The sequence below is a fragment of the Microtus oregoni genome, unplaced genomic scaffold, assembly GCF_018167655.1.
Source record: "Microtus oregoni isolate MIOR12 unplaced genomic scaffold, Mior012 000054F_ref0000373, whole genome shotgun sequence".
In the NCBI taxonomy this organism is placed as follows: domain Eukaryota; kingdom Metazoa; phylum Chordata; class Mammalia; order Rodentia; family Cricetidae; genus Microtus; species Microtus oregoni.
In genome coordinates, this window is record NW_024543830.1 from 13,557,137 (window position 1) to 13,701,315 (window position 144,179).

Below are 144,179 nucleotides of genomic sequence, written 5' to 3' on the forward strand. Positions count from 1 at the left end.
ATAGGAAAGAATACACCTTCTTCTCTGCAGCTCATGGAACCTTCTCAAAAATTGACCACATACTCGGAAACAAAGGAAACCTCCACAGATACAAAAAAAATATCAGTGTCTACCTGTGTCTTATCAGATAAAAGTTAGAAGGCCATGCTACCCCCCAAAAACTGACAAACTCATGGAAACTGAACAGTTAACTACTGAACCACACCTGGGTCAAGGAAGAAATCAAGAAAGAAATTAAAGTCTTCCTTGAATTTAATGAAAATAAAGGGACAACATACTCAAACCTATGGGACACAATGAAACCAGTGCTAAGAGGAAAGTTCATCGCAATAAGTGCCCACTTAAAGAAAACGGAGAATGCATACATTGGGGGCTTAACAACACACCTGAAAGCTCTAGAAAAAAAGAAGAAGCAGACGCGCCCAGGAGAAGTAGAAGACTGGAAATAATAAAACTGAGGGCTGAAATCAACAAAATAGAAACACAAAAAACAGTCCAAAGAATCAGTGAAACAAAAAGCTGGTTCTTGGAGAAAATCAACAAGATCGACAAACCCCTATCCAAACTAATTAAACGACAGAGAGAGAACACGCAAATAAATAAGATCAGAAATGAAAAGGGGGACATAACCACAGACACAGAGGAAATTCAGAGAATCATTAGATCTTACTACAAAAGCCTGTATGCCACAAAACTGGAAAATACAAAAGAAATGGACATTTTTTTTAAATAAGTACCATATACCAAAGCTAAACCAAGACCAGGTGAATGATCTAAATAGACCGGTTACTCGCAAAGAATTAGAAACGGTTATAAAAAATCTCCCTACCAAAAAAAGCCCAGGACCAGATGGTTTCAATGCAGAATTCTACCAGAACTTCCAAGAAGAACTAATACCTATACTCCTTAATGTATTTCACAATATAGAAACAGAAGAGTCATTGCCAAATTCCTTTTATGAAGCTACAGTTACCCTGATACCAAAACCACACAAAGACCCAACCAAGAAGGAGAATTACAGACCTATCTCACTTATGAACATCAATGCAAAAATTCTCAATAAAATACTGGCAAACCGAATCCAAGAACACATCAGAAAAATTATCCATTATGATCAAGTAGGCTTCATCCCAGAGATGCAGGGCTGGTTCAACATACGCAAATCTATCAATGTAATCCACCATATAAATAAACTGAAAGAAAAAAACCATATGATCATTTCATTAGATGCTGAAAAAGCATTCAACAAAATTCAACACCCCTTTATGATAAAGATCTTGGAGAGAATAGGGATACAAGGGTCCTACCTAAATATAATAAAAGCTATTTTCAGCAAGCCAACAGCTAACATTAAATTAAACGGAGAAAAACTCAAAGCCATCCCACTAAAATCAGGAACACAACAAGGATGTCCACTCTCTCCATACCTCTTCAATATAGTGCTTGATGTTCTAGCAATAGCAATAAGACAACATAAGGAGATCAAGGGGATTCGTATTGGAAAGGAAGAAGTTAAGCTTTCGTTATTTGCAGATGATATGATAGTATACATAAGCGACCACAAAAGTTCTACCAAAGAACTCCTACAGCTGATAAACAGCTTTAGTAATGTGGCAGGATACAAGATCAACTCCAAAAATCAGTTGCCTTCCTATACACTAAGGATAAGGAAGCAGAGAGAGAAATCAGAGAAGCATCACCTTTCACGATAGCCACAAATAGCATAAATTATCTTGGGGTAACTCTGACCAAGGAAGTGAAAGATCTATTTGACAAGAACTATAAGTCTTTGAAGAAAGGAATTTAAGAAGACACCAGAAAATGGAAGGACCTCCCTTGCTCTTGGATTGGGAGGATCAACATAGTAAAAATGGCAACTCTACCAAAAGCAATCTATAGATTCAATGCAATCCCCATCAAAATCCCATCAACATTTTTAACATATCTGGAGAAGACAATAATCAACTTTATATGGAAAAACAAAAAACCCAGGATAGCCAAAACAATCTTATACAATAAAGGATTTTCTGGAGGCATTACCATCCCTGACTTCAAACTCTATTACAGAGCTACAGTATTGAAAACAGCTTGGTATTGGCATAAAAACAGAGAAGTCGACCAATGGAATCAAATAGAAGACCCTGACTTTAACCCACAAACCTATGAACACCTGATTTTCGATAAAGGAGCTAAAAGTATACAATGGAAAAAAGAGAGCATCTTCAACAAATTGTGCTTGCAAAGCTGGATGTCAATCTGTAGAAGAATGAAAATAGATCCATATCTATCACCATGCACAAAACTCAAGTCCAAATGGATTAAAGACCTCAATATCCGTCCGAACACACTGAACCTGATAGAAGAGAAAGTGGGAAGTACTCTACAACACATGGGCACAGGAGACCACTTCCTACGTATAACCCCAGCAGCACAGACACTAAGGGCATCATTGAATAAATGGGACCTCCTGAGGCTGAGAAGCTTCTGTAAAGCAAAGGACACTGTCACTAAGACAAAAAGGCAACCCACTTACTGGGAGAAGATTTTCACCAACCCCGCAAGTGACAATGGTCTGATCTCCAAAATATATAAAGAAATCAAGAAACTAGACCGTAAAAGGCTAATCAACCCAATTATAAAATGGGGCATTGTGCTGAACAGAGAATTCTCAACAGAAGAACTTCAAATGGCCAAAAGACACTTAAGGTCATGCTCAACTTCCTTAGCGATCAGGGAAATGCAAATCAAGACAACTTTAAGATACCGTCTTACACCTGTCAGAATGGCTAAAATAAAAAACACCAATGATAGCCTTTGCTGGAGAGGTTGTGGAGAAAGGGGTACACTCACCCATTGCTGGTGGGAATGCAAACTTGTGCAACCACTCTGGAAAGCAGTGTTTTGGTTTCTCAGGTAACTCGGGAACAACCTACCCTTGGATCCAGCAATACCACTCTTGGGAATATACCCAAGAGAGGCCCTATCATACAACAAAAGTATATGCTCAACTATGTTCATGGCAGCATTGTTTGTAATAGCCAGAACCTGGAAACAACCTAGATGCCCTTCAACGGAAGAATGGATGAAGAAAGTATGGAATATATACACATTAGACTACTACTCAGCAGTAAAAAACAAGGACTTCTTGAATTTTGCATACAAATGGATGGAAATAGAAAACACTATCCTGAGTGAGGTAAGCCAGACCCAAAAAGAGGAACATGGGATGTACTCACTCATATTTGGTTTCTAGCCATAAATAAAGGACATTGAGCTTATATTTCATGATCCTAGAGAAGCTAAATAAGAAGGTGAATCCAAAGGCAAACATATAGGCATCCTCATGAATATTAACCTTCATCAGGTGATGAAAGGAGACAGAGACAGAGACCCACATTGGAGCACCGGACAGAAATCTCAAGGTCCAAATCAGGACCAGAAGGAGACGGAGCACGAGCAAGGAACTCAGGAGCACGAGGGGTACACCCACACACTGAGACAATGGGGATGTTCTATCGGGAACTCATCAAGGCCAGCTGGCCTAGGTCTGAAAATCCATGGGATAAATCTGGACTAGCTGAACATAGCGGACAATGAGGAATACTGAGAACTCAAGAACAATCGCAGTAGGTTTTTGATCCTACTGCATGTACTGGCTTTGGGGGAGCCTAGGCAGTTTGGATGCTCACCTTAGGAGACCTGGATAGAGGTGGGCGGTCCTTGGGCTTCCCACAGGTCAGGGAACCCTGATTGCTCTTCGAGCAGATGAGGGAGGGTGACTTGATCGGGGGAGGGGGAGGGAAATGGGAAGCGGTTGCGGGGAGGAGGCAGAAATCCTTAATAAATAAATAAATTTAAAAAATAAAGCAAAAAAAGAAGAGACTAGAATCATTGAAATGAAAATTTCCAGAGTGTGTTTTTTCAGTCAGCAGACCAAAGCTGTCTTCCAGAGGTGGCCAAGGTTGTGTCTCTTTCTGGTAGCCAAACTTTGTAGTGTAAGAGTTAGTCAGGTAGTACTGGTTTTGATAGCAGGACATGTAGATGAGAACAGATGGGGAACAGCTGAGGTTTGGCACTGTGGGAGTTCAAGAAAACCCACTGGTGAAGGTATAGCCAGAATAGTAGCTGAAGGCCCAGGGCTAAAGGCAGATAAATTGAGGCTTGACACCATGAGAGAGTCAAGAAGAGGGCATTGGTGAAAATGAAGCCCAATTGCAGCAGAGACGCCAATACTTTGAAGATGCTGGTACCATGGGATTAGGATTAGCTCCAAGAACAGCATCAAAGGCCAGTGGAGCCACCTGAAGCACGGAAGACAAACCGTGTGTCAGTAAAGAGAGAAAGACCTTTTAGAGGTTTCAAGAAGATCAAGAGTGAATCCTATACTTTGGACCTGGAGCTATTTATATGTTGTTGGAGTTTGATTTTGCTTTGATCAGACTGTGACTATGTAGTTTTTCCCTCTTGAAAAGTTTTTAACATGATTTTAGTTTTTTAAAAAATTTATTTATTTATCAAAAATTTCCATCTCCTCTCCTCTGCCCATTTCCCTCTCACCCCCATTCACTCCCTCCCTCCCTCTCCAGTCCTAAGAGCAGTCAGGACAGAGAACATGAGCAAGAAAGTCAGGAACACGAGGGGTCCCTGAGACAATGGGACTGATCTAATGGGAGCTCACCAAGGCCAGCTGGACTGGGACTGATGGAGCATGTGATCAAACTGGACTCTTTGGATGTGGCTGACAATGAGGGCTGACTAAGAAGCCAAGGACAATGGCACTGAGTTTTGATTCTACTGCATGGACTGGCCTTGTGGGAGCCTAGTCTGTTTGGATGCATACATTCCTAGACCTGGATGGAGGGGGAAGGACCTTGGACTTCCCACAGGGCAGGAAACCCACCCATGATATCTCTTCCATTTCCCCTTCCCAAAGAGATGTCATTGGCCCACCTTAAGCCCTCCTTGTTACCTAGCCTCTATGATGTGATTTTTGTGTCAAGTTGACAAGGTGTCAATTGTGCTGGAAAGTTTTATGTCAACTTGACCCAAGCCTTAGTTATCTGCAAAAAGGAAATCTAACAGAAAAAAATGTCTTCATAAGATCAAACTGTAGGCAAGTCTGTAGAGCATTTATTTATTAAGGGATTGATGGGGAAGGACCATCCCAGACTGGTGGTCCTGGGTTCTGTAAGAAACAAGCTGATCAAGCCATGGGCAGCAATCCAGTAAGCAGGACCACTCCAATGCCTCTGTATCATCAACTCCTGCCTCTAAGTCCCTGCCTTGTTAAAGTTCCTGTTCTGAATTCCCTCAAAGATGAACTATGATGTAGAAATATAAGCTAAAATTTCCTTGTTCTCCAATCCGGTTTGGTTATGGTGTTTCATTACAACAATAGAAACCCTAATTATGACCATTCTCAACTTGACCACATGTGTTCCAGCAATCAAATTCAGAGCTCAGGTCATTAAAGTACCTGCTGAGACATTGCTCCCTGTGTGCTGTCTTTACAACAGTTATTTTATTTATTTTGTTTTCCAAGTACCTGTATTTTTTAAAATATGGTATCTTTAGAAGTTTATACATTCTAAGGTCAGAAAAAACTAAGTTCTCTCTTGGACATTGTATATGCCTCCAATGAAAAAGAAAGATTGTTTAAAAGGATAGCAATAATGAATAAATGATAAATTCAGCCAGCTGACCAACTTTAAGATGTGCAGGCCTCAGTGCAGAAACAAAACAAGACAAAAAATCCAGGCAATGCTATCCTCCTGCAACCTTGGTAGAACTCTGAAATACAGCTTGCTCCAATACTGAGGGGACTTAAGAGGTGAGTGAACAGCCATGCAGCAGGACACCCTACTCTATAGGATCTCCCCAATGGGACAAAACCCCCAAGCACCTTCCCCAATTCCCTCAGCTTTTCTAGCCACCCAGAAGGGAGTTTCCTGTGGTTAGGCTCTCCCAAAACCCAAACACATTCACTGGATCCCCCAAGCTACTAGCCACACTCTGCATAAGAGCTGAGAGCTTGCTATAATACTGATAGGGGCAAGAGCTTGCTACAACATTGAGGGTATTAAGAGAGCAAACCAGGAGAGAAGACTAATAGAGAGGCTTTTTGAGACAGACATTGACAGTACAGAGCAGACCAAGAAAAACTCCCAATCACTCAGACAGCCACAGCAAGGATTGGACCAATAAGCAAAGACACTGTTGGCCTCTTTTAAAGGAAGAGATGGGTAGGCTCCAATGCAAGAATTCATCCAACAGCCTAAAAAGCAACATAGTAACACTAGAATCCAGTGGTCACACAACAGGAAGACTTGGTCATTTAAACCCAGAAGAAGTAGAAGAAAATGACTTTAAATGTAACTTTATGAAAATGATGGAGACTTTTAAAGAGTAAATGAAAAACTTCCTTAAAGAAATGGAAGAGAAGACAAAAAAATTAAATTAGCAAATCCCTCAAAGAAACCAAAGAAAAACAAGAAAAAACAATCGAACAGGTTAAGGAAACAGTTCAAGACTTGAAGATTGAAATAGATATAATAAAGACAATATAAATTGAGAGAATTCTGGATATGGAAAATATAGGTAAATGAACAGGAACTACAGAGAAAAGTATAACCAACAGAATAAAAGATATAGAAGAAAGAATCTCAGGCACTGAAGATACTATAGAGGAAATAGACTCATTGGGCAGAGAAAACATTAAATCCAAAAAATCTTAGCATAAAATATTCAGGAAATCTGGGACACCATGAAAAGACCAAACCTATGAATAATAGGGGTAGAAGAGGGAGAAGAACTCTAGCTCAAATGCACAGAAAACATATTCAACAAAATCTCTGCAGACAAAAAAAATCAAAGAAAACAAATTAATATACATAATACAGACTCTAAATGTATTTTTCATCTTTATATGACTTATTTTTCTTTACTCCTTTAATCTATGACTCTGTACTCTTTTATATTACTTTTAATATCTCTTTAAAGACTTTACTTCTTTTTATAACTGTCTATACTTTTTTGCTCTCTCCCAAGCCTATGTACATTTTTAAATACACTGTGTCTTGTTTAGAGGTCTTTTTTTAAATTTATTTATTAAGGATTTCTGCCTCCTCCCCGCCACCGCCTCCCCTTTCCTTCCCCCTCCCCCGATCAAGTCCCCTTCTCTCATCAGCTCGAAGAGCAATCAGGGTTCCCTGACCTGTGGGAAGCCCAAGGACCGCCCACCTCTATCTAGGTCTAGTAAGGTGAGCATCCAAACTGCCTAGGCTCCCACAAAGCCAGTATGTGCAGTAGGATCAAACACCCACTGAGATTGTTCTTGAGTTCTCAGTATTCCTCATTGTCCGCTATGTTCAGCTAGTCCGGTTTTATCCCATGCTTTTTCAGACCCAGGCCAGCTGGCCTTGGTGAGTTCCCGATAGGACATCCTCATTGTCTCCGAGTGTGGGTGTACCCCTCGTGGTCCTGAGTTCCTTGCTCGTGTTCCCTCTCCTTCTGGTCCTGATTTGGACCTTGAGATTTCTGTCCGGTGCTCCAATGTGGGTCTCTGTCTCTGTCTCCTTTCATCGCCTGATTCAGGAGGATGCCTATATGTTTGTTTTTGGATTCACCTTCTTATTTAGCTTCTCTAGGAATGTGAATTATAAGCTCAATGTCCATTATTTATGGCTAGAAACCAAATATGAGTGAGTACATCCCATGTTCCTCTTTTTGGGTCTGACTTAACTCACTCAGGATAGTGTTTTCTATTTCCATCCATTTGTATGCAAAATTCAAGAAAGCTCTAGAAAAAAAAGAAGCAGACTCACCTAGGAGGCGTAGAAGACTGGAAATAATTAAACTGAGGGCTGAAATCAACAAAATAGAAACACAGAAAACAATCCAAAGAATCAATGAAACAAAAAGCTGGTTCCTGGAGAAAATCAACAAGATTGATAAACCCCTATCCAATCTAATCAAACGGCAGAGAGAGAACACGCAAATTAATAAGATCAGAAATGAAAAGGGGGACATAACCACAGACACAGAGGAAATTCAGAGAATCATCAGATCTTATTACAAAAGCCTGTATAACACAAAACTGGAAAATGTAAAAGAAATGGACACTTTTTTAGATAAATACCATATACCAAAGTTACACCAGGACCAGGTGAACAATCTAAACAGACATGTTGGTCGTGAAGAAGCAGAAGCTGTTATCAAAAACCTCCCTACCAAAAAAAGCCCAGGACCAGATGGTTTCAATGCGGAATTCTACCAGAACTTCCAAGAAGTGCTAATACCTATACTCCTTAATGTATTCCACAATATAGAAACAGAAGGGTCATTACCTAATTCCTTTTATGAAGCTACAGTTACTCTGATAACAAAACCACACAAAGACTCAACCAGGAAAGAGAATTACAGGCCAATCTCACTCATGAACATCGACGCAAAAATCCTCAACAAAATACTGGCAAACCGAATCCAAGAACACATCCAAAAAATTATCCATTATGATCAAGTAGGCTTCATTCCTGAGATGCAGGGCTGGTACGACATATGAAAATCTATCAATGTAATCCAGCATATAAATAAACTGAAAGAAAATAACCATATGATCATTTCATTAGATGCTGAAAAAGCATTTGACAAAATTCAACATCCATTTATGTTAAAAGTCTTGGAGAGATTAGGGATACAAGGGTCATACCTAAATATAATAAAAGCTATATATAGCAAGCCGACAGCTAACATCAAATTAAACAGAGAGAAACTCAAAGCCATCCTGCTTAACTCAGGAACATGACAAGGCTGTCCACTCTCGCCATACCTCTTCAATATAGTGCTTGAAGTTCTAGCAATAGCAATAAGACAACATAATGGGATCAAGGGGATTCGAATTGGAAAGGAAGAAGTTAAACTTTCGTTATTCACAGATGATATGATAGTGTACTTAAGCGACCCCCAAGACTCCACCAAAGAACTTTTACAGCTGATAAACAGCTTTAGTAATGTGGCAGGATACAAGATCAACTCCAAAAAATCAGTCACCCTCTTATACACAAAGGATATGGAAGCAGAGAGGGAAATCAGAGAAGCTTCACCATTCACAATAGCCACAAACAGCATAAAATATCTGGGGGTAAATCTTCCCATAATTTCTTTAGTTCATCAGCAGTGAAAGGCACTATAATTTCTGCTGGGTCTATGCCTGCTAGTTGATGAAGTCTCAGCTTGCCTTTTATAATTAACTCAGAGACTTTTTCCACATAAGTTTTCAGTTTCTTACTTGGTTTATGTGGTAAAAAGATCCATTCCAGAATAATATCATCTCTCTGCATTAAAATTCCTGTAGGAGAAATTTTTGATGGTAGTATGACGAGAATACAATCGAGCTCTGGATTCACCCTGTCCACATGTGCCTGTTGTAATTTTTCCTCAATCATTGTCAGTTCCTTTTCTGCTTTAGCTGTTAATTCTCTGGGACTGTTTAAATCTTTATCACCATCCAAGGTTTTGTTCAAATGAATTATTAGATCAGGTGTTATTCCAATAGCTGGTCGTAGACTGGAAATGTCTCCTAACAGTCTTTGAAAGTTATTAAGAGTCCGTAGGCGATCTCTCCTAATTTGTGCTTTTTGTGTCTTAATTTTTTGCAAACCTATTTTATAACCTAAATAATTAACAGAATCTCCCTTCTGAATCTTTTCAGGAGCGATTTCCAATCCCCATTTAGGTAAAAGTATCTTTATTTCTTCAAAAAGTCTGTTCAAGGTATCCATGTTTGAATCGGATAACAAAATGTAGTCCATGTAATGGTATACTATAGATTTGGGAAATTTCTTGCGTATTATTTGCAATGGTTGGTTCACAAAATATTGGCACAGGAAGGGGCTATTTAACATACCCTGGGGGAGGACGGTCCAGTGGTACCTCCTCGAAGGTTGAGAATTGTTATAAGTAGGCACTGTGAAGGCAAATTTTTCTCTATCTTCTTTTTGCAAAGGTATAGTGAAAAAACAATCCTTTAAATCAATAACTATGAGAGGCCATCCTTTTGGTAATAAAGAGGGCAAAGGAATTCCAGATTGCAGAGGGCCCATAGGTTGAATAACCTTGTTGATGGCCCTGAGATCTGTCACCATTCTCCATTTACCTGATTTTTTCTTAACCACAAATACAGGAGAATTCCAAGGGCTGGTAGATTCTTCTATATGTCCAGCATCTAATTGTTCTTATACCAGCTGTTCTAAAGCCTGTAACTTTTCCTCAGGTAAAGGCCATTGCTTTGTCCATATTGGTTTCTCAGTCAACCATTTTAGAGGCAAGGCTGTTGGTATCTCTGAAGGGACATCAATTGCTTGTTCCTGTACAGCCCGAATGGCCGGTTTTCTCTGTTTGTAATATCTTTTAATATTATTCTCAGAAATATAGGCTCTAGATTTAGCAGGAATGTTAATTTCGGTATTCCATTGTTGTAATAGGTCACGACCCCATAAATTCATTGCGATATTGGCTACATATGGCTTTAATTTTCCTATTTGTCCCTCTGGCCCTATACATTCAACCCATCTCATGCTCTGCCTTACTTGAGATAGGGTTCCAATTCCCAGGAGCTGAACATTTACATTCTGAAGAGGCCAATACGGATGCCAAGATTCTGGGGTAATGATACTTACATCAGCACCTGTGTCCAGCAGGCCAGTAATAAAAATACCATTTACACACACTCTCAGTTTAGGTCTTTCATCATTTATAGAAGTTTGCCAAAACACACGTAACTTATCTTTCTGATCATTATTGCTTGTAACAGTAGGCATGGGGCTTCCTAATTGTCCTGATGAGGCACGTTCTCTGCAGAAACTGGAAATGACTGAACCATGTTTGCCATGGGGGCCTGTGAGGCCCCCCTCTCACGTTTCCTGACTGTATCAGGTTGCCTTGTCTATCTCTTGTAGACCTGCATTCATTCGTCCAATGTCTGCCCTTTCCACATCTTCTACATAAACCTGAAGGCTGAGTCCTCCTATTTCTGTTATTTCTAGAGGATGCATTATTATTATTATTTCTGAAAGATGCATTATTATTATTATTATTATTATTTCTGAAAATCCGTTGTCTACAATTCCTTTTCATATGACCCATTTTGCCACAATTAAAACATTTGGTATTCTGGTGTCTCCTTTTACCATTGGAAATTGCTTCTTCTACCCATGCTTCAGTGCCATAATCAAATGTATCAACACTGAGTGAATGCAAGACCCATTCTTCAAAGGCGCTGATCTGAGCTTTAAAGGCCCCAAAATCCTTTTGCATTCCACATTTGCATTTTCATAAGCCAAAGACTCAATCATTATACGTCTTGCTTCTGGGTCAGATATCCCTATTTGTACAGCCTTAGTTAATCTTTGTAAAAAGTCACTAAAGGGTTCTCTCTGACCCTGTTTAACTCTGACAAATGATTCCATTCTCTGTCCTGGGTCTTGTACCCTGTCCCAAGCCCTTAAGGCTGCTGTAGTACACATGGAGAGTGTGTTTTCATCCAAATTAGCTTGTTCCTGAGGGTCGGAAAAGAGCCCTTCACCTAGAATTTTATCTAGGGAAATGTCAATTCCCTTTGCTTTTTCCTGCTGTTCTAAGAGTCTAGCCTCTTGCCTGAATAAGCATTGCCATTTCAATTGTGGTCCACTCTCAAGTACTGCAGAGCTCAGCTGGAGCCAGTCCGAGGGGGTTGCTCTGCTTGTCGTGGCCCAAGATCTTAGCATCTCTTTAACAAAAGAGGCTTGCATCCCAAAAGTCATGACAGCCTGTTTAATTTCCTTGAGGTCATTCATACGGACAGGCTCCCATGTATCCTCCTTGATGACCCTAGGGTTTCTGGAACCAATCACCTTTTCTGTTGTTATTACTGGAAAGGCAGATAGAGCTGTAGGTAGAGCTTTGTGGAAATTGTCCCGGAGAGATTTACCCACAGATGTAGTTAAAATTTGCCTTTCTACCCTTTGCTCTTCTTCATCAGAATTTAGAAATTCCTCAATCTTTTCAATTCTATTCACCATTGCCTTCTGCAATGTCTGAATCTCCTGTCCAGAATTATGTTCCAAAGCCTTCATTGAGGATTCTAAAGTATGAAGTTTGTCCGTTAGAGATAACATCTCATCTTTGGACATAATTTTTATGGCATAAACCATGCCTTCTTGTATTGACAATCTTTCCGTCAATCTGTCATAAGCTTTAGACAAAATCCGATTGTCACATTCAGCAGTTTTGATTCTCTCAGTTAATGTTTCATTTCCTACAGAAAGGGACTGAATCTAATGGTCCAGATCAGCTGTTCCCTCTTCCATAGTAATGAATTTCTCCTTAATATCAGCCACTAATGTTTCAGTTCCTACAGAAAGGGACTGAACCTTCCGATCCAGATCAGCTGTTCCCTCTTCCATAGTAATGAATTTCTCCTTAACATCAGCCTGGAGAACTTCAAACTGATTCTTGAGAAGATTGTTATCAGCCTGGAGAACTTCAAACTGATTCTCGAGAAGATTGTTATCAGTCTGGAGAACTTCAAACTGATTCTTAAGAAGATTGTTATCAGCCTGGAGAACTTCAAACTGATTCTTCAGAAGATTGTTATCATTCTCAATTGTTTTTAAGCGTTCAATCTCTGCCTTAAGAATCCTGGATTCGTCTCGTAAAGACTTTATCATATTTTTATTATCAAACCATTTGGTGCCAATGAAAACTACGAATCCCAGAAGGATCCATAGATGTGGGGTGATAGACACCTCTTGTAAAATCTCCCACATGGTACAATTAAAAAAAACTGTTAAATTCTTGAACAGTAATGTGTTCAGACATTTTATTTATAAAAAAAAATTTTTTTTACCTGCAATGATCGGTTCCTGTCAGTGGTGGTTTCTGTGTTTTTGGAGCCTGTCCTAGAACTAGCTCTTGTAGACCAGGCTGGCCTCGAACTCACAGAGATCCGCCTGTCTCTGCCTCCCAAGTGCTGGGATTAAAGGCGTGCACTACCACTGCCTGGCCGGCCTCAAACTCACAGAGATCCGCCTGCCCTTGCCTCCCAAGTGCTGGTATCAAAAGCGTTCGCCACCCCTGCCCGGCCAAGTCACTTTGTATCAGACCAAATCTGACACTGTGGCAGCTTTTGTTGCAAAACCGCAGGTACTTGAGCTTCTGCTAATTCAGGCAGTGGGGTTCTGCTGCAAAACTTAGCCAAGGCAGGCAGAATGGGCCTGTGTTGCTGAGTATGTCTCGGACTGTTTTTCAGTCACGAACTGAAAAACAGCACCCGGGAGGGTGCTGTGTTAGCTAGCGGGCTACCCGCTTGAGTCGGGGGCAAAATAGCCCGACATTGGACGCCAAAATGTAGTGGCATAAACGAATGCAGACAGATTGTAAAAATATATATAGTTTTAATGTAGAAATAGACTTACAGAACCACCATTCCAGCGGAGACCAGGAAAGCAGAAGAGACAGCTAGGAGCACGCTTGCCAAATTTATAGGCAGACATTAGCCCGAGGCAAACACGCCCCCTAAGAGGCGGGACTTATCCCTACAACCAAGCTTCAGATGTCTTCCAGAGTCTAAGCTATCATGCACATTATATGGGAGGGAAAAAAAAGTAGTATTCTTGGCAGCAACATGTTATCACACTCCTCTCCTTAATTCCTCTCTCTCTCTCTCTCTCTCTCTCTCTCTCTCTCTCTCCTCTTTCTCACACATACACAGCTGATATTTTAAATGGAGAAAAGTTTTAAACTAAATCATAAAAATCAAGGAAGCCCATGTTTTGGCAGCTGATTTTATTACATAGCTTTAGATGGAAGCAAATGTCTTTGTCAAGGCATAGCAGAAAGTACAAAAGTTTGAAAAGCAGGACAGAGTCAGGTTCATGGCCAGTTGCAGCAATTACAGCTGGTATCAAAGACAAGGCCTGCCGGACAGTGCTGCAGGTATGTGATTCCGTGGGAGCAGTGCCAGAAGGCATGTCTGTCATTGACCACAGGGTACAGGCCATCAGCTTTGCCAGCACAGAATCCGCTGCCTTCAGAGCTTCCTCCAGAGCTCCCACTCCCACTCCTGCTTCCGCTTCCTGGAGGAGAAGTCACTGGCTCCGTAGGATCAGTGGGCACATCAGGGGCTGTGCAACCTAAAATATAATAATAGAAAGAGTAGAGGGGTGGTCATGTTGTGGCCATAAACTTCAAGTGAAAGTAAAGAAAACTAGGTACATTATTCCCAGTCTGTATTCCTGTAGGGTCTTACCACATTGAGGCAATCATTGCTGCCAGTGTCAGTAGGATATTTGTAGAGGGAACTGTTCTCTCCTGTGTAGCCATCCCAGGAGCCATGGAGGTCATATGTCATGACATGGATTTGATCAAGGTACCTGACAGGTAATAAGATTTAAAATCATTTCTGATAACTGTTTCTCACATCTTTGCCTTCAATAACACCTTTTCCAAAGCAAGTACACAAGCAATGTCTTTTGAGTGCAAGATATCGCTAGACTGACCACCACAGTGCTTTAACAGTTCCCACAGACGTTTGGAATAAGTACATCACTCACTGGGAAAGTTCACGGATCTCATAGCCAGCCTCAATGTTGGAAATGCCAGCAGCTACAGCCACAGTTATCATCAACCTGGGTTGGTTCTCATTAGCCTCCTTCTCAAAAGCTTCATAAATTTTCTATAGAACAAGGCAAGCATATTTGAAGTTAGTTTCAGAGATGTATATATAATAAATACATATTTTCACAGTGTCTTTCTTCTCTAAAGTACTTCAACTATTTTATCTGACATTACTCTATCAATGTCTTAATAATGTCAATAGTACAGATGATATTAATTTTAAAAGTTACAGCTATGCAATATGCATGAGAGTGTGGGAAAGTACTTTGCAGGCTACTGAAACAGAAACACGGACACCAACCCAGGCACAAAATCTTCGAACTACATTCTGTCCTGCTATAAAATATGCTAGGACACTTTTTCACAATGGGTTTGCCGTCAGAATGCAGGTGTTGTGAAAACCACTGCTAATTCAAAGCCAAAATGGGAAAGGAAAAGACTCACGTCAACATCATCTTCATTGGACAGGTTAATTCCGGCAAGTCCACTACAACCGGCCACCTGATCTACAAGAGTGGTGGAATCAACAAATGAACCATCAAGAAGTTTGAGAAGGAGGCTGCCGAGATGGGAAAAGGCTCCTTCAAGAATGCCTGGGTCTTGGACAAACTGAAAGCTGAGCGTGAGCATGGTATCACTATTGGCATATCCCTGTGGAAGTTTTAGACCAGCAAGTACTATGTTACTATCATTGATGTCCCAGGACACAGAGACTTCATCAAAAACATGATTGCAGGCACATCACAGGCTGACTGTGCTGTCCTGATTGTTGCTGCTGGTGTTGGTGAATTCAAAGCTGGTACTTCCAAGAATGGGCAGACTCGTGAGCATGCACTTCTGGCTTCCACCCTGGGTGTGAAACAGCTAATTGTTGGTGTCAACAAAATGGATTCCACCGAGTCACCCTACAGCCAGAAGAGATACAAGGAAAATGTTAAGGAAGTCAGCGCCTACATTAAGAAAATTGGCTACAACCCTGACACAGTAGCATTTGTGCCGATTTCTGGTTGGAATGGTGACAACACGCTGGAGCCAAGTGCTAATATGCCTTGGTTCAAGGAATGGAAAGTCACTTGCAAAGATGGTAGTTCCAGTGGGACCACCCTGTTGGAAGCTTTGGATTGTATCCTGCCACCAACTCGTCCAACTGACAAGCCTCTGCTACTGCCCCTCCGGGATGTCTATAAAATTGGTGTTATTGGGACCGTCCCTGTGGACCAAGTGGACACCGGTGTTTTAAAACCTGGCATGGTGGTGACCTTTGTTCCAGTCAATGTGACAACAGAAGTAAAGTCTGTTGAAATGCACCATGAAGCTTTGAGTGAAGCTCTTCCTGAGGACGTGGGCTTCAATGTGAATAACGTGTCTGTCAAAGATGTTAGACGTGGCAACATTGCTGGTGACAGCAAAAATGACCCACCAATGGGGACTGGAGAGATGGCTCAGCGGTTAAGAGCATTGCCTGTTCTTCTGAAGGTCCTGAGTTCAATTCCCAGCAACCACATGGTGGCTCACAACCATCTGTAATGAGGTCTGGTGCCCTCTTCCGGCATTCATGCAGACAGAATATTGTATACATAATAAATAAATAAATATTTTTTAAAAATAAATGACCCACCAATGGAAGCTGCTGGCTTCACTGTTCAGGTGATTATCCTGAACCACCCAGGCCCCATTAGTGCTGGCTATGCTCCTGTACTAGACTGTCACACAGCTCACATAGCATGCAAGTTTGCTGAGCTTATAGAAATGATTGATCATCGTTCTGGCAAGAAGCTGGAAGATGGTCCAAAATTCTTGGAATCTGGTGATGCAGCCAGTTTTGATATGGTTCCTGGCAAGCCCATGTGTGTCAAGAGCTTCTCTGACTATCCTCCACTGGATCGTTTTGCTGTTCATGACATGAGGCAGACAGTTGCTGTGGTGTCATCAAAGCTGTGGACAAGAAGGCTGCTGGAGCTGGTGAGGTCACCAAGTCTGCCCAGAAAGCTCAGAAGGCTAAATGAATATTACCCCTAACACCTGCCACCCAAGTCTTAATCAGTAGAGGAAGAACTGCTTCAGAATTGTTTGTCTCAATTGGACATTTAAGTTTAATAATATAAGACCAGTTAATGATAACAATGCATCGTAAAATCTTAAGAAGGAGAGGAGATTGTTTTGTGGACCATTTTTTTGTGTGTGTGGCAGTTTTAAGTTATTAGTTTTCAAAATCAGTAAATTTTAATGGAAACAACTTGGCCAAAAATCTGTCACAGAATTTTGAGACCCATTAAAACAAGTTTAATGGAAAAAAATATGCTAGGACAATTATGGCACAGAATTCTGTGAGAAGTCAACCATTTTCTGATTTGACCTAAGGCCCACTTCACAAAAGGCAACTCATACCTGACACTTCTAGGGTGGAAAAGAACCAGAGAATAGATAGCCCTAAGAACTAGGATAAAACAAAACACTAATGATCTATAAATAAAGAAAAAAATACAAATAAAATGACTCCCAATAGTATTCTGCTATAGTCATAGACCATGGCCTTATCTAATCATCATCAAAAAGACTTCTTCTGGCAGCAGATGGGAACAGAGTCAGAGACCCACAGTTAGACATTATACATTGAAAGAGTGTAACTGAGAGGGCTCCATCAAGTCCTTCCCCTCTGAGCTCAGGGAATCCTGCCAAATAAGAGGCAGATTCTTTTGTGTTTTGTTTTGTTTTTTAAAACAGAATTTTTCTGTGTAGCTTTGGCTATCCTGTAACTCATTCTGTAGACCAAGCTGGGCTTAAACTCATGAAAATCTGCCTGAATCTGCCTCCTGATGTCTGGGATTAATGGCATGTGCCACAACCTTCAAGTCTGGCAGAAAGGTTCTAAGATCAAGAGGAGATAGAGGACACCAGGAGACCATGGACTTCTGAATCAACTAAACAAGTACATATAAGCTCATAGAGACTGAAACAACAATCACATGCCCACAGTGGCCTAAAACACATCCTCTTCATATATGACTATTAGTTTAGTATATTGTGGTACTCCTCACTGTGAAAGCAAGTGAGCTGTGATTCTTGAGACTGTGCTTTATACTCTTTACCTACTGTAAGTTTTCCATGTCCAACTTCAATATGGTAGCCTTTCCCTTACATTATTATATCTTATTCTTGTCATGTTTAATTATTATCTTTTAGAAGCCTTTCTTTTTCTGATAAGGACAATAAGGGCATAGGTATTCCTGGGAAGGGAAGTAGGGAAAATGGGAGGAGCAGGGAAAGAGGACACTATAATCTTGATATATTGTAAAATAAAACAATATATTTTCAATAAAAGAAAAATATCTTTATCTATACATATATATATAATTTCTATAGTAGTGGGTTTCCATATGGTTTGTCAAAAAGCCTTTCGTGTAGGCTGTCACTCCCCTTATTCTCTTCTTTATTGGGCCCACCATCTCCTCCCTGACTTAATCCTCCTATTCTATTGTCGTTTTATCTCTTTATAAAACTATATTCAATTTCCTTTCTTTGGAAGAGTGTATCCTCCTGCCTGATCCCTTTTTAATAATGCAACCTCTGTAGCTATTCAGAAAAAACACACACATACAAAGCTTAAAGTCAAAGATCCACATATAAGAGAAAATACGTGATGATTATCCTTTGGGTTTGGGTTACCTGGCTCAGGATAATAGTTTCTAACTCCATCCATTTAGCTGAAAATTTCATTTTTCTTCACAGTTGAATAATACTATAAAATACATATGTGTCATATTTTTATTATATGCTCATCAGTTGATGGATATCTAGGCTGTTTCCCATTTCTGACTATTATGAATAGAATAGCAGTGATCATGGATAAGCAAATATCTCAAAGTAAGATGCAGAGTTCATTGAGTATATACCCATGAGTGATGGACTGGATCTTGAAATAAACTGATTTTCAGCTTAAAATCGGAGAAAATAGTTGAACAAATGCTTTTGTCATATGATAGAGCATCTCTTGGGTATATTCCCAGGAGTGGTATTGCTGGGTCCAAGGGTAGGTTGATCCTGAGTTTCCTGAGGAACCGAAACACTGACTTCCACAGTGGTTGCACAAGATTGCATTCCCACCAGCAATGGATGAGGGTACCCCTTCCTCCACAGCCTCTCCAGCAAAGGCTATCATTGGTGTTTTTGACTTTAGCCATTCTGACAGGTGTAAGATGATATCTCAAAGTTGTTTTGATTTGCATTTCCCTGATTGCTAAGGAAGTTGAGCACGACCTTAAGTGTCTTTTGGCCATTTGAACTTCTTCTGTTGAGAATTCTCTGTTCAGTTCAGTGCCCCATTTTTTAATTGGGTTAATTAGCATTTTAAAGTCTAGTTTCTTGAGTTCTCTATATATTTTGGAGATCAGACCTTTGTCTGTTGCGGGGTTGGTGAAGATCTTCTCCCAGTCAGTAGGTTGCCTTTGTGTCTTAGTGACAGTGTCCTTTGCTTTACAGAAGCTTCTCAGTTTAAGTAGGTCCCATTTATTCAATGTTGCCCTTAATGTCTGTGCTTCTGGGGTTATACATAGGAAGCGATCTCCTGTGCCCATCTGTTGTAGGGTATTTCCCACTTTCTCTTCTATCAGGTTCAGTGTGTTCGGGCTGATATTGAGGTCTTTAATCCATTTGGACTTGAGTTTTGTGCACAGTGATAGATATGGGTCTATTTTCATTCTTCTACAGGTTGACATCCAGTTGTGCCAGCACCATTTGTTGAAGATGCTCTCTTTCTTCCATTGTATACTTTTAGCTCCTTTATTGAAAATGAGGTGTTCATAGGTTTGTGGGATAAAATCCGGGTCTTCTATACTATTCCATTGGTCGACTTCTCTGTTTTTATGCTAGTACCACACTGTTTTCATTATTGTAGCTCTGTAATAGAGTTTGAAGGCAGGGAAGGTAATGCCTCCATAAAATCCTTTATTGTATAGGATTGTCTTGGCTATCCTGGGTTTTTTGTTTTTCCATATAAAGTTGATTATTGTCCTCTCCAGATCTGTGAAGAATTTTGATGGGATCTTGATGGGGATTGCATTGAATCTATAAATTGCCTTTGGTAGAATTGCCATTTTTACTATGTTGATCCTCACAATCCAAGAGCAAGGGAGGTCCATCCATTTTTTGATATCCTCTTCAATTTCTTTCTTCAATGCCTTAAAGTTCTTGTCAAATAGATCTTTCACTTCCTTTGTTAGATTTACCCCATAGCAGTATTATTTGTAATAGCCAGAACCTGGAAACAACCTAGATGCCCTTCAATGGAAAAATGGATGAAGAAAGTACGGAATATATACACACTAGAGTACTACGCTGCGGCAAAAAACAATGACTTCTCGAATTTTGCATGCAAATGGATGGAAATAGAAAACACTATCCTGAGTGAGGTGTCCCAGACCCAAAAAGATGAACATGGGATGTACTCGCTCATAATTGGTTTCTAGCCATAAATAAGGGTAATGGAGTTTACAATAGGTGAACCTAAAGAAGCTAAGTAAGAAGGTGAACCCAAGGAAAAACATATAGTTATCCTCTTGGCTAAGGGAAGTATTCAAAATTGCCGGGGAGAAAATTGGGATCTTGGGGGTGGTGTGGGAGGGGGGTAAGGGAAGATGGGGAGAGAAAAGGTAGAAGGGAAGGAGGGGGGGACTTGGGGAAACAGGAGGATTGGGATAAAGGAAGGGTGGATAGGGGAAAACGGAACCACAATTCTTAGTTAAGGGAGCCACTTTAGGGTGGGCAAGAGACTTGACCCTAGAGGGGCTCCCAGGTGCCCAAGATGAGGTTCCCAGTTAGTTCCTTGGGCAGCTGAGGATAGGGAACCTGAAATGACCCTATCCTATAGCAATAATGACGAATATCTTGCATATCATCATAGAACCTTCATCTGGTGATGGATGGAGATAGAGACAGAGACCCACACTGGAGCACTGGACTGAGCTCCCAAGGTTCCAATGAGGAGCAGAAGGAGGGAGAACATGAGCAAAGAAGTCAGGACCACGAGGGGTGCACCCACCCACTGAGACAGTGGAGCTGATCTACTGGGAGCTCACGAAAGCCAGCTGGACTGTGACCGAAAAAGCATGGGATAAAACTGGACTCTCTGTACATGGCGAACAATGAGGACTGATGAGATGCCAAGGACAATGGCACGGGGTTTTGATCCTACTTAATGTGCTGGCTTTGTGGGAGCCTAGCCAGTTTGGATGTTCACCTTCCTAGATATGGAAGGATGGGGGAGGACCTAGGACTTACCACAGTGCAGGGAACCCGGACTGCTCTGTGGACTGGATAGGGAGGAGGAGAGGAGTGGGGGAGGGGGAGAAGGGTGGTAGGATGGGGAGAAGGGTGGGAGCAGGGGAAGGGAAATGGGAGGCTGGGAGGAGGTGGAAACTTGTTTTTTTGTTTTTGTTTTATTTTCTCCTTTTCTCAATAAAAAAATTTTTAAAAAAAATTGGAGAAAATATCTGCAAACCATATATCTTGCAAAGGATGCTATCCCAAATATATCAAGAACTCATCTCAATAGCAAGAGAACAACCTAATTGTAAAAGGGAGAAGACCCTGAGTAGATGTTTTCAAAAATAATATAAATGTCCTAAAGATATATAAAAATAGATATATAATATAAAAAACTAAAACAGTATTGAGAGTACAATTTATCAAAAACAGAGTAGATAAATCATTTTGTCAATCATAGCACTTCAATATTAATTGTAACATTATTCTTAATTATTTAAGAAACATAATCACTGCAAATGTCTAGAAAATAATTAAACTTGAAAAATTATGTAATTAATTATGTTATTCAGTCTTTAAAAGAATTAAATCTGCCATTAGTAACAAAATTTCTAATTTGAAGGTATGTTAACTGAAATTAACAAGGCATAGATTAACAAATAATACAAGATCTCACTTATGAGCAGAATCTAAAATATTTGAACTCATAGAAGTAGATGGCAGAATTTTATCTTCTTGCTTTTATTGAAAATAGATTTCATTCTCATACAATATACCCTGATTATTGCTTATCTGCCCTCAACAACTCCCACTCCTCCAGCTTTGTTCTCCACTCTGTCTGTATTCACTTCCTTTCTGACTATTATTAGAAAAGAATAGGCTTCTAAAAGATAGCTTAGCTAGACATGACAAAATAAAATATAATAAAATGAAGAAACAACTGATTCTGAAGTTATAATGTTTAAGCAGGGGAAGAAAGGATTAAAGAAATGTTGGTCAGCAATACAAACTTTGAGTGAGATAGAATGAGTTCAGAGCTTATCTCTACAACAAAGGACCTACAATTCATAGCATTGTATCATATTTTGAAAACCATTTGTATCAACACGAAATCAAAAGAACCTGTGTGTCCAAGGGTCTTGGTCCTGACAATAATGCCTTTATGACTTTGATCATGTGGACCAGCCCATAAATCAAACAGGGAAATATCACAGAAGAGGGGGTAGAAAGAAGCAGAGATGGTGGACTACAGTAAAGGTGTTTTCCAGAAACAACAGACAAGTTGCACATATGAATACACTTCACTGCAGGTGGAACAGCCTGCACAAGACATCCAAGATCTCAAGCCAGACTAAACACCATCACAGAAAGGGAAGGTGGGCATAAGGTCGCATCTCTAGCTGAAGCACTGGTGCCAAATGATAGGTTCTGGGAGAGTTGTGGGACTCCTTATGGGCAAACAAATTTCCAATGGATTCCCACACACTCAAAAATATATGAACTTAGACTAAGTTTAAAACAAAGATGAGGACACTAAAGTTGTATAGGTAGAGAAAGAGAGCATTTGCGGAATACTGAAAAGGTACTGATATGATTTGAATACATTATACAAATTCTCAAAATTAATTTTGAAATAAGTAAAAGGTGGTAGATAGATACATAGATGATAAACGTTGACTTGTTACAGTCAGTTTTGAGGAATATCTTCAAAGAAACTGGGACTTGGCAACAACTGGACCAAATGATACTAATTTAGATATTTACCCCTTTCTTTTACCTGTTTTTGAGGCCATTGAAAGCTTTGTAGAACTCTACATCATTCCATTCTATGGTGGTGATCTCATTGTTCTGCATCCCAGCAAAAGCATAGATCAGGTGAGTACACAGGCAAGGGTCAATGTTATCAGGTGTGAAACTATCCGGGCCTGGCTGATACTGAGCCCAGTTGGAGAAGTAGAATACCAGATTGTAGGCAGACCCTGCGGTGGTCAAAAATAAGGATGATGATCCATTATAGATATCATTTAACTATGATGAATGTTTGGGTTTTGCTTATGCCCCACGGCTTTAATCCTACTGATAATGCTTGGTAAATTAAAGGCTCCTGTGGTCAGAAAAAGAGAGATATACAGTAAAGAGAGATTCAAAGACAAAGAAAATTTCTAAATGGTTTACTGTGTGTTAAAAATATGTGCAAGCTAAAAGTTGAAGTTCTTAAAGTAAGACAAAAAAATGAAGAGAGTTGTTGTGTGTGGTACACACCTTTAATCCCAACACTTGGTAGGCAGAGGGAGATAGACCTCTGTGACTTCAAGGTGTGGTAGCACATGCCTTTAATCCCAATGCCTGGGAGGCAGAGACAGGCAGATCTCTGAGAGTTCAAGGACAGCCTGGTCTACAGAGTTACTTCAGGTCAAAGATACAGAGAACCTATCTCAAAAAGCAAAAAAGTTAAAAGTAAAAATAAACAAAATAGAGGTTAAAATAAAACGAACAAAGATGGAAAATACACAGAGAATCTTGATACTGTATGCTATTATGCTCTCTTTGAATTGTTTGAATGCTGAGGAAGGAGCAACAGATGCTAAAAGATATTTATTTATAAATTCTGCTGAACTAATCCAACATAGATATTTTGATGCCTTGACTTTGAAATTTGGATCTAAGGACATGATACTTTGGAAAGGAGTTTCTTATTTTGTTTTCACAGAGGATGAGACACTGTTCATTTCTTCAATTCCGATTTGGTATGATGGACCACGCCCTCCTGAAGGGTTGCAGTGAACATCTTCAGAAAATTTGCTTAGCTCAACTGCCAACTGAGATGAAACTAGCACACAGTTTATACCATGAAAGACCTAATTAATGACGCCCCCATTCAGCAGGAAGCAGTTTGGAGAGAAAAAACTGTGCCCATGTTCCCAAATATGGTTTATAAACGTCCTTTTAAATTTAAAGGGGGATATGATATAGATATGAATAATTTACATTAGTATAGATTTTGCTTTATTGATAGAGATTTAAGGTCAATTTTGTTATATATATAAGTGTTTCTGATTTTGATTAAGGTATTGTGATTGTGTAGTTTATTTAAATATGTATTGTATAATTAAGAAATAAAGGTTGTTAATGGTTAATCATCAATAATAGTAAAGCTTGTAGTCATGTTAGTTAGATTTTCTAGATATATAGAGATATATATTTAGATAGACATTCTTCATGTCTTTCAAAGATTACAGAATAGGACATTTAATGTTTTAATAACTAAGGACTTTTCATGACAATGAGACACTCTGCTCCTGGCAGCACCAATGTACTTCAAAAAGAAGATGGGCATCGAAGAGGCAACTTATGGAGTTTGATAGCCATTTGGGCAAGAAACTGCTCTTGCCTGGACTATTGCATAAACTGGACACAGAAAACTCATAGAGAGAGGACTACTGAACTTGCCTAAAGGTGAGATGATCTTTTGGGGTTCCTGATTCATGAAAGAGTCTGAGACATTCTGCAGGACACAACAGATAGTGACTGAACTGACTTTGAATTTTCCTGCTTTATGGAAATGTCTGCTGGATACCATGGGCCTGAAGGCTGAAGATGGATGCCCCAACGGTACAGAGGAACTTTGGGTGACTGTCCAGGCAGCGAGATGTCTCTGTCATTTCTAGAGTTGCTTTTTTCTTGTTTGCTTAGGTAGTATTGTATCTTTCTGGAGTCTTTGATGGAATTAAGAATAGTTAGTTATAGTTTTCCTTAGTTATGATAAAGATTATTGTAACTTTTACTTGATAACTGTTTTGTTATATGTAATTTTGCTATGTTAAAGTTAAAGCCTTTTTTTTGTTTAAACAGAAAAAGGGGAAATGATGGAGGAAGGTCATTGGCTAATAAAGGAACTGCCTTGGCCCATTTTATTGGTTAGAAGATAGGTGGGAGGAGTAAACAGAACAGAACGCTGGGAGGAAGAGCAAGTGAGGTCAGACTCCACAGCTCTCCTCTCGGGAGCAGATGCCTGAGAGAGATGCCATGCCCCGCTCCCGGGCAGACACATGCCATGAAGCAAGCCGCCAGGTTAGACATGCTGAACCTTTCCCGGTAAGACCGGTGCTCACAGATTATTAGAGATGGGTTGATCGGGATAACAGAATTAGCCAGTAAGGGCTAGGGCTAAAGGGCCAAGCAGTGTTTAAATGAATACAGTTTGTGTGTTGTTATTTCGGGCATAAGCTAGCCGAGCAGATGGCCGGGGTGCTGGGAACGCAGCCCTTATTACTACAAAGGAGGCACAGAGAAAGCAAAAATCTGAGGTCACAAGCAACAGTTTGTGGCAAATTTTGTCACTGTCTCATCTTTTCTTAATCATTTTATAATATGGTAAACTTTGAACAACTATGCAAAGTGACCACAGCCACATAAAAAAGGAGAAAATGTTTGGTTCCATTAATAGGAGATTCATAGATTTAATCTTGCTTATCAGGATGAGTTATGAAGAACTGGAGATTCAATATCTAATGACTATTACTGTGAATTTTTAATAGAGTAGAATTCAATAAGATGAAAATAAAGGGGAAAATAGCGACACACCTAATTTACTGTTCTGTTGTGTTAAAACACTGACAGAAACTATCTATGGAGAGAAAACAGCTTATTAAAGCTTATATGATACAATGTATCATCAAGGAAGACAAGTTAAGACAAGTTGGGTGTGAATCAAGGGCACGAAAGGAACACTACTTGCAAAATGATACTAAAGGTCTGTATAGTTACCTCTCTAATATAACCCAGAGCCGCTTGCCTAAGGATGCATTGCCCACTTTGGGATGAGTCAGCCCACATCAATCAGTAATTACCAAATTGTCACACAGACCAATTGTATGGTGGTTCTTTCTCAGTTGTGACCTCCTTTTCCTAGATATGTCTAAATCAGAACTAAGTTTAACTGTGCTTGAAAAGCAATATGAATACAATTTTAATATGGACTGCATGCTGAAGAATAGTTGAGAATATCAACTGGGAGTAGAGTAATTTTGCTACAAACCACCATGGAGAAAAGGTAAATGCAGCCTGATGAGTGAATTCAGATCAGTCAAGGCAGTTAGGACTGAAGATGGCGGCTACTTTTAGAATTTCTTCAAGAGGGACTTGTACTCATGAGAATGCCAAGCAGAACTGCCCATCTTAGAGTCCTGAGGTGTAAGTAACATCTTTTTATGCTGGATGCCAGACAAGAGACCTTTTCTGTAAATGTTCTTATTCTGCTCATGTGCCCAGATCAGCAATATTCCTTTCCAGGGTCTCATCCATCATGGCTGTTAAATAGAAGCATGTATGACTTTGGAATCAGTTCATCCCTACTCACTCTCTTGCACCTCTCTAACAATGCACAAATGACATTTCTACATCTACGACAGAATAGAGCAAGTTAAAATTTCAGAGACATGGATTTTCATATCTCATTATATTCAACAGTGTTAGGAAAGATTATTTTGTCCACATAGTGAAGACTAGAGAACCCTAAGAATCCTGGGAAATGGAACAGGTCAAGTTCAGGCCCAGATGCACAATTACAGCTTATACAGCATACAATGTCTTCATCGCACACAGTTCTTCTGGAATGTGATTGTTAGGTCATGCCAGAAGCTACTGCTGTCACTCTTCTTGCGAGTGACAGAATCAACAGTCCTAGAGTGACAGTTCCTAACTATTCCTAGAGCAGTTGCTACTAACAATACATCAGAACAGAGGATCTACAACTGAAATACATACCACAGGGAGCATGGAAGTGAGCTTCTAGTGCCAGCAGCTTCTCCAGAGGAAAAGCGAGTATGTTTGTGCTGTCCAGAAGAGAGATGTGAGCTATGCCTAGAGGAGTCCCTCAGATGAAGGACTTTAAGCTCTGAAGGTAACTTTCTCTTTTGGAAAGACAGGTTGAAGTTAGAATAACATTCAGTTCAATAGATTCTACATGTCGGGTGAGGGTAGACCTCTTGTCATGAAATTTACACAGAACTGTGCATCCAGCCAGCCTCCTGACATCTAAGTGGGCCAAGATCCCAAACTTCCTAGTGTAGGCATCTCAATATTTATAAAAACCTACCTAGTAGGAGTGAAACAGAATGTAAGAAAATTTTTTGAACTCAAATATCCTGACAAGGGAATCATACCCAGAATTTGTGAAAGCCCATAAAACAAAAGGTAAAACTAAGGAGTGAATGGGGGAAGAAGAGGGAGCTAGAAGAAAATGGGAAAGAAATAATAGTTTGTAGGAAGAGACTGCTCTTTTGTTTCCTGGCTGCCCAGACCCAAAATAATCACACAGAAACTATATTAATTACAATAAGTAACTTAAGTGTATTTCTAGCTAGCTACTACATCATAAATTAACCCATTTCTATTATTTTATATTTTACCACAACGCTCATGATTTACTGGTAAGGTTTCTGGTATTTGTGTCCTTCTGCTGTTACATGGCGTCTCTCTAATTCCACTTTATTTCTCCTAGCATTCTTTCTTTCCATAGGCCAAAGCAGAATTATTCATTAACCAATAAAAGTAACACATGTACAAAAGGACTTCCCGTACCAAGAGTTTGGTAAAGGGGGAATAACATCATCAAATAGTAGGAGGTGCTGAAAGGATTTTGAGACCCAAGGAGAGATGAAAGAGTGACCTGGACTTTACTGTTCAGCAAGACATTCAGCTTTGCATATGCTGTGCTGTCTTGTAGTCACTGTGACTCCTTCTGCAGTTTTGTCTCAAACTGAGAGATATAAATGATCCAAGTCTGGGTTACCTCACTCAAGATTGTATTTTCTATTTCCATCCATTTGCATGCAAAATTTGAGAAGTCATTATTTTTTACTGCTGAGTAGTACTCTAATGTGTATATATTCCACACTTTCTTCATCCATTCTTCCATTGAAGAACATCTAGGTTGTTTCCAGGTTCTGGCTATTACAAATAATGCTGCTATGAACATTGTTGAACAAAAATGCCCTTGTCATATGATTGGGCATCTCTTGGGTATATTCCCAAGAGATGAACATGGGATGTACTCAGTCATAATTGGTTTCTAGCCATAAATAAAGGTCAGTGAGTCTATAATTTGATATCCTAAAGAAGCTAAATAAGAAGGTGAACCCAAAGAAAAACATATAGCTATCCTCCTGGGTAGGGGAAGTAGACAAGATTGCCAGGCAAAAAATCAGGATCTTAAGGGTGGGGTGGGAGGGGGGTAAGGGGAGATGGGTAGAGAAAAGTAAGAATGGTAGGATGGGGATAACTTGGGGCAACGGGATGATTGGGATAAAGGAAGGTTGGATAGGGGAGCAGGGAAGCACATATCTTAATTAAGGGAGCCATCTTAGGGTTGGGAAGAGACTTGGACCTAGAGGGGCTTCCAGGTGCCCAAGGTGAGGTCCCCAGTTAGTTCCTGGGGCAGCTGAAGATAGGGAACCTGAAATGATCCTATCCTATAGCCATACGGATGAATATTTTGCATATCACCATAGAACCTTCATCTGGTGATGGATGGAGATAGAGACAGAGACCCACACTGGAGCACTGGACTGAGCTCCCAAAGTCCCAATGAGGAACAGAAGAGGGAGAAGATGAGCAAGGAAGTCGGGACCAAGAGGGGTGCACCCACCCACGGAGACAGTGGAGCTGATCTATTGGGAGCTCACCAAGGCCAGCTGGACTGTGACTGAAAAAGCAGGGGATAAAACCGGACTCTCTGAATATGGCGGACAATGAGGGCTGCTGAGAATTCAAGGACAATGACACTGGGTTTTGATCCTACTACATGTAGGGACTTGAGAGGGAGGGGGAGAGGAGTGGGGGGAGGGGGAGAGGAGTGGGGGGACGGGGAGAGGAGTGGGGGGAGGGGGGAGGAGTGGGGGTCGGGGAGAGGAGTGGGGGGAGGGGGGAGGAATGGGAGGCTGGGAGAAGGCGGAAATTTTTTTTCTCAATAAAAAAAAATGAAATAAAAAAATAAATGATCCAAGTCTTCATTCATCCCTGCACCAACATCAAATGCTTCTTTCCCAATCTCCATCCATTATGAAAAGAATGCTGACAGATAAAAGACCATGAGGTTCATGGCTCTACAGCTTCTTTTTTTATTATTTATTTATTTATTTATTTATTTATTTATTTGGTTTTTCGAGACAGGGTTTCTCTGTGGTTTAGGAGCCTGTCCTGGAACTAGCTCTTGTAGACCAGGCTGGTCTCGAACTCACAGAGATCCGTCTGCCTCTGCCTCCTGAGTGCTGGGATTAAAGGCGTGCGCCACCACCGCCCGGTTTATTTTTTTATTGAGAAAAGGAAAAAAAAGTATCCGCCTCCTCCCAGCCTCCCATTTCCCTCCCCATTCTCCCACCCTTCTCCCCCTCCCCCAAACTCCTCTCCCCCTCCCTTTCCAGTCCATAGAGCAGTCAGGGTTCCCTGCCCTGTGGAAAGTCCAAGGTCCGCCCCCCTCCGTCCATATCTAGGAAGGTGAACAACCAAACTGGCTAGGCTCCCACAAAGCCAGCACATGAAGTAGGGTCAAAACCCCGTGCCATTGTCCTTGGCTTCTCATCAGCCCTCATTGTTTGCCATGTTCAGAGAGTCCGGTTTTATCCCATGATTTTTCAGTCACAGTCCAGCTGGCCTTGGTGAGCTCCCAGTAGATCAGCCCCACTGTCTCAGTGGGTGGGTGCACCCCTCGTGGTCCTGACTTCCTTGCTCATCTCATCTTCTCCCTCCTTCTGCTCCTCATTGGGACCTTGGGAGCTCAGACCAGTGCTCCAGTGTGGGTCTCTGTCTCTATCTCCATCCATCACCAGATAAAGGTTCTATGGTGGTATGCAAGATATTCGTCAGTATTGCTATAGGATAGGGTCATTTCAGGTTGCTTATCCTCAGCTGCCCAAGGGACTAACTGGGGACATCACCATGGGCTCCTGGGATCCACTCTAGGGGCAAGTCTCTTGCCAACCCTAAAAGACACATGTCTTTTAGTATTACAACCCACACAGACACACAGAACTGCTGTTTTCACATGAAAGAAAAAATTCTCCAATTTCTGTCTGTCTGTATGTCTCTCTCTCTCTCTCTCTCTCTCTCTCTCTCTCTCTCTCTCTCTCACACACACACACACACACACACACACACACACACACGGGGAGAAATAAAGACCCATGTTCTGAATGCTGATTTTATTTTAGTAATTTAGGGAAGAGCAAGGGAGCTTTGCAAAAAAACAAAGGATACCATTCTGTTCAGAGTAATGAGAAAAGCTGAAAGGTCAAGCTCATGCCATGTCCCCTCATCACGGGTGGAGTGAGGACAAGGTTCACTTGGGATATGTGCAGGGATTAGATTACATTCAGGCCACACAGGAAGGCATCTTTATTATTCTCTTGTCACAGAAGGCCGAGCATCCACTGGCTCAGTTGTGTTCTTCTCATTTCTACTCCCACTGTCTAGTGGAGCATTTACCAGATGAAGGTCTGGAGCAGAGACCATGCAACCTGAAAGACACAGCACAACAGGATGAGTGGAAACCTTTATATAAAAAAAAACCTTTCCTAGAAGTGAAGTGAGGACAAGATGCACTGGAGAGGAGAGGGGTGATTATCTCGTCTTGCTTACATTCGATCAGAAGATTTCTCTATCATCAGAAGTTGAAAAGAGATGTCATATTGACCCGTGTTCTCATGTGATTGCCTGTCTTTGTATCTTTCTTCAATGACACCCTTTCAATTTAATATGTCTTGCTTTATAAATCATATATGACACTGTGTGCTGATGGAAGCCACTTATATAAAAGCTTCTTATCCAAAAGATCTTGTTACAAACAAAATTTACAAACAAAAATTAAAAGGTCATTCCGGTAAAAGAGCTAAAGTACTCTTAATTCATTTCTGTTCTGTTTCTCCATGAAGAAAGAGTGAGGCAGTGAAGATGGCCTTCACAAGGAAGCAGATACCTATAGTGAGAGTCAGTACAGTTTCTAAATGTTCCTATACATCATGAAATTTAGGAATCTCTGCACATCCCTTTGAATGCTAGAAGTCCAAGAAAGTAGCAAGGAACTTTGGGTACTGGACAGCATCAGGATATTTATCCCACTGGGGATGAGCAATGGGATGAAATGGGAAGATTCTCCCCATGCAAGGGTGACACACATGTCAAGAGTGCCTTTTGCTCAGTGAAGGGACATGCTTGTACTGTTGCAAAACCCTGCTGTCACTTACTTGCACTGGTCACCTTGAGGGCTTCCTTCACTGTAGAGGTCAGAGGGAACTTGCCCTGGTTACAGAAAGAGCCACTGAAGTCATCCATGCCAAGGGCCCAGATCATGGCACCTCCAAAATTGTTCTGCTGAAGCCACTGGGCCTGTTTCAGGAGAGAGGTTAAGAGTCATTTGGATTCTTGCCACTTAATTTTGGGGCCTGTGGTCTTCCAAGGGAATGAACATACCTTGATAAGAAAGCTCTTGACATTGTCATAGCCAACCCACTCATTCCCTTGGTAGGCATAGGGCACTTCCTGGGAGCCTTCCCAGATCTGAGTGGCTCCTTTTGTGAGGAAGGTACAAACCTTTAAAAAGACAAGAGGTCAAATTCTTAAAATATTATGCTAAAAAAAGAAAAATATATTTTGTTTGGTATTCTTTGTGCCTCATTTTAAAATTTGTGTTATTTGTAATTAAAGACATTAAATTACATTTTAAGTGGGGCTGATCAGTGAGGGAAAATTCTCTACAGCTAAACTATATCAAAGGTGAATTTTCTTTCTTTTTATCTCTCTTTTATTTACATTTTGTTTTTTTCCCATTTTTTTGTTTTAGATACAGTCTAGGTCTGTAGCACACAGTACTTTTACACTCTCGCCTCTCCTGCATTTTGGCTTGAAATACGTTTACAGGTGTGAGGCATCACAGTTATCAACACAACTTTTCCCCAAACCTTGGTAAATGAACCCAGTCATTTTCACCAAGAAAAGAGCTGGATCACAGAGGAACACCCAGCTAGTGCTATCTTCAGATGCTCATCTAAGGTTGAGATTTAAGCACTGGATTTAGAGAATCCACATAGTAAGACACATACTTCAATATAACCTTCCTCTGTGCTAATGCAGATACACATCAGTATGTGGTCTGTTACATGAAGAAATAGTATCCAACGTTAAACACTGTATATATTTTTTTTTTTGGTTTTTCGAGACAGGGTTTCTCTGTGGTTTTGGAGCCTGTCCTGGAACTAGCTCTTGTAGACCAGGCTGGTCTCGAACTCACAGAGATCTGCCTGCCTCTGCCTCCCGAGTGCTGGGATTAAAGGCGTGCGCCACCACCGCCCGGCCTAACACTGTATATTTGTATGACTGAAGAAGTATAAATTAAAACATTTTATAAATTTGGAAGGACATTTATTAGATCTAGTAAGAACTGGACAGAATGAATGTTCAGATTCAGCTGATTCCAATCTTCCACCCCCTGACACCTGGCTACAGCCCAGTTCTCATCCTGAAACTGAAACAGCACAGGATGGCCAACCTACAGACCTCATAATAGGCCAAGATCCTAGATTCCTGTGTGTAGGGACCTTCAGAGCCAGGGCTTGAGGTTGGGGCACCAATTCCATTGTTAGATGGGTCAGTCAGGGAGAAGGTTTGTGCATATGTTGCAAATCCAACAATAAGCTTCTCAGCTGCAGCTCCATTTTTCACCCAGTACTTCATGATGTAATCCTGAAACACAGCAGACAATTAAAAGTCCCAGACAGCTGCTGAAGACTTGTGGCTGTATATGTTATCTTCCCAATAGCACAAATTCTGTGATTAAAATAATTTTAGAGGTTTTTCAAAAACATATATCTAAATTTATTGTTAATGATTTATGATCAGTAGTTTGGGAAGCAGTGTATGCTTCTAGCTATTTCCTGTATTAATTTACTCATCATTTAGGTTGTCTCTAGTATGGTCTGCATTGCATCTTTTCAGGAACATACCATATTAAGGAAGGCATTGGTGCCAGTGTCAGTTGGGGATTTGTACAAAGGACTGTTTTCTCCGGTGTATCCCTCTTTATAGTCATGAAGATTGTAGTTCATGACTAGGATGTAGTCCAAGAACCTTGAGGAAAAGAGACTCTTAAATAATTTCTGATGAATATTTTCCACACTTATTCAGGAAAAAGACATAATTTCCCAAACTTGTACGCAAAGCATTGGAGCAACAAGACCCCTATGGGTTTGTGTCCTCTGAGTTAATTCCAAGGGATGAAAAAAGAGTAAGAGGGACCACTTACTGGGATAGCTGGGGTATCTCATAGGCAGACTCAATGGTGGAAATGATACCAGCTACTGTAGCAGTGATCATCAGCCTTGGCTTCTTGCTTTCCAGGGATTCTTGCTGAAAAGCTTCAGACATTTCCTACAGAACATTTATGTATACTTCACATTCATTTTGCCTATTCAAATATATTATGGATGTATATATATAATTGTATAATAATTAATAAGATGCTTTTAACATTTTGCCTCTTCTTAACATGATACTGTATCAAAAAATGCATGATATATGACATTAAAATTTGTCAGTTATCTAATAAACATGGATATTAGAAAATCTAACTATGCCCCACCTCAGTGTCTTATCCAGTCACCTACAATGTAGAGTCCGTGTTTCTGGTCAGAGCTTCCCCACCCGTCAGTACTCTGCCCGAGAAATTTCACTAGCAGGCTTTCCTCACAGCCAGTTTTCTATGGTGGAAAAACCTGCTTCTACTTTCTCAGTAGCTCAACTATCTCATAAGGCCAAGATTTTATGGAATGAAATGTACAATTCGCATAACACGAAGAGGAAGTTGGTAAAAAAAATGGTTCATAAGAATAATTAAGTTACAGAGAAAATCAACATGTATTTAGGTCAGCTCTAATAAACAAATTATTTTGATATGCAAATTATTTCCAACCAATTGCTACAGACATTACTATTTAGATCAGTGGTCATTTGTCTAAGAATTTTTACAGGATGGATAGACCAAATAAAATGGGCTTACCACCTCACCTCAAATATTAAACCCCTACATATTGCATTATATGTGCATTGATTTTGTGTAGGTCGAGAAGCAAGGACTAGGAATCATAGCAGTGTCTGGAGGCATGGATCCCTTGAAAACAGAGGAGCTGTGTTTGATGATTAGTGCTATTAAATAAAAGTAACCTAAGGCTGACTTAGTGTCTTACGTTGAAGCTATTCAGAGTGGTTGAAGATCTGGTATTGGTGGTGTGAAAAAGAATCTGTCACTGGAAGCATATCCCATTGGCATAATAGTCTGAGTGAAAACTGAAAGACTAGGAAAATAAATCTAGGAAGTAAAGGTTCTGACTTGCAAGGGGATAGATGTACAAAAGCATCTGTATTCTTAGACTTCACATTATTTATTCATTTTGCTTCCTAATCACCTACTGTTGCTGATACCACCAGTAAAGTAAATTATCTCGGGTTCTTTTGCATGAACTCTTAGTTATTATTTATTCAAGATGTTTTGGGCTTCTGGAGTTATCACACCCAACAGCTTTATGGATATTCATCAATTCTGTTCAAAATCTCCTTGTCTGTGTTAACCATCTTACCTAACATTGTAAGGGTTAAATGATCTCAGCAGGAACATGTAGCTCTCAAACTTTTTTACATGAAAATGCTCCCCTGGTCCTATTGATAATGTCTCTTTTATAGTCTCATGTACCTGACATCCTACCTTTGTGTACAACCCCTGTTTAGTACGGATTTAACTTTTACCTTGTTGACTGACTTCTATGGCTTTCTGTCCTAACATGCCTCCTCAGATTTTTCCATCCTTTATGGTTAATGTCTGAATAAAAACCCAAACATACATATTTCACAATTCTACACTCTCTCTAATCCTTCAACTAATTACATAGAATGGAATAAAAATTCCAAATACTTGAATATACACAAAGTGCCCCATGATCAGAAGCTAGTCATTTTTGCAAACTCACCTTTTCTATCTTACTCCTTTGCTCATGTAGATCCCTATATGTCATCCTCTCCTGACCTAACTGAACACTCCCTGAGTTTGTCAAGACTGAGATCAAGCATCAACATGAGAAGTTTTTTCTCATCCTACCATAGCATAGACTTGGGTAAAAACTAGATGCTGAAATTTTGTCCTCCAGGGACCTTTATCATATCAGTTATCTAAATGAACTTGTAATTGCAACTATGGCTTCAAGATTCCACCCCAGATATACATTACTCAAATCTAATTATGCTCAGTTATCTCAGTTTTGACATAGTCCAAATATTTTCCATATGCCTTGCTTATTAACAACAAACAGTCTCACATAATTGTTCCATGCATTGAACTCTACAATCAGATTGCACTGGTGATTATAACATTCAGTGTCTTTGGGATCTTGGATGAGATATTCTCTACTGTACTTAGTCATTTGTGAAATAAACACTCATGCTTAGGGTTCCTATTTGACAGAAAATGTGAAGATGAATCTTGATTGTTGAAAAGCACGCAGAGTAATACCTAACACATAATAACTTGTTGCAGTAAGGTGTGGTGATATCTAAGGATCTTGGTAAGCCTAATATTCTCAACTCTAAACTCTTCTTAGACTTTGCTCTGCAACACTCCTTAGGAAGGACAGGTTTTGTATCTTCTAGGACTCAAACACTTTATCCTTTTCCTCACCTGCACCAGGACAGTGAAGAGATGCTTGTCCTCAGGAGGGCTTCCAGGAGACCCTGGGTATTGCCAGTCCAAGTTCAGTCCATCAAATCCATACTGGCGTAGGAAGTCAACAACTGATTTGATGAAAGTCTTGCGGAACTCAGGAGTGGACACCATGTATGAAAAACTGAGGAAAACCAAAAAAATAAGGTAAGGCCATGATACAGACACATTGGAATCAAACTCGTGAATAACTCAATTTCTGCCTCTGAGCCCTTCCCCTGGCCTCTCTGATTTCCATCCTGCCTCCTTCCAAAATCATGACTTTTCTCAGACATGGTACCTTAGTATGGTTTTCTTTTTTCTACTCTATATTTCCCGAATTTCCTGTGCTGTTTTTACCAACCAGATATCTGAGCTGTGTTTATTTTTTTTCAAATGTCTTCCAAATACAGGGAAACTTATAAATCTTCTTATCCATAAGATTCCCTTTTATTTCTCTTCTCCAGAACACAGAAAAATGGAAAGACATTTGTCACACCTCTGTCCACGACAGTTTTAGGAACAGGCTGTTTGAAAGGCACTAACTCACAGCTCAGAGGACGCTGTCCATTCGTATCATTCCAAAATTAAATACATGAAAGCCAGGGTATCCTTTTCAATATCTTCTACTTACTATTTAGGCTCTAGTGAAAGATTTAACTGAATTTCAAAATTCGTGAAATGACATCTTTAATGCCCATGGTAATGTTGTGAAATAACAGAACTCATATAGAATAGAACTAGCTTGTTTTCATATAAATGAACCAGAGACTCTGAACAGAGCACTTACGGGGCAGATCCAGTATTGCTGCCTCCAACTGCCAGGAGAGTTATCATCTCATTGTTCCTTTAAAGAAAAAGTTAAAGATGAGAAATTTTATACTCTGTGGGTCTCTCTTTTTAAAAAAGTTCTGTTATCTGTACTAAGACTCATATTATTTGGTGTTGTCTAACATAATACATCATACTATATGTTAATCACATTACATGACTGAAAGATTTATATATTTATCTATAATATGTACATTATATGCTTTATATATACATACAACAAACTAAATATATTTTAATAAATGCAGTCCAAGCCCCTTATGATATAATCCAATTTTCTTTTTTTTTACTCTTTTAATAGAATTTTAATCCATCTTTTCTGTGATATAAGATAGTACTACCAGACATCTCTAACCTTCAGACTTTTTTTTCCTCTTTTTTTATTTTTAATTAACTTATTTTTTAAAGATTTCTGTCTCTTCCCCGCCACCGCCTCCCATTTCCCTCCCCCTCCCCCAATCAAGCCCCCCTCCCTCCTCAGCCCGAAGAGCAATCAGGGTTCCCTGTCCTGTGGAAAGTCCAAGGAACCCCCACCTCCATCCAGTTCTAGTAAGGTTTCAATTTGATTTTCTGAAAGTAGTAAATTGTCAGGTACTTATATTCCTATAACAAAAAAGTTAAAATTAGCTTCTATTCTCTTCTACAACTAGTTTTGTTTAACTTTCAAATACTGTATACCATAGTAATGTGAAATGTTATCTAAGTCCTTGTCACCTGACAGTTGACTTCTGAGAAAGAGGACCTGAGTTCAATCCCCAGCAACCACATGGTGGCTCACAACTATTTGTAATGAAGTATGGTGCCCTATTCTGACCTGCAGGCATACATGCAGTCAGAACACTTTACATAATAAATAAAAGGTGTTCTCTCTCCCTCCCTCTTTCTCCTAAAAAAACCTCACAAAATGAAAATTGAATAAAGATGGATTCTAGAATACCAAATTAAAAAATTTATCATTGAAATGAATGCATATGGATACATGCCAACCATGTACTGGAACATTCCAGGACATGGACAGGATGCAAATGTTTGTTTTGTTTGGTAAATATATACAGTTTCAGTTAATACAAATGTAAAAAGATGGCATTGTCTGGGATCACACATTAAAAAATTGCTTCTGAGCCACATTTTAGAAGAAGAGACACTATAGACATCAAACAAATAGTTTTTCCCTTCTCTGACCTGTTTTTCAGGGTATGTAAAATTTGGTAGTCAGTCAAGTCACCCATTCTTCTTTGTGTGATTCTGTTGTTCTGAATCTCCGCAAAGGCATAGATGAGGTGAGAACACAGGCAGGGATCAATATCACTAACACTGAAACTGCCCAGTCCTGGCCTGTCCTGGGCCACATTGTTGTAGTAGCACATCAGCTGGTAGGAAGAACCTGTGGAATGTGAAAAGTAAGAACTACAGTATGCGGCAGGTGACAGTGGGGTCTGCTGACTTTTGTTCCTTCCTCTTGCCCTTCTTGTATCTCAGGTACATTTTATCTCTGAGAACCAGATTGTGTGAAGACTCTTGAGCATGAGTCCAGGGTTTCTAACTCATGCACCAGCCTCTCACTGAGTTTTGTTATATAGAGTTGGTAGAGGTCCATGTTCAAAGCTTGCATGAGCATAGGAGCTCATAAGAATTCATGCTCACCATTCCTGAGAAGCTCTACAGTTACCAGTTCCTTAACACTCAGAGGGAAACACTGCTGAGGACATCACAGATGGCTGAACTAAGAGTCATTCCTTGATGATAACCCATCCCTTTCCCTGGTTGGTTTATCTCCTCATACTGTTTTACAAGTACACTAATATGATGGTATGGTGTAGGAGTCCCTTCTGTATGTGTGCTGCTTTCATTGATTAATGAATAAAGAAACTGCCTTGGCCTAGTTGATAGGGCGGAACTTAGGTAGGTGGAGAAAACAGAACTGAATGCTGGGAGGAAGAAGAGCAGAGTCAGAGAAGCCATGGATCCTCCACCTGAGATGGACGCTGGTTAGAATCTCCAGTAAGCCACTGCCACATGGTGATACACAGATTAATGGAGATGGGTTAAACTAATGTGTAAGAGTTAGCCAATAAGAAGTTAGAGCTAATGGCCAAGCAGTGTTTTAATTAATACAGTTTCTGTGTGGTTATTTTGAGTGTAAGCAAGCTGGGCAGCTGGGACAAACAAGTGGCCCCCTTTTCCTGCAACAACGGCATACTTTTAAAAGGACATACAATAAGCAGACATATGTTGTAAAAGTAAATTTGATAACATAAAGCTTATGGGAGGAAAAGACTTTGTCAACAAAATGAGGTAACATCACTAACTTACCCAGCTGGGCATTCAGCAGAAGTGCCAGACCTAGAGAGAGAGAACAAACATGGACTTAGAGGTAGCTGTTGGAATCCTTAGCACTTCTGAGAAGTCTGAACAATTCTACTAGAAGTTGATCAATATTATATAAATAGATCTTCACATCTGTACCAAGGGTGACCTTTTTAATTAACATACATACACTTCCCTCTACTCTTTATGAATTCACAAAACATGCAAAGACACTCCTGTTTCTCCTTCTGTGTCAAAATTGAAGATAAATTTCAGAAATCAACTGTCTATACTAGCAACACATGCTAAAATTTTACAAATTGGTTCTCTTCTGTGACTCAACATTCAGAAATACCCGGCCTGCCAGAACCCTTGGGATCCCAGACTTCCAACACTTAAGGTATACTCAAGCATCAAGCAATACACCCTCTAGATGTGTTTTTTTTTTGAGTCATCTTTGAAGACTTTTTCCCACAGTTAATATGATGCGAGGAGCCACATATCTGTTATGGGTTTCAAAAACAGTCCTTGAATTTTTTAAAATGGGTTTCACCTTTTATTTTGTTTTTGGCTTTTAACTGGCAATCTCACTATTAGCTCAGGCTTTCCTTCAACATTGAACCTCGTCACTCCTGACAGATGAATGGTAGACATCTGACATCACCATGCCATCAGACCACTTGTACTCTAAATCTCTTATTCATTGAGCTTAGGATCATTTGAATATATTCAGCATTTTAGCAAATTTTGTAAACAAATTTAGAGCAGCTGGTAGATTTTCAATGAAATGGCATAAACAACTACTGACACAATCTCTTTGAATGAATCCATAAAAATTACACTTTTATGTCACCAAAACTACAGCATGTTCAAGGACAAATGAGAAAAACATTCTTCATTGTAAGGGGCAAAGAACGCATGGCTAGCTCTAGCTCCTCCCAATCATTTTCATCTCTGTAGAACTCTAGTTTCAAGACACTAACAGATTCATAAGCACAACTCCAAAGTCAGGCAAGAGGTTAACCAAGAGAAGCAGAGAGAATGATTGGCTGCAGCAAGGAGAAAAGAGCACACACATTGCACATGAGTGAGACTTTCTGCTAGGCCATGGCATTGATATCAAAGAAGAAGTGTCACAATAGCCCATGGTAGAAGAGCAGGAGAAATCCTGGTTAAAAAAGAAGAGAAATTAAATAAGAAAAGATAATCAATTTAATCATAGTAGTACTATACTATGAAATATGCTTCTTGGTTGTCAGATCTTGAGGCAAAAAAAAAAAAAAACCAGGCAAGATTGAGGCTCTAAATCTGATTACCAACTCACCTGTGATAAGAATGAGCCTTGCCATGGTGCCTTTAGGACTGCCCCAGCACAGCCTCCACTGCCTTTTTATGCATTTGAGAGCCTGCTTATCACAGATTTCAGATGAAAAGTAAACACTTTATGGGTTTTTGTGTGGGTAATCAGTAAATCCAGAGATCTACATACTGACTCAGCTCCTTCAGAATCTTACCACCATTACCTCCTTACCTGCCCTTTATTGAAAAAATGTTATATCTCCTTGCATTATGCTGGATATAATAGCCCTAGAAAAAAATCATTCTATCAGTATCTTTTAAACAGGGTTCTTCCATATATCAGCTGGTCAAACATAAAATTAAAGTTTTGTTGTGGAGATATTTCATATCAGGCATAAAATCACATTCCTCTTGAAAGGCAAACAAAATAATTCTGTAGAATTTATTATCTACTTTCCACATTTTTTCTTCCATGGAATTATTGCCATAGAAGTCAAGTACCCACTTGACATAATAAATTCTAAGGAAATCCTTAGAATCATAAGAACATACTTTAAAAACCCTTCACTCCACTAAATTTGAAAGTCTGAAAGAAATTGATACTTTTCTTGATAGGTACCACTTAGTAAAGTTAAATCAAGATAATATGTGCATTTTGAACAGACTTATAACTCCTAGTGAAATAGAAGCAGGTCATTAAAATTTTCTCAACCAAAATCCACCCAGGACCAGATGTTCTTTGTGCAGAAGTCTATCAGAATTTTAAAGACAAGTTAATGCCTATACTCTACAAATTATTCAACAAAATAGAAAGAACATTGATCATTTTTTTCTATGAGGTCACCATTACCATTATACCCAAAACACATAATGAACCAGCACATAAAGGTAATTACAGACTAAATTACATAACGGACATATATGCAAAAATACTCAATAAAACACATGGAAACTGAATCTAAGAACACATCAAGATCATTATCCACTCAGAGGAATGTTCAACACCTTCCCTTAACTTTTAGGGAAATGCAAATCAAAGCTACTCTGAAATTACAGTTTAAACTTCTAAGAATGGCTAAATTCAATAACATGAGTGAGAACTCCTGCTGGCAGGATATGGAATAACGGTGTTCTAGGATAATTTTATTTCATCATGACAGAAGCTGAATTTATCTGAGGGGAGGCAGCCTTTGTTAAGCAATACCTCAATGCTATCAGGCTGTAGGCAGCCTGTAAAGTATTTTCTTGACTAGTAATTAATGGGAGAAAGCTAAGCTCATTGTGGGTGGTGCCGTCCCTGGGCTGGTGGTCCTAGTTTCTTAAAAAGACAGACTGAATAAGCCATGAGGAGCAAACTAGCAAGCAGAATCCCTCCATAATGTATGCATCAGCTCCTGCTTCCAAGTTCCAGTCCTGTTTGAGTTCTTTTCCTGGCTTCTTTGTGAGTGTAAGTCAAGTAAACCCATTCCTCTCCAACTTACTTTTGCTCATGGTCCTTTATCACCGTAATAGAAAATCTAATGAAGATAAGATGGTACCAGCATAGCTGGGAATTGCTATGACAGACCTGGCAGAGTTTTGGGGAGGATTGTGGAAAGATTTTAGAACTTTGAACTAGAAAGCCATTGAGTGTTGAGAGTGGGATGTTCTTTGGGAGATTGGAAGATAAGAATGTTGAGAGCAGTGCAGAAGATGGAGGTTTGGCATGTCAAGTTTTAGAAGGGATTTTCCAAGACTCCATCTGGGCCATTTGTTAATTTGAATTAAGATTCTGTGGCTCTGGTATGCTTATGCTGAAGAATAATCTGTGAGTAGCAAGACGCCAGAACTACTAAAGTGAAAACTTGCTTCACTTGAATACTCAATGTTGGCTGGCTGTAGCTGAGAAATTACCAGTGATTAAGAAGGGACCTGCATCATTGCCATAACATCTCCTTGAAAGTGTTCTCTCAGAGATAGCATACAAGGTGTATTCCAGAGTTGGCCAAAGTTTCATTTCAAGCTGTCAGAATAACTTGATAGTTAAAGGGTCAGCCAGGTGGTAATGATTTTGAAGGCATGAAGGGATCATAGAGAGCAGCTGAGGTTTGGCACTGTGAGGGGCCAGGATAGGCCATTAGTGAAGGTACAGCCTCAGTGGTAGCTAAAGGTCCGGAACGGAAGAGGTCATGCAGAGAAGTTGAGGCTTGGCACCATGAAGAGAGCCTATGAGAGGCTATCAGCGAAACTAAAGTTCAGTTGCAGAAAAAGATACCAGTATTTTGGAGATGCCAGCACCTTGGGATGACCACTGAGTATAGCAGCAGGTGTAGAAAAGATCCAACTGGAGCCTAGAATACAAGCTGTGTGTGCTTCAGAAAGTAGAACATGAAAAATGATGCAAGCCCCTGGGAGGCGCTCAGGAGCTCCTGCATGTATCCCAGACATTGGACATTGCATTAATTATACAGTTGGAGTTTGGTTTTTCCTTTGTTTATATTGTTATTCTGCTTTGGTTCTTTCTTCCCTCTTGAAGTTAGGAAGTAGTTAACTTTTATTTTTAACATAAACCACAGAGATTTCAAACTTTTAAAGGAATTTTTGGATTTTAAAGACACTGAATATGTTAAGGGACCGAATTCTTAATGTGTTTAAATTTGTAAAGATTGTGGGCATTTAAAGTTAAGTTTTTAATGTGAGATCTTGGGAATAACTGAGAAAGAAAAGATAATGATAATGTGCTTGCCAATTTGACAAGGAGTAATTTGATGGATTGTTTTAAGTCAATTTGGCACAAGCTTGAGTCATGTGAAGGAACGTAGCTTCAATTAAGAAAATGCCTCAACGCCATTTGAGTTCCTCTCCAGACTTCCTTCAGCAATGGACTATGATGAGGATACATAAGCCAGAAAAACTCTTTCCTCTCCAACTTACTTCTGGTCCTAGTGTTTCATTGCAGCAATAGAAACTAGAACTAAGTCAAGAGGAAACACTCATATATTTCAGATGGGTGTGGAACAATGTACATCCACTATGGATATCAGTGTGGAAGTTCCTCAGAAGGATTGGAATTGATCTCTTTCAGGATCCAGTGATACCATTTTGAACATATACCCAAAGTATGTGTCATCCTACCACATAGAGACTTGCTCAACCATGTTCATTGTTTTTCTATTCATAATAGCCATAAATTGGAAACAACCTAGTTGTCCTTCAACAGAAAAATGGATAAATAAAAGTGGTGCATTAACAAAATGGAATATTACCCAGCTTTTAAAAAGAAAGAAAACATGAAATTTGCAGGCTAATGATTGAAACTTAAAAGAATATTACCTTGAGAGATAACACACACCCAGAAAGTTAAATATGGTATGAATTCACTTACATGTGGATATTAACCTTTAAGAAATGATAATCAGGCTACAGTCCATAGATTCAGAAAAAAATTAAGTATAAAGAAAGGGACTTGGGGGGACACATAGATCTACCTAGGATGGGGAAATAGAATAGATTTTAGGGTCAACTGAGGGCAGGAGGGATGAGTATGGGAGGATCATATGGGGAGGGGCTTAATAGGGGGGAGACTGCTAGAATTGAAGAGTGTTTGAGGGGTGATATGGAAACCAAGTGCAATGGAAACTTCCTAAAATATATGAAGGGGATCCTAATAAAGCAACCAAATGATAGGAGAGAAAGAGTCCCAGTTGGCCATCTCTTGTCAACAAGGGGAAGCTTCCAGTGCTGGGACTAGTTACACCCAATTGAGTTGACCAAAGGTATACCATGGAAATCTCCAAACAACCCAGGCTGTTGCCAAGACAAGAGATTGATCTTCACAGAGCAAGGACCTATAGCTCAAGACCATACCCATACAACTCATTGAGCAATGGAGATGTCTAGATGGTGCTTGCCTAGAACTTTCTCCATATGTTCTAGTGTCTTTGGTATAGAAAGGTACTCTATGGTCTTCTAAAAGAGAAACATAAACACCAACCCAGTCACAAACACTTTGATCGACAATGATTTCCTACTTTCAAGTTATGCTAGATCAGTGGAGACACTGCTTGTCAGAGTAACCAACTAAAGTCTGATTTGACTTAAGGTCTACTCTCATAGATGGGACTCATGCTGACACAGCCTGGGTGACCAATAACCAAGACTGGATATCCCAGAAACCCAGGATAAAGCAAATGCTACTGATCTTAAAAGATAGTAGTGATAAAATGACTCCCAATGATATTGTACTATAGTCATAGACTAGTGCCTATTCAGCCATCATCAGAGAAGTATCCCCTGCAGCAGTGAGAGCTGATGCAGAGACCCACAGGCCGATAATATACAGAGAGTGAGAAACCTTGAAAGACACAACTCTAAATAGGATGCCTGCATCAAATCAGGGAAGGAGCAGGTGAAAGGAATGTAAGAGCCAGAAGGGATGTAGGACCCAGGAGAGCAAGGGCATCTCAATCAACTGAGCAGAGCTCATGGGAACTCACAAAGACTGAAGCAACAAGCACAGGGATTCCACAGGGTAGTGCCAGTTCCTCTGCAAATAGATGACAGCTTTCCATTGAGTATTTTCATGGAAGTCCCAAGTTTGTGAAGCAGTGGGTCTCTGGAGCTTCAACCTTCTCTTTGGCTCTTTTCCTTCTTTTGGTTTGCCTTGTCCAATGTCAATGTGATGGTTTTGCTTCATTTTCATATGCATTGTTGTTATCTTTTAGAAGGCTGCTCTTTTCTAATGATAGACAAATAGGGAGTGGATCCAGAGGGAAGGCTAGTTGGGGAGGATGTAGGATGAGAGGGAGGGGAAACTAGAACACGGATAAATTTATTGGATGAGAAAGAACCTATTTTCAATTTAAAAGGGGAAAAATATAAAACAAAGTAATCACTCAGAAAACACCAAGTAAACTAGTCTCAGACATGTGAAAAAAAAGAAGTAGAAGACAGGACCATGTAAAAAATGATCTAATTTTGTTTTTTTTAAATAAATTTCAAATTATTTTTTTATTTTTGAGATTGTAATGGTTATAACATTTCTTTTTTCTCTTTACTCCATCAAAGCCTTCCTTATACCCCTCATTTCTGTTTCAAATTCATGACCCCCCTTTTCATTAATGCTTGTATCATGCAAATATCTATATGGATATACATATATATTTCTAAGTATAACCTGGTTCTCAGTTTGTTAAAAATAAAAGTGCTCACTTGTGGGACCAGTCTCAGGACACCCAGCCTGTAGCTGTTCTGTAAAATGACTCCAAAATTGTCTTGCAATAGAATTTAATATTATAATGTAACTTGTAGGTACAAATTATTCATTCTTAGGTCACTCGGAGGCCTCTAGTCATTGTGTCATAATATCGAAAGATTTCTGGCAAAGATTTCAGTTGCTTATAATATATAAAGATAAGTGTAATGCAGACGTCAACTATAATGGACCATGGGCATCATTGTAAGACCAGACATAATGAATCTGAAAGAAGAGCAAATGCAGAATAGACTGGGATTCATTGCCACAGGAAAGAACTCTGAACAAAACACTGATAGCACAGGCATTAAGACCCCAATTACTAAGTGAGACTTCAGGAACCTCAAATTCTTCCTACAGCAAAGCACAAGACCATTTGAACAAAGTGGTAGCATACAGCACGGGAAAAAAACTCATATTATAATTCTGATAAAGTGAAGTATTTAAATCTGTAAATAAATTTTAACAACTGAATATCTAGAAAACACAGAAAAAATTTTAAAGAGTTTATAAAACTAAAGGGAAGTTTCTTTTTTTTTGCATGTTCACAAATTTTTATTTTTAGAACAAGACAAATTCCATTGGAAAAGATACCAGGGATATTAGAGGACCTTATGTATCTCTGAAAAAAAAGGAGCGTTCCCCCCAACACAATTTTATGTCTGTTCCTCCATACTTTGTAAATTTCACTTTAATGGCTCTTCACCAAATCATAGACATAGATATAGACATCGTTATCAAGCTTGATGAAATACATGGGAGGTTTAGTGGGAACTTGGTGAATGATTTTCCCTGACTTTTGGGTTCCTTTGCTTTTTTTGTACTGCACACATTTGCCTGTCAAGACATCCCTGCCTATTTCTGAGGTCACCTTTACTGGAGGACACTCTGTCATGATGTGGAGGTTGCCTTCAATGTAGTCATCCACGAGGTGGTAAATGTACAAGACCGGATATTTCTCATAGGTAATGTAAAACCAGGGCTTCATGATCGGCACTTCCTCTAGGACCATCCCCTCCACTCAATCTTAGAGCCATTTTTGCCCTCGAATTTATATTTCACTGCTTTGCCAACTACGATGTTTGCGAGGTGGGTGTCTGTCACCTGAGGAAATGGCACATTATTAGGCAGGATCTTAAGGTTTAAAATCCTTTCATCGCTGGGAAGCTCCAATTCATAGACACATCAATCCCATCACACTTCAGGAAGTAGAAAGATTTGTCGGCAGTTGATCTAGAACGATGGCATTCCACTGAGTGACTGGCTCATTGCCTTCTTTCCATCCATGAGAAATTCTGCGGCCTACAGTGTTCTCCAGGGCCTCAAAAGGACTGCCCAATTTTTGCTTTTGGAGAGATGACCCGTCCCTCTTCTGGAGAGGTGGCCCGCCTCTCATACTCAGAGGCATCCTCATCATGGCTGTAGACCTAGTGTGGAAGGCCACAGCACTCCTGGTCCACTGTTTTCTGGCTAACTTTCTGTGCTTGGGCATCATAGCTGCCCACTCTCTGGGTTGGAAAAGCTTGTCTGTTTAAACCAGACACAAAGTCGTTGCCTCCACCATGAGTGCCAATAGAAAATGTCCTAGTTGTCCAGATTCTGTCCTCTGGAAATGTTCAGGCACCAAAAGCCTGTTGAACACTCATGGGGCTCAGGAACTGAACTGACCTCCAGAGCCGCTGTGAAGATAGTGAACCCACCTTCAAGGGAGTCTAGCATCCCTAGTGGAACAGATGTGCAACCCCCACCCAGGGCTTTGTGACGTCACCAAGACTCTACTTATGTCATAGAACCCCTCATAGGCTGGTTTCTTCACTAGTTACCCACAGAAGAGTCCAGCATCCAGGTCCTAAAATGCTGCTCATACAACCATCTGGAGACAAAAAATAAAATTCCTTCTCATCTTCTCTATTACATGGGTCACACTCTGGCCCAAGCAACTCACTCCCAGTATCTTTATTTTCTGAAAAAGTCTCTGGTTTCTGAGTCAACAACTCACTTGAAGGTTTTTTTTTTCCTAGCTCCTATTTCTCCCTTGGTTATCTTTTTAAATTTTTTAATTACTTTATAAATAATACCATTCAAGATTTCCACTTCCCTCCCGCTTCACTGCTAACCCTCCCCCCCTCCACCTCCAGCCCTAAAGGAGGGCAGGGTACCCTGCCCTGTGAGAAGTCTAAGGCCCTCCCCTATCCATCCAGGAATAGGAGGGTATGCATCCAAACAGACTAGGATCCAAAAAAGCTAGTACATGCAGTAGAGAAAAATCCCAGTGCCATTATCATTAGCCCCAATCGTCAGCCACATTTAGAGGATCCAGAATGATCCCATGCTCGTTCAGTCCCAGTCCAGCTGGAGCTGGTGAGCTCCCATTAGCTCAGGTAAACTGTCTCAGTGGGTGGACCAACCCCATGTGGTCCTGACTTCCTGGCTCATCTTCTCCCTCCTTCTGCTCTTCAACTGAACTTTGGGAGCTCAGTCTAGAGCTCCAATGTGGGTCTCTGTATCTATCTATTATCAGTTGCCAGACGAAGGTTGTATGGTGATATTCAAGATAGTCATCAGTCTGAATACAGGACAAGGCCAGTTGAGGCACCCTCTACTCCACTACCCAGGGTCCTAGTCGGGGACATCCCCGTGGACACCTGGGAACCCCTCTAGAGCCAAGCCTCTTGCCAACCCCAAAATGGCTCCCTCAATTAAGGTATCTTCTTCCCTGCTCCCATATCTGTCCTTCCTCCATCTCAACCATCCCACTCCCCAAAGCTCTCCCCAAACCTCCCCTTCTCCATTCTCTCTCCCCCTCTTCTCTTCCCCCATTACCACCCCCACTCCCATACTCCCAACTTTTTCCTGGTGATATTGTCTGCTTCTAATTTCCAGGAGGGGAGATATATATATATATATATATATATATATATATATATATATACACACACACACACACACACACATATATATATATATATATATATATTTCTTTGGATTCATCTTATTATTTAGCTTCTCTAGAATCATGAACTATAGGCTCATTGTCCTTTGTTTATGGCTAGAATCCACTAATGAGTGAGTACATACCACATTCTTTTCATCTGGATTATCTCACTCAGGATAGTGTTTCTATTCTCATTCATTTGCATGCAAAATTCAAGATGTCATTGTTTCTTTTACCGCTGAGTAGTATTTTAATGTGTATATATTCCACATTTTCTTTATCCATTCTACCATGGAGGGGCATCTAGGTTGTTTCCATTTTCTGGGTATTAGAAATAATGTTGCTATGAACATAGTTGAATAAATGCTTTTGAAGTATGATTGGGCATTTCTTGGGTATATTCCCAAGAGTGATATTTCTGGTTCCTAAGGTATGTTAACTCCCAATTTCCTGAGAAACCGCCACACTGATTTCCAAAGTGGTTGCACAAGTTTTCATTCCCACCAGCAATGGATGAGTGTTCTAAAGGGAAATTTCTTAAAAGATGAAAAAGAAATGACTAAGAAAATAGCTGTTGAGAAAATTCAAATTAAACTACTTTGAGATGTCATTTTCTCTCAGTAGAATGGCCAAGATAAATAAAACAGAAAGCAGCATATGGTTGTGAAGATGTGGGGAAAGGTAAAATGTTTCCTTAACAATTGGAGTGCAAGCTGGGATATTGCTTATGAACATCAGCATAGAGATTCCTCCAAAAATTTGAAAATTTATCCTCAAAACAGTCCAACGATCCTACTCTTGGGCATATCTCCAAAGGACTCCATATACTTTGTCATCATGGTTATTGCTGCACTAGTCTTAATAGTTCATAATTGGAATCAATCAATACATCCAAAACTGACAAAAGTATCATGAAAATATGGAACATTATTGGGCAAGTGTCTAGGCAGAAAAGTCAACAGTCAGGTGAGCCAGTCAGGCCCATAAATGCCCACACCATGTCCAGCCATTTCTTGAGAGAACTGGAATGATGTCAGTGGCACATGTTACCACCAAGGGCCATGAAGAAGTTCATGGTCTTTCCTGTAGCCTAAAGCTATGTCCATAGGCTGTAATGCCTCTTTGTGTATGTGTATGTGGTGAGCATTTTGATGTGAAAAGTTTGACACGCCATCTGAGGCCCTGGTGATGCCCAGGTTATTCCTGCCACAGAGAGTCATGTCTTGGCCCATAGTCCTAGTGTAGCTGGGGTCTGTGTTGATGTCATTGGCTCCTGTTATCACCTAAGGCCATGCAGATGCCCACGGTCTGTGATGCAGCCTGAAACCATATAGACGTCATGTGCAATCTCCAGGGGTCACATTGTTGTGAGTGGTCTGGGCTGCTATCTTAGTCCATGCTGATGTCTGGTGTTCTAGGAAGCCTTTGAGGTCCTTGTCTATGTCCAGGACTCTACTGTATCATTAAATCATGTTATTGTCTGTGCCTTTCATAAAAATGATGTGCAAACCCATGATTCCTGTCTGCTCCTGTTGGCAGTGAAGAGCAAGGAAGCTAATTTTGTTGTGATATTGATAGTGCAGATGCACAGTTGAGAGGGAGGGACATAGAAGGCTTCTGTGACAACCCTACTTGCAACCCCACCCCCAAGTAAAAGCCTAGACAGGAAACCACCAAATAAAATTCTTAAAAAGTGTGATGGAAATGTGGAAGAGTAGCTCTTCATAACTGATGGCATCAGAAGTTGGGGGAGAGGATTCGGTTCTATTTAAGGATCATTTTACTAAGAGTTCAGTCATGAGTATATAGATAACCCAAAGTGGACTTGTATTTTTGTTATTTTTTCTTTATTTTCTTATGCTTATATTTAACTTCTTTTGTGGGGTAAGTCAGAAGGGAGAGTGAATATGGAAATACTGGGAAGAAACTGTGACTGGGGTTCATGATGTGAAACTCCCAAGGAGCAAATAAAATGTTATGGGGAAAATAAACAATGAAGAAAGACAGAACATTAAACACAGTGGAATATTATTCAATTGTTAAGAAAAAAATTAAACTTACAGGAAAATAGATGGAGCTACAAACAATCACCCTAAGTGATATTGCTCCAGACTCTTAAAGACAAATATTGACTTTCCCGATGAACATGGATATTAGCTTTTAAACTTTAGATATATGTGTGTTGCAATCTGAAAATCCCCGAAGTTAGTTACCTAGTAATGGACAAGGAAGTAGAAGGGCTTTTTCTAAGAATGGATAAAAGGAATATAGAATTTTGTAGAGATGATGGGGAAACTAGAGTAGAAGGATTAAACTGAGAGGCGTGCAGGGGAGAAGGGTAAAAAGAGAATAGAGGGAGACAAAACAGCACACTGCGCCTTTAGAAAAGCAACATAGAAACCTACCACCATAAAAGCTTCCTAAAATACTCAAATACCTTAAGGGAATTTACATGGAGTTTCCATATAACTTGGGAGAGAATACTTCCAAAAGGAGATCTTATTCTACCAAATAAAACTTCCAGGAATGGTTTATACCTTTTTGATTCCTTGGGCAAAAGGTCCCCTTGACATCTCCACAAACATCACAGCCTATTTTCAAAGATGTTTGGTTACTCTCCATAACCTGCTGTTAAGACTCTGTTGCTGAAGACACAACTTATTTATGCCTTGGAATATGGAGAAATTGAGTTGCTATCCAGCTGAAGCTTGACTGTTACTGATAAACATTCATAGTACTGAAAGTCACTTTGTATGCTACCAGAGAAGAAAAGTAATCATCAATAAATATCACACAGCTACAAGCTTTGTAACCTACAGTAGCAACCTGATTGCAGGATATGCTAGTGCAATTGTGGCACAGATGTCATGGGAGTAACCAATCAGCTTTAAAATTAGATTTAAAGCTTCCTTCATGAATTACATTCTATATCTGAAACTGCTAAAGTGGGCAACAATTGGAGAATAGATAGTTGATATGTCCTTTGGGAAAACTTACAAATATCATTCTGCTAAGGGAACATAGCAATAAAATGACTTCTAACAACAAATAATTATATCCACGATCTGAGTATCACTCAACCCTCATCAGTGTAGCCGCTTCTTATACTAGATGGTATAAGGTCCTCTAATATCCCTGGTATCTTTTCCAATGGAATTTGTCTTGTTCTAAAAATAAAAATTTGTGAACATGCAAAAAAAAAAGAAACTTCCCTTTAGTTTTATAAACTCTTTAAAATTTTTTCTGTGTTTTCTAGATATTCAGTTGTTAAAATTTATTTACAGATTTAAATACTTCACTTTATCAGAATTATAATATGAGTTTTTTTCCCGTGCTGTATGCTACCACTTTGTTCAAATGGTCTTGTGCTTTGCTGTAGGAAGAATTTGAGGTTCCTGAAGTCTCACTTAGTAATTGGGGTCTTAATGCCTGTGCTATCAGTGTTTTGTTCAGAGTTCTTTCCTGTGGCAATGAATCCCAGTCTATTCTGCATTTGCTCTTCTTTCAGATTCATTATGTCTGGTCTTACAATGATGCCCATGGTCCATTATAGTTGACGTCTGCATTACACTTATCTTTATATATTATAAGCAACTGAAATCTTTGCCAGAAATCTTTCGATATTATGACACAATGACTAGAGGCCTCCGAGTGACCTAAGAATGAATAATTTGTACCTACAAGTTACATTATAATATTAAATTCTATTGCAAGACAATTTTGGAGTCATTTTACAGAACAGCTACAGGCTGGGTGTCCTGAGACTGGTCCCACAAGTGAGCACTTTTATTTTTAACAAACTGAGAACCAGGTTATACTTAGAAATATATATGTATATCCATATAGATATTTGCATGATACAAGCATTAATGAAAAGGGGGGTCATGAATTTGAAACAGAAATGAGGGGTATAAGGAAGGCTTTGATGGAGTAAAGAGAAAAAAGAAATGTTATAACCATTACAATCTCAAAAATAAAAAAATAATTTGAAATTTATTTAAAAAAAAAACAAAATTAGATCATTTTTTACATGGTCCTGTCTTCTACTTCTTTTTTTTCACATGTCTGAGACTAGTTTACTTGGTGTTTTCTGAGTGATTACTTTGTTTTATATTTTTCCCCTTTTAAATTGAAAATAGGTTCTTTCTCATCCAATAAATTTATCCGTGTTCTAGTTTCCCCTCCCTCTCATCCTACATCCTCCCCAACTAGCCTTCCCTCTGGATCCACTCCCTATTTGTCTATCATTAGAAAAGAGCAGCCTTCTAAAAGATAACAACAATGCATATGAAAATGAAGCAAAACCATCACATTGACATTGGACAAGGCAAACCAAAAGAAGGAAAAGAGCCAAAGAGAAGGTTGAAGCTCCAGAGACCCACTGCTTCACAAACTTGGGACTTCCATGAAAATACTCAATGGAAAGCTGTCATCTATTTGCAGAGGAACTGGCACTACCCTGTGGAATCCCTGTGCTTGTTGCTTCAGTCTTTGTGAGTTCCCATGAGCTCTGCTCAGTTGATTGAGATGCCCTTGCTCTCCTGGGTCCTACATCCCTTCTGGCTCTTACATTCCTTTCACCTGCTCCTTCCCTGATTTGATGCAGGCATCCTATTTAGAGTTGTGTCTTTCAAGGTTTCTCACTCTCTGTATATTATCGGCCTGTGGGTCTCTGCATCAGCTCTCACTGCTGCAGGGGATACTTCTCTGATGATGGCTGAATAGGCACTAGTCTATGACTATAGTACAATATCATTGGGAGTCATTTTATCACTACTATCTTTTAAGATCAGTAGCATTTGCTTTATCCTGGGTTTCTGGGATATCCAGTCTTGGTTATTGGTCACCCAGGCTGTGTCAGCATGAGTCCCATCTATGAGAGTAGACCTTAAGTCAAATCAGACTTTAGTTGGTTACTCTGACAAGCAGTGTCTCCACTGATCTAGCATAACTTGAAAGTAGGAAATCATTGTCGATCAAAGTGTTTGTGACTGGGTTGGTGTTTATGTTTCTCTTTTAGAAGACCATAGAGTACCTTTCTATACCAAAGACACTAGAACATATGGAGAAAGTTCTAGGCAAGCACCATCTAGACATCTCCATTGCTCAATGAGTTGTATGGGTATGGTCTTGAGCTATAGGTCCTTGCTCTGTGAAGATCAATCTCTTGTCTTGGCAACAGCCTGGGTTGTTTGGAGATTTCCATGGTATACCTTTGGTCAACTCAATTGGGTGTAACTAGTCCCAGCACTGGAAGCTTCCCCTTGTTGACAAGAGATGGCCAACTGGGACTCTTTCTCTCCTATCATTTGGTTGCTTTATTAGGATCCCCTTCATATATTTTAGGAAGTTTCCATTGCACTTGGTTTCCATATCACCCCTCAAACACTCTTCAATTCTAGCAGTCTCCCCCCTATTAAGCCCCTCCCCATATGATCCTCCCATACTCATCCCTCCTGCCCTCAGTTGACCCTAAAATCTATTCTATTTCCCCATCCTAGGTAGATCTATGTGTCCCCCCAAGTCCCTTTCTTTATACTTAATTTTTTTCTGAATCTATGGACTGTAGCCTGATTATCATTTCTTAAAGGTTAATATCCACATGTAAGTGAATTCATACCATATTTAACTTTCTGGGTGTGTGTTATCTCTCAAGGTAATATTCTTTTAAGTTTCAATCATTAGCCTGCAAATTTCATGTTTTCTTTCTTTTTAAAAGCTGGGTAATATTCCATTTTGTTAATGCACCACTTTTATTTATCCATTTTTCTGTTGAAGGACAACTAGGTTGTTTCCAATTTATGGCTATTATGAATAGAAAAACAATGAACATGGTTGAGCAAGTCTCTATGTGGTAGGATGACACATACTTTGGGTATATGTTCAAAATGGTATCACTGGATCCTGAAAGAGATCAATTCCAATCCTTCTGAGGAACTTCCACACTGATATCCATAGTGGATGTACATTGTTCCACACCCATCTGAAATATATGAGTGTTTCCTCTTGACTTAGTTCTAGTTTCTATTGCTGCAATGAAACACTAGGACCAGAAGTAAGTTGGAGAGGAAAGAGTTTTTCTGGCTTATGTATCCTCATCATAGTCCATTGCTGAAGGAAGTCTGGAGAGGAACTCAAATGGCGTTGAGGCATTTTCTTAATTGAAGCTACGTTCCTTCACATGACTCAAGCTTGTGCCAAATTGACTTAAAACAATCCATCAAATTACTCCTTGTCAAATTGGCAAGCACATTATCATTATCTTTTCTTTCTCAGTTATTCCCAAGATCTCACATTAAAAACTTAACTTTAAATGCCCACAATCTTTACAAATTTAAACACATTAAGAATTCGGTCCCTTAACATATTCAGTGTCTTTAAAATCCAAAAATTCCTTTAAAAGTTTGAAATCTCTGTGGTTTATGTTAAAAATAAAAGTTAACTACTTCCTAACTTCAAGAGGGAAGAAAGAACCAAAGCAGAATAACAATATAAACAAAGGAAAAACCAAACTCCAACTGTATAATTAATGCAATGTCCAATGTCTGGGATACATGCAGGAGCTCCTGAGCGCCTCCCAGGGGCTTGCATCATTTTTCATGTTCTACTTTCTGAAGCACACACAGCTTGTATTCTAGGCTCCAGTTGGATCTTTTCTACACCTGCTGCTATACTCAGTGGTCATCCCAAGGTGCTGGCATCTCCAAAATACTGGTATCTTTTTCTGCAACTGAACTTTAGTTTCGCCGATAGCCTCTCATAGGCTCTCTTCATGGTGCCAAGCCTCAACTTCTCTGCATGACCTCTTCCGTTCCGGACCTTTAGCTACCACTGAGGCTGTACCTTCACTAATGGCCTATCCTGGCCCCTCACAGTGCCAAACCTCAGCTGATTTACTGATTAGCCACACATGCACATCCTTGTTAACACTTTCTTAAATAACTTTGTGACTACCAGGGTCTCCGATGGGTAAAAACCAGAGAGTTCTGATGAGTCAGTACTGAAGGCACCATGGCCAAATTAATTATTTTCACAAGTAAGTTTTTAATCAGACATAGATATAGAGGATAAATAGGTCTTTGTGCTCATGAGTAAGCACTAGCAGAACCTGGCATGTTAAACACATAGGAGTGTTCTTTCAAAGGAAGAAAGGCATAACCTGTTGCCCACCTAGATGGCTAGGAACAGACTTGGTTCCTAGATAGAACTAGTACCTTTGTGCTATCTATATGGTTGGGATTCCCTCCAATTATCCCCTCAGTCAGTCTCTTATTGGGAAATTGTTTTTCTCTGTCAGCCTATGGAACATATTTTTATTGAAGGTGTCACATGTTGCCAATCTATAAACCCCACTTTTATTGATGATGTTAATGTACTTACAAAGAGTTTGGAAAGTCATGTCTTCTTTAAATTTATTTACTTTTTTTCCTTAAGGTTATTTATACATACTTTATTGTACTGAATTAATTATCAACAGGAAAGTTTTCACCAAAGTGTGCTATGATTAATTATGCTTAAAAGTAATCTACTTGGGGTCAAGTTCCTGAAGTTTGAAAATCACCAGCTACTTAGTCTCGACTCCTATGGACTGTTATTGTGCTAACTGTGGTGGTCTCTGAGACCCCCACACAAAGAGAGTAAGTCCTGCCTGGTTTTGTTCAACACAGGATATGACAACTAAGAAGCAGATTTCACACTACAACTCTGCTATGACTCTATGATTTAATTTATCTCTTCTTATCCAATCAGGCTTTTCCATGGTCACTTAAGATCATTGCCTGTTTGGATACTTCTTCGTTGAAGAGGGCAGTAGAACCTGCACTGGTGTAAGCCAAAGGGAGAGGTGGCAGGGAGCCAGCAGGAGGAGAAGAAGTGAAAGTGTCTGTCTGCTGAGGCTGGAAAGGTGTGGGTACCTTAGCAGGGTCCCAGAGTGGGAGGTGAAGAAGTTGAAGTAGCTGCCCGCTGGGGTTGGAAAAGTAGGGGTTTGTTAGCTGGGACCAGAGCAGGAGCTGAAGAAACAGGAGTTGCTGCCCCCTGAGGTCAGAAAGGTGGTTTTTTTTCCTGGGTCCAGAGAGGAAGTGGAGGGTTCTACCACCTCAGATAGCATAGCCAGGAACCTGTGAGCAGTGAACAACTTGCAAGGACAGAGGGCTTAGACTTAGAGCTTAGATAGTAAAAGGCTTGGATATAAGAAAACTCCTTCCATCCTCCTGTGGGCTGCCAGTTAGAAAGCTCCCATAGCATATAGGGATAAAAGGTGCCATTAGGTGGCCACTTTAAATTGTTATCTAAATTGTAACAAGGCCATTTTCCAAGCAAAGACAGACAAGTGTGGGAATCTATAAGAAGGGCATTAAGGCCTGGGGCTTTAGTGCCTCTAAAAGCATCCCAGGGGGCTCACAGACAAGGCCAGATGGACAGCTTTCCATGAAGTTTCTGCCAGCAGCACACGTATAGAAGTCATTGTTGTAAGGGGTCAGGGGAGTCTGTACACTGTTGGCAGACAATCCAATGACAATAGTGCTGCCCAGTTTGCTGCCAGCGTTAACCTCCCTTCAGCTGTGTTCAGAGCTATGCTGGTACTTTGCTATCTGAAGGGGAATTCTAAATATTTCCCGTCCTCTTTTCCAGCATTGCCTGGCATGTCATGTGGGATCTACTGATTGGATTTTGTAATTGGCACCTCTGTTTCACATACTTTACTCTCCTAATCTGATTTGACCCCACCCATTTCTCTGCTGATCAAAGCATGGAGAATTGCTTCCTCTTTTATTCTATAATCCTGTTATTTCAAGGGAATTTTTTGCTTATATCAATTTACAAGTAAGGTAACTCCATTGTGTAAGAGAACACAAAGAAGAGGCAGAGAGTGAGAGGGTTCCTTGATAGAGGTTAGAGCATGCAGAGGAGAGTTACCCAAATAGTACCTGAACGTTTTTTGGCCCTATCAGATTTTTTTTCTCTCTTTTGGAAGTTGTTTCTTTATCCCACTTCGATGGGTTTTTATTAGACTCACACCTGGTATAAACCTCAAAATGAAGCAATTGTTTTAGATGTACTCAGGCTTTGGAGAAATCATTGTGATAAGCAGTGATTGTTTCTTGTAAGTTGTTTTTCTGAGGAGCTTTACAGCCTTTGCATGATCTTAGTCACAGTATATTCTCGGCAAACCAGGAAGTCTCACACCATTGAACACTGTAAACAGTGTACAAGAGCGGCTGAGATTGCAGAGGTGATGTGTTCCTTCAGCAAACACAGATTAGATCAGGGGCTCTGGTATGAGGAACTTGTTGAACTCTAAAAATAGCTTTTATATAACAGTCAATGCATGCTTCTGAAAGCTTGCTTGGTGTTCTATCCTTGACACTGTTTCCCCGTTCCTTTAAGGCTTCTTTGCATCCTTATACATCTCCCTTCTCCGGCTATGTTGCATAATTCAAAACACCAGTATCCCTTTTAAGTTAAAATTTTTGCAATATGGATCACATCCTTTAATAAATAAGTGCCTGATAGCCAGTTAGCAGTCTGTGCAAGTTGCTGTGTTCTTACTGTCCATAACCTTCAATAATTCAGCTGAAGAACTGCAGTAAAAGGTGTTATCTTGTCCCACTCACTGCTAATAACCAGAAGCATTAGTTCTCATATCCAATGGCTCACAAAATGGGATGGAGACACTGAATGTGTTTCTATAAGTAAGTAGAGTTAGGGAAGACTACTTTCTCTCTATTCCAACATTCTCTTGTATATATTTCCTCTTCTCCTGAATCCAAGATGACTTCTGTAGGGCTCCAAAGTGCTAGAGTCGGGGTAGGGGTACAAATTTTATGGTTTTTGAGAATATAGGTATCTGTTTACTTTGGAAATCCTTTTTAGCCTGTGGCCCAAGTTCCTTGTATTAGTTAATGGCATAATTCTGGAGTAAAAGCAGGTAAGTGACACTCAGGTTCCACACAGAGCCTGTGACTTAGGAGCTAAGCTCTTGTGGCCTGGTTGTATCTGCTGAGAATGTGCCAGTAGAACATCCAGGGGCTTGCTCTTTGGAGTTCTGTCTTCTCCTCAACAAATTTATTTCCATTACAAGTGAATGTTTATGCCTCACACGTAAATTTTCTATTTTATTCAATTCTTTTATTGTTTAATCAAATAATTTCTTTATTTTGTTTTATTGTTAGTAGACCTTAGAAAATTTTGTATAACGTATATTGATCCAATGAACCCTAAGAGAGCCTAAGAGCCTAAAGAGTCTAAGAGAAGGTTCAAGATCCAAGACCCACAGGTTCACATACTTGGAATTCCATCAAAATACTAGGTAGAATTCTGTAATATATATGTAAAAAACCAACAACAAATTTATGGAGTGCCTGTGCTTGCTGCTTCAGTCTCTGTGAGTTCACATGAGTCTTGCTCAGTTGACTGAGAGGGCCATGGTCTCCTGGTGTCCTATATCTCCCTTGGCTCTTACATTCCTTCTACCTGCTCTTCCCTGCCCGTGACGAGGGATTTGATGGAGACATCCCATGTAGAGCTATTTGTCCCAGGGTTTGTCACTCTTCATGTAATATGTTCCTATGTGTGTTCCAGATATGGGACATTTAATTATTTATACAATTGGAATTTGGTTTTGCTTTGTTCAGGTTGTGACTATGCCTTGGTTCTTCCCTCTTGAGGTAAGGAAGTATTTAACTTAATTTTGTTTTATTTCAGGGGTAGGAGGGATAGAGGTGGGATTGGGAGTCATGATACAAAAGATATAAAAATAATTTAAAAAGAAAGTTATAACAAAATTACTCATTTCTTGTGAATTTCTAATCTGGTGGAGTGTGTGTTTTAAAACATCTTCTTATGATTCTCAGAGTTTCCTCTGCTGTTTTGTCAAGAGGACACTTAAGAATTCCCTGGCAATCATTTCAGGAAGAAAAATAATGTTAAAAATATCTAATAACTTCCACAGAATTGTTTTGTTTGCCTTTCAACAATAATGTGATATGATGGGAGTGTAACTTGTACAGCCACTTTGGAAGCTGATATGGCAGTTTCTCATAAAACTAGGAATCTATCTACTTCAAGACCTCGCTATGGAAACCCTGGGAATATTCCCAAAGGCTGCTCAATCATTACCACGGGTCACTAGCTCAGATATGATCATATCAGTTTTATTTGTAATAGCAAGAACCTGGAAAAAAACCTAGATCCCCCTCAACTAAAGAATGGATAAAGAGAATATGTTACATTTACTCAGCTCTAAAATACAATGACATTATCGAATTTGTAAGCAAATGGATGAAACTAGAAAATATCATCCCAAATGAGGTAACCTAGACCCAGAAAGACAAACATGACATAGAGGAAGGATTGTATGGAAGCGGCTCATAGAAGCTCACTAATTCGGGACCAACATCTAGGGGACTGAATGGGACCAACCTAGGCCCTCTACATTTGTGTGACTGTTGTATAGATTGATCTACTTGTGAGACTCCTAACAGTGGGATTAGGGCCTGTCCCTAATGCTTGAACTTGCCTTTGGAAACTTATTCCTCTTACTGGGTTGCATCACCCAGCCTTAATACAAAGGAAGGAGCTTAGTTCTACTTCAACTTGATTATACCATACTTTGTTAACATCCAAGGGAGGTTTGCCCCTTTCTATACAGAAACAGAGGAGGGGTGGATGAGGGTGCAAAGGGGAGGTGGGGAAAGAAACAGGAGGAGAGGAGAGAGGGAAAACTTTAGTCAGATGTAAACTAAATAAAAAATTAATTATTAAAAAATAACGAGATTTGATGCCAGATATGAAATACTGGCACAACAAAACTTTAATGTGATATTTGAGCAGGTGTTATGTGGAAGACCCCTGTCCTGAAGTTGCTGAATGAATGCGTGTTTTCTAGGGCTATTTTACCCACTATAATACAAGGAGATATGACATTGTTTTCCAATAAAGGGCAGGAAAGGTTGTGATGGTGGTTAGATACTGAAGGAGCTGAGACAGATTATATGTAGTCCTCTGGATTTACTGATTAGACACACAAAAACCCATTGTTTTTACTTTCTATCTGGAAAATCAGTGATAACCCGGCTCCCAAATGTATAAAAAAGCTGCAGAGGCTCTGCTGGGAGCAGTCCTGAAGGCATCATGGCCTGACTCATTCTTGTCACAGGTGAGTTAGCAATCAGATACACAGCCTCAGGCTTGCCTGGTTTTATTTTGCCACATGATCTGACAACAAAAGAGCATATCTCAGTTCTGTTATGCTTTAATGAATTAACTTTTCTCTTTTTATTTAACCAAGATTTCTCATGCTCTTCCACCATGGGCTATTGTGACACTTCTGCTACTTTGATGTTAATGTCACAGCCTAGCAGAAAGTCTCACTCATCTGCAATGTGTGTGCTCTTTCCTCCTGGGTGTAGCTAATCATTCTCTCTGCTCCTCTTGGTTTACCTCTTGACTGACTTTGGAGTGGTGCTTGTGAATATGTTAGTGTCTTGAAACTAGAGTTCTACAGAGATGAAAATGGGTGGGAGGAGCTAGAGCTAGCCATGTGTTCTTTGCCCCTTACATTGCAAAGCGTTTTTCTCATTTGTCCTTAAATATTCTGCAGCATTGACGATGTAAAAATTCCAATATTATGGAATGGAGCCCTTCAAAGAGATTGTGTTAGTAGTTGTTTGTGCCATGTCATTGAAAATCTACCTGTTGCTCTAAATTTGTTTACAAAATTTGTTAAAATGCTGAATATATTCAAATTATCCTAAGCTCAACTTGTAAGTGATATAGAGTACAAGTGGTCTTTTAGCATGGTTATGATGGATGCCTGCCATCTTATCTGTCAAGAAGCACAGTTAGGAAGTTCAATGTTGAAAGAAAGTCTGGGCTAATAGTGAGATTGCCAGTTTAAAACCCAAAGTCAAAACAAAAGATAAAATACATTAACGAAAATCCAAGGATTGTTTTCTGAAGCCCACAATAGGTATATGGCTCTTCATATAATCTTACCTGTGGGAAAGAATCATCAGAGATGATTACCAAAAATAATTCCAGGTTGTATTGTTTTATGTTTGAGTATACCTCAGGTGTTGGAAGTCTGGGATCAGTTTGGCTCTGGAAGACCAGGTATTTCTGAATACTGAGTAACAGAGGAGAACCAATTTGTAGAAATTTTAGTGCAAAAAAAAAAAAGAAATTTTAGTGCATGTTGCTAGTATAGACAGTTGATTTCTGAAAATAATCCTCAATTATGACACAGAAGAAGGAACAGGGATGTATTTGCGTGTTTTGTGAATTCATAAAGAGTAGAGGGAAATAAATGTATGTTAATTGAAAAGGCCATCCTTGTACATATGTGAAGTTTCATCTGTATAATATCAATCTACTTCTGGTAGGATTGCCCAGATTTCTCAGAGCTCCTAAGGATACCAACTGCTGCCTCTGAGTAAACATTTGTTCTCTCTCTCTAGGTCTGGCACTTCTGCTGAATGCCCAGCTGGGTAAGTTAGTGATGTCACCTCATTTTGTTGACAAAGCTTTTTACTCCCCTAGGCCTCAGATCATCTAATTTATTTTTACAGCACATGTCTGCTTATTTTGTATGCTTTTAAAATTATACCATCATATTAGTGCACCTGTAAAACAGTGTGAGGAGATAAACCAACCAGGGAAAGAGATGGGTTATCATCAAGGAATGACTCTTAGTTCAGCCATCTGTGATGTCCTCAGCAGTGTTTCCCTCTGAGTGTTAAGGAACTGGTAACTGTAGAGCTTCTCAGGAATGGTGAGCATGAATTCTTATGAGCTCCTATGCTCATGCAAGCTTTGAACATGGACCTCTACCAACTCTAAATAACAAAATTCAGTGAGTGCCTGGTGCATGAGTTAGAAACCCTGGACTCATGCTCAAGAGTCTTCACACAACCCGGTTCTCGGAGATAAAAGGTACCTGAAATACAGTAGGGGAAAGAGGAAGGAACAAAAGTCAGCAGACCCCACTGTCACCTGCCGCATACTGTACTTCTTACTCTACACATCCCACAGGTTCTTCCTACCAGCTGATGTGCTACTACAACAATGTGGCCCAGGACAGGCCAGGACTGGGCAGTTTCAGTGTTGGCAATATTGACACAATATTGCTTGTGTTCTCACCTCATCTATGCCTTTGCAAAGATTAAGAACAACAGGATCACCCAAGGAAGAAACAGTGACTTGACTGACTATCAACCTTTACGTACCCTGAAAAAAAGGTCAGAGAAGGGAAGAATGATCTGTTTGGGGTCTACAGTGTCAATAGTTGTCACCAATCAATTCTTCTTAAATGTGCATCAGAAGCAATTTTTGATGTGTGGATTTAGTCAATGCCTTTGTCTTTATATTTTAATTGATTGCGACTGTATATTTACTACACATAACTAACCTTTGCATATTGTCTATGTCCTTGAATGTCTCTGGGGGTGTGGAGGGGAGGGATGTGATGAAAAAGTCCCACACAGAACTGCATATTCCAAGTCTCTCACCCTTTGCACACTGTCGAGCTGTGGGTCTCTGTTTTTGATCCCATCTACTGTAGGAGGAAGCTTCTCTGATGATGACTGAACAAGGCACTGCTCGATGAGTATATCAAAATGTTTTAGGAGGCCAAGTGGTGGTGGCACACACCTTTAATCCAGCACTCGGGAGGCAGAGGCAGGCGGATCTCTGTGAGTTCGAGGCCAGCCTGGTCTACAAAAGCTAGTTCCAGGACAGGCTCCAAAGCTACAGCAAAACCCTGTCTCAAATCAACCAACCAACCAACCAACCAACCAACCAACCAACCAAACAAACAAACAAATAAATAAGCCGGGCGGTGGTGGTGCACACCTTTAATCTCAGTACTCGGGAGGCAGAGGCAGGCGGATCTCTGTGAGTTCGAGGCCAGCCTGGTCTACAGAGCTAGTTCCAGGACAGACTCCAAAGCCACAGAGAAACCCTGTCTTGAAAAACCAAAAAAAAAAATAAGAGAATGTTTTTAGTTGTTTTGTGGCTTTATTCCTTTAGCAGAACAGTGGTGTTTGATTTGACCTTACTTTTCATACCTTTCTGGTCTCAGGTTCTTGGCCACCTCAGCAGTGCTGGGGCTAAATTTCATCTAATGGAATGGGCCTAAACAAAATCAGATATGGGTTGCTTACTCCACCAGCTTTGCACCACTACTGCTCTAGCATAGAGCACTTTTTAATCTACATTTCCTGATGGCTAAGGATGACGATCATTTCTTTAAGTGTTTCCTGGCCCTTTGTAAACCTTTTTTGAATATTCCCCACTTACTTCCATATTCACGGATTAATTAACTTGTTTGATTTTCTTCAAATTCAGGTTTTTTCCCCTCGTCCTTTATAGTCACTAATCGCCTAATAGATGGATGGCTAGCGAATGCTTTCTCTCATTCTGCAGGATGCCCTTCCATTGCACCAGTAGTTTTTTTTTGTGTGTGCAGAAGGCTCTTTCTTGCAACCATATTTGTCTATTATTGGTCTTATTTGCTATGTTTTCATCGTTGCATTCAGTCAATACTTTTCAACATGTTGAAACACACAGGCAGTTATGGGGAAAAGCCATGGGAGTGGACATGAAGTGTTTTCTGTTCTGGGATGGGCTGGGTCACTAGTGGTGGGTAATCTTCAGGATTCTCCAGAGTTAAGGAGTGGCTTACAGAAATGGAATTTGTAGGGGTAGACTTACTCAGTCTTGCCTGTCTCTGGAAAGGCAGTTCAAGTGAGCTGTAGGAGAAAGGGAAGTTTATAGGTTTTTGGTGTTGAAGGTCTGCCTGACTGTGTCTGTCCTGATCTTTGAATGGGAACTGTAGCTCCAGAAAACTGAAAAGGATAAGAGTTTACAGATGGTAGATGCAAGGGGACTGCCTTTCCTATTCTAAATTGAATACTGAATATTCCTCACATCATTTTATATTGATTTTTATTATATGTATAGTTTACAAATCTTTTCTTCCATTCCAAACTTCAGCATTTATTATGTTGCTTCCAATTTTCTCCCTTGCCGTGCAGATTCAATTGCACTGTTCAGTTTTGATTTGTTGCCTTTGTTTTGATTTCATATTGTGAAAATCACAGTCACTACTACAGAACTTTCCATTGCTTTCTTGCAATTATTTGATGAAGTCAAATCTTTTATCTATGCCTTTCTTTCTGTTTTATGTTGTTTTTGCATATGGTGTGACACGGAAGTGCAACTTCCTTGTTACGCATGTGGATAAGACATTATTTCAAGCAGTCCAGCAGCATATGATACTTGCCCTTCTGGTTCAGGAGCCAAGAGTGAGATAACAAGGAATTAGATAAAATTTCACATTACTGTGGTGTACAGTATTTGAAAATTAACAAAATTAGCTGTGGAAGAGTAAAATAGGGGTCGATTTTACTTTTCTGTTATAAGAAGATAAATACTTGTTATTTACTATTTCCAGAAAATACGATTGAAAACTGAATTACATATCAAGGAGTTTGGATCATATTTCAGACACATACACACATACTCATATTTCAGTCATATAATACAATTGATCTATAATATGTTGGGTTAGGTTAGATAGCACTGAATTGCAGGAGCCATATTATAGATAATAATACTATTTTAAAAAGAGAAATCCACAGACTATGCAATTTCTCATCTTTAACCTTTACCTTAAAGGAGCAATGAACTGATAACTCTCTTGGCTGTTGGAGGCAGCGATACTGGAACTGCTCCGTAAGTGATAAGTTCAGAGTCTCTGGCCCAATTACTTTGAAAGCAAGCCAGCTCAGTTCTATATGTGTTCTATTACTTCATTATATTAGCATGGGTATTAAGGATGTCATTTCATAAGATTTGAAACTCAATTAAATCTTTCACTAGAGACTAAATAGTAAGTGGAAGATATTGGAAAGGCTACTCTGGCTTTCATGTATTTAAGTTTGGAATTATGCAAATGGATAGCATCCTCTGACCTGTGAGTTAGTGCCTTCCAATCAGCCTGTTCTTAAAACTGTCATGAACAGAGATGTGACCATTGTCTTTCTTTTCTTTTCTTTTCTGTTCTGTTCTGTTCTTTTTGTCTTCTGGAGAAGAGGTAAGAAAGGGAAGCTTATGAATAAGAAGACTTCTTTAGTGTCCCTGTATTTGGAAGGCATTTGATGAAAACCTGGTTAGCTCAGATATCTGCTTGGTGAAAATACCACAGGCAATTTGGAAATTATTAGAGTACAGACAAGGAAACTGTGCTAAGGTACTATGTCTGAGAAGAGGCACAATTGTGGAAGGAGGCAGGGTGAAAACCAGAAAGGCCACAGGAGGTGTTTAGAGGCAGAAATTGAGTTATTAATGGGTTTAATTCCAATGTGCCTATATTATGGTCTTACGCTTTTTTGTATGTGTGCCTCAGTTTCTCAGGTGTCCACTCCTGAGTTCCGCAAGATTTTCATCAATTCAGTTATGGTCTTCCTGCACCAGTATGGATTTGATGGGCTGAACCTAGACTGGCGATATCCTGGGTCTTCTGGGAGCCCTGCTAAGGACAAGCATCTCTTTACTGTCCTGGTACAGGTGAGTAGAAGGTAAAAGTGGGTTGAGCCTAGAAGATACAATATCTATACTTCTTTGTTTCTTTTTTTTTGAGACAAGGTTTTTCTGTAGCTTTGGTGCCTGTCCTGGAACTAGCTCTTGTAGACCAGGTTGACTTTGAACTCACAGAGATCCATTTGCCTCTGTCTCTGGAGTACTGGGATTAAAGGCATGCACCACCACCACCCAGTTCCAAAATCTGTTTTTCTAAGGAGGGTTGCAGAGAAAATTCTAGCAAGAGTTTGGAATTGAGAATATTAAGATTACCAAGATCCTTAGGTATAACTAACTATACCTTACTGCAGCAAGCTATATGTTAGGCATTACTCTGCGTGCTTTTCAACAATCAAGATTCATCTCCACATTTCCTGTCAAATAGGAACCCTAAGTATGAGTCTTTATTTCACATACAACTACCTAGAGTAGAAAAAGTGTAAAACTGACTCATCCAAGAGCCCCAAGATACTGAATGTTATAACTATCAGTGCAATCTTAGAGCAGATTTCAATGCATGAAACAATTTTATGAGACTGTTTGTTGTCAATGAGCAAGGCATATGGAAAATATTGGAATTATGTCAAAACTGAGATGACTGAGTATAGTTAGATATGGAGAATGTATATCTGAGGTGGAATCTTGAAACTATAGCCACAATTCCAAGCGTATTGAAATAACTGATGTGATAAAGATTCCTATAGAGCAAAATTTCAGCATCTGGTATTTACCTAATTCTGTGATATGACAGGAAGAGAAAGAACTTCCCATGTTGGTGCCTTATTTCAGTCTTGACAAATTCAGGGACTATCCACTTAGATCAGGAGAGGATGACATATAGGGATCTACATGAGCAAAGACTGGGGTAGAAGGTAAGTTTGCAAAAATGGCTAGCATCTGATCATGGGGCACTTTGTGTGTGTCCAAGTGTTTGGAATTCATTTTCCATACTGTGGAATTGTTTGAAAGATTATAGAGAGTGAAGATGTGTTCCAACATGTGTACATTAGGGTGAGTATTTGGACATTAACCCCGAAGGACAGAAAAAAGTGCAAAGGTTGGAAACTGAGGTAGAATGTTAGGTCACAAATATATAATAGTCAGTGTCTATCGGACTTGGGGAACATTTTGTGAAGAAACAGAGAACCCCATGTTTCTGGTTTGACCATTTGACCCTTACAATATTTGGTAAGATGGTAAACACAGACAAAGAGATTTGAACAAGAATTGACGAATATCCATAAATCCAGGAGCCCAAAATGTCTTGTTTGGATAGTAACTAAGAGTTCATGAAGAACCCTAGATAATCCACTTTATTGATGTTAACATCTACCTACTGATATAACCAGTAGGAGAGTAGGAAGCAAAATGAGTAAATAGTGTGAAGTCCAAGATTACAGACGATTTGGACATCTATCCACTTGCAAATCAGAAACTTTACTCTCTAGACTTACTTTCTTATTCTTCCTTTTCCCCCCTCAGATTGTTATGCCACTGGGATCTGTTTCCAGGGACATATTCTTTTTCATACCACCAATACCAGATCCTCAACCACTCTGAAGAGTCTCAGCATAAGACAATAAGTCAACTCTACTTTACTTTGCTTTATTACCTCTCTTCATCAGATATACTACTCTAATTTCAAAGGAAATATGCCTCCAGGCATAATTATGATTCCTAGTCCCTGGCACTAGATTTTACCTTGGAACAATAAAAATCAGTGCACATATAATACAATATTTGGGTTTAATATTTTCCAGTATGTCTAGTTTTATTTGGTATATCTGTCCAGTAAATGTCTCACCCAAAACAACCACTGATCTACATGGCAGTGTCTGTAGACATTTTGTTAGAAAAAGATTTGCATACCAAAATATTTCTTTATTAGAGCTGACCTTAATACATGTTGATTTCCTCTGGAACTGAATTGTATTTGTAACTCAGTCTTTACCAACTTCCTCTTTGTATTACTTTCAGTCTACATTTTATTCCATAAAATCTTGGTCTTGTGGCATAGTCCAGATACTGGAAAAATGCAAATAATTTTCTTCACCATGAAAACCTTGCTGTGTGGAAAGCCTGCAAAGCTCTCAGTGTAGTGATGGTTGTGGATAATCTAACAAGAAACCTGGGAACTAGATTTTGGATTACTGAATAATAAACTGAGATGAGGCATAGCAAAATTTTCCAATATCCATGTTTATTAGAAATCTTTTAAATTGCTGAATATTATCTGTCATGAGTTTATCTATATGGTATCATGGTAAGGTGAAACAAAATATTTAAATCATTTAATTAATTATTATACAATTATACATACATATATAATATATTTGAATAGGCAAAATGAATGTGAAGTATACATAAATGTTCTATAGGAAATGTATTAAGCCTTTCAGCAAGAATCCCTGCAAAGCAAGACACCAAGGCTGATGATTGCTGCTACAGTAGCTGGTATCATTTCCACCATTGAGTCTGCCTATGAGATACCCCAGCTATCCCAGTAAGTGATTCCTCTTACTCTTTCTTCACCCCTTGGAATTAAGTCAGAGGACACTTAGGGGTCTTGTTGCTCCAGTGCTTTGTGTACAGGTTTTGAATATTGTGTCTTTTTCCTGAATGAGTGTGGCAAGTGTCTGTCAGAAATGATTTATGAGTTTTTTTCCCTCAAGGTTCTTGAACTACATCCTGGTCATGACCTACAATCTTCATGACTATAAGGAGGGATACACCAGAGAAAAGAGTCCTCTGTACAAATCACCAACTGACATTGACAACAATGCCTTCCTGAATATGGTAAGTCCCTAAAAAGATGCAATGCAGACTGCACTAGAGACAATCTAAATGATGAGTAAATTAATACAAGAAATAGCTAGAAGCACACACAGCTTCTCAAACTACTGGTTTTTATTGTTATCATTAACAATAAATTTAGATATATGCTTTTGAAAAACCTCTAAAATCTATCTTAATAACAGAATCTGTGCTATTGGGAAGTTAACATATACAGCCACAAGTCTTCAGCAGCTGTTTGGGACTTTTTTTTTTAATTTTAAATATTTATTTTTAAGCATGTATAGTGGGATATGTGTACGTGAGTGCAGGTGCCTAAAGAGACCAGAAGAGAGTGTGGACGACCTGAAGCTAGATTTATAGGTTGTAATGAGAGATACTTGTTTTTTTTTTTTTTATTGAGAAAAGGAAAAAAAAGTATCCGCCTCCTCCCAGCCTCCCATTTCCCTCCCCCTCCTCCCACCCTTCTCCCCCTCCCCCAAACTCCTCTCCCCCTCCCTCTCCAGTCCATAGAGCAGTCAGGGTTCCCTGCCCTGTGGAAAGTCCAAGGTCCGCCCCACTCCGTCCATGTCTAGGAAGGTGAACAACCAAACTGGCTAGGCTCCCACAAAGCCAGAACATTAAGTAGGATCAAAACCCCGTGCCATTGTCCTTGGCTTCTCATCAGCCCTCATTGTTTGCCATGTTCAGAGAGTCCGGTTTTATCCCATGCTTTTTCAGTCACAGTCCAGCTGGCCTTGGTGAGCTCCCAGTAGATCAGCCCCCTTGTCTCAGTGGGTGGGTGCACCCCTCTTGGTCCCGACTTCTTTGCTCATGTTCTCCCTCCTTCTGCTCCTCATTGGGACCTTGGGAGCTCAGTCCAGTGCTCCAGTGTGGGTCTCTGTCTCTATCTCCATCCATCACCAGATGAAGGTTCTATGGTGGTATGCAAGATATTCGTCAGTATTGCTATAGGATAGGGTCATTTCAGGTTCCCTATCCTCAGCTGTCCAAGGGACTCACTGGGGACTTCACCATGGGCTCCTGGGAGCCACTCTAGGGTCAAGTCTCTTGCCAGCCCTAAAGTGACTCCCTTAACTAAGAATTGTGGTTCCGTGCTCCCCTGTCCAACCTTCCTTTATCCCAATCCTCCTGTTTCCCCAAGTTCCCCCCTCCTTCCCTTCTAACTTTTCTCTCCCCCATCACCCCTTACCCGCATCCCACCCCACCCCCAAGATCCCAATTTTCTCCCCGGCAATTTTGTCTAATTCCCATAGCCAAGAGGATAGCTATATGTTTTTCCTTGGGTTCACCTTCTTATTTAGTTTCTTTAGGTTCACCAATTGTAGTCTCCGTGACCCTTATGGGACTTTTAATTGCCTGCTGTGTTTCAGGATTACATCATGAAGTACTGGGTGAAAAATGGAGCTGCAGCTGAGAAGCTTATTGCTGGATTCGCAACATATGCACAAACCTTCTCCCTGACTGACCTATCTAAGAATGGAATTGGTGCCCCAACCGCAAGCCCTGGCCCTGAAGGTCCCTACTATGAGGTCTGTAGGTTGGCCATCCTGTGCTGTTTCAATTTCAGGCTGAGAACTGGGCTGTAGCCAGGTGTCAGGGGGTGGAAGATTGGAATCAGCTGAATCTGAACATTCATTCTGTCCAGTTCTTACTAGATCTAATAAATGTCCTTCCAAATTTATAAAATGTTTTAATTTATACTTCTTCAATCATACAAATATACTATGCTTAACATTAAATACTATTTCTTCATGTAACAGACCACATACTGATGTGTATCTGCATTAGCACAGAGGAAAGTTATATTGAAGAATGTATCTTACTATGTAGATTCTCTAAATCCAGTGCTTAAATCTCAACCTTAGATGAGCATCTGAAGATAGCACTAGCTGGGTGTTCCTCTGTGATCCAGCTCTTTTCTTGGTGAAAATGACTGGGTTCATTTACCAAGGTTTGGGGAAAAGTTGTGTTGATAACTGTGATGCCTCACACCTGTAAACATATTTCAGGCCAAAATGCAGGAGAGGCGATAGTGTAAATTGACTGTGTGCTACAGACATAGACTGTACCTAAAACAAAAAATGGGGAAAAGACAAAATGTAAACAAAAGACAGAATAAAAAAATAAAATTCACCTTTAATATAGTTTAGCTGTAGAGAATTTTCCTTCACAGAGAATACTGTAACTCAATGTCTTTAATTACAAATAACACTCATTTTAAAATGAGGCACAAAGAATACCAAACAAAATATATTTTTCTTTCATAGCATAATATCTTAAGAATTTGACCTCTTGTCTTTTTTAAGGTTTGTACCTTCCTCACAAAAGAAGCCACTCAGAGCTGGGAAGGCTCTCAGGAAGTGCCCTATGCCTACCAAGGGAATGAATGGGTTGGCTATGACAATGTTAGGAGCTTTCTCATCCAGGTATGTTCATTCCCTTGGAAGTACAGAAGCCTCAAAATTAAGAATCCAAATGACTCTTACCCGCTCTCCTGAACCAGGCCCAGTGGCTTCAGGAGAACAATTTTGGAGGTGCCATGATCTGGGCCCTTGGCATGGATGACTTCAGTGGCTCTTTCTGTAACCAGGGCAAGTTCCCTCTGACATCTACAGTGAAGGAAGCCCTCAAGGTGACCAGTGCAAGTAAGTGACAGCAGGGTTTTGCAATAGTACAAGCATGTCCCTTCACTGAGCGAAAGGCACTCTTGACATGTGTGTCACCCTTGCATGGAGTGGATCTTCCCATTTCATCCCATTGCTCATCTCCAGTGGGATAAATATCCTGATGCTGTCCAGTACCCAAAGTTCCTTGCTACTGTCTTGGACTCTTCAAGGGAAACAGGATCACCTTAGCATTCAAAGGGATGTGCAAAGATTCCCAAATTTCATGATGTATAGGAACATATAGAAACTGTACTGACTCTCACTGTAGGTATCTGCTTCCTTCTGAAGGCCATCTTCACTGCCTCACTCTGTCTCCATGGAGAAACAGGACAGAAATGAATTAAGAGTACTTTTAGCTCTTTTACCGGAATGACCTTTTAATTTTTGTTTGTAAAAAGATCTTTTGGATAAGAAGCTTTTATATACGTAGCTTCCATCAGCACACAGTGTCATATATGATTGATAAAGCAAGACATATTAAATTGAAAGGGTGTCATTGAAGAAAGATACAAAGACAGGCAATCACATGAGAACACGGGTCAATATGACATCTCTTTTCAACTTCTGATGATAGAGAAATCTTCTGATCGAATGTAAGCAAGACAAGATAATCACCCCTCTCCTCTCCAGTACATCTTGTCCACACTTCACTTCTAGGAAAGGTTATTTTTATAAAGGTTTCCACTCATTTTGTTGTGCTGTGTCTTTCAGGTTGCATGGTCTCTGCTCCAGACCTTCATCTGGTAAATGCTCCGCTAGACAGTGGGAGTGGAAATCAGAAGAAAAACTGAGCCAGTGGATTCTCTGCCTTCTGTGACAAGAGAATAATAAAGATGCCTTCCTGTGTGGCCTGAATGCAATCTAATCCCTGCACATATCCCAAGTGAACCTTGTCCTCAATCCACCCGTGATGAGGGGACATGGCATGAGCTTGACCATTCAGCTCTTCTCACTACTCTGAACAGAATGGTATCCTTTGTTCTTTGCAAAACTCCCTTGCTCTTCCCTAAACTACTAAAATAAAATCAGCATTCAGATCACGAGTCTTTATTTCTCTCCTCGTGTGTGTGTGTGTGTGTGTGTGTGTGTGTGTGTGTGTGTGTGTGCGTGTGTATGTGAATTTGGAGAATTCTTTCGTTCAGGTGAAAACAGCAGTTCTGTGTGTCTGTGTGGGCTGTAATACTAGAAGACATGTGTTAAGAAGTTGTAGAGCCATGAACCTCATGGTCTTATCTGTCAGCATTCTTGTGCATAATGGATGGAGATTGGGAAATAAGCATTTGATGTTGCTGCAGGGATGAATGAAGACTTGGATATTTTATATCTCTCAGTTTGAGACCAAACTCCAGAAAGAGTCACAGTGACTACAAGACAGCACAGCATATGCAAAGCTGAATGTCTTGCTGAGCAGTAAAGTCCAGGTAACCTTTTCATCTCTCCTTGGGTCTCAAAACTTTTTCATCACCTCTCAGTATTAGATGATGTTATTCCCCCTTTACCAAACTCTTGGTGTGGGAAGTTCTTTTGTATATGTGTTACTTTTATTGGTTAATGAATAAATCTCTTTTGGCCTATGGAAGAAAGAATGCTAGGAGAAAGAAAGTGGAATCAGAGAGACGCCATGTAGCAACAAAAGGACACAAATACCAGAAACCTTACCAGTAAACCATGAGCCTTGTGGTAAAATATAAAATGATAGAAATGGATTAATTTATGATGTAAGAGCTAGATAGGAATACACTTAAGTTATTTATTGTAATTAATATAGTTTCTGTGTGATTATTTTGGGTCTGGGCAGCCAGGAAACAAAAGAGCACTCTCTGCCTACAAACTATTATTTCTTTCCCATTTTCTTCTAGCTCCCTCTTCTTCCCTCATTCACTCCTTAGTTTTACCTTTTGTTTTATGGGCTTTCACAAAATCTGGGTATAATTCCCTTGTCAGAATATTTGAGTTCCAAAGATCTTCTTCCATTCTGTTTCACTCCTACTAGGTAGGTTTTTATAAATATTGAGATGCCTACACTAGGAAGTTTGGATTCTTGGCCCACTTAGATGTCAGGAGGCTGGCTGGATGCACAGTTCTGTGTAAATTTCATGACAAGAGGTCTACCCTCACCCAACATGTAGAATCTATTGAATTGAATGCTATTCCAACTTCAACTGGTCTTTCCAAAAGAGAAAGTTACCTTCAGAGCTTAAAGTCCTTCATCTGAGGGACTCCTCTAGGCATAGCTCACATCTCTCTTCTGGGCAGCACAAACATACTCGCTTTTCCTCTGGAGAAGCTGTTGGCACTAGAAGCTCACTTCCATGCTCCCTGTGGTATGTATTTCAGTTGTAGATCCTGTGTTCTGATGTATTGTTAGTAGCAACTGCTCTAGGAATAGTTAGGAACTGTCACTCTGGACTGTTGACTCTGTCACTCGCATGAAGAGTGACAGCAGTAGCTTCTGGCATGACCTAACAACAATCACATTCCAGAAGAACTGTGTGCGATGAAGACATTGTATGCTGTATAAGCTGTAATTGAGCATCTGGGCCATTTCCCAGGCTTCTTATATTTCTCCAGTCTTCACTCTGAGGACACAATAATCTTTCCTAACACTGTTGAATATAATGAGATATCAAAATCTATGTCTTTGAAATTTTAACTTGCTTTATTCTGTCATAGATGTAGAAATGTCATTTATGTAGAGAGGTGCAAGAGAGTTTATGAGGATGAACTGATTCCAAAGTCATACATGCTTCTATTTAACAGCCATGATGGATGAGACCCTGGAAAGGAATATTGCTGATTGGGGTACATGAGCAGAATAAGAACATTTACAGAAAAAGTCTATTGTCTAGTGTCCAGCATAAAAAGATATTACTTACACTTCAGGACTCTAAGATGGGCAGTTCTGCTTGGCATTCTCATGAGTACAAGTCCCTCTTGAAGAAATTATAAAAGTAGTCGCCATCTTCAGTCCTATCTGCCTTGACTGATCTGAATTCACTCATCAGGCTGCATCTACCTTTTCTCCATGATGGTTTGTAGCAAAATTACTCTACTCTCAGTTGATATTCTCAACTATTCTTCAGCATGCAGTCCATATTAAAATTGTATTCATATTGCTTTTCAAGCACAGTTAAACTTAGTTTTGATTTAGACATATCTAGGAAAAGGAAGTCACAACTGAGAAAGAACCACCATACAATTGGTCTGTGTGGCAATTTGGTAATTACTGATTGATGTAGGCTGACTCGTCCCAAAGTGGGCAATGCATCCTTAGGCATGTGGCCCTGGGTTATATAAGAGAGGTAGCTAAGCAGACCTTTAATATCAATTTGCAAATAGTATTCTTTTCTGGCCTCTGATTCACATCCAACTTGTCTTAACTTGTCTTCCTTGATGATACATTGTAGCATATAAGCTGAAATAAGCTGTTTTCTCTCCAAAGATTGTTTTTGTCAGTGTCTTAACACAACAGAACTGTAAATTAGGTGTGTCACTCTTTCCCTTTATTTTCCTCTTATTGACTTCAACTCTATTATAAATTCACAGTAATAGTCATTAAATATTGAATCTCCAATTTTTCATCACCCATCCTGATAAGCAAGAATAAATATATGACTCTCCTGTTCAAGGAGCCAAACATTTCCCCCTTTTTCAGGTTGCATAGTCTCTGCTCCAGACCTTCATCTGGTAAATGCTCCACTAGACAGTGGGAGTAGAAATCAGAAGAACACAACTGAGCCAGTGGACGCTCTGTCTCCTGTGCCATGAGAATAATAACAATGCCTTCCTGTGTGGCCTGAATGCAATCTAATTCTTGCAGAAATCACAAGTTTACCTTGTCCTCCATCTGCCCGTGATGAGGGGATGAAACATGAGCTTGACCTTTCATCTTTTCTCATTATTCTGAACAGAACACTCTCCTTTATTCTTTGAAAGTTCCTTGCTCTTTCCTAAATTTCTAAAAAAACCAAAACCAAAAACCCAAAAAAACCCTAGCATTCAGAACACGCCTCTCTCTCTCTCTCTCTCTCTCTCTCTCTCTCTCTCTCTCTCTCTCTCTCATGTTTGTGTGAGCTTATTTAAGAACAACAGCACAATCTGGTAAAAACTATTCTTGTGATAATTAACTCAGTCCCATGTGCACAGCAAATCACACTTAGAACTATCTGGAAACAAAGTAAGTTAAAGAAAGATCAGATGTGACTACACCAAAACTCTCTGTAAGGAACAAGTGACATTGTCTTCATTTAGATTTCTATTGCTGTGGTGAAATATTATGACTAAAAAGCAAGTTGGGAATGAAAGGTGTCCTGAGTTATTGTGGGTCATGACACAAATACAGCAGATAGCAATGGATAATTCAGACATCAACCCACCAGATGAATAATTCTCTGATGGAGGAAAACCTCATTCAGTTAAGGCTTTTGGGACCACCAACTCTGACAACTGTTGTTCTTGTCTGCATTTTCATGTGTACAGAAACAGTTATGATATCTTCCCAATGCCTGCACTGTAATATGTAATCTTATATGATATGTATATGCAATCTCATGTTTACACCTCAATTTTATGGGCACATATATCCATAGATGATCAGAAAGATGACTTCTCATTAAGCTGTATAATTTTGATGAACAGAAATATACTCCGATATGTTCCACAAAGACAGTACAAAACTTAGGCTCTGTTTTTTGTCATTAGCTCAGGCTGACAATGTTATATTTTCAGCTTCAAGACAAGTTACATACAATTAACTCATTTAAAACCTCAGCTCATTTAAAATTTCAAACTAGTCTGTTTCTGTATATAGATTAAAAGTCAAACAGAAGGACAGAGTTTCAGATGTCTAATCAAGGTTATTAACACAAAGCAACCTAAAATAATATGCCAATTTCTCTAACTATGCCTGTGTCCACTTCCTGCTAAATTCCTTAACAATTAACACTCTACACAACTTCTAAGCTCAATTTATGATATAAAACTCAAGGTTCAGCTAGCTAACTTTTTTATTGCCTAGGTCCTAACCAAGACCAAAGAAAAATAGTTTTATATTCAGCAACTGTGGGTAAAGTTTTATAATTAGTCAGGGCTACAAAGGATGGTTATGCCTTGCATCCAGTGATACTGGTCTGGGGTTACAAATAGGATAGAGAGTATATTTTTAGGGTTGAGACCTTTTCAATGCCATTGCCTGTGAAAATGCTGAGCACCATGTCTCTGCCTATGCATTGCCATGCTAAATGGCTCTGCTCCCAATTGCTTACCCAAGGAACATGTTATGACCATGAGGTGTAACTCTTTTTCTTATTGCTTCAGGCCTTCTGAAAATGTATGTATGAGCTATGCGAACAAAGAAGCTAGAGAGAATTGGAACGAAAGATTTAGAACTGGAGAACAGGAACTGAAGATTTAGAACTAGAGAATTGGAACTAAGAACTAAAGAGAATGAAAAAAATTGTAGCTACTGAAGAGTAAAGAGAATGGCCTGAAGAGTTCATGTGAGATTTCTAAGTCCTGCTACTCTGGAATGTATTCTCATAGTAACCCTGGGTGCATCACTGAGAGCTGGTTTCACAGGCTGCACTAGAATGTCTTTATTTCCTGTATTCTTTCACATTGTAGTCCACCATTGGATGAACTCAGGACAGAAACTCAAACAGGGCAGGAACCTGGAGGCAGAAGATGACACAGAGGCAAGGAAGTACTGCTATTTACTAACTTTCTCTCTATGGCTCACTCATCCTGTTTTATCATAAAACCCAAAACCGCCAGCCCAGAGGTGACCTTTCCCACAATGGGCTATACTCTCCCCTATAAATCATTATTTGAGAAAATGCCCTAGAGACTTGTCTACAGACTAATCTTATGAAAACATTTTTGTTTCAGTTGAGGTTCTCTCCATTCAGATGACTACAGTTTGTGACAAGTTGTGATAAAATTATCATGGAAGGCACCTTCCAGTGAGTATATGCACTATCGATCGACTAAGACAAACAATTTTACAAGAAGAGTATGGAGGAGGGTCCAGTGCTAGAAAGTCTCTGGACACGCAGATTGCAGAAAGGTCAACAGGTTGGAAAGTCTTCTGCTCCAACTTTACGGCAGAAAGCAAGTTTTGCATTTCTTCTCTTGAATGAACAATCCGGTGTGCTTAATACCCAAATTTCCCTAGTGCTTGTCTATGAGGACAAAAACCTTCATGCCTTCTGTAATATAGTTTCATGTTAGCAGGATGACTGTCCCAGAGAACTGTACTCACAAATGTGACTGAGTCTAATACTTCTGAACTGTGTACTCAACAATGAATGAAGGTTATACTTCATATGAATTCTATTTTTCTGAACCACAGTAGTGGTCACTTTTACTTTTTGATTTCCCCTTTTATTAAAAGTACATTATTTTCTCATACAACATATCTGGATTACAGTTTTTCTTCCCTGTACACCTTCCAGTTTCTTCCCATTTCAATTCCCATGCAGATCCACTCCCCTTCTGTCTCTAATTAGATAAGAACAGGCTTCTAAGTGGCAACAACAGAATATAAAAAATGAAATATAATAAGCTGAAATGAATCCATCACATTGAAGTTGCAGATGATAAATCAAAAAGTAAAAGAACCTCAATAGAAGGCATAAAATCAGAGACCACCATCTACACTCAGAAGTTTCATAAAATAGTAAGCTGAAAACTATAGTCTATACATGAAAGACCAGGTTCAGAACTTTGTTGGCCCCATGCTTGCTGCTTTCATCTTTGTGTGTTCTTATAAACTTTGCTCAGCTGATATATAACCTGATTGCTCTTCGAGCAGATGAGGGAGGAGGACTTGATTGGGGGAGGGGGAGGGAAATGGAAAGCGGTTGCGGGGAGGAGGCAGAAATCCTTAATAAATAAATAAATTAAAAAAAAATAAAAAAATAAAAAAGAAATCATTGTTATCCTAGTGTCCTTCACCTTCTCTGGCTCTTTAACTATACCTACCTTTTCTTCTGTGGGGTTTTATGAGCTCTTAGGGGAGAGATTTTGTAGTGGCATTTAAACTGTATTTTAATAAATAAAGATCGCCTGAAATCTGAGAGGAAAATAGTCCCACTGTTCAGCCTTACAGACTAGGTTATGGTGCACTCAAGTAGCAATAATAGCACTCACCTTTAACTCCAGTAGCCACACTAGTAGTTGCCATACAAAATGGGTGGTGAATGCCTTTAATCCCAGTGGTGCACACCTTTAATCTCAGTACTTGGGAGGCAGAAGCAGGCAGATCTCTGTGAGTTCAAGGTCAGCCTACTCTACAGAGTGAGTTAGTTCTAGGACAGGCTCCACAGCTACTGAGAAACCATGTCTCAAAAACAAAAACCAAATAAAGGAAGGAAGAAAGCAAGCAAGCAAGCAAGAAAGAAAGAAAGAAAGAAAGAAAAGAAAAAGGAAACAAAAAGGGATATAAAAATTATAAAATAGAAAGGTAGATTATCGAATCTAGTCTGAAAAAAGGGAGGATATAGATAATGTTTGGGAGGAAGCATCACCCCAGCAAATCTGGTCCTTAGTGGGACCACCTGTGTGCTTGCCTGGCTCCTGCAGCTTACTCAAGGATTTTAAGTTGGTCAACTGACAGTTTCCTGGAAAATTTTCTGTTTGTCTGTTAATATATATGTATAAATGATGTGACCACAGTATGCTTGTTTTATATCTCTGGGTGTATGTGTAGTTGTTTTAAAAATCTGTAAAGCTTATAGCCCCTGATTACTACAACTATGGAAAAAGGCAAACATGTAGCTGGCCACCATTTTGGGTTGAGGTCAAAACAGAAACCTCTCAGCACCATCTTTTGTAAGAGTACCCACATGTGCTAGACCTACCAAGGAGACATTCTGTCTCCAATATACTTTGGCTTACTAACATACTCCTTCTAATCTTCTTGTCTCTACTAGCATTGGTAAGCTGTAACTGACTGAGTAAACTATATATCTAAATTTAACTTATATGTCTAAATACCTGACAAATAATGACACCCTGACTCTCAAGTGCCTTTACAGACCTGAGAGTATGGAATTTAACAAAAGAGCTTCTTATGACAGAGTCATGAAAACACCTGCAGCCTTTTATAGCTCCTCTAAGAAGATACATGGTTGTAGAAGACCTTCCATTTGGAGGCTTACCTTTGGATATGGCAAAGGCACACACACAGCAAAAGGCCGCCTTCCACCTTATCAACTTCCCGGACACTACACTGGGGGATCAATCATCTCATCCTGCCAAGACAAGTAAACTAAACCCTAGACCCACAGGAAAAATTTCAGGCTTTCTGGGCTCAGCAGCTAAAGACAAGTACTGCTTCTAAGATTGGTATTTGCCAAAGACTACAGAGAGGCTTGGGATTGCCTGTATAACTAAAAAAAAAAAACTGTCTCATTTCTGCTCATTTATTTACATCTCAGATCTATCTGATGATGTTTGATGACTTAAGATACTGGTGGTGCATTACTTCATTTGTTAAGTTTTCTGCTAAAAATACAAACAGGTGTGGATCTTTCACAGGCTTCATCGTCCAGGATTAACTGGTTTCAGGTATATCTTTAGAGATTCAGAGTTTTCAACTTCCTTTATGTGATCTGGAAAAAAAATTAACAGTCTCCAGAGCCTATTTTAACCCCACCCATTTTCAAACATATTTTATAGGTCCCTTCTGCTGTCTGGGCCAAGACTAACTTATAGAGGGCTCTCCAGATAATGCCAGCACCTGCACCGACTCCTGGAACTTCACCATTGGTACCAACTCTCTAGGCTCAAATGGAAATCTACCCAGCAACAAAAATATGGTTTTATTTATTTATTTTTTTTGTTGAAAGTATATCCAGTTTTATTATAATAAATATATTACATATAACTTGTTTGTTTGAGACAGGGGCTCATGTAGCCTAGGTTGGCTTGGAATTCATTGTGTGGGCAAGGGTGTCATTGAACCCCTGATCCCCTCACTTCTACTTCCAAAGTTCATCAAGGGCCAACATATTTTGCAGCTACTGATTTAGCTTGCAAGAGCATTATTCAAAGGGCATCTTGTGACATTCCCCCACCAGATTCTAACTGTAATGGTGTCCTGTTCCGTGTTAGCAAAAACACTTTCAAACAACGGACACCGGACTCTTCAGCTTGTGCATATTTTTTTTTATTGCGAAAAGAAGAAAAAAAAACATAAACAAAAAACAAGTTTCCACCTCCTCCCAGCCTCCCATTTCCCTTCCCCTCCTCCCACCCTTCTCCCCCTCCTCCCACCCTTCTCCCCCTCCTCCCACCCTTCTCCCCCTCCCCCCACTCCTCTCCCCCTCCCTCTCCAGTCCACAGAGCAGTCCGGGTTCCCTGCCCTGTGTTAAGTCCTAGGTCCTCCCCCCTCCGTCCATATCTAGGAAGGTGAACATCCAAACTGGCTAGGCTCCCACAAAGCCAGCACATTAAGTAGGATCAAAACCCCCTGCCATTGTCCTTGGTGTCTCATCAGCCCTCATTGTTCGCCATGTTCAGAGAGTCCGGTTTTATCCCATGCTTTTTCGGTCACAGTCCAGCTGGCCTTGGTGAGCTCCCCGTAGATCAGCTCCACTGTCTCAGTGGGTGGATGCACGCCTCATGGTCCCGAATTCTTTGCTCATGTTCTCCCTCCTTCTGCTCCTCCTTGGGACCTTGGGAGCTCAGTCCAGTGCTCCTGTGTGGGTCTCTGTCTCTATCTCTATCCATCACCAGATGAAGATTCTATGATGATATGCAAGATATTCGTCAGTATTGCTCTAGGATAGGGTCATTTCAGGTTCCCAATCCTCAGCTGCCCAAGGAACTAATTGGGAACCTCATCTTGGGCACTAGGGAGCCCCTCTAGGGTCAAGTCTCTTGCCCACCCTAAAGTGGCTCCCTTAACTAAGAATTGTGGTTCCGTGCTCCCCTATCCACCTTTCCTTTATCCCAATTCTCCTGTTTTCCCCAGGTCCCCCCTCCTTCCCTTCTACCTTTTCTCTCCCCATCTCCCCTTACCCCCATCCCACCCCACCCCCAAGATCCCATTTTCTCCCCGGAAATTTGGTCTACTTCCCTTAGCCAAGAGGACAACTATATGTTTTTCCTTGGGTTCACCTTCTTACTTAGCTTCTTTAGGTTCACCTATTGCTGGAGAGGCTGTGGAGGAACGGGTACCCTCATCCATTGCTGGTGGGAATGCAATCTTGTGCAACCAGTGTGGAAGTCAGTGTTTCAGTTTCTCAGGAAATTCGGGATCAACTTACCCCTGGACCCAGCAATACCACTCTTGGGAATATACCCAAGAGATGCTCTATCAAATGACAAAAGCATTTGTTCAACTATGTTCATAGCAGTATTATTTGTAATAGCCAGAACCTGGAAACAACCTAGATGCCCTTCAATGGAAGAATGGATGAAGAAAGTATGGAATATATACACGCTAGAGTACTACGCTGCGGTAAAAAACAATGACTTCTCGAATTTTGCATGCAAATGGATGGAAATAGAAAACACTATCCTGAGTGAGGTGTCCCAGACCCAAAAAGATGAATATGGGATGTACTCACTCATAATTGGTTTCTAGCCATAAATAAGGACTACGGAGTCTACAAAAATATGGTTTTAAAGGGACTATCTGCTCTCATGTCTCATTCATTCACTCTTGCCTCTTCTGTACAACCAGAGAACCTCTCTGTCCCATTCTTTCTGGCAGTTTATCACTGTTCCCATGCTTAGCTCTATATAGAATTGATAATAACAGTCTAGTTTTTCGCCTAGCAACCTGCCTTTTCATCTCCCTCAAGGAACAGTTGCCTGAGGTCTCCAGAATGGCAGTTAACTGGATGCCTCTCCAATCATACCTCTTGCTGAGTGTGAGCTCACCAACTCCAAACTCTCCCCTCCTCCATGTCACCCCATGCCTTCAGGAAGTAGTCAGACTTCAGCTGGCATCCCTATACCCAAAAAGTCTAGAAATTTGGGTGGAAGTGTCACCCCAGCTGCTGACACCAAAGAGTATGGAATGTTTGGGTTAAAGCTTCACCTCAGCCCCTGGCATCTATATACTCAAAGAGTCTGAAATGTATGGATGGACATTATACACAAGCCTCTGATATTCATATACTCAAAGAATTTAGAATGTTTGCTTAGAAGTATCACCCCAGCCCCTGGCATCCACATATCCAAAGAATCTGGAATGTTTAGGAGGAACTTCCATCTGAAGCCCCCTCTCCTGAGAGTTGCCTCAGTCCAGACTCCACTTCCAAGAAAGCCCACAAAATGGTGACCTCTCCCCAGAGATGCTGAGGACCACCCCCACAGGGTATTTCAACTGCCCCCTTAGGGCTTATCGGGCCATAAAAACTTTTCAGATATAGTAAGATAAAAAGGTATATTATTGAATCTACTTTTTAAAAGCAACTATTAGTTTTAAATGTCTTACACTGGTTTTACTTTTGTATCAATATACAAAATTTGTATGCAATATACAAAATATCTTAAGCAGAGGTAGAATTATACATGCATGCAATATGAAAAAATAACTTTGCATAGGTATACAAATATTGTAAACAAAGCATATTCAATATAACAAATATAACTTGAATTTGTATCAATATATAAGAACCTATACCAATGTAAGTTGTCTATTGATGTGGGACTCTCCTCTGTATGCTATGAATCCCATTGGTTAATAAAGGACTGTCTTGAGCCTGTACAGGGCAGAATACAAGTAGGCAGAGAAAACTAAACTGAATGCTGGGAGAAAGAAAGTGGAATCAGTGAGAAGCCATGTAGCCCTGCCAGAGATAAACACTGGAACTTTACTTGGTAAGCCATAACCTCATGATGATGCACAGATTAATGGAGATGTGTTAATTTATGATATGTGTTAGCCCAAAATACACTTAAGCTATTGGCCAAAGAGCATTGCAAATAATATGGTTTCTGTGTGATTATTTTGGGGCTGAGCAGCTGGGAACAAACAAGCAGCCTCCTACAACAAATGGCACCCACATGGACAAATAAATCTACTTAAAACCTGAAAGAGTTTGGGAAAGAATTCTAGGAAATAAAAAACAGAGTTAAGCAGAGCTTAACATTATGGCAAGCTTAACACCATGGCTCCTTTAAGAGAGGTTTTCCTGATTCAACAGTAGCAGAAAAAATGTCATGGCATTTCAAAATGTTGGCTTCCTGGTTTGTTCTGCCAGCACAAACTCTGGTTCTTGTCTATTAGGCACTCATGCCAATATTCCTACTTACATCTTAATCTCTGACATTCCAGTCATGACATGCCATGGTGGGAACTTTGAGCATTTAGTACTATAATAAAGTACCTATGTCAAGATTATATACTTACGACTTGTAATATATTATGTTCTTGATACTTCACAGGAATTTTATTCAATACTCAAAATGGCTTGCAGAGTTGCATTTGTATATTAGCTTTACAATATCAGAAACTGACATTATAAAACTTTCTCTTGCATGCTCCTGATACATATTGTAAGGATTTTGATGTAAGTAGAAGGGTTGATCTCTATCATTCTGAAACCATTCCTGGTTCCATGCTCTGTATCTTTCAGTTCTCCAAAAAATGAAATGATTTGGTATTTGAATAGTACTAACAAAATGCCAGGGAAACAGACAGTGGTGAAAGAGTTTAAACTAAAATTTTAAAAGCAATTATGGGATGAATGAAGAGGTGGGAATGTCCATATTCTAAATAGGGTGGAAAACTTGAGAAAGTTGAAACTGGAGACATGAAGAATAGATTTATACTAAGGAACTGCAAGGATGGTAGTTCAGAAAGGTGAGTTGATACAAGCTATCGAGTCAATGAGAAAAAATGCTAAGAAACTGTGGTGGTTTGAATAAGAATAGCCTCCATAGATTCATAGATTTGAATGCTTGGGTACCAGTGATTGGTACTATTAGAATGTGTGGTTTTGTTGAAGTAAGTGTGATTTTGTTGGAAAAAGTGTGTGACTGAGGGTGTCCTTTAAGGTTTCAAAAGCTGAAGTCAGGCCCACTATCTCTCACTGTTGACTACTGATGCAGATGTAGAACTCTTTGCTCCTTCCCCAGTACTGTGTCTTTCTGATTGCTACACAATGCTTCTTGCCATGATGATAATGGACAAAACTTCTGAAACTGTAAGCTAGTGCTAATTAAATGTTTTTCCACTATAAGAGTTACTTTGGTCCTGGTGTCTCTTCACATCAATAGGACACTGACTAAGACAGAAACCCTCTTCATGAAGAAATGGGGTGGGAATAACCCTTCTACTCACTTACATGAAATAGGGACTACATATCATCTAGAAAGGAAGAAAAGGAAAATAAAGAGCTGTCACATTGAGGCACTAGAAATTCATAAACTTTCATAGAAACTGCTAAGAATTTGGCACCACACTTAGCCTGATTTAGGAAGCAGAGGATGTGTCTAGATAAAATTACCACTCTGATCATCATCCTAGATATGTTGTTGTAGACTGAAAGAGAAGTAAAATGGTCTTGAGATCAAGGATATAACAGTGTAATTCAGAGGTTGTGGAAAGCAGAGGATGAAAAAGAGTTCAGAACAATTTAGTCAGTCTTGAATGAATAAACTTTGCAGCCATTCTGAGAGAGAGGAGTGTGAGAAGAAGCTGGTGGCCCTGAGGGAAGAATCATCTGCATGGCATCACACACAGTTCTCAGGGTCTGATGCTAGCTGTGGTGTTTAGTGCTGAGACCATTATAACCCATTGATACATCATGGGAGAGAATTCACCTGGGCTAAGAGGAAATAAGCAAAGCCATTTCAAGAAGTTATATAAACAGGGACAAGACATAGGGATAGAAAAAATGACCAAAGGAAAAGGAAATGCTTTTAGCATAAAGAAAATAGTCTACAAGAAAACTGGATGTTAAAATGAGTGTTTAAGTCTCTTCAAAGGATGAATGACCGTGAATATAATCAATATTGTTGCTTGAGAGAAACGATCAATTTGTTGATTTTTCATCTTCCTGGACACCATTCATTATTCACATTACTTCTATAAACTTTAACTTTCACTCCATTAGCCATTACTTAATGATGCTTATCAGTGTGGTTTCTTGGCTTCAGCCCAATGTTTTTTTCTAATAAAGTGTAGTCATGAGAATTTTATTTCCTTGTCAATATTGACTCTTCAGAGAGTCTAGGCTTTCTTAGCACAGGCAAGAGTAACATTTAAGAGCAATCAGGGAAAGGGGTGATAAGGCCCAAGGAAATAATTAGAATGCTTAAATGCAGACCGGGAGGGAAGCTCCTTCTGAGATATGTAGACACAATTTCTCTCTTTATTAGCATACAATGTGTTTTATGTACCTTTAACTTATCCTCTCCTCGTGGCTTTTTTGTTCCTTAATTTTTTTTTCAAATGCAAAACCAATGCCTCTGAAAATACTGCTTTTGAATAGAGTCCCAATATAAAAATTCCTTTTCTGTTGATTCTTCTTACACTGTCTTGAAGCCTACCTCTCTTCCACAAGATTCGGTGATCGTATAAATAAGAGTAAATGGGAATGCATTTCCAAAAAGGACCTGGGATTTTTCAACTTCTATGCATTTGGAGTTTGTTGAAGATCTTTTAAATAAGGGAATATAAAAAAAATATTGCTGAAATATGGTCTCTGGTTAACAAAGTGTGCTGTGTAGATGCCTCCCTCCAGATCTAGATCCACTGCTGCCCTGAGGTCAGTTGTTTGAATTTAATGCTGTTGACAGTAGAGTGTGGCTATGTTTTCTAATGACACGTTAGGATATTGTTGCTGTTTTACTTTACTGTGACACTGTGCCTTTCCATTTCAAAGCAATTATATAAGTCATTCTTTTTATTGTTAGAAATACCAAGTGTAAACAATTGGGTTCATAAACTAAACAGTTCAATGCTGAAAACAACCATGTAGTGGTCTAAGAATATAAGTTCTCCAGGCAGGGAGACATGTGTGAAATGTTAGCATTTGGAAGGTGGAGGCAGGAAGGCATGAGTTCCCAGTAATATCAGGCTCCATGTTGTGTTTTTGGTTACCTGACCTTTAGGGGACCCTATCTTGAAATAACAACACATGCCTGCTGAAGCATCACTGAAGGTTTTCCATCTCTAAGGAAACAGACTCAAGCTCAAGGCTAGCTGGATGTGGAGAGCAAGTTTCATGAAAGCTAAATTTAGGCAGTGAATGAAACTATTGAAGACAGAAATCTAATTAGAGCATAATTGAATAATGGGGCCATGTTCAGGCTCAGCAAGCAGACAAACTTGGCAGAGTAGACTGCATGTTTCTGGCTTTAGAGTCAAGAATAGAACAAGGTGTTAAAGAATCTCCCTTCAGGACTAAGGAAAGCCACTGAGGCAAAGCATGTGTTGGTTGTGTCCCTGAAAGGAGACCCAGAGAGGTCACTGTGTGAAAATGAGAAGGTGAAACCTGGATTCTTTGGAGATTCCAAGATGTTATAGATGTCAGAGTCATGGAATCCCTGCCAAGGAAAGCTGCTAGCAGAAGGTGGAAACAGCTCAGAAGAGAGGCATGTGTTGCAATGCAACAATACTGAAAGGATTTGGACACCTGAAGAGCATTTTGAAATCAATATAGAGATGAAGAGTTTTGAGTATGTCAAGCTGGTTTCTACGTCTTGTTTTGGTTCAGTATTTCCTCACTAGACCCCCTTCCCTATGCTTTCGAATGGTTGTATATGTTCTGTCCATTATATGTTTGAAGTATGTTATCTCTTTTTATTTTTATTTATAGGGAATTGCAGTTAAGACATTACATGGATCTCAGAAGAGACTTGGAACTTTGGACATTTAAACATTGTTGAGACTGTGATAGACTATGGAAACTTTTGAAGTAGGATTAAATGCATTTTGCATTATGTTACATCTACCAATCTATGGGGGTCAGAGAGTGAAACGTGGTGACTTGAGTAGGTAGGGCCCCCATAGCATTATGTATTTGAGTGCTTGGCCCATAGGGAGTGACACTATTAAAAAGTATGGCCTTGTTAGAGTATAGTCTTGTATAGGAAGTATATCACTATGGGGGCAGGATTAGAAGTCTTATTTGCCAAAACTAAACCTAGTATGGTACAGTCTCCTGGTGCCTACAGATCAAGATGTAAAACTTTTAGCTCCTTCTCCAGCATCACGTCTTCATGAAAGTTGCTATGCCTCACCATGATGATACTGAATCAAACCTTTAAAACTGTAAGCCAGACTCAGTTAATTGTTTTCCTTTATAAGAGTTGCCATGGTAATGGTATTTCATCACAACAATAAAAACTCTAACTAAGATGTAGATGGAAATTTCTGTCCCTCCTGATCCTGCAGCTATTCAGAATCAAAGAAACACACCAAGGCTTATATTACTTATAAACTTCTGGGACTATTAGATCAGGCTTCTTATTACCTAGCTCTTACAACTTAAATTAACCTGTAACTCTTATCTATGTTTAGTCATGTGTCTTGGTACTTTTTCATAGTAAGGCATCTTCATCTTGCTTCCTCTTCATCTGGCTTATGACTACATCTCTGTCTTTCCTCTTCTGAGAATTCTCCTAGTCTGATTGCCCTACATATAATTTCTATCTGACTACTTGCCAGTCAAAATTTTATTAAGCTAATAAGAATGACAAATTTTTACAGTGTTTAAGAACATTATCCCATAGCACTAAGATACTGCCAATTTCTGTGTCTTCAGGTGTTATGACATTGATTCTTACCTAAGTTCTCACATGATTGACATCATCCCTGTGGTTCTAAACAAGATCACAGTATAGCACTTACATAATGTAACTGTCTGCAAGGCATTCAATGACCTTAAAAAATCATAAATAAAGGAGGAGTGGATGTTTAGTGTTTTCAGTGTTCCCAAACGGAGTAAGTACTTCATAGTCATCCTCCTGGCCATCATGTCACACAGACTTTTCCACATAGAATTCTTCATGATGCAAAAACGCCATTAAAATTGAGGGAAATGACTGGTTATAAAAAGTTGTCCTCAATGTAATTGCAGCTCAGTTGTATAACCCAAATTGCTGAGATACAACAGCTGTAGTAAGACAAGGATCCCCTACTTAATTGCCATATTGATATGGCATTGACGTGGAATGTTTCATAAGGTAGTTATATAATAATAGCAATGTTAAACATAGTTATTACTGTTGCTATTTATTGTTGTTTTTTTTCCAGACAGGGTTTCACTCTCTAGTCCTGGCTATCCTTAAACTCACTCTGTAGACCAGGCTAGTCTTGAATGCACAGAGATTCACCTGCCTCTTCCTCTAAAATGCATGCAGAGAATAAAGCCATATACCACCAACACTGGTCTACATATTGTTTTAAGGAATAGGAATACTTTTTATGTAGCAGAATTTTCATCTTACATTCCTGTACAGAATTACAGTTTACCCCCTTCCTAGCTACTGAAGACCCAGGAGAGTATCCCATGAAAAGGCCAGTGTCAAAAATGAACTCCTTCTCTTTTAGTTGTTGGTCAGTGAGCAGCATAATCACCTCCACCATCCCACCCTATTTCCTAGTTACTCTCCAGAATATAGTAACATAACCAGATCTTGCATAAAATTATTTTGTTTTCTTTTAAATTTTAAAATTTAACTATGAATGAGCTAAGTACAGGAAGACATTTCATTATACAGGCTATTAAGATTATATATATATATAAAAATTTGGGTCTAAGGATATGATGCTTTGGAAAAGAGCTCTGTTCTCATTTCCACAGAGAATGAGAATCTGTGGATTCCTTCAAGACTAATGTGGCTTAGTGAACCAAGACCCCCCCCAAAAGGTCACCTTGAACACCCAACAATACTTTACCCAACAATAGCAAAAAGGAGTTTGGAGAGAACTATGCCCAAATTCCAAAACACTCTTATTTATGTTTATTTCCTTTTAAAGGGGGAAATGTAATAGAGATGACTCCTTTGCATTGGTATGGATCTTGATTTATTGATACAAATTTAAGATATATATATATATATATATTTCTGCTCTTGATTAAGGTATTGTGTTTGTGAAGCTCATTAAAAAAACCCAGGGTAGCCAAAGCAATCCTATACAATAAAGGAACTTCTGGAGGCATTGCCATTCCTGACAACAAACTCTATTACAGAGCCACAGTAATGAAAACAGCTTTGTACTAGCATAAAAACAGAGATGTTGACCAATGGAATCAAATTGAGGACCTGGATATTAATCCACAAACCTATGAACACCTGATTTATGACAAAGAAGCTAAAATTATACAATGGAAGAAAGAAAACATGTTTAACAAATAGTGGTGGCATAACAGGATATTGACCTGTAGAAGAATGAAAATAGATCCATATCTATCACCATGTACAAAATTCAGGTCCAAATGGATTAAAGAACTAAATATAAATTCGACCACATGGAACCTGATAGAAGAGAAAGTGGGAAGTAGCTTGCAATACATGGGCATAGGAGACCACTTCCTATGTGGAACCCCAGTAGCACAGACAATAAGAGCAACAATGAAGAACTGGGAGAAATTGTCTTCTCCTTAGGAGAAATTGTCTTCTACCCTTACCTTGAAAACTTTCTTTTTTTTTATTTTTATTGAACTCGATGTTTTTCTCTGCTCCCCCCCCCACCTATCACCTCCCTTTCAACCCTCTCCCAAGGTTGCCATGCTTCCAATTTACTGAGGAGATCTTGTCTTTTTCTACTTCCCATGTAGATTAGATCTATGTAAGTCTCTCTTAGTGTCCTCATTGTTGTCTAAGTTCTCTGGGATTGTGATTTATAGGTTGGTTTTCTTTGCTGTATGTTTAAAAACCACTTATGAGTGAGTACATGTGATAATTGTCTTTCTGTGTCTGGGTTACCTCACTCAATATGATATTTTCTAGCTCCATCCTTTTTCCTGCAAAATTCAAGATGTCATTAATATTTTTCTGCTGTGTAGTACTCCATTGTATAAATGTACCACATTTTCTTTATTCATTCTTTGGTTGAGGGGCATTCAGGTTATTTCCAGGTTCTGGCTATGACAAACAATGCTGCTATTAACACATATAGAACCAGAGTTGACAGGATATTTAGAAAGTGACCCATAAAGGGAGAAATTCGCTCAGTAACCAACCTTAAGACTTTCATGGGAATGACTGAAGGAAGTAAGATGTTTGTAACTGATTAACAACTTACATGGAATCATATTATTTCTTTAGAATAAGAATTTCTGCTTGATTAAGTAGGAAGTACACACAAAATGAGTTTCTGTACCTAAAGAAGCGATTCATGTCTGTGAATTGCCAAAATTATCTAAGCTAAAAGGTTGTTCACTGAGGATATGGTCTCCTCCCACTTCTAGAAGACATGACAAGTTTATCCATATAGGTCAATAAAGGTATTGGAAAAACACTAAGAGTGAAGTCAGTAGTGTGGATCTATTGAGTTAATAATTAGCCAGCCGCACACATTCTGGTGAAAACTTTCCAAGGTTTCAAATGATATAAAAAGGCAACTGAATGGAACACTTCTGTATCAGTCCTGAAGACATCATGGCCAAGCTCATTCTTGCCGCAGGTGAACTGATAATCAGACATAGAGCCTCAGTCTTTCCTGATGCTTTCCTCACAGGATCTGACAAGAAGCAGTATTGACATTATAACTATGCTTTGCCATTCTTCATTTTGTCACTGAAAATTTCCTTTCTTTATTCAGTCTTTCCCTTGCTCTCATAAGTTCATAGTTGAGAAGATACTTTTTCCTCACTAATACCACAGACATGACACTAATATCTTACTTTGTTTGATGCTTCTTTTGCTTCTATTTTTTCCCCAGACATTTATTGCCCTGGTCCTCTCACTGCCTAAAATTCACAATCTATTTAGCTTCATGTGGTCATTCTGGAACTTTTTTTTTTGACAGGTATCACTAAAATCTGAGATAGAGCTATCCGAGTTTCTCTGCTCTTCTTTTTTTCAGAATTATTTCACATCTCTCCTCTCTTGTACCATTATATTGATGACTTAAGTTGTCACATTTAGTCATTTGAGAATTAGATTTAAGCGTTTTAACCCAAATTGTTCACAATTTACCAGTTTCTGCTTCAAATATGTGACCTACATACTTTTAAAGATTCATAACCTTAGTCAAGTGAAGACTAAAGCTCAATGTGTAATGGGTTCACAGCAGAGATGCTCTAATTATATGATAATGTTCAAATCCAAAATCTCAGGACTCAAGAGACCCAGTCAGAACATTCTTCTGTAGAAGGCCAGCCAAAACTACCTAGTGAGAGACCCTCACAAACAAAAAGGAAACATCATCAAACCTAAAATGTTCCTTAGTAGTTAGAAATGGCATATGAAGCAAAATGTCTTATGTCCTCCATCAAGGGCTCTTAGTAGATGCCTCCCAATAATGGCCAAGACTCCAGAAGATACTGAATGATATACTTTAGATGTTGTATTGGTCGGGGGAAGGTTCTTCTCATTGCAGCCCTGGGAACTGAGGCTCCTGAATGTATATGCTCACTAAGCAGAGAATATTTTGAGAAATTTCATTCACTATCACTGGCAGAGGTAGTAGATTTCAAATTTAATAACAATTAGGACACATAAAATTGAACAGAAAGACATTACTAGGTTTTGTCAATCGGTGTAGAGGATTTTGAAAATCATAACTCCAAGGTCCACACCTTGTAAAGCTTCAAAATTTATTTGGAGTAGTAGGATGGGCCAGAGGAACTGAGAGGATTTGATCCTTATGGTTCTAGCAACTGATCCAGACTAAATGTGTCTTCTGTCTCTCTAGGTTGAGCCATTCTGCTGAATATTCAGTTGGGTAAGTTATTGGCAGAAACATTAACATAAGTCTCTAGTGATGGAGGAAGGTTATTGGTTAAATAAAAAGAAACTACTTGGCCCTCATTGGTTAGAAGATAGGTGGGAGGAGTAAACAGAACAGAATGCTGGGAGGAAGAGGAAGTGAGCTCAGACTCCACAGCTCTCCTCTCGGGAGCAGACGCCTCAGAGAGAGATGCCATGCTCTGCTCTCCCGGGCAGAAGCACGCGATGAAGCAAGCCGCCAGGTTAGACATGCTGCATCTTTCCCGGTAAGACCAGTGCTCACAGATTATTAGAGATGGGTTGATCGGGATGTGAGAATTAGCCTGTAAGGGCTAGAGCTAAAGGGCCAAGCAGTGTTTAAATGAATACAGTTTGTGTGTTGTTATTTCAGAGCATAAGCTAGCCAGGTTGCCGGGGTGCTGGGGATGCAGCCCCGCCGCTCATATTACTACAGATTGGCGCCCACGAGGACAACTGCTTCCACATAAAGCCTGAGACAGCTTGGGAAGTAATTCTAGAACAAAATGAAAGCATTGTGCCTGGTTTCTTGGTAGCAGCAATTTCTCGGTTCTACTCTGCTTGCTAGAGGCAAGCAAGCGCTCTCATCTAAGAGAGGCTTCCTGACTCAGCTTTAGCTGCAAAACCCTGCAGCTCATTAAGAGGTCCTGACACGAAACATTTAAACGGTGTTGACGAAAAGGTGAACGCATGTTTTTTGGTTTTCAGCCGTAGCAGGAAAAAAGCTGCACCGTTTAAAAATGCCAGCTTTCTGGGTCATCCTGCCAGGGCAAACTCTGTTTGAGGCAGGAGGGCCGGCTACCGAGAGAGGACTTGAGTATTGTCTGTTGTAGCTCACTTGCTGGCAGGGACCTTGAAATGCCATAGAGTTGTGGCAGTAAACATGGCTACAGCCAGTACCTCAGCCATGAGGCTGGAAAGCTAAGGAATGGACTGGTTCTAGCTGGCAAAGCCACGGCTTTAGTCCTACTGAGATTGCTTGGTAAATTAAAGACTCATGTGGTCAGAAAAAGAGAGATATACAGTAAAGAGAGATTCAAAGACAAAGAAAATTTCTAAATGGTTTACAGTGTGTTAAAAATATATGCAAGCTAAAAGTTGAAGTTCTTAAAGTAAAAAAAGGAAGAGAGTTGTTGTGTGTGGTAGTACACACCTTTAATCCCAACACTTGAAAGGCAGAGGGAGATTGACCTCTGTGACTTCAAGGTGTGGTAGCACATGCCTTTAATCCCAGTGCCTAGAAGGCAGAGACAAACAGTTCTCTGTGAGTTCAAGGTGTCGTAGTGTACACCTTTAATCCCAATGCCTGGGAGGCAGAGACAGGCGGATCTCTGAGAATTCAAGGACTACAGAGTTACTTCAGGTCAAAGATACAGAGAGCCTGTCTCAAAAAGCAAAAAGTTAAAAGTAAAAATAAACGAAATAGAGGTTAAAACAAAGCTGCACAAAGATGGAAAATACACAGAGAATTTTGATACTGTATGCTACTATGCCCTCTTTAAATTATTTAAATGCTGAGGAAGGAGCAACAGATGCTAAAAGATATTTATTTATCTTCAATTTGCACTTCATTTAATGTCCACCTGATTCACGGAGTTGCAAAAAGCCGCCTTCATTCTTTTTATGGTGAAATAGTATGGCAGGGTTTATGTATATATAGCACACCATTTGTCCATTCATTCAGTGTCAGTTACTTTCTGTGATAACATATATTATGTTTTGTAAATAATGCTACAGTTCCTGTCATGTGCTCTCATCCTTTGGGAAGAAAATGATTCCATGTAATTTAGATATAAACTCTGTGGTAGTATTTTGTCTGTGATGTAACAAATAAAGCTTGCCTGAAGATCAGAGTGCAAAGCTAAGCCACTAACTAGTCATAGAGGCCTGGCACATATCTTTAATCCTAGCACTTGGAAGGTAGAGGGAGACCAATTTCTGTGAGTTCAAAGCTACCCTGGGCTACTCAAGATTAACCCAGTTTAAAAGAGAAACAGAACCAGGTAGTGATGGCTCACACCTTTACTTCCAGTACTTGGTAGTCACATAGTTTTAAACTCAGTACTAAGTAGGTAGAGACAGGAAGGGGTGTGACTGGATAAAGAGAGGAATAAAAGGCAGGAGGAGACAGGAGCTAAAGCTATTTGGTCTAAGGATGCGTGGAGACAGGATTCTGCCCCCTTTGATCTGAAAATTCAGTAGAGGTAAAAATTCTCTCCAGTGGCTGACTTCCATACTTCTCTGTTGTTTTCTGCATTTATCCCCAATATCTGACTCTGGGCTTTTATTATTAAGACCAATTAGAATTTGTATAACAAAACTAAGCAGTGTGGTTGCTGGGGAATATTTTTGTTTCTGAAGAATTTCCACAGTGCTTTCTCATGTGATTCTAATAACTATACTTCCACCAATGGTGTACCGAGTGTTTTCTCTATTCACATCCCTGACACAATTGGATATTTTCATTCTTATTTTACCAATTATGATGGACATGAGATGTTATCTCAATGTGGTTGTAATTTAAATATCTGTCTTAGAAATGTGTTGGATTGATTTTTATTCACTTGTTAGGCTTCATTTTTGGAGAAATGTCTACCTCAGAACTTTTCCCACTTTTTCAAGAATGATTCATATTCTTGATATGTAGTTTATTCCATTGCTGGTACATATATTCAAATTAATTCCTTAACATTGTATAATTTAAAGTATTTTCAACCAGTGTAATGTAATCTCTTTAATGCAGGTGATTTTTCTTTTCCCTGATTCATAGGAGAAATCTTTTTCTTTTTGATAGTAGCCTGTAAATTTAGAAACATTTTCAAACAGTGCCACTTCACAGATGACTCCAATGGATACTTCATCCTTTTCTTACAATAATTTGATAGATTTATACCTTATGTTCACATTCCTATTCCACTATCAGTTGACTTTTGTCTACAGTGTGAGACTGGGATACAGTTTCTTTCATGCACATAGAGAAGGCTGATTTTCTAGTAACTTCTTGCTGACTGAGAGTCTAGAATCATGTCAATTGCAAGGAAGTACACAATACTTTACAAATCTTGATATGATCACTGTGGGATCATATGGGATGAGTGTCTTCCTTTCTCTCTTTGTGATTGCTTTTGCATTGGAAGGGTTAAAAAATGGAAGAAGACTTCTAAGCTTTCTGATTTAAGAAGTAGGAGCTGCAGGTTTTTAGAATTTAGGTAGCACTGCTTCCCAGAATCAGAAAATTCGATTTATTCTGTTACCGTTTCCCTTTGTTAAATAAGGCATACTCTCGTATTCCACAAACTGTGCTTTTTAGCTTAGCCATAATACAAGGAAAACTCAGGTGACTTCTACTGACAGTAATTACACTTTCCGTAAGAATAATCTAAGGTATGATTTCTAACTGAAAATTAATTCATCTAAGGAAATTCCCTTTACTTTTGTAATTTATATTCCTTGCATCAAAACTAAACCAAACACTGAAAGCCATCCATGACCCCATTTCAGATCACGGAATCTGAATCTCTAAGGAAGGGACAAGATGCCTCTAACTCTGTCTTCTCACAACTGCTGATCATAGTTATTTGGAAGTTAATGGCTCAAAGCAACTATTCCCATGAAGATGTACACTTCTAGCAGAATTTATTTGTATTTGTTTGTGGAGGTTGAGAAATTAATAAAGCTACAATAATCTGTCATTTTATGTGATCAGGAAGACTGTGGGATAACCATGGTTCTAAGTTACTAGCACAGAAATGCAGTCAGTATAATACATGCAAAACTTGTGTTGAGAACATTACGTTAAGGACCTTGTACTAAAAGTATAACAACAAATTTGGTACAAAATTTTTAAAAGTAATGGAAAATTATGCTGAGCTGTAGTCTTTTTCATGGCATGACAGCACCAAATAATACAAGTAATACACAAGTAACACTGCTATTTCATATAAAGGGAATCAAGGGATTTTATGTTTCTCTTTTACTGTTGACTTTCAGGAACACAGAGCTGAAAACTCTCCTGGCCGTTGGAGGTTTGAAGTTTGGATCTATCCCGTAAGTTCTGTATATAGCCAATTACTCTTTGCTAGTGTGGCAACACAATCTCATTCTGTTACTTCTCATCTTTAGAAAGGTATTAAGAATATCCATTGAGTACTTATGTTAAGTCCTGATTGATTTCACTGAAAGCTAAAGTTAAGCAGAATGCACTCTTTATAAGTCTGCATGTGAATTTCACAAGTTCAAATTGATTTGGGTGTTCTGGGCTGGCATCCTTTGTGTGTTAGTTACCAACTACAAAGAGCCATTTCTTTAAGTAAATAAAATCCCCCAGGTCAGAGGAGTGTCATGTAATTACTGCTTCTTTCTGCTATTTTAGCAACTGAATTGAGGGCTCCTCATACAGAAGAAACATGCTTTGCGTTAATATGAACTGGAGAGTAATTGAAGGCACTAGATTGTTTAGCTAGGATGGAAAGCTATTAAAATGAAAGGGCTACGTAATAGTAGTTAGGGTGAGGTTCACAAATCTGAACAGCCCAGAATCTGATATTATCTATTAATTGTCTTATTCCAATGTGGTAATTGGAAATAAAACTTCATTCATCTTTTTTTGGTCTCCCTCAGGTTCAGTGACATGGTGTCTACTGCTCAGAATCGTCAGACTTTCATTAAGTCAGTCATCAAATTCCAGCGCCATAACAAGTTTGATGGGCTGAACCTGGACTGGCAGTACCCTGGGTCAGGTGGAAGCTCACCTAAGGACAAGCATCTCTTTACTCTTCTGGTGAAGGTGGGGAAGTCAGGGATAAATGCCTTTAGTCCTAGAAGATTCAAAGTCTCTGCTTTCCAATGAGGGTTGGGTTCTTTTAGAGTAGACCAAATTTGAATTTATAATTATAAATTTTTAGTATTGCATAGGCCCTGAAATATCATTCATTGATTCTACAAACATGTAGAACACTATACCACATGCGAGTGAGGAATGATAATGCATGTTCATATGTTGTCTATGCTGTGAGTTCCAGAGTCATTATAATCTTTAGGTTACACACAAATAACTAATATATAGAAAGGGCTTTAGTAAATTTTCCTGAGTCATTTAGATAATAGTATCATATCTGCAGAGTTTAAACCTCATATCAATTTTACCAGAACACCTACTATTACTGAGCATGGTATACTCAATTGTAGTTAATGTGTACAGGCTGAAGATGAAAACAAAGCAGAATCTTTTGCTTCAAACAGTTCTCATCTGAGGTATAACACTGTAGCTTAGGAAACAATTGAGGTGCATCTTGGTAATGGCAATGAGAGGGGTCGATAGGGTGTGATAGAAACTCAGATGTGCGAGTAACTGACTGTGTGTGAAGGAGGATTAGAAAGAGCTTCTGAGGAAGTCGTGCTTGAATTTAGTCTGGGAAAAAAAGGTCTGTTGTCATAAAATTAGATAAGGATGGGTCTGTCACAATGAAGTGATAAAAATTAATAAGCAAGTTACTTTGTGAGACATGTGAGTTTACAAAGGTAACAACTTCTGATCATGCGAGAGCCTTAGTCTCAGATAAAGATATATAATTCTCCTGCAAAAACATGGGATACTTTGAGGGCTTGTAGATAGTGGGGAAATATGACAGAACTTGGACTTTTGAATAATCATTTAATAATTTAATTTGAAATTTAAAAAATTAGAGTGAGCAACCAAGAATTCATTGAAAGCTGTTGAAGTAAACTGGGGGAACTGAGGTAAGAAATAACCAATGATTTTACAAGAAGGAAGGAGGGCGTGTAGACAGAGAACATAAACAGGACAGGGGACCATTTTGTGTTAGATCTGACAAATCATCCCACTTTTCAGACATAAGAATAATATCAAAATTTATTTCTTTGCTGAGAGTAAAATAGAATAACAGTTGATTTGTAGTGAGAACAGATTATTTTATCTTTGAACATACTGAATGTGAAGTATGTATATGAAAACACACACAGAAAGAAGGGTGATAATAGATTTCATGATTTAGGATCTGACTTGAGATATTGTTCGGAAGTTCTCAGGAAAAGTGGTAATCTTCAGGCAAAAATCCAAAGAATAATAACCAAAGATTGGAGGTTTTAAAAATGTAGTCCCCTCTATGATACTTATATGAAAAAATAAACAATTTTTAATTTTTGATGTATTGATCTACAACTGATCTACCCAGCTACATAATCAGCAATAGATTCTTTTCAATAAGATTCCTACCACTATATATTTGCCCAACTTCTGAAGAGTATCAATACTTTGTACTTACTAAATGACAGGTTGCTTCTATTGAATAACTATGACATGAATAATGATATGAAATAAATTTCTAGGCAAAAATCATAACTTCCAGCATTGATTCTAGGTGATTTTTCTTTAAAAGCACATGATTAAAGCAATCATGCTGTATTTATGTATTTACTATTTGGAGATAGCTAAAACACGTTTCTTCTTATGCTTCTTTCACCAGTAAAGTGATCTTATTATTTGACCCACTTGTTCATGGAAATTCTTGAAGTTTTCTTTAGAAACAGTTTCTAGAACACCAAAAAACAGTGATAAGAGATAACCCAAGTATTGAAGACTGGAACAAAGTCACACAGAATCTAGGCAGATTCCAACAGGTACAGAATCTGACCTGTTACACTGTTCTTACCACCTTCCCAATTCATCAAATCAACATATCATTAGACAGGATGTTTGATCTGTGATCTAGTTCATCCAGTCAGCAATGGCAGCAGCTCTCCACAGGACTGCAAGAGGATGCAGGGCACCGATGAAAGTTATTTCCAGAGAACTGAATATTTCCAGAGAACAGCTCTGGCCATATATTAAGGCCTGGATTTTGACCACTACAAGTTATTAGATGTTTGGTTTGGTGATATTTTTAAATACCTATGAATAATATTAGGGATACATATGTTTAGTAATAACATCTAATCTTCTGAATTTGTTGAGGTAATAGTGCATATCAAATTAAGACAAAATAAGAGAATGTGTATTGCAATAAATTTAAGTCTGTATTTGTTTATTGTGAAAAGAACTGAAAAAATTAAAATGAAAACATCAAACATTTTTTGTAGGAAATACGTGTAGCTTTTGAGAATGAATCCTTAGAATAACACAGGACCAGGCTGTTAATCACTTCCACAGGAGCTGGTATCATCTCCATCATTGAGGGTGGCTACAAGATCCCTGAATTGTCACAGTAAGTAGGGATCCATATTCACAATTTCTGTGGATGTTTACACAGAGTGCTTACTCCTGGTCTTTCTTGCTGCTCTAAGACTCTGATTGCTTTTTCTTGTTTCTCTTGGTGTTCTTGCATGTCTTTGAGCGATTTATTCATTTCCTCTACCTTTTTGTTTGTAATCTCTAATTGTTTATGGCAGTTTTTCACCTCCTGTTTAAGGTCCTCTATTATTTTCATATAGTTCACTTTTGAGTCGATTTCTTCTATTTCTTCTGTAGTAGGGTGTACAATTCTTCTTATTTCGGGATCCCTGGATTCTGGTGGTGTCATGTTGCCTTTCAGGTTGTTGGAGGAATTCTTGCATTGGCGCCTTCCCATCTCTTCCTTCAAATGGGGCCAGGAGAGGCCTGGTGTCTTGGTCCAGTCTTTGCTGTGATTGACTCTCAGGGTATATCTCTTCAGTGTAGAAGCAGGAACCGTTCCTGTCCAGATGGGATTCCTCAGCAACTAAACAGGGCCGCCGGTAGCCCAATGCTCCAGGGCCAAAAGGATGAATGGAGCAAGGGGGGGGGGCGGTATCCAGAAGGGCACAGGAAGCCTGGTGCAGGAGCTGAAGGTGCCCAGGCTCCCTAACAGGGGACCCTGAGGCCTGCCCGGTAGGCAGGCACTCACCACTCTGGGTGGGTAGCCTTAGTGTAGGAGCTTAAAACTGTTCTTGAGCACTGGTCCTAGCATACAGCAGGGCAGGGTTGGGAAGGGGTGCTGGGGGGCTGGGTCGTGTGAAAGAAAGACAGCCCTGCAGAAGGAGCTGGGGGAGGGGGATTTGTGCTCTCTCCCGGGACAGTCTGCCCCTGGATGGCACACACTCACCCGTCCTGATGGGATTCCTCAGCAACTCTGCTCTAAGACTCTGATTATAAGCCTTGTAAAGGTAGTATTGGCAAGAACAACAGCACTCAAATGAACTGGATTTGAACTTTTAAATAAGGTCTTTATTCGTTCTTTCAATATTTCATGCATTTCTTTAATGTGTGTGTGTGTGGTTTTTTTTTTTTTTTTTGCAATTAGCAAGAGGTTTATTGGGTGTGCACAGGTACCTGTGGGCGGCAGGCGGCAAAGTCCTTTTGGAGGACTTGCGCACTCAGGCTGGGCAGGGGGTCTTTTATATGGAAATGGGTGGCAGAAGCATGCATGGTTACAGGGATTCCATTGGTCAGTTCGGATGAGGCGATGGGTTCACTTGGGGACAAGCTCCTCGGGGACATGAAGATATGATAATAGCTGACTTGGCCCTATCTAGGGCACATGTAGTTTTTCCCAGAACTGTTCGTTCCCCTTCTAGGCCTGGTGTCTGACCACAGATATCCTGTTTGGCAGCCTAGGAGTACTGACTTTACCTTGAACTTACACTTGTTTGTGTGAAAGCTTTGCAAAATGGCATTACAGAAGCTAAGCTGGGGTCTTTCATTCCCCCATTTTCTTTTAGTATTGAGTTAAATCTTTTACTCAAGATAATTATGGAATTTCAGTTTCCTGTTGTCTTAGTCTTTGGTATTGATGGGTCAAGACTAGGGCCTGGATGACGGATAGCCTGTCTTTTATAATTGGACCTAGCAGTTTAGGATGCAAGGCCCAAACAGGAGTATCAAGAGGAGGATAATTAAAGGACCCATCAAGGAAGACATCAGGGTAGTAAACCAAGGGGACTTATTAAACCATCCTTTGAACCATCCCTGTTGTGACTTAAACATCTTTTGTCTCCGTGCCAACCTGTCCCTGAGTTTTTTAAACAATCTTCCTGCTCTGGGACTGGATTTGCCAGGTTAAGGAATACACCTGGTGTGGACTTTTCCCTTGGGCTGTCATTCCTGGCCTCAGTAGGACCCATACAATGATCAGGGAGCCCCATGAGTAAGTCTTATCTTTAAAGGATTTTGGGTGCGTTGGACCTTCCATTTTGGGGTCACGATTGGTTCCGCCTCCTCGGTGGTGCGGGCGGCCTTAAATTTATTCACCAATGCCTCCCTCCAAATTCTCCTCATGCCTTACCTTTATCCCATTGAATTCCTTATTTCGTGTTTCAAGCTGCTTATGTTCTCCTTTTTTGTGTCTTTGTTTGTTTGTTTTCCAAGGCAAGGTTTCTCTGTAGCTTTGAAGCCTATCCTGGAACTAGCTCTTGTAGACCAGGCTGACCTCGAGCTCACAGAGATCCATTTGCCCTTGCCTCCCAAGTGCTGGGATTAAAGGTGTGCATCACCACTGGCTGGCTTTTTGATGTCATTAGTAAGTACCTAATGCGATGAGTTTTGCTCACGGCTTTGGGGTTATTCATAGCTTCACAGACATGCAATTCTGGCAATATTCCTGAGGGAATTTGAATTTCTTTCCCAAAGTAGCCTTTAAGCACCAATAACATTTTCAACAAGTTTGTCACATGGAATAGGAACTGTCTTAAGTTTTGCTGATGATATTGGTAGGTCTTGTGCAGGTAACCACAGCCATTGAAAGTTAACGTGTGCAACAATCAAATATTGTCTGACTTATGTTAGCATTTCACAGTCTTTCTCCCCAGTAACCACCAGCACATAATATCTTCAAAGTGGCCAATGAATTGCAGGCCCAGTTCTTTAATCTGAGCGCTAATATCTGCCATAAATGAATGTTCATTATGGCCAATGTCTGCAAGACCTAAACTGAATGACCATTCAAAACTGTGTTACTTTTATGATATTTCATTATTAATAATTAATAGAAAATTCTTTAGGATATACAAGATTCCTTAATATGAGAGATCAGTGGTACTCAACCTTCCTAATGCTGTGACCCATTAATGTAGTTCCTTATGTGTGGTGACCCCTGTAACCAAAAAATTATTTTGTTGTTACTTCATAACTGTAATTTTGCTACTGTTATTAACTATATTTGATATGCAGGATATCTGATATGTGACCAATGTGGAGGTCACAAACCACAATTTGAGAACCTAGACCATAGCCTTAAATCTACTAGCAAGACTATAGATATATGGCAAATAATTATCTATCATACCATGTAGGAATTCAGAGGATAATGAAATTACAGTGCAAAAATATGAACAACATATCTGTATATGAAATATCTGTATCTTTATCATTTCTTTTGAGGTCTAACTTTGTTTGATAAGCTTGTTCTTGTGTTCAGTTTCTTGTACTATATATAAAAATGAAATTACATGCTACAAATATATACTATGTATATTACTGTGACTCCTGGTTCCTTAAACTTGGAATCTTAGCTTGCAGGAGGCTGAAGCAGGAGAACTATCAGTTTAAAGACTGTCTTAAGTATATATTGAGATTCTGACAGAATATAAAAATATAATAATAACTGTAGATATAACCCAGCTGGAGATAATCTATATAGCCTGGGCAAAGGTCTGTATGTATGGCATGCCTAGCAGAAGCAAAAGAGAACAATATGTCAATTTTCTTTAAAACAAATAAAACTCATAAGAAAAATGGAAAGGAATAAAAACAAAGTGCATGCTATTTTTCCTTTATGGTATTGACATTTAAATATTTGAATCTGTTGTATGTTTAAAGATTTGCAACTTCCTGGATGAAGGAGCCACTGAGAAATGGTATGCACCCCAGGAAGTACCCTATGCTTTTAAGAACAGAGACTGGGTTGGCTATGATAATGTCAAGAGTTTCAAGATGAAGGTAAGTTCAGTCCATTGGATGTGATGAGATCTCAGTTTTGATTCACAATAATCTAGTAACTCATGTCCTCTGTTTAAACAGGCTCAGTGGCTCATAGAAAACAACTTAGGAGGTGCCATGGTCTAGCCCCTGGACATGGATGACTTCACTGGTTCTTTCTGTAACCAGGGAAAGTTTCCTCTGACCTCTACCTTAAAGAAATATCTCCATGTCCAGAGTCGAAGTAAGTGACCACAGTGTTATATTGGTATATAACGACCTTCATCAACTCAGAGGTAGTCTTAACAGCTTCACCCCCAGTTCCCAGAGAGAATTTTTCCATTTTATCTCTGGGAAATTTTCAAAATGAGAGACTGTTTGTTACCTTTCCAAACCCTTTGCTTCCAAAAATCTTTATTACATACTTATTGGAAAACAGGCCTAACTCGAGTTGTTTGGGATGTTTCATGCTACTAAATCTTCAAGGCATAAGATCAAGGCATAAGAGTCCATAGAAACTTTAGTAATTTTTAGGTTTCAAATATTCCACTCTTTAAAGATCTTCATTACAGTATATCTCTGCCCTTTTGTGGAGTTTTATTAGAAAGACTTCAATAGTGCTCCAATGAATTCTTGTATCCATATACTCTCTGATGAATAGTACATACTGAAACTTTTTTTCTCAAGTTCAATTACTCACTGAGTATTCATGAAGCATTGCTAATGTAAAAGAAGTAAATTTGATTATCAGTTCAACAAGATTTCTGGTAGACAATGAAGACTTGGAAATGTAATAAATTCTGGATTTCTGGTGGTAACTTTCCCTAATAGCCAAGTCTGGATTTGTTTTCTGATCTAACATAAGAGATTATAAAGTTATTTGCATCTTTAGTTCATTTCATTGTGTTAGTCCTTCTCTTCATTTCTAGGTATAGTTTGCCTTTTATTAAGGACCACAACTTTGTCTTCGTGCTTTATCTTTCAGGTTGTAAGCCAACTACTCATGAGGAACTTTAGCTTGTAATTGGTCCTCAAATCATGAGAATAAATACAAGATCAGCACTCAGAAGCAGCTTCTGGTCCTGCCTGAATTGAATCACACACTAGCACAATTGTTGTGTGGGTCTTCTCCTCAGCTTCACTTGTGACACAACCAGGCATGGTTTTCATGAGTCAACTCATCCATGCTCTGAGAGATACAAGTGTCTCTGCCTTCCTAGTGCTGGGATTAAAGGCATATGCCACTACCGCCAGGCTCCCATGCCTTTAAAAAATCAACTTATTTCCTGCCTAACTTTTAAAAATAAAATTCACTGTGGATCTCTGCATCTGCTTCCATCATTTACTGGATGAAGGCTCTATGACGACAGTTCGGGTAGTGATCAATTTTATTACAGGGGATGGCTGGTTCAGATACTCCCTCCACTATTTCTAGGAGTCTTAGTTGGGGCCATCCTTGATGGTACCTGAGAGCTTCCCTGGCCCCAGGTTTCATTTTTTTTCCATTTTTTTTATTATTGAGAAAAGGAAGAAAAAAAAAACAAGTTTCCACCTCCTCCCAGCCTCCCATTTCCCTCCCCCTCGTCCCACCCTTCTCCCCATCCTCCCATCCTTCTCCCCCTCTTCCCACTCCTCTTCCCCTCCCTCTCCAGTCCAAAGAGCAGTCAGGTTTCCCTGCCCTGTGGGAAGTCCTAGGTCCTCCCCCCTCTGTCCATATCAAGGAAGGTGAACATCCAAACTGGCTAGGCTAGCACAAAGCCAGCACATTGCGTAGGATCAAAACCCCGTGCCATTGTCCTTGGCTTCTCATCAGCCCTCATTGTTCGCCATGTTCAGAGAGTCCAGTTTCAACCCATGCTTTTTCAGTCACAGTCCAGCTGGCCTTGGTGAGCTCCCAGTTGATCGGCTCCACTGTCTCAATGGATGGGTGCACCCCTCGTGGTCCCGACTTCTTTGCTCATGTTCTCCCTCCTTCTGCTCCTCATTGGGGCCTTGGGAGCTCAGTCCAGTGCTCCAGTGTGGGTCTCTGTCTCTATCTCCATCCATCACCAGATGAAGGTTCTATGATGATATGCAAGATATTCATCAGTATTGCTATAGGCTAGGGTCATTTCCGGTTCCCTATCCTCAGCTGCCCAAGGAACTAACTGGGGACCTCGGCTTGGGCTCCTGGGAGCCACTCTAGGTTCAAGTCTCTTGCCAATCCTAAGGTGGCTCCCTTAACTAAGAATTGTGCTTCCGTGCTCCCCTATCCAACCTTCCTTTATCCCAATCCTCCTTTTTCCCCAAGTTCCCCCCTTCTCCCTTTTCTCTCCCCATTACCCTTACCCCCATCCCACCCCACCCCCAAGATCCCAATTTTCTCCTTGGCAATTTTGTCTGCTTTCCATAGCCAAGAGGATAACTATATGTTTTTCCTTTGGTTCAACTTCTTACTTAGCTTCTTTAGGATCATCAATTGTAGACTCCGTGACCCTTATTTATGGCTAGAAACCAATTATGAGTGAGTACATCCTATATTCATCTTTTTGGGTCTGGGTTACCTCACTCAGAATATTGTTTTCTATTTCCATCCATTTGCATGCAAAATTCGAGAAGTCATTGTTTCTTACCGCAGCATAGTACTCTAGCGTGTATATATTCCATACTTTCTTCTTGAATTTTGTCAAATGCTTTTTCAGCATCTAATGAAATGATCATACGATTTTTTTCTTTCAGTTTATTTATATGATGGATTACATTGATAGATTTTCGTATGTTGAACCAGTCCTGCATCCCTGGGATGAAGCCTACTTGATCATAATGGATAATACTTCTGATGTGTTCTTGGATTCGGTGTGCCAGAATTTTGTTGAGGATTTTTGCATCGATGTTCATGGGTGAGATTGGTCTATAAGTCTCTTTCTTGGTTGAATCTTTGTGCAGTTTTGGTATCAGAGTAACCGTAGCTTCATAAAAGGAATTTGGCAATGACTCTTCTGTTTCTATATTGTGAAATACATTAAGGAGTATAGGTATTAGGTCTTCTTGGAAGTTCTGGTAGAATTCCGCATTGAAACTTGGGCTTTTTTTGGTAGGGAGGTTTTTGATAACCTCTTCTAATTCTTCGCGACTAACAGGTCTATTTAGATTGTTCACCTGGTCCTGGTTTAACTTTGGTATATGGTATTTATCTAAAATAGTGTCCATTTCCTTTACATTTTCCAGTTTTATGACATATACGCTTTTGTAGTAAAATCTAATGATTCTCTGAATTTCCTCTGTGTCTGTGGTTATGTCCCCATTTTCATTTCTGATCTTATTAATTTGCAAATTCGCTCTCTGCCGTTTGATTAGTTTGGATAGTGGTTTGTCAATCTTGTTGATTTTCTTCAGGAACCAGCTTTTTGTTTCATTGATCCTTTGTATTGTTTTCTGTGTTTCTATTTTGTTGATTTCAGCCCTCAGTTTGATTATTTCCAGTCTTCTACTCCTCCTAGGTGAGTCTGCTTCTTTTTTCTAGAGTTTTCAGGTAGGCTGTTAAGTCTCCAATGTGAGCTTTCTCTGTTTTCTTTAAGTGGGCAGTTAGTTCTATGAACTTTCCTCTCAGGACTGCTTTCATAGTGTCCCATAAGTTTGAGTATGTTGTTTCTTTATTTTCATTGAATTCCAGGAAGACTTTAATTTCTTTCTTTATTTCTTCCTTAATCCAGGTATGGTTCAGTATTTGACTGTTCAATTTCTGTGAGTTTGTAGGCTTTCTGGGGGTAGCATTGTTGTTGAATTCTAATTTTAATCCATGGTGATCTGATAGGACACAGGTGGTTACTAATATTTTTTTGTAACTATGGATGTTTGCTTTGTTACCGACTATGCGGTCGATTTTTGAGAAGGTTCCATGAGCTGCAGAGAAGAAGGTATATTCTTTCCTATTTGGGTGGAATGTTCTATAGATGTCTGTTAAGTCCATTTGATTCATTACCTCCATTAATTCTCTTATTTCTCTGTTAGGTTTCTGTCTGATTGACCTGTCCATTGGTGAGAGAGGAGTGTTGAAGTCTCCTACTATTAGTGTGTGCAGTTTGATGGCTGCCTTGAGTTTTAGCAATGTTTCTTTTATGTACATGGGTGCTTTTATATTAGGGGCATAGATATTCAGGATTGAGACTTCATCCTGATGAACTGTTCCTGTTATGAGTATAAAATGCCCCTCTCCATCTCTTCTGATTCATTTAAGTTTGAAGTCAACTTTGTTAGAGATTAGTATGGCCACACCTGCTTGTTTCTTGGGTCCATTTGCTTGATAAGCCTTTTCCCAGCCCTTTATTCTGAGTAGGTGCCTGTCTTTGTGGTTGAGGTGTGTTTCTTGTAGACAGCAGGATGTTGGATCCTGTTTTTTTATCCAATCTCTTAGCCTGTGTCTTTTTATAGGTGAGTTGAGTCCATTGACATTAAGTGATATTAATGACCAGTGGTTGTTAACTCCGGTCACTTTTTTGTCATAGAATTTGTGTGTTTCCCTTCTTTGATTTGTGTTGGTGAAGGGCCTCTAGATGTCTGAATTATTGTGGTCATTGTTGGACTCCTTGGTTAGTGATTTTCCTTCTATTACTTTCTGTAAGGCTGGATTTGTGGCTGCGTAGTGTTTAATTTTTTTTTATCCTGGAAAATTTTATTTTCTCCATTTATAGTGAACGAAAGCTTGGCTGAGTATAGTAATCTGGGCTTTCATCCATGGTCTCTCATTTTCTGCAGTACATCTATCCAGGACCTTCTGGCTTTCATGGTTTCCATGGAGAAGTCAGGTATAAGTCTGATAGGTTTACCTTTATAAGTGGTTTGGCCTTTTTCCTTTGCAGCTCTTAATATTCTTTCCTTATTCTGTATGCTTTGTGTTTTGATAATTATATGGCGAGGGGATGTTTTTTTTTTGATCCAGCCTATTCGGTGTTCTGTTTGCTTCTTGAACCTTTATAGGTATATCTTTCTTTAGGTTGGGAAAGTTTTCTTCTATAATTTTATTAAATATATTTTCTGGATCATTGAGCTGCACTTCTTCTCCTTCTTCTACTCCTATTATTCTTAGGTTTGGTTTTTTTATTGTGTCCCATATTTCCTGAATGTTTTGTGATGAGAGTTTGTTGGACTTGCTGTTTTCTTTGATCAGTGTGTTTATTTTCTCTATGGTATCTTCAGAATCTGAGATTCTTTCTTCTAACTCTTGTATTCTGTTGGTTATGCTTGTTTCTGTAGACTCTGTTTGTTTACTTAAATTTTCCATGTCCAGCCGGCCCTCTGTTTGTGTTTTCTTTTTTGCCTCCATTTCAGTTTTCAAGTCTTGAACTGTTTCCATTATTTGTTTGATTGTTTTTCCTTGGTTTTCTAGGGTATAATTCACTGATTTATTCAATTCTTCAAACTTTCTGTTATATTTCTCATCCATTTCTATAAGGACGTTTTTTACATGCTGTTTAAGGGCATCATTCACTTTCATGAAGTCAATCTTTTCTACTTCTTCTTGATTAAGGTCTTCATGTCCTCCCGTTGTGAGGTCCCTGGTTTCTGGTGGCTTCATGTTGCTTTTCAGCTTGTTGGGCGAATTCTTGCCTTGGCGTCTGCCCATCTCTTCTCCAAATGCTCCCTTATGGATCTTCTTTTACTGGATCAGGTCTCCTTGCCTACCCAATGCTGGCTCTCCCCAACGCTGGCTCTCCTTGTGCCGAGAGATCAGGCCTCTGTGCTGATGGGGCAGCTTGCAAACAAAGCGCCTACCCTGCTTGGTGCAGGCAGGCCATAGAAGCAAAGGAACTCCCACCTGCTTGGGTGCCCCGAGGATTTGGACCCAGTGCCCAGATAGGCTGGGCTGGGTGATGTTATGTGCCGAAAGAGGGCAGTGGGGCCGAAGTGGGGAGGTTTCTGGATGGAAGCTGGGTGGGCTAGGAAGAAAGAGGCAGTATGCCGGGAGTAGAGGCCCTGCAGAGAGCCCAGGAAGGATAGGGGGCCAAGGAACCTCTGAGCTCCCTGTCCCAGGCTGGCGCCGGGTGGGGCCAGAAACTCACCCCAATGCTGGTTCTCCTGGTGCCGAGAGATCAGGCCTCCGTGCTGATGGGGCAGTTCTCAAACAATGTGCCTACCCTGCTTGGTGCAGGCAGGCCATAGAAGCAAAGGAACTCCCACCCGCTTGGGTGCCCTGAGGATTTGGACCCAGTGCCCAGACAGGCTGGGCTGGGTGATGTTATGTGCCGAAAGAGGGCAGTGGGGCCGAAGTGGGGAGGGTTCTGGATGGAAGCTGGGTGGGATAGGAAGAAAGAGGCGGTGTGCTGGGAGTAGAGGCCCTGCAGAGAGCCTAAGAAGGATAGGGGCCAAGGAACCTCTGAGCTCCCTGTCCCAGGCTGGCGCTGGGCGGTGGCCCCAGGTTTCTATGACAGACTTTGGATAAAGGATATGGAAGGGACAAATTATGAAATTACATTATACTCCTAAAGTTTTTGTTTCTTTTCTTTTTAATTTTGTTTAAAAAACATTTTTCATTTATTTTGCATACCAACCAGTTTTCCCTCTCTTCTCTCCTCCAGTTCCCTCCCCTTTCCCATCTGACTCCCTCCCAATTCACTCTTCCTCTTACAAACACCAGACCAAGCTCAGGGAATCGAATTGAAGAGAGGGAGGAGGAATTATATGATCAAGGGGGTTTAAGATCATGACAGAGATACCCACACAGGATAGATGTCCAAAGCTTGTGGAAGCTCACCGACTCTGGACCAGCTTGAAACAAAGTAGGCCCTCTGCATTTGTGTGACACTTGTATATCTTGGTCTTTGTGGGACTCCTATCAGTGGAAGCAGGACCTGACCTACATGAACAGTGCAAATTAGAGTCAGTGGGAAATAGTATTAAGAGGGTTCAGAGTTGAGAGACTACAGGGTAATGAAAGGATATTTTTTTTAACATGTTGGGTTGAGCAGTTGGATATGTATATGGTCAAATTAAATTGTAGGCCTGAGAAAATTACTTGTGAATATAATTTTTCATATTTAAGAAATAAGTATTTATTATTTATTATTAAGTAATTTGAGTTCTCAGAGAATTTATTTAAACATAATTACAGTACAATTCATCTTCATATGTTTCTACATCTAAGCATACAATATGCATTACACTTTGTATTTTATGAAGGATTAATTAAGGTACAGAAACACCATAAGTAACTCTCTCAAAGTCATACACTTATTAAGTGTTATAACTACCAAACTTCCTAGCTCCAAAGTCTACTTAAGATAAAAAAACACTGAACTATCAATTAACAATTGTTATTTAAAATGATATTAATGCACATTCTTATATTAGGGTCATACTGAAGTATAAGAAGAAGACTGAAACATAATGAACTATTGCAATCTATTTTTTAAAATGTCCAGAAATACAATAATTTTCATAGAGCTGGCTCACAGAGGAGCAGTCTTCCACAGAAGTTTCCATGCTAAAAGCTACACCCTGCTGTTTCTAGATGTTCTACAAAGACAACAGAAATGTGACCTCATCTCCAGCTGCTTTTATTTTCATGATTTTCTCTACTTGTTTATTTATTTAGGAAGAACTAGATTTATTCCCACAGGAAAAGAGGAAAAAGTAAAAAAAAAAAGTCCAGAAAATGCCTACAGAGTACAAAAGCAGCCCAGTATGTTTGTTATGGGAACAACTAGATGTTCAGCATGTTGAAGAGTAAAATAGCACTTGGAATTCTCCTTTTTTGTTGTTGAAAAAATTGAAAATTGGACAATATTAACAGATTCAAGAGCTGTTAATAAGGTGATTCAGCCAATGGGCTCTCTATAATGTGCCATTCTTTAGCATTCTCTATTGTCTAAAGAATAGCCTATCATAGTTACTGATTTAAAAGATTTTTTTCTGTCTAATACTCCCATACCTTTCATCAGACACTGTAAGCTATAAGTCCTACTCTGCCCCAAACCTTGCTATACCCTGTGACCTCAGAGGAACCCTGAAACAGAAACTACTACTACACAGAGAGGACCAAGAGAGGAACTCTGAAGCACAGGCTATGACTACATAGAGTACACAAAGACAGTGACCCAAGAGAACAGACAAAGAGAGCAGGGCAAGAGAGGTCCCAGTGACTTCCTGAGAAACATACAATAACAGTACAGAGTAGGCCAAGAACAATTCCAAAAGACACAGACAGCTACAGCAAGGATTGGATCAAGAGGCAAATACACTTTTGGCACCAATTGGAGGAAGAGATGAATAGCCATCAATGCAAGAGTTCATTCAACAACCTAAAAAGCAACATAGTAACACCAGAAACTTAGTGGTCATACAACAGAAAGACTTGATTATCCTAACCCAGAAGAAGCAGAAGAAAATGATTTATAACATAACTTTATGAGGATGATGAAGACCTTTAAAGAGGAAATGAATATTCCCTTAAAGAAATGGAAGAAAAGACAAAAATTGAAAGAACTCAATAAATCTTTCAAAGAAACCCAAGAAAACTAAGAAAAAAAACCCAATCAAACAGGTGGTGCAAATAGTTCAAGACTTGAAGACTGAAATAGAGGCAATAAAGAAAACACAAACAGAGGTAATTCTGGACTTGGAAAATCTGGGTAAATGAACAGGAACTACAGAGGCAAGAATAACCAAAAGAATACAAGAGATGGAAGAGAGAACATCAGGTGTTGAAGATACTATAGAGAAAATACATTCATCTGTAACATGAGGGCCTGCTTGTTGGGGTTTCTGTCCTGCCCAGTTCCCACAACTGGTAAATCCCCCCCCCCAAATCACACAGAGTTTTTCATAAATTATAAACTGATTAGCCCATTAGCTCATGCCTCTTGCTAACTCTTATAATGTATATCAACCCATTATTCATATCTATGTTAGCCACATGGCTCAGTACCTTTTTCAGCAGGGTAGGTCACATCCTGCTTCTTCTGTGGTCTGGGCAGGACTGCAGGAAGAACTTCCTTCTTCCCAGAACACTACTGTTGTCATTGCCCCACCTCTACTTCCTCTCTGGTTGTCCCACCTATACTTCCTACCTGGCTACTGGCCAATCAGCATTTATTTAAAACATAATTGACAGAATACAGAATTGTCCCACACCATTCATAAGTCAAAGAAAGTATTAAACCCAATAAATTCTACCACAATCAAAACTCAAAGAAGGGAAACATACAAGCACTACCACCAAAGAAAATATGAGCAATTAACAATTACTGGTCATTAATATCTGTTAATATCAATGGATTTAATTCACCTATAAAAAGACACAGGCTAAGAGAATGGATATGATAACAGGATCCAGCCTTCTGTTCTATACAGGAAACACATCTCAACCTCAAAGGCAAACATTACCTCAGAGTAAAGGGTTGGGAAAAGGGTTTCCAATAAATGGACTTAAGAAAGAAGTGCATGTAGCTATCCTAATATCTAACAAAAATGATTTCAAACTAAAATCAATCAGAAGAGATGGAGAAGGACACTTTATACTCATAACAGAAACAATCCAACAAGATGAACTCTCAATCCTGAACATCTATTCCCCTAATACAAGAGCACACACATGTAAAATAAGCATTACTGAAGCTTATCATCACATATCAAACCCCACACACTAATAGTAGGAGACTTCAACAGTACACTCTTTCCAGTGGACAGGTCAACCAGACAGAACCATAACAGAGAAATGAGAGAACTAACAGATGTTATGACTTAAAGGAACTTGGGAGACCTCTATAGAACATTCCACTCAAACAGAAAAGAATATACCTTTTGCTCAGCACCTCATGGAACCTTCTCTAAAATTGAACACATAATTAGTAACAAAGGAAACCTCCAAAGATACAAAAAAAAATGGAATAACACCCTGTATCTAATCAGATCACCATGGTTTAAAGTTAGAATTTAACAACAACACTACTCTCAAAAAGCCTACAAGCTCATGGGAAGTGAACAGTGAACTATTTAAGTGCCTGTGGGTCAAGGAAGAAATAAAGAAAGAAATTAAAGACTTCCTAGAATTCAAGGAAAATGAAGGCACAATGTACCGAAACCTATGGGACACTATGAAAGCAGTGCTAAGGGGATATTCATAGCACTAAGTACCTATATAAAGAAAGTGGAGAAAGCACACACTTAACAGCACACCTGATATCTCTAGAACAAAAAGAAGCAGACACAGCCTGGAGGAGTAAGTAGATGACAGGAAATAATCAAATTGAAGGCTGAATCAATAAAATAGAAACAAAGAAACAATACAAAGAATCAATGAGACACAGATGGTTCTTTGAGAAAATTAACAAGATACAAAAACCCTTATCCAAACTAATCAAAAAGTGGAAAGAGAACATCCAAATTAACAAAATCAGAAATGAAAAGGGGGACATAACAATAGACACTGAGGAAATACAGAGAATCATTAAGTCATAATACAAAACCTATACTTTACAAAATTGGAAAACATAAAAGAAATGGTCAAATTTCTAGATAGATACCATATGTCAAAATTAAATCAAGACCAGGTAAACAATTTAAATAGACCTATAAACTGCAAGGAAATAGAAGCATTCATCAAAAGCCTCTCAACCTAAAAAAAAGTCCAGAGCTAGATGGTTTTAGTGCAGAATTCTACCAGAACTTCCAAGGAAAGCTAAAACCTATACTCCTCAAAGTGATTCACATGATAGAAACAGAAGGAACATTGCCAAACTCTTTTTATGAGGCTGCAGTTACCCCATATTGAAACCACACAGACTTAACTGAAAAAGAGAATTACAGACAAAAAACACTCATTAACATAGATACAAATGTACTCAATAAAATCCTGAAAAACCAAATCCAGGAACACATCAAAAAAAAAATCATCCACCATGATCAAGTCGGCTTCATCCCAGAGATGCAGGGATGGTTCAACATACAAATATTTAACAATGTAGTCAATCATATAAATAAACTGAAAGAAAAAAAAACATGTGATCATTTCATTAGATGCTGAAAAAGCAATTACAAAATCCAACTCCCCTTCATAATAAAGACTTTGGAGAGATCAGGGATACAAGGAACATATATAAATATAATTGAAGCAATATAGAACAAGTCAACAGTCAACATCAAATTAAATGGAAAGAAACTAAAAAAAATTCCACTAAAATCACGAACAAGACAAGTCTGTCAACTCTCCTCATATCTATTAAACATAGTTCTTGAAATTCTGGCTATAGCAATAAAACAATAAAATAAGATCAAGGGGATTCAAATTGGAAAGGAAGAAGTCAAAGTTTTGTTATTTTCAAATGACATGATAGTATATATATATATAAGTGATCCCTAAAACTCTACCAGGGAACTCCTGATTTAAAAAAAAAAATCAGTGACAAGGCAGGCTACAACAACAACTCAAAAAATAATAGTAGCCCTCTTATATACAAATGATAAGGAAACTCTTAGTACCATGAAAATAGCTTATAATTCTGCCTTTTGGACACAATTATAAGGGTTTTGTTCCACCTTACTTAAATCTTCTGATTTATAACCTGCCTTTCCTGATTTATTTGCATCAGTATAGAGTGTACTGGCTCCAATTATTGCTGTGTCAAGCACAATGTGGGGAAGAATCCAAGTAGTTCTTTTTATAAGGTTAATTCTGTTGCTTTTGGAATACTTGCTATTAATCTCTCATAAAAAATTAGCACAAACTCTGTCAGGGTTCACTGTCTCCCCAAAATGTTTTCATTTCATCAGTAGTAAAACAAATTATAATCTCTGTTGGATCTATTCCTGCTAGGTGGAAAAATTTCAATTTTCCTTTTATAATTAATTCAGAGACCTTTTATGAATAATTTTTTCATTTTTTGCTTGGTTTATGTGGTAAAAAGATCCATTCGAAGATAATTTCCTGCCTCTGCATTAAAATTCCTATAGAGAAAATCTGAAAGGCAATATGATTAGAATGCAACTTAGATTTGGATCCTCTAGATCTACATGTGCCTTCTGTAATTTCTCTTCAACTAAAGTTAATTCTTTCTCAGCTTTAGCTGTTAATTCCCTGGGACTGTGTAAGTCTTTGTCATTATCTATGTTTTTTTTCCCAATGAGTTATTAGATCAGGTGTTATCCCAACTGCAGGTCATAGAGAGGAAAGTCTTGTAGCAATCTTTGAAAGTTATTAAGAGTCCATAGTCGGTCTCTCCTAATTTGTACTTTTGTGTTCTATTGTCTGTAAACCTATTTTATAACCTAGGTAATTGATAGAATCTCCTATTTGCATTTTTGCAGGGAACAATTTATAATTCCCCTTTATGAAAAACTTTGTTTACTTCTTCAAGATTTTTTCTAAAGTATCTGCATTTGAATCAGATAAAAATATCATCCATGCAATGGCAAATAATAGATTTAAGAAATTGTTTATGTATTATTTCCAATGGCTGACTTACAAAAGATCAGCAATTGATTACAGGCTATTGATTATTCTTATTGATTATTTCCTGTGGGAGGACGGTCCATTGATAACTCCTAGTAGGCTGATAGTTATTATAAGTATTATAAGTGTACTGAACTGAAGAAACAATTCTTTTAAATCAATAACTATAAGAGGCTACCCTTTAGGTAATAGGGAAGGCAAGGAATTCCAGATTGTAGAGGGCCCACAGGTTGAATTACTTTATTGATAGCTCTTAGATCTGTCATTATTCTCCATTTTCCAGATTTCTTTTACTAATAAATACAGGAAAATTCCAAGGGCTGATAGATTCTTCAATATGGTGAGCATTTAATTGCTCCTATACTAGCTCTTCTAAAGCCTACAGTTTCTTTTCTGTTAAAGGCCATTGTTTAATCCATATGGTTCCTCAGTTAACCATATTAAAGGTAGAGCCATTGGTGCCTCTGAAGGTTTGCTGGTTGTTTTGTGTTCTTGTACAGCCTGAATGACTGGTGACCTTTTTTTTTTATTCTACCTTGTAATACCCTTCCCAGAAGCATGAGTTTCTGAGACAACAGAAATGTTAACCTGGGTATTCCATTGCCACAGAAGTTCATGACACCATAAATTCACTGCAATATTAGTCACATATGGCCCCAGCCTTTCTCTCTGTCCTTCTGGCCCTATCCATTAAACCTATCTTGTTAGACTTGAGATAAGGTTTCAATTCCTAGGAATTGAATGTATACATCTTGAAGAGGTCAATTCAGAAACCAAGATTTTAGAGTAATGATAGTTATATTCACAGTCATATCAAGTAATCCTTCAATTACAATCTTATTTATACATATTTTTAGCTTTGATCATTTATGGAAGTCTGCCAAAATATACATTTCCTATTTTCTATTGGAACTTTTGGTTCATCCTCCATGTTTAATCCATCATCCTGAACAGCATGTCTTTTTACACTGGATTTTTTAATTTTTTTGGTTGGACTTGTCCTCCACATTGACTGGGAATGACTGGACCACATTTGACCTGGGGACCTGTGAGAGGCCCCCCAAGGAATTTCCTGATTGTAACAGGTTGCCTTGCTTGTCATTGTTGATCTACATTCATTGGTTCAATGTAGGTCTTCTACATAATCCATAATCTAATAATCCTACATAATCCAGAAGATTGAGCTCTTCTATTTTTGTCATTCCCAGAGGAGACAGCATTTCTAGGAATGCCTTGTCTATAATCCCTTCTCAGCTGCCCTAGTCTACCACTATTAAAATATTTGACATTTTGATGTCTCTTAATAACTTTGGAAATTGTTTCTCCTACCCAGGCCTCAGTATTATAGTCACATGCTTCAACATTCATTGTATGTAGGATCCATTCATCCATTGGTGCTGATCTAACCTTTAAAGGCCCAAGTTTCTCTTTGCATTCTAAGTTGACATTTTCAAAAGCCAGATATTCAATAAGTATTCAAATAGCTTCTGAGTCTGTTACTCCTATTTGTGCAGCCTTCATCAATATTTGTAAACAGTCATTAAAGGGTTCTCTTTGGCCATGTTTAACCCTGGTATATGATTCAATAATTTCTCCTAATTCTTGAATCTTGTCCCAAGCATGTAAGGCTGCTGTATGGCATAGGGATAAGATGTGTTCATCATAAAGAGCTTGATGCTGTGGATCAACATAAGTGTCCTTGCCAAGAATTTGTTCTTGGGAAGCCTCAAATCCTCTTGCTCTTCCTTGTTGCTCTAATTTTTTTTCCTTTTCTCCCCTGTAACATTTCCACAGTAACTGTGGTTTCTCTTTGAGGACTGCTGAAACTAACTGAAGGCCATTGTGTGAAGTAGCCATATTGCTTAAAGCTCATTTCTTCACCATATCACTAACAAATGGTGACTGCAAGCCAGAAGATACTACTGCTCGCTTAATTTCTTTTAGATCATTCATACCTATAAGTTTCCATTTACATTCTTTGAATTTTGGGGGGTTATTTAGCACTTGATGGCTTGTCAGTGATGATTACAGGGTATTTCAAACTCTTTGTAAGTCATCTCTGACAATCTTTTGCGATGCTAAATCCTGTCCTTGTACCTATTCTTTCTGCTCATCAGTTTCAATAATTTTCTCAATCACTTCAAATCGCTTTACCACTGTCTTTTGTAAAGCCTGAATCTCTTTAGCTGGGAATATTTCTAATGATTTCATTGACTCAAACAACTTATGGTTCTCTTCTGCACATATGAGTCCAAGATGTGAAATTTCCCATTAATGATAATTCTCATCCTTGGATATTACTTGGATGGTATGCACAGTCTTCCTGGTACTATTTGCTAACTTATCATATCTTTAAAAAGATTTTGGTTGTCAATTTCAACAGTATGAATTCTTTCAGATAATTTCTCAGCACCCTTTTGTAAAGATTTATAACCCATAATTTTCAGTAGCATAAATAATGTCAGCTAGCTGTTAATTATTAGTCTGTAAGGACTTTATCATTTATAAAAGTGCCTCATGCTTGACTCTGGTATCGAACCATCTTTTTGAGGATATATTATGAAGGACAAAACTAAGTCTCAACACCAGGACAATGGATGCATCAGAAAAATCACATAAGCCTTGCAAAACACCATCAATAGTGTAAGCAAAAATGTTATAAAATTCCTGGGTGGTAATACTGTCTGTCATAATTTAACTTTAAAATTTATTGATTTCTTTATCAATCAAATGAACATACCTATTTTTGGATCTTCAGTAAATTGTAGTAGCAGTAATAATCTTTATTGGCCAGTAGGTGTCACAGTTGTGGGTATGCATGAAAGACACAAAAACTTCTGGTTGTTTCTGCAGTGGCAGAGCTAGATTCCACATCGGCAGTGTCTTTAAATGCTAAAGTTAATTTGATTTTGTACACAGAGAAGGATTTTTGGTGACCAGACTATCAAGGAACCCAGAGATCTTGAGCCATGAACACAAAGCTTATGTGAGGCAGGTGGTATGTGGGGCCTGGGTGCCAGCTGGAGAGGTTGCAGTGGTTGGTAGGTTGGATAAGGTAAGGGGAAAAAACATTCTAGGGCTGGGAGGCCCTGGGAAGTTGCCAAGTCATAGCACTGGCAAGCCGAGTGGGCAGAGGTACCTGCTTTACCTCACATGGTTCATGGTCCATCCTGCTCTACCCACATTAGGGGCCAGATATAGTGAATCTCAATAAACTAGTCCCACACTAGCTAAGAACTGAGTATAAAAAGGGGTTCTTTATTTAGGGGTAGACTCACAGGTCATCAGTCCTCTGCATAAGCAGGGAATAGGAACCAAATCTAGCCACCAAGAGAGAGAATACGTGTTTCTACATGTTTTTATACTACCCCAATACCATGCCCAAAGTGGTCCAGCATTTCAAAGGTCATTGGCTGAAGAAGTTCACACAGCAGATGAGAGCTTCTCTTTCTGTCTTCTACAATTCTGTCTCTGTGTCTGTGGAGGAGAACCTTCAGAAAAAAACTCTCAGAATACACTCCAGTGACCAAACCCAGAAAGATGAAATTTATTATATATTTGATTTTATTTGTGGCTAGTGGCTCCAAGGGAATGTCATTAACTCTATCCCTTTTGAAATTAAAATTTTCATATGGATTCTGAATCCAGCCATCTCTGATTTATAGATGCATCTATTCTTCTATGTTTTTCTCACTCCATATAACCTATTCTAATCTAAAAGTTTTTGTCTCTAATAACCTAAATCACACTCTTTTTTTCTTTTACTAAAAAAGTTTTCTTTAGGGTTAGCAAGAGATTTGACTCTAGAGCGGTTCCCAGGTGTCCAAGGAGATTTCCTCAGCTTGTTCCTTAGGCAGCAGAGGAGAGGGTGCCTGAACTGGCCTTATCTTATAGCCACACTGATGAATATCTTGCATATCACCATTGAACCTTCATCTGGCAATGGATGGATATAGAGACAGGGACCCACATTGCAGCACTGGACTGAGCTCCCAAGGTCCAAATGAGGAACAGAAGGAGGGAGAACATGAGCAAGGAAGTCAAGACCACAAGGGGTGCATCCACCCACTGAGACGGTGGGACTGATCTAATGGGAGCTCACCAAGGCCAGCTGGACTGGGACTGATGGAGCATGTGATCAAACCTGATTCTCTGAATGTGGCTGATGGTGGAGGCTGACTGAGAAGCCAAGGACAATGGCACTGGGTTTTGATTCTACTGCATGGACAGGCTTTGTGGGAGCCTAGTCTGTTTGGATGCTCACCCTCCTGGACCTGAGTGGAGGGGGGAGGACCTTGGACTTCCCATAGGGTAGGGAACCCTGAATGATCTTTGGACTGGAGAGGGAGGGGGAGAGGAGTTGGAGGAGGGGAGGGAAGTGAGAGGAGGGGAGGAGGTGGAAATTTAAAAAAAAATAAAAAATGAAATAATAAAAAAGTTTTCTATCTCATACAATATATCTCGGTTACAATTTCTCCTATCTCTTTTCCTCCTCCCCCCTCCTCTAGAATTTACTCCCTTTCTGTATTTCATTAGAAAAGAGCAGACTTGTTGCCATTTTTGATGAGAAACAGAAATGGCATGGATGGGGGAAGAGGGTGGGACTGGGAGGGAAAGAAGGAGGAGAAACTGCCATCTGGATGTAATATATGAGATAAGAATGAATTTTTAAAAAGAAAAGAGAAGGCTTTCAGGTTAGTTCCTTGGGCAGCTGAGGATAGGGAACCGGAAATGACCCTAGCCTATAGCAATACTGACGAATATCTTGCATATCATCATAGAACCTTCATCTGGTGATGGATGGAGATAGAGACAGAGACCCACACTGGAGCACTGGACTGAGCTCCCAAGGTCCCAATGAGGAGCAGAAGGAGGGAGAACATGAGCAAAGAAGTCAGGACCACGAGGGGTACACCCACCCATTGATACAGTGGAGCTGATCTACTGGGAGCTCACCAAGGCCAGCTGGACTGTGACTGAAAAAGCATGGGTTAAAACTGGACTCTCTGAACATGGCGAACAATGAGGGCTGATGAGAAGCCAAGGACAATGGCACGGGGTTTGATCCTACGCAATGTGCTGGCTTTGTGGGAGCCTAGCCAGTTTGGATGTTCACCTTCCTTGATATGGACAGAGGGGGGAGGACCTAGGACTTACCACAGGGCAGGGAACCCTGACTGCTCTTTGGACTGGAGAGGGAGGGGGAGAGGAGTTGGAGGAGGGAGAGAGGATGGGAGGAAGGGGAGAAGGGTGGGAGGAGGGGGAGGGAAATGGGAGGCTGGGAGGAGGTGGAAACTTGTTTTTATTTTCTTCATTTTCTCAATAATAAAAAAAAATGAAAAAAAAACAAATATGACAGAACAAGATACAAAAAAACCAACAACAACATCAACCCAAGCAAACATAGCATCAAGGCTGGAAAATGCAACCCAACAGGAGGAAAAGAGCCCAAGAGCAAGCACAAGAATCAAAGACTCACTCATTCATGCACTCAGGAGTTCCTTAAAAATATTAAGATGAAAGCTATAATATATACACAGAGGACATAGTGAAGACCTGTGCCTAAATGACTCAAAGCACCTCGTTCTGGTGTCCTCCATTCTCTATGGTTCTCACACTCATTCAGCTGCCTCTTCAGCAGAGTTCCCCAAGCCTTGAGAGGAGGTATTTGATGTTGATGCAACATTTATAGCTGTTTGTTCCCAGTGCTACCTCTTTCTTTAATGTCTGGCTGTGGGTTTATGCTTTTGTTCCCATTTGCTATAAGAACAACCCATTGTTTTAGGAATAGTCTGGTTGTTTGGGGATTTCCATTGAATTTCCTTAGTCAAGAACTCAATGGAATGCAACTCAGGCCCAGTGCTTGAAGCTTCATTTTGACATTTTTGAAATTCTATGAATAGTAGTAAACATACAAGCAATGTCATCTATTCTGCTGATTTATTGAGGTGTTGACATGAGAAAGTAAGACAAAATGTGTAAATGTACATTGAAAACATTTTTTTATTTTTGTTTTTAAAAATTCAAACATTTTATTTATTTTTTGCTTTATAAATAATATCATTCAAAATTTTCACCTCCTCCCATTTCCCTCTGACTTCCCCACTCACCCTCTCCCCTTCCTCTCCAGTCCTAAGAGAGGGCAGGGTGCTCTGCCCTGTGGGAAGTCCAAGGCCCTCCTTCCTCCATCCAAGCCTAAGAAGGTGTGCATCCAAACAGAATAGGATCCCAAAAAGCCAGTACATGCAGTAGAATCAAATCCCAGTGCCATTATCATTGGCTTCTCAGTCAGTTCTCATTGTCAGCCACATTCAGAGAGTCCGGTTTGATCACATGCTCCATCAGTCCCAGTCCAGCTGGCCTTGGTGAGCTCCCCTTAGGCAGTCCCAACATCTCAGTGGGTGGACAAACCCTTTGCAGTCTAGACTTCCTTGCTAATCTTCTCCCTCTTTCTGCTCTTCAACTGGGCCTTGGGAGCTCAGTCCAGTGCTCCGATATGGGTTTCTGTCTCTATCTCCATCCATCCCCAGATGAAGGTTTTATGGTGATATTCAAGATATTCATCTGTGTGGCTATGGGTCAAGGCCAGTTCAGGCACCCTCTCCTCCACTGCCCAAGGACCTAGTTGGGGACATCTCCTTGGACACCTGGGAATCCCTCTAGAGTCAAATCTCTTCCCAACACTAAAATGGCTCCCTTAATTAGGATAACTTCTTCCCTGCTCCTGTATCTGCCCTTCCTCCATCTCAACTATCCCACTCCCACAAGCTCTCCCAAATCCTCCCCTTCTCCCTTCTCTCTTCCCCCTCCCCTTCCCTCCACCCATCCCTACTCCGATGCTTTCAACTTTTGCCCGGCCATTTTGTCTGCTTCCAATACCCAGGAGGATCTGTATATGTTTTTCTTTGGGTTCACCTTATTATTTAGCTTCTCTAGGATTACGAACTATAGGCTCAATGTCCTTTGTTTATGGCTAGAATCCACTAATGAGTGAGTACACACCATATTCATCAGGATCCAGGAATTCCACTCTTGGGAACATACCCAAGAGATGCCCAATCATACTACAAAAGCATTTGTTCAGCTATGTTCATAGCAGCACTATTTGTAATAGCCAGAACCTGGAAACAACCTAGGTACCCCTCAATGGAAGAATAGATAAAGAAATTGTAGAATATATACACATTAGAGTTCTACTCAGTGGTAAAAACAATGACATCTTGAATTCTGCAGGCAGATGGATGGAAATAGAAAATATTATCCTGAATGAGACAACCCAGACCCAAAAAGATGAACATGGTATGTACTCACTCATTGAAAGCATTTTAATGTATTATATTTATTATAAAATATCTGAAATAAATGTTATATATACCTACATTGCATATTTTTTCATAGGAAGCACATGAAGCTTTTAGACAATAATCCTTTGAGAATGACTTGCCTAGGCCATTAGTTACTGTCACCATATCTGCAGTCATCACTATCCAGGCTGGTTACAAGTTCCTTGAACATTCCAAATAAGTGAGAATCCATCTTCCAGATATCCGTGGGAGTTAAGGTAGAAGGCACATTTTCCTAGCTTTCCTGAGGAAGTTGTTTATGAGCATTGTTGTGGTTGTGTTTTGCCTACTTATACATGAAAAAGGCCTTCAGAACTGACTTTATTTCTTTTATAAATAATTTATCTATTCTTTAACTATTTTCTACATTTGTACTGTATATCTTGATCCTTTGCATTCAACAATATCATACTCCAGATCAACCTAATACCTTTTATATCTATGAATTCCTTATTTTCTGTTTTCAGATTTTGATAATATTAATACTCTAATACTAATGCCCATATGCGCATGACTGGAGATCATTGATTGAATCAAAGGAAATGGATATTCTCAGGAGAGACTGAAACTCGTTCCCTCACCAATTATTAGGTAGCAAAAGTTTCTTCACAATGTGTGGTGCTTGGGAGGAAAACTGCTCCACCCATGCTTTAACTCTAGTTGATTCGATGCTGTGTACATCTGCAGGCCATTACAGCTGCTGTTACATAATGTTTTCAACAACCACATTTGATCCAGGAGTTAGCATCACATCAGAGTCATATATGAAACATTTCTCCATCTTCCTTCCTTCCTTCCTTCCTTCCTTTTTTTCTTCCTTCCTTTCCATCTTTCTTTCTTTCTTTCTTTCTTTCTTCCTTTAATAGCAATAATTCTTTTTACTTCTTACACTACAGAATTCTTTGAGCCTTGAATATTAATGGTGTTAGTAGAGATGCCTCTTCTACAGTTGAGGATTCTGGTTTATTTAGATTATGTATTTTAACCAATAATGAGTTTACGGATTAACCACTTAACTTTAAAAAGATCAGATTATTTAAAAGGAGTTGGAAGAGTATAATATCTATAGATACAAAACACATTTTTAAATCAGTTTAAATAGCATGACAATCTAGAAAGGCAACTAGAATTCACCTCCTCTTGGGCCTGTGATTTCTTAAGAAATGAACTGTTTTCCAGATTTACAGTACCATGTATGAAATCTATTTTACTAAATGTCTCATATCCAAACATGAAGCAGTTTGTTGTCTCCAAACCGTCATGCCTTTGATGCACAATTTGGCAAGAATGTTGATATTATAACATGCAGTGTCTAGCACTGGGTAAGACAATTAATGTTTTTCTCCTCCAGTGGCTTACCTAACATTTTTGTCATCATGTAGGCTTGCCAAGAAAGAGAGCTTGTGTTGTAACTTTTAGGCTGATTCTTCTATGTCTAAAGATAGATGTTATGATCAGTAATATGATTTTGCATCAAGTAACAGTGAGTCTCCTGGACCAATGGCAACGTATTAGATTGTTCTGGGTGCCTGCAGGACAAGTAAGTTGTCAGCGGGTGTCCCATGCCTAAAACTTATATTTTCATTTAAAAATCTATGTATTTTTGAAGCAATATTATTACACATGCAGAACACTTCTGTTCAGATGTGATCTGTGTATTGTAATATTAATTAGCTTACAAGCTAATGAAAAGACAGGAAGCTTATACCCATATCATAACATATAGTACGTATTTTTTATATTGTACTAAGTCACTCTGTAGCCCCTCCTCTCCCAAAAATGTCCTGGCTGACTTGAACTTTATAACAATATAACTCATGGCTCTTTCATTTCACTGGTGTTCTATTATCACCTGGAAATAACAATTTTCCATGGAGAAATGAACATAACTTCGCACATAGCTTTTTAAAATACCCTTAGTTACACTTAAAATGAAAGGAGAGGAGAATATGGAAGAAATCATTTTACATGGATATGGATAATGAGAAGTTTTACAGAATTTTAATTAAAATGAAGAGTGATTTTTAAGACCTTCTTTCTTCACTGTGTCTCTTGACTTCATTCAGGTTCAGGTCATAACATTTAATTTCTATGGTTCTCAGGATGGCTACACCATAGCAAATAGTCCCTTTTATAAATTGCCACCTGGCTCTGGAATCAATGCTTACCTCAATGTGGTATGACTCTGAAGAGTTTCATAAGGAAAAGAGAAATACATAGTTGAAAAACAATTACTCAACAATGTACTTGGGGAGACAGATCTTATTTATTAGCTATCAACATCACATAATTTAAGCTTTCAGAGCAGGGAATTAACCTATAAAAGCCTTGGTCTCCACATGTTTCACCACTAAATTCTACCTTCTGCCACTACAGGATCACATCATGATCTAGTGGAATTAACACAATTTATAGGTGATCAATCTGTGATAATCTTTGTAACTAAATTTGGCCATGTAACCTACAAGAACATATTGGCTTTCGCTAGATCCACTTTGTCTCCTGAAAAAGGAGGATAAGAATAGCATGCTCCTTATATGTTGAGCAGTATTCCCTTTGCAAACATTCCAAAGAAGACTCAGAAATCAGGACTTGTTATTTGGACTTGAAGAAGGGCCATAGTCAGTTTATTCTTTGCCTTTTTCCTTGGCCTATTTCTTCTTCCTTCTTTCAAAGCAACAACTTCAGGATAAGAATCTCATGCCAAAAAATCAGCAAGTATATTTCTTCACTCTGATTTGTCATTCACTTTCTGCTTCCATGTCACAGGCACAGGAAACACAAAAGATACATTTAAGAAGAAATGGCTTATTGTTCTTATTTAGAAGTACCTTCAGCACATCAAGTCTATTGATGGTGGTAGACACATGGAATAGATACTCCTCATATTGTTTTAGCCTAAAGAAAACAGAGAAAGCTATACCAAACCAGAGGCACATAAAGCCTCAAGGCCCATTTTAATGAATGAATCTTATACATTAGCTTGTACCTCCAAATTTGTACTTTCTTTGTAAATAGCTGTATCAGCTTGGGATCCAGAGTTAAAAATCAATGGCCTATGGAGTCAGATCTCATTCAAACTACAATAAGTTTTCATGGTGAAAAATATTAAGTTATATAAATCCAGGTCTCAAAGACAGGGTTTCTCTCTTTAAATCAAAGTTGCGATGCTTCAGACTGTGATCTTTGCCATTGATTTCTGTATTTTTCCTTATTATCATCAATGGTAAAAGAGATACTAAAATTGAGTCTGCAAGTAGGGATGATTTGGATTATGCTGCTTCTAAATGGTAAAATACTAGCAATAGAACAAAGGTCACTTAGGTAATTCTAGCCCATGCTCATGTTGAACACAAACCAAGATTTACTTCTCTGTTTTCAGTAGTCAGTTTTGAATGGAAAATAGAATGGACAAACATTCATAACATCCAGTGAGTCTAAAAAAACAACTAAGTATAGGTAAGTGTTTTTGATTCTACGATCAAATATCTACTTTTTGCCATAATATGTAGTAAAACAAAACACTCGCTACTAAAATATGTGCCTGCCTGCAACAAAAACTGGCTTGTTTTGTTTTGGCTTGGTTTGGTTTTATGGTGAATCTGATATCTTACAGAAAGTCAACTTGGGGAATAACCTTTGAAAGAAACCTTTTAAAGCCACTCCCAAGATTTAAAACCACCCATCTCCAAAAGAATTTTCAGCTATTCTTTTTAAGATTTATTTACTCATTTATTGCATTATATGAGTGTTTTGTTTGCATGTATGTCTGCATGCCATAAAAGGCATCATATCCCACTGAGGTATAGTTATAGACGGTTCTGAATTGCCATGTGGGTGCTGGGAATTGAACCCAGGGCCACAGAACCATCTGTCCAGGTTCTCAGCTGACCATTTCTGATGAACAGTAAGAGACCGCTAAAGTGTTATATGAGAACAATGGAAAGTCATTTCGACAGTTAATTGTTTCCATAAGGGAGGAACCATGAGGTGTTTCATAAGACTCCCACCTTGGTTTGTCTCCATTTTCATTCTTCTCCCCACATTGTGAGTAGCTAGTCCACATGGGAAGGATATTGTTCTTTAATGTTCCTTAAATTCTATACCCTGGAGGGAAGGTCCTTATTGAGGATATATGATAGTTCATGAGTACCAGCCCTGAGCTATTTCTGAGTAGAAGAGAGGCTTCTTTTCAATATACCCATAGTCAGCCTATACAGATTTTCTTTGACTATGGAACTGTAAATATATGGAGAGCTACTTCTGTGATGTACTCGTTCTCCTTAATGCTGCTGCTATCTCTACAACAGGCACAAGAAAACTGTGTAGTTCCTTGGGACATGCCTGGCTTCCAGGAGAATGATAAAGAATATCTTGCCTAAATGTTCTTAAAGAAAAAAGTCTCTAAACCTAAATTCTTCTATCCCTTTCTTGTCTGAAGGCCAATTAATGCCTTGTAGATAGTCAGATCATTTCCTGAGTTGGTCAGGACCTTGTCCCAAATCTCAGGAAAGGCACTGATTATGTGAGCACACAGGAGGGGGTTGATGTTTTCCAGGGTTAAAGGCTCTAGTTCTTGCTTGGGGATATGGTATCAGATGGTAGGCAGAGCTTGTAACTCAGAAGATTATAACAAAGAAAGTTGTGTAGGGATTATAGATTTCTTAAGAAACTACAGATTTCTAAAGAACTTTCTTGGTTGGGGGTAAGAAAGAGGAGAAGAAAACATGAGAACATCAGGCATAAACTTCAGTAAGAAAGACTGGGTATTCTGTGATAAAGATCTCCTCAGACAGACCTGAACCTTTACAAGAGAAGCAATTAATCATGCTAAACTTCTGCAGTACTGCAGTTTGTCCATCCAGGAGCCCTGATCTCACAATTCTATCTGTATCTCTGTTTCTCTCCTTTCTTCTTTCTTCACTGACCAGCTAGATGAATCCCTGAAACCATGAAGACCTTGACATGTACACACATGTATGTCTGTTATATACGAATTTTTAAGTAAGCTTATAAATAATGTTTCCCTGTGGCTTTTTCAAATGTCTTTGCTGTTACCTATCTCTCCTTCCTCCCTCTACTCCCAATATTGATTTCTCACCTGTGTTCAACTATCTCCCTCTCTCAGCTCCTTTTCCTCACTTCACATCCATGTTTTTGGCTTCATTCCTGGCTTCTTTGCTTCGGATTTATATTGATTTATATTCAAATCTAAATATCCAGAAATAGAAACCACAAATCAAACCAAACAATACTTTTTTTGAGTCTCAGTTTCTTCACTTAAGTATATTTTCCATTTCATCAATTTGCTTTTAATTTTCACGATTTCAATTTTCATTACACTTTAACGCATTCCTTTTTTGAAATGCTCCAGGTTTAATTATCTATTAACCAAGAAGTGGACATTTAGCTTGTTTCCATATACTCTCTATAGTGAACAGAATGACAGTAAGAATGCCTGAGGACGTAGATTGGTGATTCCTTTGGTATATGAAAGGTATACCTGGATCACATGGTAGATATATTTTTAGCTTTCTCCCCACTAATTTACCTGGCTGCTCGTTGGTACAATTCCTAGCCTTACACTTGGGTAGGACTACTGTTTGCACTAGTTCTTTGCACTACTATTTTTTTTAATAGCTGGGGTAGTTTGAAAGTAAATGGACCCCAAACGGAGTTGCACTGTTAGGAGATGTGGCTTTGTTGTAGTAGGTATGACCTTGGAGGAAGTGTATCAATATGGAGGTGGACTTCGTGGTTTCATACATGCTCAAACTTCACCCACTGTCTTGGTGACTCCCATTTCCTGTTGACTGCAAGATACAGGACTCTCAGTTCCTTCTCCACCACAATTTCTACCTTTATGCCGCCATATCCCACCAGGATGATAAAGGACTGAACCTCTGAACTGTGAGGCATCCCCATTAAATGATTTCCCTTGAAAGAGTTGTCATGGTCATGGTGTTTCTTACATACCCATAGAAACCCTAAGATAATAGCCCTTTCTGATACTTTGAGAACTACTCCTTAGGGAGGAGGCTTCCATGTCAGTACCAGATCAATGCCTTGAAGTCCAGTGTCTAAAATTTGGCATTTCCAGGAATAATGTCTTGCTTTGAGGTTCTAGAAATCAACAAAGGATAATGGTTTGGGAGTCTCTAAGATCCCTTTGGCAAACAACTTGAAGGGAGGTTTTCTATGTCTGTCACACAAGGTTTGTTAGATAATCTGTGGCGCTTAGGGAGAGAATTATTACTTCTTTTGACATAACTACATTGTGTGTATGCTCATAAGTGTATATATAAAACATATGCTTCTTACGAAAGTTTATAAAGTAATTTGCCCTATGATTTTCAAAGACTCTTAGCATTATTTTTCTTTTCCAAAATCCCCAGAAAAAGAAGTCCCATTTTTTGACCGCTTCTCCTGAATAACATATGTGTTTTACTATCCCCATCTCTAGAGCTCCTTAATAGCTGTCAATTCATGATCCTTTCTACATTTTTAGCTTCTGCAGTTACTGGGGGTTATATGCTCAAATGCATACAATATACAAAAACCCATACAACACAATGAAAACAGTACCAAGGCGCTATTTTATTTGAGCAAACCCAATGAAAAGTAAGAATGATCTCAAATTAAATCCTAAATTATAACTTAAGGAACTAAATAAAACTAAGAATTTATGAGAGCAAAAATTAACTACTTCAAAATATTTTTAAAGACTTGTGTAAAATAGCTAGATGTGGAGAAAACATTGACAGAGAGAAAAGAATTAGAAGGTTAACATTAGTAAAGAAGTGCATTACCATGGAAATCCTATGGATACATAAAAGTTTATGAAAGATTAAAAATTGAACAAATTGGGAGAACTTAAAGAAATGAACATGTTTCTAGAAATTCATTATCCACACAAGTTAACGATTAAGCATAATACAGTAAAACTATAACCACTAAAAAATTAGGACCTGTGATCAGGCATCTCCTAACAAAGGAAAGTTCTGGTTTTTATTTCCCTATATGGAAATTCAACCAAATGTTAAAGAATTATCATCAATTCTTTTAAAAAGGATTCAAGCACTTTAGTGAAAAACACTTTCTAACTCATTTCATGAATCCAGCATTATCATGACATAAAAGCCGATTAACAAAATGGAGTGTTTATACTTGTTGAGTAAGGGCTACTGTGGAATCAACTGAAAAAAAAAAACTAGTGCCAATATGCTAGTTACAATCTGACCAGAATCTGTTTGCTTTCTAGTAAGATCCTGATGCAGTTCAAGGAGAACCTGTTGTCCAAAGTCACCATATCATGTACCTAAAGGTGCACAGAAACCATGACAAAGGAAGGATGTGGAAGCAAGAGGGAGTTCTAATGAACTGAAGAAAAGTTTATACAATTAAGGAGGATAAAATTGATACAGGTAATCTTGAAGTGTCCTCCACTGTCTTGAAGAGAGAGATGCTTAGTCAGTAAAACATGCGGAGGAGAGCAATATGCAATAAACAATGAGTCCAAATAAAAAATAATGCCCATGCCACTGTTGTTTTCTCTACAAACCCCTTTCTCAGAGATGAAGAAGAAGGGAGTGGAGGAGTAAGAGATTAAAAAAAGAGTGACTAACCTTAACCTAGTCTCCAGAGGGAATGTTATCAGCTTAGTCTCAGGATAGGCTCAGAGTGCCAGCAATTACTTGCCATAGAGTTAGGGGTATAACTTTTGCTTTCTGTAATTTATTTTGTTTTCCTTTTTGTCAGAGTCAAAGATGCAGTCTGACCTAGGACATGGGTTCGAAGGACATATTAAGTCTGATGTGTGAAGACCAAATCCCTTATTCTAGAGTCAACTTCTTGTCTGAAACCACATGGAGCACTTTGGCATCCATGACTACTCTGCGCTGATGCCCAATAAGCATCTGAGAAAGAGTAGCAATAAGGCTTAGAACAGTGGTTCTTACCCAGTGGGTCACAAACACTTTGGGTCAAATGGCTTTTACCAAGGTCACATATCAAATATCCTACATATCCAGACATTTACATCATAATTCATAACAGTAGCAAAGTCACAGTTTTGAAACAGAAATGAAAAGAATTTTGTGGTTGGGGGTCATCACATGAGGAATGGTATTAAAGCATAAGAAAGGTTGAGAGCCACTGGTTTAGAAGTTTAAGCTTGTGTGCAGAAATACAGTCAAGTAAGGAGTTAAAATAGAGAAGAGGCTTGAAGTTGTGAAATAGGTTCAACCTTTTACCCTTTTGTTTTGTTGATTTGTACAAGTCAGTCATCTTCCAACCCCCAACCCATCTCTTACTACTGGAAGACACTTTTTCCTGAACTAGCCTACTGTGACCACCACTCCTGGGCCTCTTGGTGCAGCTCCGTCAAGAGGCCAGTGACAGTGTGAGGGCCGGCTGGATCTGCTGTGCCGCAAGGCATTGACTGGTGATGTCACCTGTTCAGGCCTTCGTTGATGGCGTTTTTTTCCCTACTACTCCATTTGCCTACAAAATCCCTTACTATCGTAGAAACAATCCAGAAAAAAAAGTCAGGCCTTTTGTCCAAAATACATTGTCAGGGGGGCTCAAACTCATTCAGCTTACAGAAATAAAGGGTAGAAGTTTTTAACAAAAGATATAATAATCCTAAATATGATAAAAAGAGGGGGAACACTTGGTTCAGTCAAATGAACAGGTACAACTTGAGGTACTTTGATAACTCTACCATCAAAAACTGAAACTTCCAGCCAGGTGTTGATGGCACACACCTTTAATCCCAGCATTCTGGAGGCAGAGAGGGATTGATCTCTGAAAGTTCGAGGCCAGCCTGGTCTACAGAGATAGTTCTATGACTTCTAGGACTGTTACACAGAGAAACCCTGTCTCAAAAAGAGAAATTAAAACTTCCTCTTCATCCTCTGAGGTATCATGAAGTGAAAGTAAATTAAAAACCGATGCTGCTTTCTCATCCTAAGGGCCCCTTTTCTTTATTATTTTCTTATTTATTTTCTAATCTTTAGTCTCCTTGTCTGTGTTGGAGAATATTGTCTGATGCAACTTTTCTCTGTAGGTCTAAGCAATCTCTGATCAAATTCTACAGCACAAATCTATCAATAGGAAACCCATTTTGAACTCACAGGTGATATTTTGTATTTAAACTTTCACTTACGGTTTCCCATATCTTTAAATTGATAGAGCCTTCTGTAGGGAATCTAGGGAATAGTTGTTGAAAGAAAGTGAAAAAAAAAACTTCTTTAAGGTCTTTGGCAATACATTGCAGGAACAGAGGTGAACAAGGCATTTGGAAGGAGAAAAGTGGTCTTTGTAACTCAACTGTCTGAAGACTTACTTATGCTTGTTCTACCATTTCTTTTCTAACAGGTGGCTATGAGGCTCAGTATTTCTCTATATATCATGGTAATACTCATTCTTTATAATTTCTCCTCAATTTGAGTCCCAACTTGGGCATCACTTCACCAGATGTCACAGGGATAAGGGTCCTGAATGGCAGAGAAGAAAAATAAAGAATTCAAAAGCAAAACCTAGGAAAAGAAAGTTTTTCATAACCTTATGGATTATTCAAAACAAGTTTAAATAAATGTACAACATCATATATACTTCTTTCTATGGAAGAATAGGCCAAGGTCAGCAAAGAGCTGAATCAAAAAATGTTGACAAAAACAACAAAGGATACCTAAGAAATATGACCTACGGAGATAAACCAGAAAAATACAGCCACTCATTATAGGGGTTCCCAGTTACGGAAACCTTTACTACTTTGAGGCCCTGTCCCCAGGTGCCAACCAAACCTTATCAAGTCTGTCCCTGGGTAAGGGTCCCTTCATCGTTTAATCAGGATCATGCAGAAAGCCTTGGGTTGGTCTGACACCAATAAATGGAAGGTATATGGTTGAGAATGAGTACCCCAAACTAAAGATATATGAAGAAACCACCAGTTTATAAAAGAAATTTAAAATATTATATTTAAAGATAGTTTGATCAACTATCCCATCCCAGAAAGCATAAGTTATTTAATGAAAATCTCAGTACTATGCAAGTGATCTCTTCCTATGAGTTACTGGTCAGGGGTGTACCAAAGCACCACAAACCATATAGGCTATTACAATTGCTCTTGGATGCTCACCATAACTAAATGGAATGCTAAGATCCTATTGCCAAAGATACCCACTTTGGTTGTGGGTATCAGTCTAAGACTAATCAGGAAACATTCACCCTAATAGCTAGCTCTCATAGCACTTGAATGTGACAATCATGTTGATGGAAAGAAAAGACACCAGTGGTCCTCCCCAATGCTGGCCCCTGCGTGCTACCAGGCAAGGGGTACCCACTGATGCAATTATAAGCATAAATGTTCTGGTGTAACAAATGACTTTTTGGTTGTATTTGAGGCCTATACACAGGAAGAATTTTTTTCTGGTATTGTAAATCTTATCAGAAGCCCATCATTGGGTCAAGCAGAGACACAAGGGTGATCCTACTGGTGTTGTTTCTCTAGTCTTATGGTCAAACTGCCTTCTTAATGTTTATGCTGATACACAAATAATTGTGTTCCTTTCCATCTTCATCAGAGAAAAGCAGAGATGAATTAACTGGCTAAAGTGCTGAAGAAAAGTATTACTGTGAGTGTTTAGATGTAGAGGGGATATCTGTCTCAACATACTTCTATGCAAGACTGAAAACTTTGTGGAAGAAAAGATAGAAAGAATGTAAGATCCGGAGGGCTAGAATTATAGCTATGATACAATGACTTTTAGATATGGCATTGTGCAAATCTATTAACAGCAGCTATGGGTGCCTGTACCAAACCTGCAGAAGATCAAGATAATCAAGCTTTTGTGTGGATGTGAGAAGGTGTCTAGAGGCCCCACGTTTCACGGAGGAGCTATCAGTAGTTTATGACTGCTGACTGACAATGAATCACTTTCACAAGGGTTATGACAGCCAAGAGGTTGCTCATCGTCTGGTGAATAATACATTGCATAGGATCAGAACTAATTACAGTGAGGGAGAATTAAAATAATACCAACCATAAGAAAAAAAGACATGGGATCAGTAGTGAGAAAGATTGGTGGGACCCAAAGAGAATGGGAGACAAGTAATGTGGCGTGGGTGAGATCAAAATGAATTGTGTAGATCTATGTAATTATCAGAGAAAAATGAAAATATTCTTTTTAAAAAAATAAATAAATAGGAGTTTCTGTTGAATTATCAAATAGCCAAAGACACTCATGTTCTGACTGTTGATTTTATTTTAGTACATTTGGGTAGAATTAAGATGATCTTAGAAAGGGGCTCTGAGAAAGGGTAGCAGATAGTATTCATGTTTAACTCAGAAGTGTTGACTGGTCTTGATGAGATATTCTGTCTGGCAGTTCCAGACTCTAATTTCATTGAAAAAGAAGCATATGGTATTTCTGTTATTTGCTACTGAGTAGCAACACAGGCTCCAAGGTCTCAGAGCTGAGATTCCTTTTTCTAATCACACTGGTTGGAGTAGAAGTTACTTTGCAACCTAAAACATATAACATAAGAACAAATGAAAACATGATCTGACTGCTTTGAGACTAGAAGAGAACTGTAATATGGAGGGATGAATTATGGTTACAATTATCAAAAGAGTCCCTAGAGTGAGATCACAAATTGCAAACAGTAATTATATCAAGCCTTTCTAGATCACAATTTCAAAAAGCACCTCCCTTTGCTGGATAGTTTTATGTCAACTTCACACAAGCTAATGTCATCTGAGAGGAGAGAACCTCATTTAAGAAATTGATTCCATAAGATGTGGCTGTAGGCAAGCATTTTAACTAGTAATTTATGGGGTATGACCCAGTCCATTGTGAGTGGTGTTTTCCCTGGGCAGGTGGTCTTGCATTCTATAAGAAAGTATGCAGAGAAAGCCAATAAGAAGTGTTCCTCCATGGCCTCTGCATCAGTTCCTGCTTCCAGATTCCTGCCCTTCATGAGTCCCTGCCCTAACTTCCATAATGAGCAATGATGTATAAGTCTAAGCCAAATAAATCCTTTCATTCTTAAGTTGTTTTGAGTCAACCCTAACTAAAATATTTCCCACATAAGTCATATAAGAACTACCCACTGATCATTTAGTGTATACAAAACCTTCTTGGGAGATGTGGATATAAGTAATAAACAAATGTACTTTAAGAAAAAAATTCTGGAGTTAATATAGACATTAGTAATTTCCATGAATGATAGTTTAGATTTGTTAACGCACTGGATAAGACTTCCTATTAAACATTTACAAGATGGTAGCTAATCTGTAAACAAACAAATACTAAGTAGTCCTGACTTCTTGTAGAATACAAAATTGCTGGCATGGCGATTAGTAGTTGGAGAAAATGATAAGAATATCACTGGGAGAGAGCGTAGGCATGTCAATACTTCCTTCGAGTTGGTGAAGGAACACGTATCTACCCTCATCATGGTTTCACTGTCACTTACTTGCACTGTGCACCTTGAGGGCTTTCTTCAAGGTGGAGGTCAGGGGGAATATGCCCTGACCACAGAATGAGCCGGTAAAGTCATCCATATCAATAGCCCAGATCATGGCACCTCCAAAACTGTTATTCTTAAGCCACTGAGCCTGGTTAAGGAAAAAGGACAGCAGGAGTCACTTCGTTTCCTGGGACTCAGACTCAGGGCCCAGCACATCAGCACCACTGGCCTTACCTTGATATGAAAGCTCTTGATATTGTCATAGCCAACCCACTCGTTACCATGGTAGGCATAGGGCACTTGTTGAGCAGCATTCCAGACCTGAGTGGCGCCATTGTTCAGGAAAGTGCAAATCTTAAAAAAGTTAAGAATTTCAGATCCTTTCAATATTAATCCCATGTAAGAAAAAGTGCGTATACATAGTTGTTTTCCTTCCTTGTCTTATCTCCACAAGACTTTCCCCAATTTTCTAATTGGTGACATTTGTAGTTAAGAAGATTCAGATGTGTTTTATTTTGTTTACTGGATATCACACCCAAGGTCTTGCCAATAGTAAGTGCTTTATCATTGATCCTCATACTCATTTGTTTTGTTTGTTTGTTTGTTTGTTTGAGAGAGGATCTCAATCTATACAGCTTAGACTTACTTCAAAATGGTGATACTTCTGCCTCTGTTTATCAAATACAGAGATAATGGGTGTGAGGCACCATGCCTGCCAAATATATGAATAATATATCACTGTGTGATATAAGCCCAATTTTATTTCTCTGGTACTGGAGACTGAAGCTAGGACTATATATGTCCTAGGCAAGAGATGAACAACTGAGATATATCTCCATCTTAAGCTACTTTTTAAACGTTCACAGATGGTCAATATTATAATTTTGTTAACTTTTAGTTCTAGAATTCACAGTAATCTGAGACTTTTGATTGTTTGCATATTTTTATTTATGGAAATAAATAAATGTTCTTAGGAATATGGTATGTAAATTGGAAGGACTGTGTTACTAATTTCTTATCATTTTTGGTTACTTAGAGACTATGGTATAAAAATTTAAGTCCTTAAAATAACATTCTGCTTAGTGCAAGTAGGAAATAAAATGAAAGAGTCAGCATATTTTTCAGGTTATGTACAAGAAATTCTCAGGGCACATTAAGCTACCTACTGACCTCATAGTAGGCCCAGAGTCCAGTTTTCTTTGTGTAGGGCCCTGGATGGCCACCACGGTTGCTAGGTGCACCAATTCCAGTTTTAGAAGAGTCACTCAGGATGAAGGTGTGTCCATATGCTGGGAATCCAACAATGAGCTTCTCAGGTGCTGCCCCTTTGTTTTTCCAGTTGTCCATGATGTATTTCTACAGTGGCAAAAGTTAGCTGTAGGACCCAAGCCACTGAACACCTATGATTAGTTATGTTAGCTCTTCCTTCTATCAGTTCAAATTTTTCTATGTTAACTTAAAAATAATTAGGTAGTTTCTTCTAAAAAATTTCAATAAATATGAATTTATAGTCAATGAGACATGATTTGTGACTTAAGAAGATGACATTTGCATTATTTGCGTTGATGTTTTTTGCCTAAATCTCGACATGACTTATCTCTTCACTTATCTGTGTGTTATCTTACTATGTTGTGGAAGGCCTTGATGCCAGTTTCAGTTGGAGATTTGTATAATGGACTGTTTTCTCCAGTGTAGCCTTCCCAAGCTCCATGGAGGTCATATGTCATGACTTGAATATAGTCCAAGGACCTAGATAAAAAGAAAATTCTTAAAATCATTTCATACGGCTATTCTCCATACCTATGACAGCAAAGCACCTTTTACTAAACCTCTGAGCAAAGTCTTTGGGCAGCAAGACATGCCAAAGAAGAGAAAACTCTGCTCACACTTTAGTAGTACAGGACAATGTGCATCACTCACTGTGACAGTTGTGGGACCTCATGGCCAGATTTGATTGTGGAGATGGCACCATCAACTGCGGCAGTGACCAACAGTCTGGGCTTCTTATTCTTACTCACCTCCTCCTCAAAAGCTTTACGAATTTCCTACAGAGTAATAAGTTATAGAACGATAGAATTGAAATTATTTAACTCCTTAAACAAAATGCATGTTAAAGTGCTTTTACATATTTTATCTTAGTTTAGTATATCAGCGTATAAATAAAATCATGAGGATAGATGGTGCTAATAAAATTAACAGATGCCTAATATTCACAGGTAATAGAGATTTTTCACAAAGCCCCACAGAAAGCTAGTAGCCATTTAAAAACCAAGACAAAGGTCTTAAACACCAATCAATGCACCCCAGCATCATCATGCCCTGGAATTACACTGACTTTTATACTCTGGACCCAGCTTCCATTTGTGATGCACTACTTGATGGCTGTAGCAATATGTCATTAGAAGTCACTTTGTAACTATGTTCACTCAGTGAAATGATTGTAGTCTGATGTCCCTTAGAGAACACGATTTATTTACTAGGGTTTTTGGCTTCAGTGACATTGTCAGGGGTGGGATCTTTGGAAAGAGAAACCTTTGAGTTTTCAAAACCTTTGAAAGATTCCTTCTTTCCTTACCTGTATCAGGACCGTAAAGAGATGCTTGTCCCTAGGAGGGCTGCCATGACAGCCAGGATACTGCCAAAATAAGTTCAACCCATCAAAGCCATACTTGCGCAGGAATTTGATAACTGAAGTGACGAAAGACTGCCGACTCTCGGGAGTAGTTACCATGGTGACGAAACTAAGGAATATCCAAAGGAAATTATAGTAATGCTTCAAGAATCTGAGCACACTAGAATACACATATTTGACTGATTAATGTCTGCCTCTGAGCCCTTCCTACAGAGCCAATCAATTCTGTGGGTTTCTCTCAACATCCTGCTATAATGCCTGCCCTTGGAAGACATTTCATTTATTTTATTCTTACTTGTTCTAATTTTCTTTGAAATTGATCGTATTGTTTTGAAAGCAACTGACACACACGTCAACGTGCTTGGTCTTCAAATAGTTCCCAAGTGTGTATATTCCTAAAAGTGTCATATTGCTTAAGCAAGTTCATTTCTTTTCCCTGCTTTTGAAAGTAAAGAGCAAAGTATGCCAGTTGTTCCTCCTGCTTTGTATTTGGAGATACTTTAAGAAGGAAGTCTGTTAGCAATGAGGTGACTAAAGCTTAGGGGATGGAGTAGCAGAATATCTATCCTAATTTAAATACGAAGTACACATTAGTCTTTTAGTTAGTATTGAGGTTCCAGTATAAACATTTCTTTCTCTCTCTCTCTCTCTCTCTCTCTCTCTCTCTCTCTCTCTCTCTCTCTCTCTCTGGATTTTTGAGACAGGGTTTCTCCATAGCTTTTGGTTCCTGTCCTGGAATTAGCCGACCAGGCTGGCCTCGAACTCACAGAGATCTGCCTGCCTCTGTCTCCCAAGTCCTGGGATTAAAGGCGTGCGCCACCACCATCCGGCTTAAACATTTCTTTAGTTAACATATTTACTTAGTGGAAACCCTTAGTGATTTATGTAACATTGGAAAGAGTAAGTAAACAGAGATCATGCGGTGATAGTTTATCTTTAGTAGTAAATGAATGAGAATTTCTCTGCAGAGTACTTACGGGGCAGCTCCAAAGTTCCAGCATCCAAGGGACAGGAGTGTTTTCAGCTGGTTGTTCCTTTAGAGCAACAGGAAAAACAAATCTCAAGTCCCAAGGGTCCTTCTAGTTAAACGGCACTGTTTGTAGTATTAAGCCTTTTCATCTGATTCATTCTTTGCATGATATGATAAAATAAATCTGTGAACAATTTTCTCCACTACTGAAACTTTTATTACAATTTTTTGCATTTCCATTATCCTAAAAAACATCAATGCCACTTGTACAAATCTAACATAAGGTACAGATTATTGTAAATTCATATTTTTATTTTTGAGATTATAATATATCCAGAAAAAGGTGGCACATGCCTTTGATCCCAGAAGTCATGGAGGCAGAATCAGGCACATATTTGTGAATTTGAGGCCAACCTGGTCTACAGAGAAAATCCCAGATAAGTCAGAGATACATAGAGAAACCCTGTCTCTAAAAACAAAACAAAACAACAGTAATTATAGTATAATTACATTTGCCCCTTGTCTTTCCTCTTTCCAAATCCTCCCATATACAGCTCCCCACTCTCCTTCAAAGTTATGTCTTCTTTTTCATTAATTGTTAATGTATGCACATATGTGTATGCATGTGTGCATATAATATATATATATATATAAGAATTTTATACATGAGCACTATATCTACATCTCTCCCATCCTTTCCTCTCTGCGCTCCAATTCCTCCCAAGCTCCTCTTCCAAAATACTTGCAAATAATGTACTGTTCAATATTTCTAGTGCTCACAACTTAATAGCATAATTGGCTCAAATCTTGTCCAATGAAATAAAATGATACGTTTTAGTTGAGATGTCATGTTTTCAGTATTGCTGACACAATACAAATTCAGTGGGTTGGAAATATGCACATTCTTAGGAATAGTAGTTCAAAATATCAATTTCCAAAATGCAAGGTCCATAAGGAGACAACACTAAACTTTTAAGTGCATTGATTCTTCCTCCTCAGAATCCTAAGGAGGAAGATTATGCTGGAATAGGTACTCACATATTATCAGGTTATCTGTGATGCAAGAAATCTAAGAGATTTTTGCCATTATAAATAATAGCTTATATTCTTATAGCTGTATGCAGGATAGTAACATTAATCATGGTAGAAGTTGCCTGTCTTCCATGTCTTACATGTTAATTAATATACTTAATAGATCTATAAATTACAAGTTACCAGGAATTGTTTCATTTTCCACAAAAGATTACTCTATTAGAATGCAGGAAACTCTTCTGATGTGGAATGCCCTTCTGTATGCTGTGAATATGTCTTATTACCATTGGTGATTTGGCCAATAGCCAGGCAGAATAGAGCCAGGTGGGAAATCCAAACAGAGAGACAGAGAGAAAGAAGGCAGAGTCTGTGAATCACCAACAACCACTGGACAAGCAAGATGTGAGTAACAAGCCATGAGCCTCATGTTAGATATAAACTAATAGAAATGGGTTAATTTAAGATGCTAAACCTAGTTCGTCAGACGCCTGTGTCATTAGCCAAACCATTTTTAAATAATATGAAGCCTCAGAATGTATATTTGGGAACTGGCAGACAGGAAAGAAATCTCTTGTTACAATCTTCTGATTGTTGAACTATTTCATGTATAATTTATAGGATGTTCAACCTCTCCCTTTCTGATACAATTAATGGATATCATGGTGTTTGGTTTTGAGTGATTAAAAACACTAAGAAAGGAAAAACAGCTATTTTTTAAACACTAAATGGACTAGGTGATATATGTTATGTGTATATTTCTCTGCAGGTAGAATTATGAAATTGCACCACTACCTCATATCAAATGCAAAAACCAAACCAATGTAGATTAAAGACACAAACGTAAGTTGTGAAACTATAACACTCCCTGAAAGGAGCATGAGTAAGTCTGTACAGTGATTTTATTTAGAAAGATCTCCAGAACAATGAAAACAGAAAGAAAGATTTTCACTGGGATTGCATCATAACACATCTTCTCACAACACAGGAGCGACAATCAGCAGACTAAAGAGACAAAACTAGAGAACAAGAGGAAATATTTGAAGACCATTTATCTGGTAAAGGGTTACTATGCAATATACATCATAAACCAAAACCTCTGAGAAAAAACAACCTGAGTGAAAAATGGGCTAAAATCACAATTGGACATTTCTTAAAACAAAAACTGGTAAGTATATGAGAAAAGTAACTTAAGTTCATACAAACCAGAAATAATTTGAATGATTATAATAAAAATATAAAACATGACAATATTGTCAAAGAAATTTATAAAAAAATTTAGATGTTATTGGTATAGGTATAATTTAATGTAGCCAATAGAGAAAACAATCTAAATAATCCTTTAAAGGTTATAAATAGAATTGTCATTAAGTCCAGAAAATTGACACGTTGATTTCTTTCCAACATATATGAAATCAATGTGTTGAAGAGATAGTACTAATACTATAAATTTCACAAAAATTTAAGATAAAAAATCACTTATTGTGTTCTCAGGTAAATAAGTAGGCAGAAAAGATATACTGTATGTAAGCACTGAAGTTCAATCATAGAAAAAATGAGAAATTTGTCATATTTAATAGTGTGCATGAACATGGGGGGAGACACTGATAAAATAGGTGACATACAGAAAAACAAGAAGTGAGTGGACTTTTGAATATTTCAACTCATATGTAAGAGGACTGGTACTTATCACAGCCTGGTCAGAGAAAAGAGGATTAGGTTAGTAATACAGACAAGATGTACAAAATCTAATTGATATACAAAATGAAATTTCAAGATATGACATTTATTTACCATGTTTCTTATAGTTAATAAATAATAAACAGCATTTTAGAAACTTACAATAGTAGATTTGACTATTAAAAGTAGATTGTTGAAGGGCAGGCAAGATGTCTCAGTGGATTCATGTACTTGCCATCAAATCTGATGACTTCTGTTCAATTCCCAGTGCCCTCAAATGTAATAAGAGAGCTGATCCTACAAACTGTCCTCTGACTTCCAAATGTGTGTAGTGACATGCCTGTGAACATTCACTCACATTTACAGACGCAATAAATAAATGCAATACATTTTATACAAGCGTTCAAGGCAACACATATATTAATAAACACAAAAAACATTTTGTAATACAAAAATGTTTCAAGCTATTAATGTTTTAGTGATAAAGTATGTCATTTTGTGGAAATAAAAGGCAACAGCTGATAACTGAGTCTCTACCTCAAATCCATCAACTCTGTACTATCAAGAAGCATTGACATGTGGCAACTTTTGACCTAACAGACACCAAATTACACATCGTCTCTTTCCCTTACCTTTTCTTTAAGTTATTAAAGTCTTTGTAGTCATCTAAGGCTTTCTTTTTGGTCATGGTGATATTGTTTTTCCAAATTCCAGCAAAGGAATAGATTAAGTGGGTACATAGGCAAGGATCAATGTCATCAGGCTTAATACCTTGCACATCTGACTGATACTGAGCCCAGTTGTTGAAGTAACACATCAGTTGGTAGGCAGAGTCTGTGAGAGGTGAGGAATAAGAATAACAGGCTTTTATCGAAGCTGATAACCTGTGTTCATAGTTTGTCCCTGCTTCCTTTCTTTCCTATACCTCAGAAGCCTGATTTCTGGTTAGAAGTGATTGTTGTGAGAACTCTCACAGACTGACACATAATTCCAACTTAGGAACAGCAACTGATTTAAAGTAGGTTAAGTTCAATTTGGAAAAAATTCATTGGGGGAGTCTGGTTTCCTTCGACTTGTAATAATAGGGATCCAGTTGCCGTGTGGAGCGAGGTAGATATCAGTTTATAGCTCTCTAGTGATCTTGCCATATGTAATATCAGAGATAACAGAACAAATGTGGACTCTCCACAAAGGTAACCCATTTCCTTCTTATGTTACCTCTTGGTCATGTTTTTTTTTAAAAAATAAATATTATAATATAATTAATAATCACCTATATTAAGAATATTGGATTATAAGTAATTTAGGGAGATCTGGGGCTTTGTTAATAATAAAACATTGAGCCAATGACTTACCCAGATGGGCATTCAGTAGGAGGTTGAGACCTAGAAGCAGAAAACACACATTTAGCTGCTGTTCACTAAGATCTTATTCAAAAGCTTGTAGGCTTTCCTGATTATTATAGATTGTCACATCTTCAGAGAAGTATGTTCTTGGCCTTCAGAATAACACCTAAGCTACACGTGACTGCTTCTCTCTTGCTTCTGTTCTGCATTATTATTTGCTAAATCTGTTATAGCTGCATACTTTACTCAGTACCTTTAAATTCTTCTTTGGGGCCTCTCAAGAATTCTTTCAGAATTTCAACAAAGTGCTAGTTTAAATAATCTCATAGGGAGTAGCACTATTCAAAGGTATGGCTTTGTTGGAGTGAATATGTTGTTATTGGAGGAGGTGTGTCACTGTGTGGGTAGGTTTGAGGTTTCCTATGCTCAGGATACCACCCAAGATGTAGAACTCTCAGCTCCAGCACCTGCCTTCATGGTGCCACACTCTCTTCCATGATGATAATGGACTGAACCTCTGAAACTATAAGCAAGTCACCCCAATAAAATGTTTTACTTTGTAAGAGTTGTTGTGGTCATAGTGTCTTTTCAAAACAATAAAAATGCTAACTAAACAGCCTGTAACTCTTTAAAAATTCCCCAATCTGTCTTGAGTCTTCTGCCAGAAAATTATCATTATGTTTATAACATCAATCTGAGACTATTTTACCAAACTGCTTACTGAGCCTAGTGCTAAATTGGTCTTTAATGTCTCCTTCTCTCCCCCATGATGTTTTAAAACAATGCACTATTTAGAGTGTAAATGTAATGATGTTTCTTCTTTAGAAGTCATTAAGTTGGCTTTAATAAACATTGGAATAATTTTTTAAAGAAAAAATTACAATACAAATTCACTCTACTCAGGGATCACATGTTCACTTAGCCTTATAACATACAAAGCATCACCTAAAGCAGAGAATTAGATTTCTCCTGAAGCCTTGAGATGTTTTATATGAAGCCTTGAAGTTTCTTGAAAAACCCTATGAAATGACACCAGAGTAACCATGATTTAAGACTCAAGATGCCTCTGCTCAGATTAAACACAGTTCATTTTCTTATGACAATATCTCACTATGGAACTTAGGCTAGTTGTGGCATAGTTTCTTCTGTCTCAGTAACTTGAGTCTTGGAATTATAGGCTTGAACCACCATCAAGCTGAACAGACCACTATTG

General features: G+C 39.1%; 2 protein-coding genes and 4 pseudogenes across 2 annotated transcripts in view; 3 read left to right on the top strand and 3 right to left on the bottom strand.

Moving 5' to 3' along the window:
• Positions 1–13,908: 13,908 nt before the first annotated feature.
• On the bottom strand, positions 13,909–40,137 carry LOC121437886 (acidic mammalian chitinase-like). The gene is made up of 11 exons (XM_041638001.1): positions 40,113–40,137; positions 38,795–38,824; positions 37,664–37,865; positions 36,441–36,497; positions 35,630–35,795; positions 33,209–33,333; positions 32,910–33,033; positions 32,464–32,649; positions 31,381–31,500; positions 31,155–31,296; positions 13,909–14,168 (listed from the first exon to the last, which is right to left on the bottom strand). Exons 1-11 carry the CDS (start codon positions 40,135–40,137, stop codon positions 13,909–13,911), a joined length of 1,437 nt encoding a protein of 478 aa, XP_041493935.1.
• LOC121437883 lies at positions 15,076–16,658 on the top strand (annotated as a pseudogene).
• Positions 40,138–45,932: 5,795 nt separating the features above from the next.
• LOC121437821 lies at positions 45,933–46,815 on the bottom strand (annotated as a pseudogene).
• Positions 46,816–60,387: 13,572 nt separating this feature from the next.
• LOC121437969 lies at positions 60,388–75,065 on the top strand (annotated as a pseudogene).
• Positions 75,066–86,787: 11,722 nt separating this feature from the next.
• On the top strand, positions 86,788–103,320 carry LOC121437822 (annotated as a pseudogene).
• A 31,987-nt stretch (positions 103,321–135,307) lies between these two features.
• The window catches only part of LOC121437978 (acidic mammalian chitinase-like), a 9,945-nt gene continuing 1,073 nt past the window's right edge, over positions 135,308–144,179 (bottom strand). The window contains exons 2-10 of the mRNA XM_041638129.1: positions 142,976–143,005; positions 142,253–142,454; positions 138,919–138,975; positions 137,885–138,050; positions 137,230–137,354; positions 136,935–137,058; positions 136,480–136,665; positions 135,544–135,663; positions 135,308–135,457 (exon numbers count right to left, since the gene is read on the bottom strand). Coding sequence (XP_041494063.1) covers positions 135,308–135,457; positions 135,544–135,663; positions 136,480–136,665; positions 136,935–137,058; positions 137,230–137,354; positions 137,885–138,050; positions 138,919–138,975; positions 142,253–142,454; positions 142,976–143,005 — 1,160 coding nt within the window. The remainder of the gene's footprint in view (positions 135,458–135,543; positions 135,664–136,479; positions 136,666–136,934; positions 137,059–137,229; positions 137,355–137,884; positions 138,051–138,918; positions 138,976–142,252; positions 142,455–142,975; positions 143,006–144,179) is intronic.

Excerpts from the sequence above, each read along its gene's own strand:
- LOC121437886 (XM_041638001.1), bottom strand. The coding sequence starts at position 40,137 with ATGGCAAGGCTCATTCTTATCACAG. Across the intron at positions 38,825-40,112 it reads AAGGCTCATTCTTATCACAG|GTCTGGCACTTCTGCTGAAT; the intron begins GTGAGTTGGTAA and ends CTCTCTCTCTAG. Across the intron at positions 37,866-38,794 it reads TCTGCTGAATGCCCAGCTGG|GTTCTTCCTACCAGCTGATG; the intron begins GTAAGTTAGTGA and ends CACATTCCACAG.